At 53.9% G+C, this 118,259-nt stretch overlaps 5 protein-coding genes across 11 annotated transcripts; 3 read left to right on the forward strand and 2 right to left on the reverse strand.

Annotated features, from left to right (window-relative positions):
• The first annotated feature begins 3,515 nt into the window (after positions 1 to 3,515).
• On the forward strand, positions 3,516 to 19,453 carry ERCC2 (ERCC excision repair 2, TFIIH core complex helicase subunit). Of its 4 annotated transcripts, none has more exons than XM_044257117.1 (24): positions 3,516 to 3,559; positions 3,894 to 3,993; positions 5,069 to 5,146; positions 5,224 to 5,286; positions 5,453 to 5,566; positions 7,057 to 7,173; positions 7,258 to 7,374; positions 7,613 to 7,736; positions 7,849 to 7,945; positions 8,077 to 8,210; positions 8,299 to 8,467; positions 10,044 to 10,162; positions 12,820 to 12,889; positions 12,974 to 13,043; positions 13,142 to 13,243; positions 14,553 to 14,616; positions 15,156 to 15,277; positions 16,455 to 16,547; positions 16,646 to 16,718; positions 16,928 to 16,998; positions 17,096 to 17,239; positions 17,367 to 17,510; positions 17,866 to 17,964; positions 18,450 to 19,453. In XM_044257117.1, exons 1-23 carry the CDS (start codon positions 3,555 to 3,557, stop codon positions 17,956 to 17,958), a joined length of 2,283 nt encoding a protein of 760 aa, XP_044113052.1. In that variant the 5' UTR covers positions 3,516 to 3,554; the 3' UTR covers positions 17,959 to 17,964; positions 18,450 to 19,453. The 4 variants fall into 4 exon arrangements, with proteins under 4 accessions (XP_044113052.1, XP_044113053.1, XP_044113054.1 ...); XM_044257118.1 differs by having other exon boundaries at positions 18,666 to 19,453; XM_044257119.1 differs by lacking the exon at positions 3,516 to 3,559 and adding an exon at positions 3,568 to 3,603.
• On the reverse strand, positions 18,065 to 25,985 carry KLC3 (kinesin light chain 3). 3 transcript variants are annotated; one of them, XM_044257123.1, is made up of 13 exons: positions 25,879 to 25,985; positions 22,555 to 22,820; positions 21,858 to 22,088; positions 21,458 to 21,527; positions 20,852 to 21,071; positions 20,461 to 20,548; positions 20,240 to 20,341; positions 19,628 to 19,801; positions 19,102 to 19,192; positions 18,988 to 19,025; positions 18,801 to 18,907; positions 18,549 to 18,612; positions 18,065 to 18,299 (listed from the first exon to the last, which is right to left on the reverse strand). In XM_044257123.1, the coding sequence occupies exons 2-13, from the start codon at positions 22,810 to 22,812 to the stop codon at positions 18,228 to 18,230; spliced, it is 1,515 nt and encodes a 504-aa protein (XP_044113058.1). In that variant the 5' UTR covers positions 22,813 to 22,820; positions 25,879 to 25,985; the 3' UTR covers positions 18,065 to 18,227. The 3 variants fall into 3 exon arrangements, with proteins under 3 accessions (XP_044113058.1, XP_044113056.1, XP_044113057.1); XM_044257121.1 differs by having other exon boundaries at positions 20,852 to 21,074; XM_044257122.1 differs by lacking the exon at positions 25,879 to 25,985 and adding an exon at positions 25,547 to 25,561 and having other exon boundaries at positions 20,852 to 21,074.
• A 9,397-nt stretch (positions 25,986 to 35,382) lies between these two features.
• Positions 35,383 to 44,646, forward strand: CKM (creatine kinase, M-type). The gene is made up of 8 exons (XM_044260546.1): positions 35,383 to 35,422; positions 37,247 to 37,457; positions 38,359 to 38,513; positions 38,908 to 39,040; positions 42,007 to 42,178; positions 43,032 to 43,155; positions 43,507 to 43,696; positions 44,203 to 44,646. The coding sequence occupies exons 2-8, from the start codon at positions 37,265 to 37,267 to the stop codon at positions 44,379 to 44,381; spliced, it is 1,146 nt and encodes a 381-aa protein (XP_044116481.1). The 5' UTR covers positions 35,383 to 35,422; positions 37,247 to 37,264; the 3' UTR covers positions 44,382 to 44,646.
• A 2,978-nt stretch (positions 44,647 to 47,624) lies between these two features.
• On the reverse strand, positions 47,625 to 75,819 carry MARK4 (microtubule affinity regulating kinase 4). Of its 2 annotated transcripts, XM_044257125.1 has the most exons (18): positions 75,525 to 75,819; positions 70,947 to 71,147; positions 68,575 to 68,628; positions 68,422 to 68,470; positions 67,652 to 67,717; positions 67,505 to 67,575; positions 66,683 to 66,739; positions 64,494 to 64,730; positions 61,523 to 61,642; positions 60,970 to 61,069; positions 59,559 to 59,668; positions 59,293 to 59,452; positions 56,097 to 56,314; positions 54,004 to 54,107; positions 51,422 to 51,700; positions 51,186 to 51,265; positions 50,247 to 50,291; positions 48,814 to 48,955 (listed from the first exon to the last, which is right to left on the reverse strand). In XM_044257125.1, the coding sequence occupies exons 1-18, from the start codon at positions 75,573 to 75,575 to the stop codon at positions 48,891 to 48,893; spliced, it is 2,067 nt and encodes a 688-aa protein (XP_044113060.1). In that variant the 5' UTR covers positions 75,576 to 75,819; the 3' UTR covers positions 48,814 to 48,890. The 2 variants fall into 2 exon arrangements, with proteins under 2 accessions (XP_044113059.1, XP_044113060.1); XM_044257124.1 differs by lacking the exon at positions 51,186 to 51,265 and having other exon boundaries at positions 47,625 to 48,955.
• A 5,210-nt stretch (positions 75,820 to 81,029) lies between these two features.
• On the forward strand, positions 81,030 to 102,152 carry EXOC3L2 (exocyst complex component 3 like 2). The gene is made up of 12 exons (XM_044257126.1): positions 81,030 to 81,082; positions 84,702 to 85,240; positions 87,941 to 88,577; positions 90,814 to 90,925; positions 92,034 to 92,135; positions 92,240 to 92,340; positions 92,566 to 92,676; positions 94,364 to 94,499; positions 97,521 to 97,643; positions 98,148 to 98,303; positions 99,135 to 99,256; positions 101,472 to 102,152. Exons 2-12 carry the CDS (start codon positions 84,718 to 84,720, stop codon positions 101,758 to 101,760), a joined length of 2,412 nt encoding a protein of 803 aa, XP_044113061.1. The 5' UTR covers positions 81,030 to 81,082; positions 84,702 to 84,717; the 3' UTR covers positions 101,761 to 102,152.
• Positions 102,153 to 118,259: the final 16,107 nt, after the last annotated feature.

The following is a 118,259-nucleotide window of genomic DNA, read 5'->3' on the forward strand; positions in this document are numbered from 1 at the left end:
CTTCCTTGCGTCTCTCTTGGGCTTCTCTTTCTTCTCCATCGGATGAAGCCGGCTGCCTTGAGAGGTGCCCACATGGCAGGGATCTACAGGTGGTCCTGGCCAACAGCCAGCCAGGAAATGAATCTTGCCAGCAACCACCTGGTGAGGCTAGCATCACATCGTTTCCCAGATGAACAGGGATGTCTGCAGCTGCACACAGTCCTGACCTACAGAAACCGTGAGATAATAAATGGTGTTGTTCTCGACCATTACATTTGGGGGTAATTTGTTGTACCGGTGAGCTGGATCCTGCAGGTCTGGTGCTCGCGTGGAAGAGCCAGGAAGCCAAGTGTGGCTAGGAGGAGTGACTTGGGAGCAGGGGGACAGTGAGGAAGGACATCAGGGAGGTAGCAGCATGCTTGCTATGATGCCTGACTCACATCAGCCCAATACTCAATTTCATTTTATTATATTCTGGGTTTTAAGATGTCCTTCCTCCTTTCCCCCACTCACTTGAACAAGGTAAGCATGGATGGGATGGGGGAGCTTAGAGAAGATGCCTGACCCAGTCGAGGGGTGGTCAGGGAGGGCTTCCTGGAGGAGGGGATGTCTCTGAGACCTGCGAGGCAGGGTAAGGTAGGGGTGATGGCCCTGTGGGCATAGAACACCACTGGAGACAAGTAGAAAGCAGAGGACTAAGCAGCAAGATGGGGCTAGCTGCTGCATGGCGAGAGCGAACAGTGGGACGGCAACACCATGATTTACTCCCAACTATCTGAGATCACATTGTGCAGGTTCTCCCCATTTTATTCTCCTTGGATGTCACACTGCAAGGAGCATCAGGGATGAGGCTGTCTTGGTGACCCCTGGGTGCCTTTGGCTCCCCAGCTCAGGATGTGCACAGGGCTCAGGTAATACAGGATGAATTAATTAATTAATTAATTAATTAATGAGAGAGAATTATGAAGGAAGTCATAGCCTTGGGTAGCCCACTGCCTCCTGCTTTCTGGCTCTCTCGCCAAGCTCTGTGGTTGTATCAACTAAGCTCGTTCTCTAATCCCAGCTAAACAGAGGATTCGAGCCTCACTCTTCTCTGCTTAGATCAGCTCCACAAACTATCATGCACACAGACATAGACACATGGACCCTGGAATAAAATGGGCTTTGGGCAACTCACTGCGCCTCTCTGAGCCCACTTTTTCATCTGTAAAATGGGGAAAATAAAAGGATGTGATTTATAGGACTGTCATGAGGATTTAATGATGTAATTTCCTCCACTGCCCTAGCCTCAGCCACAGACTGGCTCTCTGCCTGCCAGTCTTGGTCCTTCTGGTTCATGTGCACAAGGCACCCAAAGTGACTTACAGGTTCAGAATGCAAATTTGACCACCCCCCATGGCTCATTCATCCCTTCAACAAATATTTATTGAAACCCCACTGTGTGCCAAGCACAGTGGCAATGACCACAGATGTAGGAGGGACTAAAATGGACAAAATCCCTGTCCTTATGGAGCTGACCTCCTAAAGTAAATAAATCAAATATTTAGTATGTCAGATGGTTAGATGGGCTCTTAAAAAAAAAGCAAGGGAGGGAGCTACAGGAGTATATGAGTTTGTGGGTGTGTGTATATGGGGTGGGGATTTAATTTGGTGTCACTGAGAAGATGACATTGAAGCAAGGACCTGAAGGACGTGACAAAGCCAAGCCATGCAGACGTCAGGGGAAAGAGCATTCCAGGCAGGCCAAAGCCCCTGAGATAGGATGTTCCTGGAGTGTTCTGGAAACAGCATGTGGCTGAAATAAAATGAGCTAAGCCAGAGAGGAGGGGATCAGAGAGGAAAGATGGTTGGTGTGGGGATGGTTGGAGGGCATATGCTGGTTAGACAGGGTTCTGCAGACCACTCTAAGGATTTTTGGCCTGGCCCTGCCTCTCCCTTCAGATGCTTTCTCTCTACTCTGTCCTTGCCTCTGTCCTTCTACCATGCAGGCTTCCCTTTAGCTCTTTGAGGCATCAGCATTCTTGTGGCAGCAGAACTTTTGTATACAGTGTTCCCTCTTGCTGGAACACCAACACCCTTTCCCCTTTTCTCATCCATCCCCTTTGGCTGGCTGGTTCCTTCTCATTACTTCCTGTGTCTACTCAAACCTCATTTCCTCAAAGAAGGCTTTTCTGACCACTCCACACCCCGGTAGTTGACAGCACGTTTCCTGTATGTAGACCTTATGGTTTCCAGAATTTTCCCATCACAGTACTTGTCATACTTGTAACCCTATATCCACATGTATGTTTAAAGTCCATTCTTTGAGGACACAAACAGGGGCTGTCTTGTTACCTTTGTGTTCCCAGGGCCTCGGACAGGGTCAGGCACACAGTAGAGACCTCATATTTATTTGCTGAGCAATTGCACAAAAGCTGTTACCTACTGAATCCTGAGTATCTGCTAGACCCAGTTTTAAATGCTTTATGCGGGTTAATTTAAGCATCATCTCATCGTAATCTTTTTTAAAAATATTTGTTTTTGCTTTTTTCTTTCTTTCTTTTTTTTTTTAATGTAAGCTCTATGCCCAGTGTGGGGCTGGAACTCATGACTCTGAGATCAAGAGTCCCGTGCTGTACCGACTGAGCCAGCCAGGTGCCCCTACATTGTGAATAATCTAATTGTTCCTACCTTGCAGATGAATAATCAATTGCATACCAACTGTATGCTGCTATGCTGGCAACAAATCACTGAGACTTCAGATTTAAAATTAATTTGACCACAGTCACAGGGCTGGTAGACAGTGGAGCCGGTATTTGGACCGGGGCACTCTGGTTCCAGAGTCCACACCTTAGCTACCAAGCCACGATGCCTGATGCGGACAGTATCTGGCAAACAGTAGGCGCTCACTAAATGGGAGGAGTTCTTCCTCCCAGAGAAGTCTAGCATACAGCAGGCATTTTATAGGTACACGTTAGTCTGGTGCGACGAAGCTATTCCTAACTCGTGGGCTCCGTAAGGGTCCTCAATTTCCTTGTCAGTTCCTTTATTTATTTTTTTTTTTTAAAGATTTTACTTATTTGACAGAGAGAGATTACAAGTAGGCAGAGAGGCAGGCAGAGAGAGAGGAGGAAGCAGGCTCCCTGCTGAGCAGAGAGCCCGATGCGGGACTCGATCCCAGGACCCTGAGATCATGACCTGAGCCGAAGGCAGCGGCTCAACCCACTGAGCCACCCAGGCGCCCCATTGTCAGTTCCTTTAGACTCCATTCACTGCTACACGATCTGGGCAGGTGCAGGAAGACCAAATCCTAATGAATGGGATCGATTATCTCGGTTCTCTTCCTTCATGTGTTGTTCTCGTTACTCTGCGATCCTCAGCAACGCCTCCGGCACCGCCTCTCCCGGGAGCCCGCCCCCCACAACATTGCCGTGCGCACGCGCATTGTCCTCCCCGCCCAGTAGAGTGACGGGAGGGATCAGCCAATGGAGTCCTGAGAAAGGTGGAGCGGCACCTGGAGAGTTCCCCACCGATCCTGCGTCCTGAATATTCATGAGGGAGGCGGGTCGACTCCGCTTTTCTCGGCGGCCGGCGCCATGAAGTGAGAAGGGGTCCTGAGTACGCTGCTCGCGAGCGGCCTCTGGGGTGGGGTGGGGTCTGAAAGATGGGGGGATTAGTGGGCGCGCCCGGGGCCCGGGCGGGGGGAGTGGCTGCCGGAGGAGTGGGGCGAGGAGAGCGGCGGGGACCTGCGGAGCAGTAACAGGGATGGTCAGCGAGGAGATGCCGAAGGGACCCGAGGCTCCCGGGGAACTGGGGGACCCTCGCGGGGAACCGGCGCGGGCCAGTAACCCCTCTCGGCCGGACGGCTGGGGACTGTGGGGGCTGGAGAGGGGCTGCGGGGGCGAGGAACTGAGCCGGTCGCCCCTTGCCACCAGGCTCAACGTGGACGGGCTGCTGGTCTACTTCCCTTACGACTACATCTACCCGGAGCAGTTCTCCTACATGCTGGAGCTCAAGCGCACGCTGGACGCCAAGGTGGGTGGGCCCGACCCAGCCTTTCCCACCCGGCAGGTGTACTACGGCCCGTGGGTCTAAGCATGGAGATTGCTGGACCTCGGGGTTTTAGGAATGTGAGGTCTTGGGGAAGCTGGAGCTCCTAGAGCTCCTGTTACCTAAAACAGCAGCACCTAACGTTTATCAGCCGCTGCGTTGCTTTGGAGCCGGCTCTCTGTGTTGGAACCCTAGACCCACAGTTGTGTCCCTTTGGGCGAATCCCTTCATCTCCCTGTTTCACAGCTTTCACCTCTGTAAAATAGGCTTAGTACCATTGCCTACCCTCAGAGGTTCACGTGAAGGTTATGGGAGTTAATTCAGTAAGTAAGGCAGCAGTTAAGAACTGCTGATGATTTTGACCCCCAGAGGCAGTCCAGAGACATTCCTGCTTGTCATACTAGTGGAGTGGGCGTACTAGTGGGCATCTGGTAGGTAGAGGCCATGGGTGCTGCTAAGCATTCTGCAGTGCAGGGGACAGCCCCCCCTCCCATATGTCAGTGGAGCCTAGATGGAGAAACCCGGATATAAGTAAGACACTTAGAAGGGGTGCCAGGCACAGAGTAGGTGCTGTGGAAGTGTTTGCTAAATTAAAAGAAAAAGTGGGTCGCTGCATATCAGCTACCATGCTAAATATGTAACCCTCAGTTTTTCATTAATCCTCACAGTCGTGATCTGAAGAAGTGCTTATTAGGCCCATTTTATTTATTTTTTTAAAGATTGTGCGTGTGTGTGTGTTTAAAGTAATCGGTGTACCCTGTACAGGGCTTGAACCTGCGATCCTGAGATCAAAAGTCACACGCTCTTCTGAGCTGAGCCAGCCAGGTGCCCCCAGGCCCATTTTAGAGATGAGGATACTGAGGCCACATCGGTGGAGGATACTGAGGACACTTGCCTAAGACCACTCAACAACGAGGTGGCAAAAGTGGGGTTCAAACCCACTACCCCCAGGACCTAGAGTTTTAATTGCTGTGGTCCTGATATTTCTAGATGGTGGCATGCCGGGAGTGGTCCCCAGAGTTTGTGTCCCTAAAGTTCTGCCTTTCCTTTCAACATGCAGGGTCATGGCGTCCTGGAGATGCCCTCAGGCACTGGGAAGACAGTGTCCCTGTTGGCCCTGATCATGGCATACCAGAGGGTAAGTGACCCCTGGGACCGGGGAGGGGGGGCAGAGGGAAGGGGTCCAATGGGGGCTGAGTCTACTGTCACCGGCAGGCATATCCACTGGAGGTGACTAAGCTCATCTACTGCTCGAGGACGGTGCCTGAAATTGAGAAGGTGAGCCAGGGCCAATCCTGGGGCTCCCCCAGTCCTGCAGGACTTGCTGGTCCCCCTGTTGGTTGCCCTCATAGCTTTGGGGGGTGCTGGGGAAGTTGCGGAAGGGGCTGGGCCAGGCTGGGCAGGGTCTTACGCCCGAGTCCCCCTCTGTCCTCCACGGGAACAGGTGATCGAAGAGCTGCGAAAGTTGCTCAACTTCTATGAGAAGCAGGAGGGTGAGAAGCTGCCGTTTTTGGGGCTGGCTCTGAGCTCCCGGAAGAACCTGTGTATTCATCCTGAGGTGTGTACCCATTTCTCCCCTTGCCCCCAGTCTCAGGGTTGAGGAAACCTCCATCTGATCGGAGTCCCTAGATCTGTAAACCAGACCCCTCAGGGCGGCAGGCAGGGACCACCTGCAGACTTGTCACATGTCAAACTCTGACTCCTGGTGGGGTGGCCCAGAAAAACACACCTCCCCAGCCTGGGAGAGGTTAAAAAAGGCTGTTCGTGGAGTCTAGCAGGCCAGGTTTCCTGGTTCGGAAACCTTAGTCACGTATTCTTGGAAAGGTGATTTTTTTATAGTGGGGCTTCAGTCTTTTCTGTAAAACGGGGCTTATTAATTACCAGCTTTATACAGTTGATAAGATTGGGCAAGGGGGGAGAACAGGAGTGAGATGGGCGAAGGGTCAAAATGTACAAACTGCCAGTTATAAAGCAAGCAGGTCACAGGGATGTAACCGACAGTGTGGTGACTGTAATTAATGATATTCTGCTGTCTATTTGAAAGTCACTAAGAGGGGTGCCTGGCTGGCTCAGTCAGTAGAGCACGCGGTGCTTTATCTCCAGGTCATGAGTTCAAGCCCCACATTGGCTGTAGAGTTTACTTTAAAAAAACGAGAAAGTAAAAAAGAAAAATTGTAACTGTGGGGTGATGGATATTAATTAGGCTTTTTTGTGATGGTCATTTTGCGGTATTTACAAGTATCAAATTATTATGTTGTACACGTGAAACTAATAGTATTATATGTCCATTATAGCTTAATAATTAAAAGAAAGCGGGGTGCCTGGGTGGCTCAGTGGGTTAAGCTGCTGCCTTTGGCTCAGGTCATGATCTCAGGGTCCTGGGATCGAGTCCTGCATCGGGCTCTCTGCTCAGCAAGGAGCCTGCTTCCCTCTCTCTCTCTGCCTGCCTCTCTGCCTACTTGTGATCTCTCTCTGTCAAATAATAAATAAAATCTTTAAAAAAAAATTAAAGATTAGGTGAGATGATTTTTTAAATCAAGGTAAAATTGACATATAACTTACATTACTTTAGTTTCAGGTTTACCATGTAATGTGTCGGTATTTGTGTATATTGCAAAATAATCACAGTGGTAAGTCTAGTTAATATCTATCACTTTACACAGTCACAGAATTTTTTTTCTTGTAATGAGAACTTTCAAGATCTCTCACAGGAGCTTGGAAATACGCAATATGGTGTTATGAACTAGAGTCTCCTTGCTGTACCAGACACAGGGCTGGAACTCACAACCTTGAGCTCAGTGTAAGAGTCTAACAGTGGCACTGCTGTTACACCCCCTGTGGTTAAGGTCTCCCTGGTGTCTTAACTCTTTAATGATAAAACCGTTGCGGTTTAAGTTTCCCCCAGAATTCCTCATTCTCACCGCAGATGGAACAGGCCAGCACCACCCCCCTACCCTGTCCCACCTTGTTGAAAGGTGTAGAGCCCCAAGTTCCAGGAGTGGTTGAACATCTTGGCGCTGAGCTGTGCCTCTCCCACCCCTCCTCCAGGTGATGCCCCTGCGCTTTGGGAAAGACGTTGACGGGAAATGCCACAGCCTCACAGCCTCATATGTGCGGGCGCAGTACCAGCAGGACCCCAGCCTGCCCCACTGCCGCTTCTACGAGGTGCCTGCCGGCCGGGCCGAGAAAAAAAGACCGGGTTGGCTATAGTAGCCGGCCTCCCTGACCCCGTGTACCCTCTTGCCCCAGGAGTTTGATGTCCATGGGCGCCAGGTGCCTCTCCCTGCTGGGATCTACAACCTGGATGACCTGAAGGCCTTGGGGCGGCGCCAGGGCTGGTGCCCCTACTTCCTTGCCCGGTATTCGGTGAGGAGGCTGCTGGGGGTCAGGCAGAGGAGGGCAGCAGTGTGGGGTAGCCCATCGGCCCACCTGCATGTCTGTCTGTCTCTGTCCATTAGCTGCTCTCTGTCCCTTGCTTGTGTCTGTCTCACCTGGCCTCTGGGGGCCTGTGAGAGCGGGACCGGTGGGGGTACAGGGCGAGGGGTGGCAGGGCAGTGTTGCACCTCACATGGGCTGGGCTCACCCTGCCCTTCTTGGCCCCCAGATCCTGCATGCCAACGTGGTGGTTTATAGCTACCATTACCTCTTGGACCCCAAGATTGCAGAGCTGGTGTCCAAGGAGCTGGCCCGCAAGGCCGTTGTGGTCTTCGACGAGGCCCACAACATCGGTGAGGCGGGAGTGGGGTGCACGGGGACGCACGTGGGCGCTGGCCCCTCTGCCGCGGGTCCAGCAGCTCCAGCGGCCTGACCGAGCCCGGGTCCCTCCCCTGTCTTCCCCAGACAACGTCTGCATCGACTCCATGAGTGTCAACCTCACCCGTCGGACCCTGGACCGCTGCCAGGGCAACCTGGAGACCTTGCAGAAGACGGTGCTCAGGTGGGGGCTCCACATCCTGCCCCTGCCTGAGCCTCTTCCAGGAACCCCTTTCTGCCCGGCGTGGCCCAAGGGCCAGCTGCCCTGTCCCTGCATCCCCCGCATATTCCCTGCCTGTTCCCCCTCGCTCGCAGGATCAAGGAGACGGATGAGCAGCGGCTGCGGGAGGAGTACCGCCGCCTGGTGGAGGGGCTGCGGGAGGCCAGTGCGGCGCGGGAGACCGACGCCCACCTGGCCAACCCCGTGCTTCCGGATGAGGTGCTACAGGGTGAGCCCCAGCTCTCAGCTGCCACCCACACCCCGCCTCACCCGGCCCGCTCCCCGCCACCGGGGTGGCTGATGCCTTCTTCCCGCAGAGGCCGTACCAGGCTCCATCCGCACGGCGGAGCACTTCCTGGGCTTCCTGCGGCGGCTGCTGGAGTATGTCAAGTGGCGGCTGCGGGTCCAGCACGTGGTGCAGGAGAGCCCCCCGGCCTTCCTCAGCGGCCTGGCCCAGCGCGTGTGCATCCAGCGCAAGCCCCTCAGGTGTGGCCCCACGCGGCTGGGGGTGGGGGTGGAGTGGGAGGCCAGACCCTGGGCCCTCCCTGAACCTCAGCCTCTAGGCCTGAGCTGCCATATTGTGCCAGTGTCGGGAGTCAGCGATCCAGGTAGAAGGAGCCTGTGTGAGGGCCGTCAGACCAAGGGGTAGCCGGGGTGGGAGCGGCCCTGGAGGGGGGCCCCGGACAAGAACCCAGCACGGTGGGACCTTCAGGGGGAGAGGTGCTATGGATCCCTTGCACCCCAGTATGCTGCCAGTGCTTCTCTTTGTGCCCCGGAAACCTGAGGGCAGGAATGCCCCCACCGGGCAGTCTGTGGGGTGGGTCAGCCTCCCTGGCGCGCAGTAAGCAGAGCGTGGACCCGGGAGTGGGGTGGGGCCTTCTGTCCTGTTCCTCTGCTATTTTGGATAAGTCATGGGTCTTCTCTGAACCTCACTTTCTTCTTCTGTTGAATGGGAATAGAGTGGTCACCTTTACTCTGGTTTCTGTGGGGGTTATATGAGAAAGCCATGATAGAAATAACTCCCCGTCTTGACCCCCAGCGATGAGCTAACCACTTGAGGTTCTGTATCTTGTGGGCTCTCAGTACAGTGTCCCTGGCTGCACACGAGGACAGTGTGGCCTAGAGACAGCAAGCTATCAGCCAGGGTCACACAGCTCCTCATGGGGAAGGTGCGTGAAGCCAGGTCTATAGGGCTCCAAAGGCCCTGGCTGCCCTGCATCTCGGGGAGTGGGATGGCCCTTGGGGTGGCATTGTCTGTCCCTCTTCATGAGAGATTCATGAAGGCAGAGATGGGCTCCTAGCCAGTTATGTTCCCCGAGTGCCTGCTCTGTGCCGGGGCCTCTGCCCTGTGACCATGGCAGTGCTGGCCCTGCCCTCCTGGGGCTCAGGGCCCCCCTGGGAGACCCGTCCCTGGACTGGGACAACTGTGAGCTGGCACGGCTGGGATGGGGGAGGCCCCAGGGGGCGCCTGATCCAGCCAGGGTGGGGAGCATCAAGAAGTCAGACTTGAAGCCATGATGTTTGGAGGCCGGTTCTAGAACTCTGACTATCGGCCTGGTTCTGAAGCCAGGCGCCCCCGCCCCATGACCTGCCCTTGAGGGGCGACAGTGTCAAGCCTGACTGTCGGTGTTTGTGACCGAGTGGCCATGTGTGTGTGCACACGCGTGAGGGTGTGAGACTCCTCTGTGAGTCTGTGGGACTCTGACGCTCTGTGTGTCATCAGGGTGGCCACGTGTGACCGACAGTGGAAGCGGTCGTGGGTGTGAGTGTGTGTGTGGCCGTGTAGGACTGGGGTGCTCGGTGTGGCTGTGGGTCTCCTCTTTGGACCAAGAACGTGCATGAGATCGTGTGACCACGTGCTTGGAGGGTCTCATCACTGGTGTGTGTGTGTAGGTGTAGAGTGTGGAGACACGGGTGACTGAAACAGCCCCAGCCTCTGTCCTCAGCAACCACTTAGTTGCATGGGGTGGCATGTGTGACTGCACGCTGATGGTGGCGGAGGGGGTCACTGTCCCGTTGGCTCTCCGTTGCCCCCCTGACGCCGTCTGGCCTCCCGCACCAGATTCTGTGCCGAACGTCTCCGCTCCCTCCTGCACACCCTGGAGATTGCTGACCTCGCCGACTTCTCTCCCCTCACCCTTCTGGCTAACTTTGCCACCCTCGTCAGCACTTATGCCAAAGGTAAGCTTATCTTCTGCCTGTGCCAGGCCCCCCAGCAGCCAGAATGAGGATCCCCGCAGAGACCAGAGGCTTGTCTGTGGGGCGGGGACGCTCAGAACCTTGTAGGATTGGGCTCAGGAGTTTGGGCTTTGTTCCGAGTGTAGGGCGATTCCACTGATAGGTCTTGAGTTCGCCAAGCCTCATGCTTAGATTTGTATTTTCAGAGGCTCCCTCTGGCTGCAGAGTGGAGTAGGGTGGGGGGTTGAGGCCAGAGAAGCTCTGGGGTGTTACTCACCCTGTATGGTCTGGTAAGGAGTTGGCCCTTCTACTCCCAGGAAGTGGGGAGCCATAGGAGGTTCTGAGCAAGGGAGGGGCAGGGACCTGGGGCGGGATGGGAGGACAGAGGAGCTGGAAAGCTCTCTCTGGAGACCCGGTGCTTGGGGTGGGGAACAGTGCTCAGGCGTCTAGCTTGCCAGGGAGAGGGGAAGTGTTCCCGAAGCTTTACTGGTCAGCCCTCCCTCCCCTCCCTCAGCGTTAAGCTGGCCAAGGGCTCAGTCTTATCCCCAGGGATTACTGCTGTATCCCGGAAACCAGGTCAGGCCTCTTGACATGCTGCACCAGCCCAGAGGATGGAGAGGCTGTCCCCCAAACCCAGGACCTGTCAGCAGCGAGTCCCACTAGAAGCTTCCTTCTGTGTCCAGTCCCCTCCCTGTCCCACCCCATCTTCCTTCTGGGACTGGCTTTTCCCTCTCCTCCCCACTTCCCCATCCACCAACGTCTCACACTGTTTTACCTGGGAAATCTGTCCCAGTATTCCTCAGCCCCCCGTTATTTCCTGCTCCTTCAGGCTTGGCTTGTTAGAGATGTTCCCTCTTCCAGGAAGCCCTCCCTGACCCCCAGGCTGGGTCAAGCCCCCCTCCTTCTGGCTTCCCTGTTCCAGCCCTGTCTACTCAGAGTGGTCACTCTGGGGACAGGACTGTGCCTCCATCATCAGACTGTGAGCCTGGAGAGGGCAGGTCCAGAGCTATCTTGGTTCCCACTGTCCCTAGTACAGGACAGGGCACAGAGGACTGTTTGTTTGTTTGTTGTAAATATTTTATTTATTTATTTATTTAGAGATTATTTACTTATTTATTTAGAGATCACAAGTAGGCAGAGAGGCAGGCAGAGAGAAAGGAGGAAGCAGGCTCTCCGCTGAGCAGAGAGCCCGATGCGGGGCTTGATCCCAGGACCCTGGGATCATGATCTGAGCCGAAGGCAGAGGCTTTAACCCACTGAGCCACCCAGGCCCCCTGTTTGGTTTTTTTTTTAAGATTTTATTTATTTATTTGACAGAGACAGTGAGAGAGGGAACACAAGCGGGGGGGAGTGGGAGAGGGAGAAGCAGGCTTCCCGCCTAGAAGGGAGCCCGATGTGGTGCTCGATCCCAGGACTCTGGGATCATGACCTGAGCCAAAGACAGACACTTAATGACTGAGCTACTCAGGCGCCATATTTTTTTTAATTAAGTGAAGTTGAATATATGAATTCATTCATTCATTCACCTTTTTTTTTTTTTTAAAGATTTTATTTATTTATTGGGCAGAGATCACAAGTAGGCAGAGAGAGGGGGAAGCAGGCTCCCTGCTGAGCAGAGAGCCTGATGCAGGGCTTGATCCCAGGACCCTGGGATCATGACCTGAGCTGAGGGCAGAGGCTTTAACCCACTGAGCCACCCAGGCTCCCCCATTCACCTTTTTTTTTTTTTTTTTCCAAAAAACGGGCCAGGCCTTACACTGAGGAAGTGTCAGAAACCAAGAGGGGTCTCATTCCTGAACTCTTGGAACTTACATTGCAGAGGGGAGGACAGGTAATAGAGACTCAAACAAATAAGAAAGATAATTCCAGAAAGGGACAGTTTTCACAAGAAACAAAAATGTTGCCATGTTGGAGCATGCCTGCAGTGGCCAAGGAAGCCTGAGGCGCTGACATTTGAGCTGAGTTCCAAATGACCAGATGGAACCAGCTGCCTTGGGAACCTTTTCAGGCTGTGGGGCAGCCAGTGCAAAGGCCCTGGGGTGGAGTGAGCCTGGTGGCTTTTGGAAAGTTAGGCAGGAGGCAGCCTGTGAGCCAGGAGGAAATGAGGTCAGCACGGCAGGGTCTCAAAGATAATCTTGGACTCCGGAAGGGGCCTGGGGAGCAGTGCAGGGCCTCTGAGCAGGGCAGGGATGTGATCTGACCCAGGATTTCACAGGATCCCTTTGGCTGCTGGGAAGGGAGTATGGGTGGGAGTTGGAAGCCCAGGGAGGTGACTACAATAGTCCAGGCTAGAGGTGATGGTGGGGGAGGGGCAGGGAGAGTGGTCAGATCACAGATAGGCTTTGGAGGCAGAGCTGACCTGCTTGATGGTTTAGAGACAAGGATCATGAGGGAAGGCTCCAGGCTTAGGCTTGAGTGGGGTTGTAGGTTCCTGTGGCCCCGGGAGACTCTGAGGAACCTTTGGTGCACTCTGTTCATGACGCTTCTGGGTGGGTGTCGGCCCTGGGAGAAGTGGGCAGGTTGGGGTGTACTGTGGGCTCCCGACGCCTGGATTTTAAGCTTGAGGAACCAGTGGCTGGTCCCAGTCACTAATGGGGCAGGAGAGAGTGGCCGGGTGGGCGTGGCAGTGACCGGTAACCAAGAGTCTCACCTGCTTGTAGGTTTCACCATCATCATTGAGCCTTTTGATGACAGGACCCCCACCATTGCCAACCCCATCCTGCACTTCAGGTGAGACCCGACCCCAGTGTGGGGGTGTGAACAGACCAAGGGGGCCCCAGAGTGGTCCTTACCACCCCCGTCCACTTCCTGCAGCTGCATGGATGCCTCACTGGCCATCAAACCCGTGTTCGAGCGCTTCCAGTCAGTGATCATCACATCAGGGGTGAGGCCCCTTCTCTGCCCCCGTCCCCAGCCCTCCAATGTGGGGCTCCCGGTTTCTGCCCAGTTCTGCTAAGATCCTTCCCACTGTCCCTGCAACAGACGCTGTCCCCCCTGGACATCTACCCCAAGATTCTGGACTTCCACCCTGTCACCATGGCAACCTTCACCATGACGCTGGCCCGGGTCTGCCTCTGCCCCATGGTGCGTGGGAGAGGGTTGGTGCTGGGCCAGGGGCGGTGGGCCGCCATTCCTCCCTCTCTTTCCCCTGCTGATGGGGCAGGAGAGTTTTAGACCTGAGGGCACAGACTCTGGGTTCAGACAGATTTGGGCTTGATGTGACTTCTCTTTGGGGTGTGATTCCCCAGGCCTCAGTTTCTTTTTTTTTTTTTTTTTTTTTAAGATTTTATTTTATTTATTTGACAGAGCGAGATCACAAGCAGGCAGAGAGGCAGGCAGAGAGAGAGGAGGAAGCAGGCTCCCCGCTGAGCAGAGAGCCCGATGTGGGCCTTGATCCCAGGACCCTGAGATCATGGCCTGAGCTGAAGGCAGCGGCTTAACCCACTGAGCTACCCAGGCGCCCCAGGCCTCAGTTTCTAATCTATAAAGTGGGAGTGCTTCCTCCCTGACCTCCTGGGGTGGTTGAGGGGATTGTGAGAGAGCGGCTTGCACAGCCCAGGGCCCAGTGCCGGTGGGCTCTCGGTCAACATTTTGGTTAATGTGGGCTCTGCCTAGTTTGTCCTCTGGCCATGACCTTGATGATGAACCTTCTGCTTTGTCTCAGTCTCCTTTGTAAAACAGTCTTCATAATGGGCCCTCAGTCCCTTCTAAATTCCTTGGGCCAGATGTATTCTAGAAGTGAGAATTTCCCAGACTTTAAAAACCAAGCAGGTGCTGTGTGGGGTGTGACATTCAGTGGGTTTGGGGCAGCTATGGCCAGGGAAAGTCCTGGTTTGGCAGGAACATGTTTTAAGCCGGCAGACAGAGCGAGGTCAGCCAGGACCCTGAGTGGACTCAGGTGAGGGCAGGGGTCAGGACCACATGAGTTGGCACCAGAGTTAAGTACCTGGAGTTCTGGAGTTGGCTCAGCTTTTGGAATCGCCCTTTGGGGGTTGAAGACTAGTGATGGCCACGTCCTGCCTTGTCTGTGGAGGCCGGCAGGGGGTGCTGGGGGTGCCCTGTGCCTGGTGGCTGGCGAACTCATGGGGATATATGTCCTGGGGGAACTGCGTGGCCCGGGGGCTGGGGCCAGCAGGATGGACTTGCTGGTCAGTGGTGCGGGCAGATGGGGTCGGTTCTGCCACTGCTGTTGACTTGCCACGTGACTCGTGGCGGGCAGCTCACCTTCTCCGGGCCTGAGGTCATCTGTCCATGCCATGCGGGTGACAGGGGAGCCGAGGTTTCACTCAAGGGCGCTGTGTCCCTGCAAAGCCGAGCCCCGCACCAGCAGGCCGCCAGCCCGTCGGCGTGGTTGCTGCCGGTTGCTTACCCGGACATCTCTTGCTCTCTGCAGATCATCGGTCGTGGCAATGACCAGGTGGCCATCAGCTCCAAATTTGAGACCCGGGAGGATATTGGTACGCTGCTCGTGGGGCAGCTTGACGGGTTCTTGGGGCGGGTGTATTGGGGGGTCTCAGGCCGTGGTAACAAATAGCCCCAAGTCTGAGCTGCGGTCACTTCTTGCTCACGGTATGCGCCACTGTGGGTTGGTAGGGGCCTGCCCCATGTCTCCTCACCCTGGGAACCTGCTCCACTGGACACGCCCCTGTGGGGGTAACATGTGACGGGAAGGGTCCTGGTAATGCCTCGTGAAGGCCTTCACCCGGAAGTGACCCACCGCCCCTTCTGTGCCCCTTTTATTGGCCAGCGCAAGTCACGTGGCCACACCTAACTCCGGGGGCAGGGGCGGGGTCGCAGTCCTCCCAGGGGCCTGGGAAGAGACGTGGAATGTGTGTGAAGAGCCCTCCGGAGGTGTGGAGCCCTCCACCTCCAGGTGGCCTCAGGGGCATTTTCTAGGCACCCTGAGTTCAAGACAGGTCATTAGCTAGGAAACCTTTGACAAGGGAGGGGGAGCAGGACCCGTGCACATCCTCTCACCACCACCCCCCCCACCCAGCCGTGATCCGGAACTATGGGAACCTCCTGCTGGAGATGTCCGCCGTGGTCCCCGACGGCATCGTGGCCTTCTTTACCAGCTACCAGTACATGGAGAGCACCGTGGCCTCCTGGTATGAACAGGTAGGCCCAGCTGCCCGTTCCCCGGGAAAGGCCCCCTCTCCTCAGTTCTTGGCGCTCTTTCTCATTGGTCTCATGTTGTAAGTGGTGACATGTATCATAGAGGACAGGACAGTGTATAAAATACAGTTCAAAGAACAAACGGCGTAGCATATCCTAGTCCCCTCCGCCCCCTGACATCCAGACCCTGCGGGACAGTGCAGGGGTGAGGTCATGGAGTGTTCTGGAAGTGGGGCTCACCACAGCCAGGTCCCGGATGGCCGGCAGGATGGGGGCATGATGGCCACTGTGACCTTTCTGCTTCGGCACCACAGCCCAGCTCTCGGGTAGTGGAAGCAGGTGCCTCTAGGGTAACCCACACTCCAGGGAATGGGGCAAGGAAGCCTTGTCCACTCGGTCGAGACTTCGGTCTCGTCCTCAGCGGGGTGCTTCCCACACCATGGGAAAGGTGGCTGCTGGCCATCCAGGTCTGCATCTTGAGTCTAGTGTGTCCTAATTAAGAAAGCTTTGCCTGCCTCAGGCTCCTGAAGATCATGTCCTGTGTTTCTTCTAGAAGCCGGGTAGTATTAGCTTTCACATCTGGCTCTGTGAGATACCTCACATCTTTGTGTGTGGTGTAAGGTCAGGGTCAAGGTTCTTTCTCTCCCTCTATGAAGCTCCAGTCATTGAAGCCCAATTCCCTAGAAAGCACTTGCCCCCCACCAAGGGGTACAGGTGAGCCATCTGTGTGGGGGTGTGTTTCTGGACCCTCCATTCTGTCCTGTGTCTGTCCTTGATCACTCACAGAGCTAGTGCAGGGTCATGGAAGTCTCTGGGCAGCCTCAGCCTGGCTCCCCCTGGCCTATGTTGGCTCCTCCACTAAGTACCAGCAGGGTGGGTGGAGGGTCCCACTTCGCCTCCACCCACCCCGCTGAAGGAGCCACCTTGGGCCATATGCCTGCCCCACTTGTCTGGAAGATGATGTTCCGTGCCTGGAATCACAGCTTCCCACCAGGAGTGAAGCCGGCCAGCAGCCACCCCCTGACCCCACCCCCGAGTCTCTGCCGGCCACCAGGGCCCGGGGAGAGAGGTAGTCGGCTGCACGGGGGTCGGGGCAGAGTTGAGCCGAGCCAGGATGCCTGTGCCCTTAGTCCACTTTCCACCAACCTGCAGCCTGACCTGCCTGTTGTCCTCGCCCTAGGGCATTCTTGAAAACATCCAGAGGAATAAGCTGCTCTTCATTGAGACGCAGGATGGGGCTGAGACCAGTGTCGCCCTGGAGAAGTACCAGGAGGTGGGCAGGGGGGCAGGAGGTGCTGGGAGACTGTGCGCAGGGGGCCCAGAGGAGGCAGTTCTGAGGGGACTTGTCTCCTGTCTCGCTCCCCTCCCCAGGCCTGTGAGAATGGCCGTGGAGCCATCCTGCTGTCAGTAGCCCGGGGAAAAGTGTCTGAGGGAATCGACTTCGGTGAGTAGACGGGGCTCTCCCCTCCCCAGGTTCCTGCCTGGAGCTCTGGCTATTTCTGTTCCCGCAGGGGACGACCCCCAACCCCCCAACACACCCGCAGCCTGGGCTCACGCAGGGACCTCCCCCTTCCTCAGTCCCCAGGCCCCACGGGGTCTGCTGCTCTGATCACCCCCCAGTAACCCATCCCCCGCCCCATGCTCGCTCCGCAGTGCACCACTACGGGCGCGCGGTCATCATGTTCGGTGTCCCCTATGTCTACACCCAGAGCCGCATTCTCAAGGTGAGCAGCACCGCAGCTCCCTGGGACAGTTGGGGTTCTGGGGCCCTCCCCCTGGGACTGAGGTGGCATGCAGGAGGGGCCCTCTTCTCGCGGGCAGGCGCGGCTGGAGTACCTGCGGGACCAGTTCCAGATCCGCGAGAACGACTTTCTCACCTTCGATGCCATGCGCCACGCGGCCCAGTGCGTGGGTCGGGCCATCCGCGGCAAGACAGATTACGGCCTCATGGTCTTTGCCGACAAGGTATGGGTGCAGGGGTGTCGGCCTACCGGGCTGTGCCCCCTACCCCCTTTCCAGATGGGGAAGGAGGCCCAGGCTCCCTGACAGGGGCCTCATGTCTTTCCTCCCTCCCTTGCGCGTCTGCTGACAGCGGTTTGCCCGGGCTGACAAGCGCGGGAAGCTGCCCCGCTGGATCCAGGAGCACCTCACAGACGCCAACCTCAACCTGACCGTGGATGAGGGCGTCCAGGTCGCCAAGTACTTCCTGAGGCAGATGGCTCAGCCGTTCCACCGGGTGAGCTGGAGGGGCCCACCCTCCCTCCCTCCACTCTTCCAAGGCGATGCTCCTTGACAAAGGTCCCAAGCCCCAGCCCTGCCCAGGGGAGCAGCCACGCCCATCCTCCCATGTGGGAGACTGGCTGGCTGTCCTCTCCCTCCCTCAGGCCTAGCTTCTGCTTCCAGGGATGGCATGTTCCCCCTTAGGTGGGTGTTTCTAGACTACAGCATCCCGTCCCATAGCCCCCATGCGGGCCACCCCCTGTCACTACTGGTTCTCAAGTCTTGGCCCCTGGGGTCCCAGGTGGCCTGTGGAGAAGTGCTCCCGCCGTCCGGCCCCACCTGGAGCTGACTCCTCTCCCCTCACCCCCCAGGAAGACCAGCTGGGCCTGTCCCTGCTGAGCCTGGAGCAGCTGGAATCAGAGGAGACGCTGCGGAGGATAGAGCAGATCGCGCAGCAGCTGTAGCTCAAGGTGTGCATGGGGCGTGGGGCGACTCTGGGGTTTCACCTGGCGCCGAGACCCAGCAGCCTACAGGTGGTCTCTGGGCCTTACAGGAAACCTCAGGTAGATATTTATGGCTTCCAAATCTACAGCCTTTAATTGCAGGAGGAGCGAGGGAGTCCCATATAGGGGGAGCCCCTAAGAGATGGGGAGAAACTCAGGGAGATGAAAGGCTGCCCCTCACCCCTTCCCCACTCTTCCTGAGAAGCTAGAGCCATGTCGTCCTGTCCCCTTCAGCGGGGACCCAGGTCCTGGGTGCTGGTGCTGAGGGTGCGCGTGGTCTTGCTCAGGTGCTGATGGGGGACCTGCAGACAGGCACAGGGAGGTGTGGGCGCGGGGCAGGACCCGGCTCTGCTCTGGGTGCCATGAGTGTCACCACTGAGCATCCCCAGGGCTTGCTTTTCTGTCCCTCGGGCTCTAGCCCAACTAGGACCTGTCCATTCTCCTTTTCACAGGTCCCTTCCAACACCAGCCCAGGCATACCCCTCCTCCCTTGCCTCTGGGCCTGCTAGCCCAGCCCCCTACTCCACTGTTGCCCGAGGTGCTCCCCTCACCTGGGTCCCAGCAGCCTTTGGACCGTCCACATTCAACATGTTGAGCGACAAGGCTCTCTTCATCCTATAAGGAGAGGGTGGAAGGGTGAGGCCCACAGCATCTGCCTCCCACTCTAGGCAAGGCTTGCCTGGCACCGGATGTGACTGACAGAGGTGATGGGAACCATGGAGAGTTCTGGAACAGGACAGACCAGTGTGGGTTGCAGAAGCGGCAGCTGTTGGGGCTTTTTGCTGCCCCGATCGGACACTCACCCGGCTGCCCCTGCCATCCCCTCGCCTCGAAGACGGGAGACCAGCTTCTCGCTTCCACGCCTAAGAGACTCACGGATCTTGGAGAAAGAGCTGCTCCGACGAAGGGTCTGGAGAGGGTGCCAGGACCCCAGTCAGCCCCACTTCTCCTCCAGTCCCCGCCAAGCCCAAGCCCATCTTCCCTCCTCACCTGTTCGGTGTCACCAGCTGTGCCTGCATTGGGAGCTCCTAGGAACAGAGGGGGGCCAGTGCAATGAGGACACGGAGCAGTCGCCGGGTGGGGGGGGCGGGGTAGGGGGCTCACCCAGAGGGGCAGGCAGGTCCTCGCGGCTCAGGATCTCTCGGTACAGCTCTTCTGCTTGCTGGTACTTGTTCTGTTTCAGGTAGGCCGAGGCCTGCAGGGAGGGCCGGTGATCAAGGCTCAGATCTGGAGCTCCCCTGGGCACATCCTCCCCTCCCCCACAACCTTGTGACCTGGGGCAGGTGACTTAATTCCTGCTCCACTATGGACTAGTGACATAACCTTTGTGCCTCAGTTTATTTGCAGAATGGGACAACAGGAGCACTTAGCTCCTGGGGTCCTTTAAGAAATGGATGGTGCTTTTCCTCAAGGACTGCGATGGGGGTCTAGCGCTCAATAAACCTCTGGAACTGTCCTCTGGCCCCACCAACCTGCGTGTTTCCTGAGGCTTCCACATCCTCTATGTGCCAGGTGACCTTGCTGGTCAGGGCCCGGCTAAGAGGCCAGGTCTTAGGAGACCCCCTCTCTCGGGGGGCTGTGGCAGGCAGCCCCTGGGCTGAGAGGTACCTGTGCCCCGCAGCGCCCTCACCAGGTTGTTTTTGGTCTTGGCCACGTTTGGGTCGTTGGGCCCGCCCAGGGCCTCGTAGATGCTCAGGGCACGGGCATAGTGCTGCTCCACCTCCTCGAACTTGCCCTGGTTCTGGCACAGCAAGGCCAGGTTGTTGAGCTGCTTGGCTACGTCCGGGTGGTCGCTCCCCAGGACCTGGGGGTCAGGGGGGCGTGGGTGAGCTGCGTGATGCCGGCAGAGGTAATGGGGGTCACGAGGAAAGGTTCATAGGATCTAGGGGGAGAGTTAGAGGAGGTTGTGGACCGGAGGGTAGAAGTTACACAAACGAGATTCATCAGGTTGAGGTCAGGGTAGTCCTATGGGACTGGAAGGACGGCTGTGGGCATGTGAGGTGATGCAGAAAAGAGTCAAGATCAGGGGAGTTCACTAAAAGTTAAGGGGGGGGGTGGTCACGAGATTGAGTCCTCCGGGCTCAAACCAGGGGCTCACAGTATCCCATGGGAAGGACGTCATGGGATCGGGGTTATAAGGCGAGAGCCACCGAACTGAGCACATCAGGTTCAAGTAGGAAGAACTGGTGGATATGGGACTCTGCAGGGACGGGCCAAGGTCAGGGCCCGGCGGGGGCAGTACCTTCTCCCGGATCTCCAGGGCGCGCTGGCACAGGGGCTCAGCCTCCCGGTAACGCCCCCGCTTCCCATAGAGCACCGCCAGGTTGTTGAGGGTGGCAGCCACCTGCAGGGGCGGTGTCAGGTCGGGGGAAGCAGGTCAGGGTATTGGAAAGAGGGTCGGGGGAGGCAGGTCAGGGTGCGGAGGCAGGGCCCCATCACTTTCCCTCCCAGGCCCCCACTCACTGCAGGGTGCTCAGGGCCCAGCGTCTGCTCCCGGATCTGCAGGGCATCGTGGAGAAGGTCTGTGGCCTCCTTGTACTTGTTCTGGTCCCTGTGAGGACGCCCAGGGATGGAGAGGGTTGGCCATGCTGGGGTGCCGCCCTTCCGCAGTCCCTTGTTGGGGTCTCCACGCCCTCCAAATCGAGCACAGGCTCTCTTTGCTGGCAAGCCTCCGGCCACCTCAGGGCTGTTTCCTGCTCTTTTGGGGTGTCTTGCCTATGTTCTCTGACTCCTCGCCTGGGTCACAATGGCTTCCCCAGGTCCCTGCCTAACCCCCCCCCGGTGCCCCGCGCTGGCAGAGCAGGACGCCAGCCTCCACCCCCCAACAACAGGTCCACACTGGCCCTGGGCTCACCGGTACACCAGCGCCAGGATGTTGAGCATGGTGGCCACGTCAGGGTGGCAATGACCCGAGCTCCGCTCCAGGTCCTCCAAGGCCTGGCGGCACAGCGGCACTGCAACCTCATAGCGGCCCTGGCCCGCATACTGGATCACGAGGTTATGCAGGGTCCGAAGGCGGGCAGGGATCTCGTAGCCGCCCTGCTGAGCCACTGCGGCCCCCACTGCCTCGGAGCCTGCTGGGGGGCAGCCAGACATCAGGGCACTGCTGACATCCCAGCCTCCCTGTCCTATGAAAGGGAGAACGTACCCCAGGACTGTAGCTGCCTCACTGCCCCACTGGCCCCTGGGAAGATGCCCCTGTCGTCCCCACTGGAGCTCTGAGATCGGGAAGCCAGGCGATGGATGTGAACACAGGGTCAGCCTGGCCGGCGGCACTGTGGCCACCTTGCCTGGTTTCCCGGCTGCCAGCCTCGGCTGTCACCCGCCCTGACCCAGGCACTTGACCTCATGCTCCTGCTCCCCTGCCCAGACATCTACCTCGGGGTCTCACGGTCTCAGCCTCAGCCTCTCTCCCCTGTGCCTGAGTGCTCCCCGCAACTGTGGGCTCCCCCACACCCACCTTTCCTCTCTTCCTCCTCACTGGGGAACAGGGAGGCCAGGCTGTCTCGCCGAGGAGGGGATTCAGGCTGCTGCAGAGGGCAGGAAAGGGGGGCGGTGTCAAGAAGCTGGGAGTTTGCTTTAGAGACCGGGGTCCTGGATCTCAGGGTTTGAGGGAGGTAGTGGTCAGGAGCCTGGGTGAGGGGGTGGTTCTGAGGACTTGGGAGAAGATCTGGGGACTTTGTGGAAACTGGGGGGCTTCTATGGAAATTCTAGTGGGTCTGGTGGTTGTGGAAGTCTGTCAAGGGGTCCAGATCTTTGGAAGGAGGATCTGGGGCACTGAGGGCCCATGGTGGGGGTACAGGTCTGCGGGGTGTCTAGGGACGAAGGGGGGCCCCAGTGCCTCCAGCCCCCCACGGCACCTGGCTCTCCGCCGGCGGGTCATACTGTCGCAGCTGCCCCAGGAACTCGAGGTGGTTCTTCTCCTCCTCAAGCTGCGCCACGGCCTCCTCGCTGGCCCGGAGCCGCCGCTGCGTCTCCTCCAGCTCCTCCCGCAGCCACGCATTCTCCTGGGCCAGCCTCCGGGCCTGGGCTCGCAGCCGCTGCTTCTCCGCCTCCAGTGAGCCCACATGCGCTGACAGGGCCAGCAGCACCTGTGGGGGCCCAGGGGTCAGAGGCCTGGCCCAGCCCAGAGCACCCCTGCTCTACCCAGGAGTCCCTGGATCCTACAGAGACCCTTCCATGGGATTCCAAGGGTGTGCAGAAGCTCCCGGGGAAAAGCCCCAAATCCTGTCCAGGGAGCCTTCTGATCTCACCCAGGCATGCAAATTACGTGTAGGGATGCTTCATGGTCTACCCATGTGACCCCAAAGTCTCCCCAGAACCCAGAGTTCTACAGATGGATGCCATTTGGCTCAGGGCTCCTGAACCACACTAGGATCCCTTCTGCTGCCCAGGAACCCCACTCAAGCCTAGAGCCTCTCCCCAGGCCTGGCTCCCCTAGGCCTCCCCCACTTCAGGCTCGTCCCACCACATAGCTGTCTCCTCCATCCCCCCGGCCTCCTGCCAGCTTCCCAGCCTCCCCACTACCCATAGCTGGAGAGCTGGCCCCCCGCATACCTGGGCCTCACCCAGTCCAAGCTCAATGGCTTCCAGTGCGTGGCTCACCACCTGCTGCTTTTCTTCCAGGAGCTCCAAGCCAGCCACCAGGCCCTGTCCGGCCAGGGCCTCAGCCAGGTGTCTGGCCAGGCCATGGTGCTCGGCCCGCAGGGCCTCCAACCCCTGCACCACTTGTCGTGTCTGCCGCACCAGCTCCTCGGGGCTCAGGCGCTCTGGGCCCAGCCCCACACTTCCAGGGGCTGCCACCTGTACGGACATTGCAGCTCCTGGGGAGGAGGGGGGCAGGTGGAGGGGATTGGGGAATCAGGGCTAGGGCCAGGCCGGCCGGCCGGCCGGCTGCCCATCAGGACCCTTCCCCAACTGTCTCCCTGTCCAGCCGGCTCAGCCAGCTCTCTGTCTCCATCCCCTCCTCACTCGGGTCAGCTCCCTGTCCCACACCCATACCAGCCAGGCAGCAACTGGGAACATACTAGTCTAACTTTGCTGGTCCTCAGCCCTGGGCCCTGCCCTGCAGGCAACTCTGAAACCCCATGCATAACTAACCCCATGAGGGCAAACAGTGGTCTCGTGGCCTCCCACCTGCCCTTGGCTCACCTGGCCAGCCTTGTCCACCCCAAGGGTCCCAGAACACCTCCCGGCTGTGTGACCTGGACTGGAGGCGCCCGCCTCTGCTGGGAGGGCGGGGCGGGGCGGGGTGTGTGGAGGCGGGTGGCCTCTCCGTGAGCTCATTCTTAGGGTGTTTTTGTTGGGAACCAGTCAGACCACTGGGGGTGGGGTGGGGAGGGAAGAGAGCGCCAAGGGGCTGGGATGATGGAAGCAGAGGAGTCCTCCAGGTTTGGGGGGATCAGGAGCTGGGGAGACCCGTGTGTCAGCCCCTAGGACCTGAGGAGCTGACAGATTCCAAGGGAACAGGGGCTCCACCCTCCACTGCAGACAGGCTCAGCCAGCCCAAGGCAAGTTGGGACACACGTGTGGCAGCCACAGCTCAGGGATGTCACACTAGTCATAGGACAGCTCTGAGTCTGAGGCCTCGATGCTAACGGGTGGGGGTCTCACAGGGGGCACTTCACGCGGTTGTCTGTGGATGACAAGGTCAATGACCTCTGGTGGTGCCTCTGGATCCCTCATACACACACAGACACGCACACATACACTCCCCTCCCAGAAATGGACCCCAACACACGCACACCCTCCCTTCTTAAATACACAAGGCGACACACGCAGTCTCCTCTCAGAAATCAAATAGATGCTTTTTCTTCTTTCAAATACAGTGCAATCTATACAAACTTTCTCAGAAACACACCTGCCCACACACACACACACATTCACACGCTCCCCTCTCAGAAATATAACTCGACATACACACACTCCCTTCTTAAAAATAGAACGTAATATGCATTCTCCTCTCAGAAACAGGACATACTCTGGACCTGCCCTGTCTCTTCCAAGAAATAAAACTGAACACAGTCCCATACATCCATATTTGCTTTTAAAAAAAACCCTAATGCCAGGGAACTGAGGTGGCTCAGTTGGTTAAGCATTTGCCTTCGGCTCATGTCATGATCCTGAGGTCCTCAGATGGAGTCCCACATCGGGCTCCCTGCTCAGCGGGGAGTCGCTTCTCCCTCTACTCTTCCCCTGGCTCGTTCTCTAATAAATAGATAAAATCTTTTTTAAAAAAGTCTAATGCAGCACACTAACCCGGGCGTGCGCATGCACACACACACACACACACACACACTCCTCTAGAAATGATACATGTACACTCTCCTCTTGGAAATACAACACACAGGTCTATTTTCACCTCAGGAACAAAGGCCAACACACACCGAAACCTGTGTCTCTCATCACTGAATAGATAACCAAATCCCAAATCACTCCCATTCAGCCTGTCCCCTTGCACATAACCCCATGACGTGTCCCTCTCCTGCACTCGCGCAGTCATACAAGTCCGTAACTCTCCATGACGTGTCTCTAGCGGGAACGCATGTACGCACGTGCACACACACACACTCACTCCTGGGAGTCACTGTGGACCTGTCACCTTCTTCCCCACTTCCTCCAACACCTTGCTGGGCCACCGAGGGATTCACACACCTGTGTGCAGCACACACACAGAGACACAGAGCTCCAAACATGGGCATACCAACGATTCCTCAACTCGGACTCAGCTGTCCTGTCCCAACTGGGTGTCCACGGCAGGCACCCGCAGCGGTGGGGACACACAGAGTAGAGCCACAGTTTCTGCACATAACCCTCTAGGCCACCACAAGCAGCCCAGTTTTGGGTACCTCCTCACGTGTCTCATATTGAGACACCCAGTAAGAAAGCCACAGAATCCGTGGATTTTCTAGACTTCAGGCTCTCACTTGCCACCAATCTCCACGTATATGTGGGTGCATAGGCCAGTCTCTGTCGCTGTACGTACCTCTGTGTGTGCACAGCACACGGGACTTAGTGACACTCGCAAGCCCCGCAAAGTCTCGATCACACAAGTTCACGGAGAGTCATTCTGACCGTTCCAACCGTTTTTCACATGATTTTGCCCACACTCAGTCCCGAGAACAACTCCCTTTCACACATGCACAACCGCACAGCTGATAGTGTTAATCACAGTCACACCCAACCAGTCCGAGCGGGTCCCACAGGGCCCACAGCCTGCCCCAGCCCCGCAAGACCTAGGTCAGGCACCTAATCCCATAAACAACAGTTCACCTCCCTCCCACACACCCGGCCCTGTATTAGACACACACTCAGAGGTCGCCCATGTGTTCATATCTCTGAAACAGTTCCACATCATCCCCACAGTCCCTCTGCACCCGCGCAGGGTTCCACGGATCGTCCATCTGCCCTTCTCACCCGTACCCACCGCCTGACCCCATCGCACACACACCTGAGCCTCTTACACCGGCTCTTACACGCACCATCTCCACTCCCACACTAGCAGGCAGGAGGCCCCCAGCACGGTCATCCCCTAAACCACACATCTTACCCCTGGCCGGCCATCCTGGCCCAGCCCAGCCCCGCCCCGCGCACCCCGCTTCCCCCGCCAGGCCGTCACAAGGGCCCCTTCCCTCTCCCCAGGCCCCGCCCCGTCCTCGCTTCTGTTTACCTCCGCCTGGGGGAGGGGGCGCGGCCCCAGCTGGGCCTCCAGACCCCAGGGGAGCCCCAGGGCGGGGCAGGGGGCCCCCAGGGGCCCCAAGTCTCGTCCCCGTCGCCAAGCCAGCGCGCCCAAGGGCGCGCGGGGCCCAACCCTCACCCTCCGCCCCCGCCCCCATCCTCGCGGTCCCCGGAACTCCCTCCCCGCACTCGGGGGGGGCCCACCTGAGCGCGGGCGACTCCGGGACCCGCTCTGCCGCAACACACACAGCCGCGTCCCGCACACCGCGCACGCCCCGCGGCTCCCAGCTGCGCCCCGGGTTTTGAGTCGCCGGCAGCTCCTCCGAGGGGCGGGGCGGCTGGAAGCCCCGCCCCCGCAGGTGAGACCGGCCCCGCCCACAGCCCGGCGCCCAGCGGCCCGGGCCCTGCGGCAATAGCAGAACCGCCGCGGTAGGCTGTCGGGCCCGTCGAATCCGAGGAAGATACCAGCGCGCTGGAGTCTGAAAAGCCGGGTGTCAGCACAGCTGGAATCTTGGAAACTTCGGATCCCGGACCGACGGCTTTCTTGCCGCGCCTGCCCCTGGGTCTTTCCTTTGGCTGGGCCCTCTCCTTGGACCTCTCTTTCCATAGATCGCATTCGTTACTCTGGGAGCTTCGCAAAGGCCGCTTCCTCCGAGAGGCCTTCCTTGACTGCCCCTCCTAAATTACACTGTCCCACCAAAACACTACCGCATTCCCCTGCTTGATCTTTTTTTTTTTTTTAAGTTTTTATTTATTTGACACAGAGAGAGAGATCACAAGTTGGCAGAGAGGCAGACAAAGAGAGGGGGAAACAGGCTCCTCGCTGAGCAGAGAGCCGGATGCGGGGCTCCATCCCAGGACCCTGAGACCGTGACCTAGGCCAAAGGCAGAGGCTTAACCCACTGATCCACCCAGGCGCCCCTCCCCTGCTTGATCTTGTTCACAAAACTTTTCAATACTTAACATTATTTTATGTAATGTTGTCATATGATATTTCATCACTTTACTGGCGAGATAATTGTAGTGGCTAAAAACTGGGCTCTGGGTTTGATTTCAGCCCTTACTGGCTGTGAAGGCCTTGGGCAAGGAAGTTAACTTCTCAGTGTGTCTATTTTCTGAAAACTGTAAATGGAGATAGGATGGATGGATAGGGCTCTGTATTGTCAGCGCTGTGTCTTAGCACTAGAACAGAGCCTGGTGCAAAGTACGTGCTCAATAAGTAATTGCTGAGTGGATGACCGAATGAATCAAGTCTTAGAAACCCAAGTTGGCCAAAGCTGGGCTCAGTAGAATCTGGTTCAACGCGGGGCTTTTCCTGCCGTACGTGGGTCTCTGCACTACAGGATGCTTCCAGCAGAGGGGGCTGCTGGGCCGCGGTCCAGGCCCCAGACTACTGCGCAGATCGCATTTTTCCTCAGGGCCAGCCCTGAGGACCATTGTGTCCTCAGGACTACGGAGCACAGGCAGAACACGGAGTGAATTATTGGGCCAACAGCTGAATAATGGCCAGTAAAACTAAACTCGCCCTCTAACTTCCCCAGGTATTTCTAGGGAACAGGTTAGAAGGGGGCAGACAAACCCTTCCCTCCTAACTGCACTGTGTTGGCCTCAGGGTGCTGGACATCATTTCTGGATCTGCCACATGCTTACAAAGAGCCAGTGCAGAGCCTGGAGCCTGGTACAGATCCCAGCTCCATCATTTGCTGGCTGTGTGACCCTTGAGCTAGCAACAAACTTCTCTGGGCCTTGGTCTCCAGGGAACCTACTTTGTGAGGCTGTTGTGGGGATTAGTGAGTAATCCCTGTAAAAGGCTTAGAGCAGAGTAGCACATGGTAAACTTGCGGGTGACAGGGGGCCAGTTGGAGACAGGCAGATCTGAGTTCAAATTCTGATCTTGCTATTTTCCTTCCCATATAACCTGCGGCAAGCAATGCTTCTGAGCACCTATTTCCAAGTCTATAAATCCTGAATGAGCACACTTCCCACATAGCATAGTGTTCGAGATTAAATGGGATCAAGGCTGAAAGGGAGAAAGTGTTGACTAAGGTGATCACTTCTTTCCGCTGGCCCTGTGTCAAGGACATTTGTACAACACCAGTGAGGGCTGGGGCTTCTGAGTTCTTACCTAGGGTGGACCCTATGCTAAGGCTTGTAAATTAACTCCCTGAATGTACAGCAACTGGATAGGGCACAGAGAGGCCAGGTGACTTGTCCAAGATCACAGCCAAGAATTAGCAAAACCCCTGAATCCATACAGCCACCCCCAGAGGTGGGCAATATTATTTTTTGTTTTTGTTTTTAATTTTTTTGAGGTAGGCATTATTACTGGCCCCATCTAAAGATGAGGACGCTGAGGCTCAAAGGGGAACTCCATTGCCCAAGACCACCACCAAGAAGGCACTCAACAACACCCCAATCCTATCACTGAAGGCCTCAGTTTGCCATGTCAGAAAAATGGGTAGAGTTGGGGGCTTTTCTCTTCACCTCCTGGCCATAGTTTTTATTTATTTTTGTGATTTTTTTAGATTTTATTTTTAAGTAATCCTTGCACCCAATGTAGAGCTCAGACTTAGAATCCTGAGACAATCCTGAGATCAAGAGTTGTATGTTCTACCCACTGAGCCAGCTGGGTGCCCCTCTTGGCCAGTTTTTTAAAAGCTCATCACTTCCTTTTCACTATAAAAAGTTAAGAACTATCAGAAATTATATTCACAGAGAACAAGAGACTGTAGACTGAAAAGTAGGTCTTTGTCTCTCCTTGATCCCTAGACACCCTTTCCAGAAGGAAACATGATTACCAGTTTCTAATGTCCTTCCAGAAACATTTCACGGATATGAATTGTATATGTATGCACAAGTGTGAGTACCCATTTCAGAAAAACACAAATAAAAAGAAGCTTACCAGGGGCGCCTGGGTGGCTCAGTGGGTTAAGCCTCTGCCTTCGGCTCAGGTCATGATCTCAGGGTCCTGGGATTGAGCCCCGAGTCGGGCTCTCTGCTCAGCAGGGAGCCTGCTTCTTCCTCTCTCTCTGCCTGCCTCTCTGCCTACTTGTGATCTCTGTCTGTCAGATAAATAAATAAAATCTTAAAAAAAAAAAAAAAAGAAGCTTACCAGGACAGGTAGGCTGAATGATGGCTTTGACTTCAGGTGTGGTCATGTGACTTGCTTTGGCCAATGGCAGAGCGAAGGTCCTGCCGGGTCCAACCCCAGATCTTCAGAGGCTGAGAACGTTTCCTTTCAGGACTGACTCAGGCATGAGAAAGGCTTCCCTTGTGTGGCTGCCTCTCTTCGGCCCACACCCCACAATGTTCAAAAAGAAACTTGAGGAGACGCCTGGGAGGCTCAGTCAATTAAGTATCTGCCTTCAGCTCAGGTCATGATCTCAGGGTCCTGGGATCGAGTCCCACATTCGGCTCCTTGCTCAGTGAGGAACCTGCTTTTCCCTCTCTCTCTGCCTGCCGCTCCCTCCGCTTGTGCTCTCTCTCTGTGAAACAAATTAAAAAAAAAAAAAAAAAGAAGGAACTGAGGCTTAAAACATATTGTAAGGGTTTATTTGAGCAAAATTCAGTTTGAATCAGACAGCACCCAACCTAGCCTGGGTGGCTCAGTATGTTAAGCGTCTAACTCTTTTTATTTTTTTTCCTGGATTTTTAAAATTTCAATTCAATTAATTAACATATAATGTATTATTGATTTCAGGGGTACAGGTCTGTGACTCATTAGTCTTATATAATTTCTTGGTTGGCTCTGTTGGTTAAGCATCCAACTCTTAGTTTCAGCTCAGGTCATGATCTTAGGGTTGTGAGACTGAGCCCTTTATCAGGCTCCCTGCTCAAGGGGGGAGTGGCCTATTTGGGATTCTCTTCCTTCCCTCTCTCTCAAATAAAAATAAATAAATCTTACAAAAAAAAAAAAAGAGACTCCACAGACTTCCCTCATCACTCCTCCCACGTGAGGATACAAGAAGTCAGTGTTCTGGAAGAGGTCTTTTGCTTGACCAGGCTGACACCCTGATCTGGGACTTTCAGCCTCTAGAACTATGAGCAAAAAATTTGTTTTCTATAAGCCATCCTGTCTGTATTATAGCAGCCTGAATGGACTAAGACACCTGGCAATTATTCCAAAGCAGTATCTATAGATTAGCCTAATTCTTTTTTTAAATTTTATTTTATTTATTTTTATTTTTAAAAAGACTTTATTTATTCATCCAACAGACAGAGATCACAGGTAGGCAGAGAGGCAGGCAGGGAGAGATGGGGGGAAGCAGGCTCCCTGCCGAGCAGAGAGCCCGATGTGGGGCTTGATCCCAGGACCCTGGGACCATGACCTGAGCTGAAGGCAGAGGCTTTAAACCACTGAGCCGCCCAGGTGCCCCTCTTTTTTTTTTTTTAAGATTTTTATTTATTTATTTGGCAGACAGAGATTATAAGTAGGTAGAGAGGCAGGTAGAGAGAGAGGAGGAAGCAGGCTCTCTGCTGAGCAGAGACCCCCCCCGATACAGGGCTTGATCTCAGGATCCTAGGATCATGACCTGAGCCGAAGGCAGAGGCTTTATCCCACTGAGCCACCCACGCGCCCCACTAGCCTAATTCTTTTAAAAAGGGGGGGGATTTTATTTATTTTTTAAGATTTTATTTATCTATTTGACAGAGAGAGCTCACAAGTAGGCAGAGAGGCAGGCAGAGAGAGAGAAGGGGGAAAGCTGGCTCCCCGCTGAGCAGAGAGCCTGACACGGGTCCTGATTCCAGGACCCTGAGATCATGACCCGAGACGAAGACAGAAGCTTAACCCACTGAGCCACCCTGGTGCCCCTATTTATTTATTTGACAGAGAGAGAGAGAGAACAAGCAGGGGGAGCTGCAGAGACAGAGGGAGAAGCTGACTCTCCGCTGAGCAGGGAACCCCATGTGGGGCTCAATCCCAGGACCCTGGGATCCTGACCTGCAAAGAAATCATACCAGAAATCAGAAACTATTTAGAAATGACCAATAACCAAACTACTATGTAACAAAATCCGCCAAAGAACAACCTATTGTTGCATTTGACAACATGAATGAGTCTGGACAGAACATGGAGCAAAAGAAATCCAACAAAAGAGAAGATACCTTGTACAATCGTATTTATATGAAGTTCAAAAACAGGCAACACTCAACTATGGTGTTAAAATCCAGGATAGTGGTTCCACTGGAAAAGAGAAAGGAATGAGAGAGCTTTTTGGAGTGTTCAGTCTTGGTACTGCTTACTCAGTTGTACATACACATAAAAGGTCATTGATCTTAAGATTAGGGCACTTTGTGGTATGTAAGTTATACCTCAATAAAGAGGTAAATAATTTAAAAGACTTTTTTTTTCTTTTTTTTTTTTTTTAAGAGAGAGACAGAGTGTATGGTTGGGCAGGGAGGGGCAGAGGGAGAGAGAGAGAATCTTAAGCAGGCTCCACACCCAGCAGAGCCTGATATGGGGCTCAATCTCACAACCCTGAGATCATGACCTGAGCTGAAACCAAGAATCGGATGCTTAACCGAGTGAGCCACCCAGGCACCCCCAAGAGACTAAAATATTAAGAAATGTGACTGTTCATACACTCCAAATAGAACATTTTCAAAACAAAGGATGAATTTGAAATAATTGAATGAAAAACAACCCAAAACCAACATTGAGAGGTTAAGATGCAGCTAAAGCAACACCTAGAAGAAAATGTATAGATATGTTGATAAAGATCAATTTGGAGGGACTGGAGTGAGGTTGGAGGGGAGTCATGAAAGACTATATCATTTGCCTATCTTCTCACAATCACCATCACCATTGGGGGGGGCGGTGACATCCAACTGATTACAGGTCTGCAGTGGGCTTGCTCCTGGGGAAAAAGGAGTGGACAGGTCCTTAACAGTCTGGCTTTCTGGTTCTCCAGTTCTGGGGCTGGCTTTGATTTATTATTTGTCTTCCTTGAATGAGTTGGCATCATGGACTGCCAGGATTGGGAGAGGAATTTTGAGGTTGAGTGAGGAGAGCATTCTGGAGTGATGGGCCTTGGGGGTGGAGTGCTGCCTCCCAGGGTCTCTCCTGCAGGGGGCAGCCTCATGCCTAGGGGAGCGGCAGGGACAGGGGGAGGCAGTGGATAAAAGGGAGGATTTGGGAGCAAGATTGCTCTGTAACACCAGGGCTTGGAGGTGAAAAGAGTACAGACTCTGAAATTCTAGAATACTGCCTGTCACCTTGGGCAACTCCTTGCCTCTTTGAGCCTCGGCATCCATCATCTGTAAAATGGGGCTTCAGCAGGAAGAAGTAGGTTTGGGGAGGGATGAGAAATACAAACTCAGGGACTAACTATGTAGTCCGGTCTGGTTCTGTTTCCCAGCTGTGTGACTTTGGGCAAGTGATTTGACCTCTCTGGGCTTCACTTTTCTGATCTGTAAAATTTGCAGTATCCGCCTCAGAGGACTGCTGGGGAAGTAAACTGTTTAATACACATAAGGTCTTGAGCCCTGAAGCCAGACAGCCAAGGTGATGAAGGGGTAATGGGGAAGGAGGTACAAATTATCAGGGCCTGGAGACCCATCTTGAAAGGGACTCTGGGATGACAATATGACTTTGCTGAGAGGCCTGTAAATTGTCTTCACCAAAGCCTGAACCCACTCTTGGCAGCCCTGTGCCACTTTGAGTCCTAGCTCATCCCTGACCTGCTGCGTGACCTTGGGCAGCTCATTTTATCTTTCTGAGCTTTATCATTGGCAGTGTTCAATGAGTTAATATATGTAAAGCACTTAGCATTGTACTTGACATATAGGAGTGCTCCATAATACTTAACGGTCAAGGTGGAGACTGGAGTGGCTTCTCACCGTCCATGCTAACCTCTTTCTGGCATGTCCAACTATACAAAGGGAGCGTGGTTCTAGGGACAAGAGACGTTCCTGGTGACCTAGCCCAGAGCATGCTCCTTCAACACTTTTAATGATTTTAAGCACCTAATATCTGGTAGTAAGGCCCTTTCTGCATAAGCTGGTTGGAGGGGTTTCCAATTGATAAGTCTACTGTTATTTCCTTAGTCAACAAATACTCATTTATCCTGAGGGCACTGGGGAGCCATAGCCGGTTCTAGCAGGAGCGGTCAGAAATGTAGGAAATAGGTGGGAGGAGACAGACTGGGTCAGACCAGAGAGGAGGCTAGGGCAGAAGGGGATTGTGGAGGAGGTCTTGAGCTAGGGTAGGAGGAAGGATGAACAGGCCTTGGAGATAGATGGCTTTGGAGGGTTGGGGGTTGGAATGAACATACACTATGAGGGTCTTGGCTCCCTGAGACCAACTGTTTCTATGAGACTCAAAGAAGATAAAGGAGTAGAGCTCATGATCCAAGGTTCTGCTGGAGTGTTTGGGCCCCTCAGCCCAGGTCAACATGACTGGAATATTGCTGTAAGGGATTCTGGGAAACTTTTGGCTTCTCTAAAGGAGACTGTCGTAGGGTAGGAAACTCCCCAAACACAGGAAGTTCTTCCTATGCTCTATGGCCAAAAGGAATGTGTGGTTATGCGGGCTCCAGAGCGGTGGGCCGAGCTGGATCCTGTCTCCCCTGTTCACAGCCCTTAGGGGCTCCCATCCATTTGCTGTGGGATGGAATCTCCTTCATGGTCTTACAGGTCACTTCCTATCCCTCATCTTCTTCCTCCCACTCTCTGCTCTCCCCCATCTGCTCCAGCTTTCCAGCTTCTTCCCTGTTGCTCAGGTTTGCCAAGCCACTCCCGCCTCAGGGCCTTTGCACCTGCTGTTTCCCTTCCAGATCCTCACATGGCTGGCTCTTACCTCTCCCTTGGGTCTCTGCTCAGATTTCACTCCCCTGAGAGGCCTGGTTAGGGGGACCCCTTACTCTCTTTGATTTTCTGCCAAAGCCCTAATGACCCCACCATGACAGCACATATTTATGTGTTTTTACTCACTCCAGTGTCATCTCCATGGAACCAACTGTCTTGTTTTCTGCTGTGTCCCCCATAAGTGCTTAATAAAGAGTTGTTGGGGTGCCTGGGTGGTTCAGTCAGTTAAGCCTCTGCCTTTGGCTCGGGTCACTAGGGTCACTATCCCAGGGTCTTCAAATGCAGCAGCCTTGAGTCAGGCTCCCTGCCCAGCAGGGAACCTGCTTCTCCCTCTCCTCCCCCACCCCTCCCCCTGCTTGTACTCTTGAGCATGATCTCTCTCACATAAATAAAATCTTTTTTTAAAAAATAAAGAATTGTTGAAATGATACATGCCTCTCTATTCTATTCTAGTTCCTTTTAGTTCTCTGAGCCTCCGTTTCCCTAGCCACGAAGGAGAACTTTGCCACTCTGATCTTGGTGGGAAGGAACAGTGGGTGGAGAGATCTCCCCTGATCTCCCTTTCTAAGCACTTCCTCCCCACCAGGAATCTGGGGAAAGGCAGGGAGGGCCCCCTTTCCCTAGATCAGACCCCAACTGCCTGGGAAGAAATGCGGAAATGGGGGACACCCGAGAGGAGGGAGGAACCCCAGAGGGAAAAGGCTGGTCTCTTCTCGATTGTAATCCTGGGCGCTCCCTGGACTCCTCCTGCCCCCTGGACTCTCCTGGCTTGCCCTGCAATCTCGGCGCCTCCCAGGCAGAGGATACGGCTTCCTCTAGCCGTCCTCGTCCCCGCGTGCACGGAATGCCCTCTTCAGCCCCTGAGGTCCAGGTCACCGTCGAGAGCTCCTGCTCCGCCGGGATCTGGAGGTGCGCGAGTCGGGAGTCCTGCCGGTGCTCTGCTCTGACCCGAGCCGCCGCCCAGCCCCCTTCCGCTGCGGGCGGGGGAGGCCTCCCTGGACCGCGGCTGCCCTTGTAAGGAGGCGAGGCAGGGGACACCCGACACGCCTGGTTATAATTAACCCGGACACGTGGCGACCCCACCCCCGCAACACCTGTCCCTGCCTGCCCCCCACCGGCCCCAGCACCTCGGGTCTAGGTCTTCGCAAAGGCGACAGCGAAGCGCCCTCTGAAAATAAGCGCCCTTCCAGAATGAGTCCCTCCCTGCCCCCCCCCCCCCCCCCCCACCCCCGGGAAGTCTCCCCGCGTCAGCCTGCCGCCCGACTGGAGTGGGGAGGGCGACCACCACCTCCAACCTTGGCCTTGAGTTTGAATCTCCCAGCTCTGGCAACCCTCCGTTTCCCTCCCACTAGCTCCGGAGGAGGAAAGTGCATCCAAACACGGGCTTCTAGGGTCAGGCTCTTCTGCGTTCAGTCTTGGGCTTTGGCCAAGTGCTCCCCAGTAGTGGGACTATTGCAAGGTTTCCCCAGGGGCGGGGCTCAGGACCTGCTGTTTATCCAGGTCAAGGCCACTGGGGGCTGAGGAGAGGCCTGGCCAGCCCAGGAGGGTCTGGTGGCCTAGTGGAGTGGTTTCTACGTGCCTGGGACGTCCCCTACCAGGGTCTTGTGTCCTGGGCGGGGGGCCAGCAGTCCCTGCCAGCCCGACTCAGCACTTGGTGGGGGAATTAAGTTGATGGGGGAAAGGGGGCTGGGCTCAGCCCCTGCAGCAGCCCATACAAGGCCATGGGGCTGGGCGCGAGGTATGCCTGGGTTCAGGGTGGGCACGGTTCCCGGGCAGGGAGATGAGAGGCTCAGCTGCCCTCTGGTTCCCTTCCTTGGGGGCAGCCCCTCCCAGCCAGTAGCACAGCCCGGCCCCCCTATATAAGGCCGGGGCTGCGGGCCCTTCCTTTGGGTCAGTGTCGCCTCCGGGATACAGACAGCCCCTTTCCGCACAGCCCAGCCAGGTACAGCCGGGGGTGGGAGTCAGGGCAGGGTACAGACTGGGGCCCCCATGGGGCTAGCAGCTGATCCGGTCGTGGGAGTCTGCCCCATATCCTCCTCCATGCAGGCGGGTCAGTGGGTGGGAAGGTCGACCGTGCATGAGGGGGTCCTCTCCACCTGTGAGACCCCTGGTCTGTGGCACGAGGTCATGAGGAGGGATCTTGGAGACAAAAGGAGTCTCAGCAGCTGCCAGCTGTCACCCCTGCGTGGGGCTTTAGGCTGGGCCTGTGTTTGTGATGGCTTGTCCCCAGCGCTGCGCTGGGCGCTGGAAGCCCAGTGGGAGGGGTCTGTCATCTGTCTGCGGGGTCACTGCATTTGCAATTCTGCGTGTGCCCAGTTGTTCCCCCACGGCGTTGTGACCTTGCATCTGACTTTCTATGGCACCTGCATGGCTGCCTGTATCCTGGGTGTGTCCGCGGGCTTGGAAGCGGGTGTGTGACTCTATTTATGGTGTGATCTGGGGGGTTGTGTGTGGCTCTGGGGCTCCCCCAGCTTGCCTCAGCACCCTCTGCGAACGCACCTCTTGCAGGCTGGGGGTGGGACACCCCGAAGTGGGGTTTCTGGGCTGGAAGCCCTTGAGCCTGGAGGCCTTGATGCGTGTCCTCCCGGCCACTCTGGCCCACCTGTCTCCAGGCTGCTGACTTGGTGCAAATGGAGCCCCAGGAATGTGAGGGGGGTGTGGGGGGGCAGCAGCTGGGAAGGGGAGAAGGAGTGGCCAGACTCTATAAATAATCCCCAGCCCTGGAGAGTAGCTCCAACGATGATGTTTCTTCTGGTGAATTCCATCTGCCCGGGCCTGATACCTCAGGCTTCAGCTCACCCTGCACCGCTCCCCCCCATTTCCTTTCTACCATTCTACCTGCTTCCCGTCCCTGGAGCTGCCAGCCACCTCCCACTCCCACCACCACCACTGAAGCATCCCTCCTCCTCCTTCCTGGGTCTTATGAATTAAACTAATAATAACCATCACGGCAACCATCCCTCGAGGAAGCAAGACCCAGCTCCGAGTGAGGACGTGTGCTCAGCCTGCCACGTCCCTGCACCAGAAGACTCTTCTTGGCAACCCCCGGGCCCAGGCTCAGTTTCTAGGCAAAAGAGGTTCAGAGAGGCTGAGCACCTGGCTTGAGGTCCCACAGCAGGTGATTTGGCACAGGCAAGATTCGAACCCAGCTCTGATGACCCCGGAGACTGGGCTTTCCTTCTCAACTAAGACCTGCCAGAGTTGTCAGTAAAGAGAGGGTCTGGCTACCCAGCCTTCCCTTCTGCCCTGCTCCTCATCCCCTAACTAAGCAGAAGCTTCGTGGAGAGAATGTCCCTTCTCTGCTCACACACTCATTCTCAGCCACACCGTCCACCTTCCCCCCAGCTCCTCACACAGACTTTTAAAATAATAGCGACGATAATAATAATAATAGCTAAGCAAAATAATGTTTATTGTGTGCCAGGACTATCCCAAGTGCTTAATGTACACGAACTCCTTTAAGCCCCTGAGATGAGGGCTCCTGTCACCCCCACTGTACACATGAGTAATCTGAGGCACAGAGAGGTTAAGCTGAGTCACCAAGGTCACACAGCTTATTGTATGTGGCCGAGCTGGGATCTGACCCAGAGTCCCCATGCATCCCGTCAAGTCACAGGGACTCAGAGACAAGACCCTTCTTGTTCCAAGTCACACAGCACCTGAGTCAGGACTGGGTCTGACCCCAAAGCTTTGCTCTGTTCCCTTGTTGGCCTCTGCTGGAGGCGAGTTAACCTCCCCCCCCCCGCAACCCGCCCTTGCCCACCAGGCCCCCCACGCCGCCACCATGCCGTTCAGTAACACCCACAACAAGTTCAAGCTGAACTACAAGCCTGAGGAGGAGTACCCCGACCTCAGCAAGCACAACAACCACATGGCCAAGGTGCTGACCCCGGAGCTCTACAAGAAGCTGCGGGACAAGGAGACTCCATCTGGCTTCACCCTGGACGATGTCATCCAGACCGGTGTGGACAACCCAGGTGGGCCTCCTTGCTGGAGTGTGGACAGGGACTCAGGTGGGGTGGGGGCTCCGGAGGCTGCCTGCCATGCCTTGGTCCCACCTCCCCGGGCCTCTGTTTTCCTGTCTGGAAGATGGGGGCTATACTCGAGGGGCTGTTGTGAGAAGCAAATAAGGCTACATGTATGAAGGGCTCGGGATGGGCCCCAGCACGTGGCCAACCCCTCACAAATGCATACAAGTAAGATGTGAAGAAATCATTCCGTCTCCTGAGGGCCTCAATTTCCACTGAAAAATGGGCACCCACATCATGAAAACAGAGTCTGTGCACCTACAGGGCTTGGAGAAGCGCTGGGGACAAAGCACGCACTCAGGGTCTGGCAGGGGGTGTCATTGGTGCCCTGGTTCTTTCTCCAAGGACATCAGAGCCCTGAGGGGGGTTCTAGCCTCCAACTCATTGTGTGATTGAGGAGCGGTGTCCCCTCTCTCTGGGCCTCTGTTTCCCCACCTGGGAATACGAGGGTCTTTCAAGTCTCTTATTATCTGTGGGAGCCAATAGTCTAATATGTTTCTGAAAGTTTTTCAGTGAAGGAAGAGTCCATGATTTGGGGACTCTGAAGTGGTAATATTTTTGGTACTTTATAACTGGGCCCCTAAGACTTTCTCCTTTGCCCTGTCTGCAGCACCTTTCCCTCACCCCAGATATCCCCTTGATCTCTCCCAGCCTTCCCTCTCTGTCCAACCAACCCTCATCCTCTGTAGTTCTGACCTAGAGGTCTTGAATGAGAACCTGCCAAGACACACACACACACACACACACACGTGCACACACGTGCACACGCACATACAGTCTACACTGGACCCAGGAGCCCGGGCCTTCCTTGCTGGGGACAAGCACCTCTGACCTCACCCTGAACCCCCAGGTCACCCCTTCATCATGACTGTGGGCTGTGTGGCCGGTGATGAGGAGTCCTACCAGGTGTTCAAGGATCTCTTTGACCCCATCATCCAAGACCGGCACGGGGGTTACAAACCCACTGACAAGCACAAGACTGACCTCAACCACGAGAACCTCAAGGTCAGCTGCCTCCAGGCCAGGGGAGGGACAGGGGAGAGAGAGGGAAGGACGCATGTGGGAAGGAGCATTCAGAGAGACAGAGGGGAGGGAAAGAGGGACAGCGAGGCACAGAAGACAGAGAGACCAAGGACAGAGCAAGGAGAGTCAGATGGGAGGAGAGACAGGGAAGATGAAGAGACATAGGAAGCGGGGACAAAGATGGGGAAAGAGATGTATGGAGGGAAAAAGAGGGACAGATGAGGAGCAGGGAGAAGGATGGAGGGAGAGAGAGAGAGGGGAGAGGCAGAACCAGGGTGGCGGTGGGAGAAGCCTGGGGACAAGAAGGAGCCAAAGGAAGTAGCAGAGAGTTGGAACTGGGAGCATGCCCAGCCCTGACCACCCTCCTGCCCTCCAGGGTGGAGACGACCTGGACCCCAACTATGTACTCAGCAGCCGCGTCCGCACGGGCCGCAGCATCAAGGGCTACACCCTGCCTCCCCATTGCTCCCGGGGCGAGCGCCGGGCCGTGGAGAAACTCTCCGTGGAAGGTGAGAACCCCCCTCCCCGCCCACCCTTGGGACCACCCAGCTCTGGCTCTGCTTCTCCATGATAAGAGTTTGGTAAGTCATGGGTGCCGGATGAGTGACGGCCGGTAGCATTACCCCTGGTGAAAGCCAGGGGGCGCTGACAAGGCACCCAGGGCACAACCACGCAGACCCTCAGTGGTATCGGGGTCCTGACCTCCATCCGTCCAGCCAGCCAGCCAGCAAACATTTGCGGTTGTTATGGTCCTGCGTAGGGAGCTAGGGCTCCCGTGATGAATAAGATGGACAAGGTCACGCTCTCACAGAGCTGTCAGCCTGGTGGGGAGATAAGAGGAAACACAGAAACCAACAAAAGAATGATGAATTCCAACATGCCATGTAGCCAAAATACAAAGGTGCATCTCGGCATGACTGGGAGGAGCTCTCCTAGAAATGAAAGGTTGAGCGATGCCTGGGCGGCTCAGTTGGTTAAGCGACTGCCTTTGGCTCAGGTTGTGATCCTGGAGTCCCAAGATTGAGTCCCGCATAGGGCTCCCTGCTCAGCAGGGAGTCTGCTTCTCCCTCGGACCTGCCTTTCTCTCATGCTCTCTCTCTCTCTCTCTCTCTCTCATTCTCTCAAGTAAATAAATTAAATTTAAAAAAAAGAAAGAAAGAAAGAAAGGGTTGAGACCTGATTGACAAGAAGGAACCTGGAGAATTCCAGGCAGGTGGAGTGGCAAGTGCAAAGGCCCTGAGGTGGAAAAGTGTGGCTGGAGCTGAGTGGACCAGGGGAGGAGATGTGTTCAGAGGGATATGGGTGGCTAGGCTGTGCAGAGCCTTGTGGGCTGTCTGGAGGGCTTTGGCTTTGACTCTGAGAGAGATGGGAACCTTGGGAGGATGGTGAGAAGAGTAAGTCCACAGAATTTCATGGAGTCCTCTGGCTGTTGAGTGGGGAACAGACTGTGGGCAGAGGTAGGAGCAGAGAGACTGTAAGGGGCAACCACAGTGGTCCGGGCTCTGGGGTGAAGGGTAGACAGTGGGATGTAGAGAAAGAATGGGTAGGGTTGAGTGGTAGAATCATTAGGCCTTTCAAGCGCCTTGTTTCTAGTAAATGTTTAACACCCAGCTCGCAAAACGAAGACAAAAACAAACAAAAAACCCCCAACCAACCAAACCAAAAAACCAGCCTCAATTTGCATCGACTGCCAGTTTCCAAGGTGTAAATTCTCCTACCATGACCAATTTTAAGCTATGAACATGATGTCATAGAGAGATGGGAAGCGATGCACCTAGGTACGTGGGATCCCCATCATCAGATAGGGACGAAAAATCTTCAAGAACATAGATAATAAAGATGCAATAAAATAATTAGGAAGTAACCATTTTGAATATTTACTACCTGTGGGTTTTTAAAAAACTTTATTTATTTATTTTTAGAGAGAGAGAGAGGAGGGGCAGAGAGAGAGAGAATTTTTTTTTTTTTTGACAGATCACAAGTAGGCAGAGAGAGAGAGAGAGCGAGGAGGAAGCAGGCTCCCTGCCGAGCAGAGAGCCCAACTTGGGGCTCAATCCCAGGACCCTGGGATCATTACCTGAGCCGAAGGCAGAAGCTTTAACCCACGGAGCCACCCAGGCACCCCAGAGAGAGAGAATTTTAAGCAGGCTCCACACCCAGCACAGAGCCCAGTGCAGGGCTTGATCTCACAACTCTGAGATCACGACCTGAGCTGAAATCAAGAGTCAGATGCTTAACTGACTGAGCCACTCAGATGCCCCCTATTACTTGTTTTAAAATATAGTTTATTTAACTGGAAGTTTACATAAATTATTATTATTTTTTAAGTAGGCTTCACGCCCAACATGGGGCTCAAACTCACGACCCTGACATCAAGGGTTGTGTGTTCTACCGACTGAGGCAGCCAGATAAATTTTTTTTTTTAAGATTTTAGTTTTTTATTAGAGAGAGAGAATGGGAGAGGGAGAGAGAGTGAGAGAGCATGAGAGTGAGGAGGGTCAGAGGGAGAAGCAGACTCTCCACAGAGCAGGGAGTCTGATGTGGGACTCGATCCCAGGACTCGAGGATCACCACCTGAGCTGAAGGCAGTCGCTTAACCAATTGAGCCACCCAGGCACTCCTAGATAAATTATTTTAACAATATAATATAGTATAAAGCATGTGATATATAGCATTATATAATATACTATATTGAAGTGTTTAATGTGTATATAAATATATACATTTATTCTTTTTTTTTTAAGATTTTATTTATTTATTTGACAGAGAGAGATCACAAGTAGGCAGAGAGGCAGGCAGAGAGAGAGAGAGAGGAGGAAGCAGAGAGAGGAGGAAGCAGGCTCCCTACTGAGCAGAGAGCCCGATGCGGGACTCGATCCCAGGACCCTGAGATCATGACCTGAGCCGAAGGCAGTGGCTTAACCCACTGAGCCACCCAGGCACCCTATACATTTATTCTATATATGAATATAAACAAATACTACATATGTTATTTTTTTAATAATAACTTTTTTTAAGATTTTTATTTATTTATTTGCCAGACAGAGATCACAAGTAGGCAGAGAGGCAGGCAGAGAGAGAGGAGGAAGCAGGTTCCCTGCAGAGCAGAGAGCCCAACTTGGGGCTCAATCCCAGGACCCTGGGATCATGACCTGAGCCGAAGGTAGAGGCTTAACCCACTGAGCCACCCAGCCACCCCTACATATGCTATTTTATAATAATTTTTACGGATGGCTTCCCAAATTCCTAACATGTTGACTGTCCATCTTGTTGGCCAACTGGAGGGGCTTCAGCACACGGTTGGTCACAGGTGAATGGGATGTGAAGGTCAAGGAAGGAGAGATTCTATGCAAAATCTGGGTTTTGCCCTAGTGTTCAGATGCCATTAGCATATCCACAGGACCAAGCCCCCGGCCTCTGCGCCCAGGCTGTGGTGGGCAGGCTGCTGACCACTCCCTTGTGTGGCCCCCCTTAGCCCTCAACAGCCTGACAGGCGAGTTCAAGGGGAAGTACTATCCTCTGAAGAGCATGACGGAGCAGGAGCAGCAGCAACTCATTGACGATCACTTCCTGTTCGACAAGCCCGTGTCCCCACTGCTGCTGGCCTCTGGCATGGCCCGGGACTGGCCCGACGCCCGTGGCATCTGGTGAGGTCCCCTCTGCCAGCCTCCCCATTCCTCTACCAAAGCCAACACCATAAAAATGACGATGTTTCCAGGCATCCCCAGAAAAGTGACCTTGCCTTTCACCCCTGTGTGACCTTGGGCACATTATTTTAACATTTCTCTGCCCTGGTTTCCCCATCTGTAAAATGGAGAGCAGTAATGAAAACGGTGTCTAGGATATAGTAAGTGCCCAACATTGGCTATTAGTTTTATCGTTTACGGTTGCTTATAGTTACTTTCTATGAACCTTTGAATCCCCAATTCTGATAGCGAAAGATTTTCAAAGGTTTTGAAAACTTAGGTCTCAGATGATTTGGAGAGTCTGAGTTCCAAGATATACAGATGGGACGATTCTAAGGTTCCAAGATTTTGAGTATTTTTAGGTTCTTGGATTCCACTAATTCTAGGTTCTGTGATTCCCTGGTTTCAGACATTTCCAGATCTAAATGTTTTATGGCTCTAAGCCTCTATTTCTGACATGTCACAAGGTGAAGGCAAGGTTGGTCCCTGAGACCAGATGTAGGATTTCCAAGATTTGTCAATTCGGACTCCCAGCTTCTGTTCTTCAAAGATTCTGAGATTCTAAGCATCTGTAATTTAATGCTGTTCAGACTTAAGACCCTAAAAACCTTTGATCCTAATTAGACTGGCGATTCCTCAGATTCGATGACGTTCGGGTCTACGGGGGTAAAGCTTCTGCGACTTTGAGGAACGGGTGCCACCACTCGAAACTCCTCCGGCCCGCTGCCCCCTAGCGGTGGGGGTGTTTTCGAGAGGCCGGGAGTGGGGTGGCCACGCGGAGCTGATGTCCTGGCCTCCTCTTGCCCCACACTAGGCACAATGACAACAAGAGCTTCCTGGTGTGGGTGAATGAGGAGGACCACCTCCGAGTCATTTCCATGGAGAAGGGGGGCAACATGAAGGAGGTTTTCCGCCGCTTCTGCGTGGGGCTGCAGAAGGTATGGAGGCTGGCCCTCGCGGCGGACCTGGGACTACCCGACCTGGAACGCCCTACCTGGAACGCCCCGCCCGCCTCTCAGGGCTCCGCCCCCCGGGGCAACCCGGCTCCACCCTCTGCGCAAGCCCCGCCCCTAAGAACGCTCCTCGGAAGCGTCCTCAAGCCCAGCCCCCTCTGCATCTTGCACCACCTGGGTGGTCCGGCCCTTCGTTTCAGAAGCTGAGCGCCGGCAATTTCCCAACCCCACCCCCCACCCACGTCCTCACCCCGTCTTCCTCCCAACCCCGTCCGGGTTGCCGGTGTATTTGGGGCGCCCGCTGGCGCTGACCCCAGTCCTCTCCCCTTACCTCAGATTGAGGAGATCTTCAAGAAAGCTGGCCACCCCTTCATGTGGAACGAGCACTTGGGTTACGTGCTCACCTGCCCGTCCAACCTGGGCACCGGACTGCGTGGAGGCGTGCATGTCAAGCTGGCGCACCTGAGCAAGCACCCCAAGTTCGAGGAGATCCTCACCCGTCTGCGCCTGCAGAAGCGCGGCACAGGTGCGGCTCTGCCTCCGCTTGCCGCGGCGTCGGGGGCTGGCCCTGTGCGGAAGGGGAGGCGGGGCATCCATGCGGGTTCTGGAGGGACCAGGGCTACCCCTCCGTGGGCCTCAGTTTCTTCCTCTGTAAATGGGCGTCAGCACGCTTTGTCTCATAGGAATCGATAGGACGTCATGAAATTGTGGATGTCCCCTGCCCCCTAGGGCCCTCGGTTTCCTATGTGTAAAGGAGAGGACGGTCAGGGTTCAGCCCCAGACGGCCGGGCTCCGGAACTCGCTCTTAGCCGCAGGGCTGTATTTTCATGTTGGGTGGTTGAGGGGAGAGGTATCTAAATTAGCCGGAGGCGTGAGCCCACGAATGGACATTTAGGAGACTCAATGCACGTAACCGGTTACACAGTAGGCGTCCAGTACGTGCAGCCGTCTCCGCTGGCACGGGGGCCGCATCCTGGGCCCCATTCCTGCACCTCTGCTCCCTGCTTATGCCCCTGCCTTCTGCTCCTGCAGGCGGTGTGGACACAGCTGCTGTGGGCTCAGTGTTCGACATATCCAACGCGGATCGGCTGGGCTCGTCCGAAGTCGAACAGGTGCAGCTGGTGGTGGACGGTGTGAAGCTCATGGTGGAGATGGAGAAGAAGCTGGAAAAGGGCCAGTCCATCGACGACATGATCCCCGCCCAGAAATAGGCGTCGGGCCCGCTCGCCGCCGACTGCTGGAGCCCCAGCCAAAGGGAGGACTCCGCCTGTCGGGGGTCCGCCCCCCACCAGCTCCACTTAGAGGGGTTCGGCCACCTGGGGGCTCTATCCAACCATCTCGGAATTCCATTCCCAACCGGAGTTCCAACGAACGGGCTTCAGCTTCTGAAGCTATCTGGCCAATGAGGAACCTCCTCACACCTTCCCCTCCTTTTCCCAGAGCTCCGCCCACCACCAGGAGCTCTGGCTAACGGAGGGCTCGCCGACACATCTGGAGTTCCTGCTTTTTCTACACCCAAAGCAACAAATAAAAGCAATGGTGGCCCTAACTTCTGTGCGAGAGTTACTGAGCAGCAGGAGGAGGGACGTTTGCCGTTGGCCGCTGCGCGACCTCGAAGGGGCTTGCCTTCCCCAGTCCCGTTATATCCCATCTCTAAAATAAGGCAAAGTTAGTGAACCGTCTAATTCATTCCGATACGGTCCAATGAAGAAATCTGAGACCCAGAGTCGTGCGGCCCCCTTCCCAACCTGAGCTCCCCATCACGCATACTTAGATCTCAAACACAGGGTGCCCACGGGGGAGAAACGTAAGCCAAACCAAACGTCTGAGACTTGAATTTGGCCCCTGGGACTCCAGTGTGAGACCTACCGTGCATCTCATCACATATACCTCATTCTATCCGTCGCGGGCCTCCTTCTGTGTGTTCTCACTTCATCCCTCGACAGCGGCGACCAGTCCTTTAAACTTCCTTTTCGTTGCTCCTGAACCCGACATCGCTCCCTACATCTCCTAGAACGTGCCCCTATGGTTTGCGCTTCTCCAAGAGCAAACTGAAACGCGCACCACTCGCTGAAGGCGCATCTTTCCAGTTCCTTCCCCATTATTCCTCTCTACGCTCTTGCTCCTTACACCCTCGATTCCCACCTTAACGTCTTTGCCCATGCTCCTCCCCCCGCCCCCCTGCCCCCCAGGTTTGGGGCTTGGCTCAGAGCGTTCCCTTGAAGTCTTGAGGGATCCGCCTTTGGAGAGCCTTGAAAAGCTGGGTCCTAGGCAGCAGGTGGGGAGGGGCCGTGGGAGGGGCAGGTAATGGCAGTCGGGAAGCATCTGAACACGTATTGGGTGTTGGCCACATCAATCACCTCTACTCGACCCAATACCTTGAGGCCTCCATCTGCCTGAGCAGCCTCGTGGCCTCAGAAAGAGACCAAGGTTTCAGAAAGAAATGTGAGTTGGAGTAAGTGGAAGGCGGAGCCCCAGGGACCTGGAGGAGGCACTTTTTCAAACCTGAAACCGAGGTAAAGGGCCCTTAGAGATCAAGAGATGTGCTCTGTTTTACAGAGGGTAAACTGAGGCCAGGGGATGTCCCCAAGAGAGTACCGAAATGGCAAGGCTAGGAGAGAAAGACTAGACCTCTCAGATGTCAGGATGTCCTTTACAACACTGCCCCAAGTGAAGATTGCGTCACTAACCCCAGCTCCACACCCCCCACCCCACCCTCGAGGCCCCACAGACCACAGGGGGACTGTCAGAGCCAAATCTGACCATCAGCGACCATGCCTGTCCTGCCCATCTTGCCTCATAAGCTCTAATCCCACCTCTGTCCCTCTCCAACCTCCTCCCTACTCTCCTTTCCTCCCTTCGCAGCATAAACCTGTCCCTGCCTCTCCCTTGTTTACAAGCTCGCCATGGCTCCCAGTGTCCTTGGAAGAAAGCCTGGGCCCCTCTCCACGACCTTCAGGGCCCTGCCAGCATCTCAGCCTCATCTCTCCCAGAGACTCTTCTCACTGCGAATTTTATGCCATTTGCTGTACTCTTGCTCTCCTGCTTCCCAGGCATCGTACAAGCTGTTCCATCTGCCTAGAACATAAACCCCCTAACCGCCATGTCTAGCTAGCTGTTCATATTCTCCCAGGGGCAGTTGGGCTGTTCCTCCTCCCTGACTGGGACATGCACTCTCTTGGACTTCCCTAGCCTCTGCCCCGCCCCCCTCAGCCCTTCCCAATTTGGATCATCACTGATGCAGCTAAATCCAGCTGAGCCCCCTGGAGGGCAGGACTGGGGCTGTTCTGGCCACCACTATGTCCCCGGCACAGGGCTGGGCACACAAGAAGCCCTTAGGGATTGAGATTTCCAGAGTTGGTTGGTGCCCACCACCTGACTCAGTAGAGACACCTTTCAGCAGATCCCTATTCTGGTCTCACTCATAAGACAGTAACGCAGTTCTGCCTGAAACCCTGAATTTTTCAACACTGACCACTCAGTTTCTACCACTCGTCATTTCTCATTTGACTCTGCTATCAGCCCCAGGAAGAACACAAGACACGGGTTGACTGTACCATGTCCCAAGTGGGCACTTGAAACACAGCATGCTAAGCCTCTTCTCTACATACAACCCCCCATGGCTCCCTAGTGCCCTTGGATGAAAGCCCAGCTCACTCACTTTGGCCCTTTGGCCTACGAGGCCCTGTGTGAGCAACCCCCACCCTCTACTGCTTTGCTCTGTTGAGCTTCTATTTCCTTCCTCTGGCTAAGGACACCTTGACTTTCCTCTGAGGAACCCCTCTACTACCAGCTCTAGGCAGGGGTCTGGCTGCTTCTGAGCACCAGTGACTGGGTCAGGGATGGTCACATGACTTCTCTGTGCCACTAAGGGTCTGTCTTGGGACTTTTGCCAAAAGTTGGCAATGAGGAAATTTCTGGTGCAGAAACTAGGCAAAGGGAGGAGCAGTTGGAACTGCTGGGGTCATCACTGCCATCAGGGAGTGTCTGCTGAAAACTACTGGCTGAAACTATTCAAATCACACGGAAAAAAGCCAAGAGATGGCTGGCTGCCTGGATTCAGCCATACCTGAAGTCAGGCACCCCACACTATTAAGGAACATAAATGAATGTTTTCTTTCAAGTGTAGGATTATGAGTCCTAATACAGCATTTCCCTTGCTAATTCTCCACCACCAGCAAGATAGCAGCCACATGGAAATTACCCACAGTTCTCTGAAGGTCCGTCATGCACTCCTATCCCCGGACTTTTGCCCAGACATACCCCAAACCCAGTCAACTCCTACTCATCTTTCAAAGCCCAACTCCAGCATCATTTTCCTGGCTCCCCTCCCACTATCTTCTGGGCTCCGCAAAGCAACGGTTTCTCTCATGTTTTGTGTCCGAACCCGTACCCGCCACAGACAGGGGCTCCATGTGTCTCCGTGTCCAGCACTGGGCCTGGCACGGAGTAGGCACAGGTCAATGACTGTTTATTGAATAAATGTACTACTGGAGTAAGAAGTGGCTTAGAGTCTGGTATAACATGTGGGTGGGCACGTGAGTGGATGAATGGGGGACCGATATAGGAACTGGGGGCCTCGTGGATGAGGCCGAGTTCTGTCCTGCCCTCCTCCACCGTCATCCTTGACCCTCACACCCCCACTACACCCATTCTGCAGCTGAGAAAACCGAGGCTCAGAAAGGAGGAACCACTGGCCCAAAAGTCACACACCATCTCCTCCTCCTCTGACTCGCAGGTGAGGGCAGGGAAGGAAAAGCCCAGGGTCAGCGTGGGGGAGGGGGACTCTCCTAAATTTATTGGGCGACAGGCTGCAGGTGAGGGGGCTGACAAGAGGAGGGGGGGTGTAATAACTTAAAAACCGGAGGTGACAGCGGCAGCTCCTCGAGAGATCTCTGCAGAGGGGAGGGTGTGGGGGTATTTACAAGGATTTGTACAAAGTGCCCCGCGCCAGCCTGGGGCGGGAAGGAGGGGGTGGGGTTCGAGCATGAGGTGAGGGGAGGGGAAGGGATCTGCCTCTCTGACTCCCACTCCCAGCCCCCCATTCTCCAGTCTTTAGGCTCAGCAACTCTTCCTGCCCCCACCCAAGGCCTAATTCTTGAGCTCTCGGGGTGGGGGTGGGGCAGGGATGGAAGAGTTTCCTCAGTGTCCCTTTCTCCCCCTGCCCTGCTCCCAAAGTCTCCTGGGGTGCCCCCCTGGCACGGTGAGGGGGGACAGGGCCGGCTGCAGGCTCCAGGAAGGGGCCAGCTACCCTCGCTCAGGCCCCTCACTCTTCTCTCATGCCCAGTGGCCCCGGAGAACAGCATGAGGGACAGTCTCTGTCCCCACGTCGAATTCGCGGGAACCGAGGTGATGACAGAGGGAGACGCCCCTCCCTGACCCCTCTCCGTGCTGTGGAGGTGAAGGGGATGAGGGAGAAGATGAGGAGGGGACCCGGGCCGTGGCAGCTCAGAGCTCGAGGTCGTTGGAGATGCGGGTGACGAGGGTGCGGAAGGCCAGGGCGGTGCCCGCCACACGGCGGAAGAGAACTCCCCGCAGGCCGGGCCGGGGCAGCTGGCAGACCTCCACTTCGAAGTGGGACAGGGGCTCGGGCCCGCCCGCACCCCCGTGCAGGCAGGCCAGCAGGAACGGCTGTGGCTGGCGGCAGCGGCAGCGGGCGGCCGCGGTGGCCTGGCGCAGAGCTGCCATCAGGGCCTCAGGCGGGCGTGAGCTGGTCAGCTTCACACTCCAGGGGAATCGGAGTAGCCGGGGGGCGGTTTCCGTTTGATCCCAAGGTAGATGGCAACTGGGGCGGGAAGACATCAGTGGTCAGACACGGCACAGGAGCTGGAGGCCACCCACTGTTCCCACTGGGGACAGACTCCTGGCCGTCCCTCACAGCCCGCCACCCTCTCTCAGCCCAGGGACGGTGACAGAGGTTCGGCTGTGTGGATGGCTGCCCAGCAGGAGACTACACTGCCCAGCCTCCGTGGCAGCCAGGCGCCGCCTTGTCTCTAAATTCCGGGATGCGAGTGGAAGCGATGCGGGCAACCTCCGTCCATCACCTCCTCCCAAAGGCTATCTGGACATTGCTGGGGGCTCTTTGAGTATCTCAGTGTCTTGGGATGGGGGCGCCGCTGACATTTATTAGGTTCAGGGAGGATACATGTTCTGCCACGTGCAAAAGGCCCCGTACAACAAAGAAATGTCCTGCCTAAAGCACCACAGGCGCGCCTCTTGAGAACCATCGCACACTTAGTCTTCCTGGTTTACCCGCGGGCGCCCGGGCCTCTCACCGCCAAGCTGGGCACATGGCTCAGTTCTGGCCAATGAGAGCGTTCCACCCCCTGCCTCCTGTGATTGGTTCAAAGAGGAGCATATGACCAGGTCCCACCAATCAGAGTATTCCACCCATCTGGCCACAGGCATTGGTTCAGGGATAGCCATGTGACTCAGTTCCAGCCAATGAGAGTCAGTCCTGGGACCTTTGGGACTGGTGGGGAGGTCCTTTATTTGCATGGGGGGGTGGTCTTTACACATGGATTGTATCAAACTGAAGCAGGGCAGGCAAGGTACAGGGCTGCCTGCTTTTGTCAATAAGTGTTACTGGAACCCCGCCACGCCCATTAGTTTTTGTATTGACTGTGGCTGTTTTTGTGCAACAAGGGCAGAGCCGAACAGGCATGACAGAGATTACCTGGCCCTCAAAGCCTAAACTATTTACCATGTGGGGCTGTACAGGTAATGCCCAAGCTGCTGCAGCCGTTGTACCTCGTTGGATGAGGGGGGAAGGAGGTATGACAGCAGGAGCTGGTCATACATGGAAGAGGCTGGACGTAAGGATGGTCAAGGGACAGTGTGCACGGGTGGGGGTGGAAATGAGAGGAAACTGTCGGGAGTCGGGGCATAAAAGGCACAGGCAGGGGAAGGAGGCTCCGAGGGAGAGTTCAGGAAGCTGGCCTGGAGAACAAGGCTCAGGTCCCATCTAAAGATATGGGAGTGGTGGATAGGGGAGGTGTGGACACAAGTAGGGTCTGAGGCTCAGAAGTGGGGAGGGGGCCAATGTAGCGGCCCAGGATGTAGGCACAGGCACTCACCTTGTGACCTCAGGTCCCCCGATTCTCTCAGGTTCGTCTGTGACCCTAAAAGGGGAGAGGGGGGCAGAGTGTCTAATCTGCACATACGGTGCCCCCTCCCCCAACCCACCGCTTCCAGGACTCTGGGCAGCCCCTGCCTCAGCCCAGGTCCGGGTCCCTCCCTGCTGGCTGGAGCTGAGCTGGGGAGGGTTGGGAGTCAGAATCTGAACTCCCTCTCCATGCCCAGAAGGGGCGTCCCTTTCGAAATGGTTAGTGCAGGTCGGAGGAAAGATACTGAAGAATTTGGAAGTCGGAAGAGAAAGGGGTTGGGCAGAGACACACACCTACAGAGAGAAGGACATGGACACACACACACGCACCCCTCCTTCAGCCTTTGCTCAAACGGCACCTCCTTAGTGAGGCCTGCTCCATTTAAAACTGCACTTCTCTTCCCTGCTCTAGTTTTCTTCTCAGTACTCATTTACTGTCTGGATCTCCGAGGAGAATGTCGGCTCTGCCTGGGCTGGGATTTTATACATTCTGTTCACTCTACTCCAGGGTCTAAGATAGGGCCAGGTACACAACAGGCGCTCAGTGAATAAACATAAATCATTTTCCAAGGATTTCCAGGCATTCTATGCTCAGTCCATATATCACCTTGTTCAGTCCACACGACAACCCTAGGAGGAAGGCACTGTTATGTCTATCCCCACCTTACAGGAGAGGAAAGCAAGGTTGAGTGACTTGCTCAAGGTCACTCAGCAGAGCTGGGGTCTGAACCTTAAGAGTCTGGCTCCAGAGGCCATGTTCATTAAATGAGTAAAATGAACAGCCAGACCCCACAACCAGTCCTCCTCCCGCACACACACAGCCCCCCTCCCCCACCCCTGTACGCACAGGTCAGACATGCAGACAGGGAGGCAGAGCCAGCAGGGACAGCGGAGGGTGGACGGGACTTACTGATCTTGGATCCCTGGGGCAGAGAGGCGCCCGAAACGCAGCGGTTAGAGTTCTGCCGTTTAGAGGGATCGAGGGTAACCCTGTAGTGTGAGGAGGGAGGTGAAGGGTGACAGAGAAGGAGGAGGAGAAAGAAGAGGAGGAGGAGTAGGGGTACAGGAGGCAGAGCAGAGTAGAAGACAGGTTAGGCCCCATTGCCCCTCACCGCACCCCCCACCCCCATGTCCCATGGGGCTCACCTTCGGGTCAGTTTGGAGGTCAGCTTGGTGAAGAGGTTGGTGGTAGGGCGGGGCCGCCCAGTAGGCAGGGGTGTGGCCTCGTGGGCCAGGGTAGGGGAGGCAGGGGGTCCATTCTGCACACCCCCGCCTCCCCCTCCCCCTGCCCTCCGGTCCCGGACCTGACCACCGTGGAAGGTGCTGCGGATGGTGGAACCGCGTGCCAGGCGGCTCCGCTCCCCTGATGGGGGAGCCAGGCTGTGACTAGAGGGAGAGGCGGGGGGCACCCGTGGGGTACCCGAGCTGTGGGCAGAAAGGGACAAGTCAGAGCGGGGCCTCAAGGCAGGTCAAGGCCCCAGTCTTTCTGATTCTTCACTAACCTGTCCTGAGATGAGAAACATTAAAAAACTTAGAGCTCAGAGACAGGGTTGCCATGCACAGTTGGGCAGGCTGTGTACTATACAACCCTAGCTATTTTACTGACTCTTCTTTCTTCCTAAGTCATTCCTCCTTCAAACTGTCCTTTCTTTAAACTTTATCCACTCCAGATGAATCCTCTCCTCTCCAAACTCAGCAGTTGAATAGGTTCAGATACATTTTTTGATGAATCCCTTGCCATTTGGCATCCAGACCTCACGAACCAAATCAACTTTGCAAATGCTCTATCTGAACTTTCATTACTCGAACTCGGGATAGGAATAGGCGTGAACATCAAAGGCACTTAAACTCATTATGATAATTTTTTGATAGGTGAGAAAGGATACTCTTCCTAATTGTCTCAAGATGTTGTGTTGACTGTGGTGGTTTCCGCATCCCAGGACCCTCCTCTAGACCCTCCCAGTCCTGACAGGAGGGGCCAGACCTACAATTTCTATCCTTCCAAGGACCCCAGGACCAGCCTGGATCTCAAAGAGGGAACCCTGACTGTGGCAGATGCCACTACCTCTCCCTTGGAATCCGTCCTCCTTGTTTTACTTTCAGTAACCAAACTTCCTAAGAATATGAGCCTTGCATATGGCCACCCAGCCAGAGACTACATTTCCCAGCTCCCTTGCAGTTAGGGATGGTCATGTGACTACTCTCCAGCCAATGGGATACAAACAGAAGTATTTTGTCCCATTTCTGGGTCAGGGCTCTAAAAAGCATGCAGCTTGTGCTCCACTCTTTCCATCCTTCTTGCTAGTTAGAAACGGTAGCAGCTGGTGCAGTGGCCTCAGTCCCAGAGCTGGAGCCTCGGGCTGAGTTTGGCAGGAACAATCTGGGTCCTTGGAGGACCCTGCCTGCCTACCTCTGGATGGCTCTATCAGAGAGGACTAAACCTCCTTCTCATTTAAGCCACCATCCCTTGAAATCTCTTCATTACACCAGCTGAGTCTACAATCTAACTGCTGCCCCATCTCTCGACCAAAGCTGGAAGGCTATGCACTATAGTGTTTACAAATACATAAACTGGAGTCAGTCAGGAATCTTTGCTCTTTGACTTACCAGCTGTGTGGCCTTGGGCGAGTTACTTAACCTATCTGAACCTCATTTCCTCAGCTGTAAATGGAGATACTGGGCTCTACCTCAGAGAGTCGTTAGGGGCATTCAACCAGCAAATACACACCAAGGCCTGGCACACAGTTCCTGCTTGATGAATATTCACTATTCTTTTTATTTAATGACCACAAGATAAGTGCTCACTTATCAAATGACTTTGATGTCACAGACCCTGTGCCAGGCACAGGACGCACTTGATCTCCACTGAATCCCTCTAACGGATCCTAGAGGCAGAGAACATCAGCCCTATCTTACAGAGGAGGAAACAGAGGCTCCAAGACTCACTCAAGGTCATCCTGCTAGCAGAGTGCAAAGGCAAGGTTTACACTTAGAACTCAGGAGCCACAGAATCACTGCTCTCAACCACTCCATACCCTGTCCCGACCAAACAGGAACATGTGTTTGTTGGGTGTTCCCCAGAAGGCACCTTGGTGTCGGGCCCTGGAGTCCTAGTGGGAAGGAATGTCATTATCCTGAAGCTGGCCCCACTCCTCACTCCTGGACTTGAACGGTCATGTGAACTAATTCCCACCCCCCACCCTGTTTTTTTAAGTAGGCTCCACGCCCAACATGGGGCTTGAACTCACGACCCTGAGACTAAGACCCACATGCTCTACCCCCTGAACCAGCCAGGCGCCCCTAATTCATTCCCTTTTTATGCTCTAGCCAGTCTGCACTGGTTTCCCTCACATGCCAGCTGAGAGAGACCGAGCAGACTCAGGAAAACTAGTTTGAAAACCAGCCAACAAGAGGATGTTGAAGCTGTGACATTCTGGGGCTTCTCTCAAGTTCTAAAAATTGATCATTCCAAAAAAAAAAAAAAAAAAAAGCAACTCAGTTTCCCAAGTCTCGTAGGCGGAGAACAGGGCAGACTGCTTTCCTGGTACTGATGACTAATTAATTAAGAGGGGAAGATTTTCAGGGGGGTCGGGCGGGGTAGGGAAGAGGACACTGGTAGATTCTGCCAAGGGAAGGGCAGACACACTCCCCAGTCCCCATTCCCCACGGCACCCCTTCCCCACAATGGTTAGCCCCCCCCACTCCCCGCTGCTGGCCCCTCACCATACCTGTTCTCTTTGCCATTTGGCAACAGGGATGGGCGCTCAGCCCCAGGGCGTTCTGTGCAAACGTAGGTGTTTCTGCGGGTCATCATGCTGGGAGGGAGGTTGTTCTGTGGGAGACATGGCCAGGAGGGAGTGAGGAGGCGGAGGGACACCCCTTAACCCCCCACTTATCCTCTCTGGCCTCCCTCATTACAACTGAGAGGCCAAGACTGAGCAAGCGATGGTCTACTCCAGGAGAAAGGAAACGTTACCAAGCCATCCTGGCAACTCAGGCTAAGGGTCACGGAGCTGAGATGGGGCGCTAAGGGTGAGAGGGTCAGGGTGGAGCCCAGGGGGCAGCCTTGCCCACTCCTCTCCTAGCTCTGCCCTTTCTGGGTACAAGTCAGCTATGTGAGGCTTTCCGTAGCGTACTTATTCATGGCACAGTTGGTGTCTCCTCCCGGCCTTTGCACGGCTGCCCCACCTGCTTGGATAGTCCTCCCACGTTTCCCCTCGACTCATACCTACGTATCTTTCAACTGTCGGCTTCTAATACAGCTGCCTGCATCAGGTGCCTCCTTGGGGCCCCCACTGCTGCCTCGATCACTTTGTATCGTCAATATCTGTCCCCTTAACCCATCCCCACCCTGCCCTGGACTGCGACCCCCCTCCAGGGTCAGGGAGTGCCCGTAGGGACTGTGCCGCCTCTCCAAATGTGCTGGGAAGTGAACCCTCGTTTTCTATTCTCTGGAAGTTTCTGTAAGGTTGGTGTTATTTCTCCTTTCAGTGTCTGGCAGAATTTCACCCCTTGGAGCCTAGAATTTTCTTTCTGCGAAAGTTTTCAGTTATGGATTCCAGGTCTTGGACAAGAACATAAGACTGTTCAGATTTTCTGTTTCTTCTCCAGCAAGGTTAGTTATTTGTGTTTTGAAAGACAACTGTCCATTTCATCTAAGATGTCACCTTTATCTCCTAATTTGGGCCAAAGTAACTTTGGCTCCTAATGCCTTCTTACTGTCTTTTTATGTTCGGACAGAGTATTCCTTTTCATCTCTGATTACTAGTAATACCTGGGGTTCAATGACTGTATTAATCTTTTCAAGAACTGGACTGTAGCTTTGTTGGTTTTCTCTAGTGTACTTCTGCTTGTTCCTTTCTCGACTTCTATTATTTCCTTCCTTCTACTTTGTTGGGGGGCGGCTAATTTGCTGTTCTTTTTCTATCTTTTCAGGTGTGTTTTTGCCTAACAAACACCACAGCCTTTATATATTGACTGTTAACTGAGCTGGACGCTGTGGGAGGTTAGTATATGTCCAAGATATTACAAGAGCCTCACAACAATCCAAGACCTCCGATGAGCCCATTTCATAGGATGGAATACTGCGGCTCAGAGAGGTGAAGCTGCTTACTCAAGGCCACACAGCTCACCAATGCAATTGAAAGCTCTGGTCTTAAAACCTCCTCTTAAGGAGCTATGGGAGGAGAGCCAAGTACTACATTCCCCAAAATCCTCTGCAGCTCAGGATCTGCGGTCGAATGGGTTCTGCCAATCTTTGCATTTGGGAAGATCTGGAAGGTGGCAATGGGGCAGCAGTGGCCTTCCTGTTCCCTGTGACTTCTGCTTACATGGGCAAGGTCATGAGATGAGGGTCATTGCCTCAGCAGAGCCCCAGTGCCTGTTTTTAGAATTCCTGGCATCAAGGGGCCCTTCTGGTAGAGAACAAAGTTTCTGAGTCCTGAATTAAGGTCATGACCATGTGTTCTAGAATTTAACCGTGCCCCAGCGGTGGCAGCCTCCTCAGTGGGTCAGTTCTGCAGTGTGATGTGTCTTTCCAGTGGGTCTAATACCCTGCCTGCCCCTCCAGCCCTTCCTACAACTTTGTAAGACCCTCCTTCCCTGTACAAAATCCTGCCTACCTGAAGTGCTTCTTTCTGATGCTGAAGGCTAATTTATATGCTAGCATCCAGCATAAGCTCGAGCAGAGAGAGAGCACTCAAAGGTCTATGGGATGAAGGAACGAACAGACAGAACAAGGAGTCCTGTGTGGTGGTCTGGGGAACAGCAGGGTCCAAAAAGTGTGAACCCGGCAGTCACACCCCAAGCCCTGGCCACTCACAGGGGTGCTCGTGCTGTCCTTCCGCCGCTCTGGGATCTCTGCCTTGTTGGGGTTGTGGGCGCTGCTGACCATGGGGCTGGAGGGGGGCAGCCCCCGGCTCCCGCTTCCGGCAGCACTGCAGCTCGCCTTCCGGCCTGGCAGGCGCTCCTCCTTCAGCTCCGTCTCCCCGGTGCTGGTTGGGCTGCGCTTGGGGTGCAGGGGTGCGGGGGATGGGCCACCTGGTGGAGGGAGGGGACAGTTAGAGCTTGCTTCACCTGGAAAGGCCAGAACCCACTCTGGGAGATCCTTAGAATCTCAGAATTCCTCACACAGGCTACAAGCTCTGCGTGGGCCATGCTGACACCATCTGTCCCAATGATAGATGCACATCTGACACCCCCAGCCCCATGGAAATGACCTGATGCCCCTGTAGGTTATTCACTGCAGCGCTATTTTTTCCCTAAGATTTGATTTATGAGAGAGAGAGAAAGCATATGTTGGTGGGGAGGGCCAGAGAGAGGGAGAAGCAGACTGCCTGCTGAGCAGGGAGCCCAACATGGGGCTTGATCCCAGGACCCTGAGACCATGACCCGAGCCAAAGGCAGACACTTAATTGACTGAGCCACCCAGGCGCCCTGCGTCACTATTACTTAAAAAGATTTTACTTACTTGAGAGAGAAAACGAGCAGGGGGAGGGACAGAGCGAGAGGGACAAACAGACTTCACATTGAGCATGGAGCCCAACACGGGGCTTGATCCCAGGACCCCACGATTGTAACCTGAGCCAAAGTCAGACACTTAACCGTCTAAGCCAGGCAGGTGCCCCACATCAAAATTTTTGGTTTTTTAAGTACAAAAGATTGGGAGCAGCCTAAGTGACCCTTAAAAGGGAATGGCCAGATGAAGTCAAGCTATTTTTGTACAATGGAATCATCTGCAGCTACGAGGAGGAAACTGCTTATGTATCAAGACACAGAGATTTTCAAGATGGACTACAGAGCAGAAAAGGCAGGGCCTGAGGTCTAAGGTGAGCTGTCCTTTGTATATGAGAAAATGTAGATTTTATTTATCTCTATTTACTTGCTTATATATGGACAACTTAAAAGGCTATCATTTTTTCCCTTAAATTTCTTAAAAGAGAATGTTACCTTTATGGTATGTGATTATGTTAGTATTGCATTTATATATGTTTATGTCTCTCTTTCTCTCTTTTTTTTTTTTTTTTAAACTCTTTTTAGGGAGGAGAGGGGCAGAGGGAGACAGACTCTTCAAGCAGACTCCCCGCTGGGCATGGAGTCGGAAGCAGGGCTCGATCTGACGATCTGAGCTGACCAGAACAGAAATCAAGAATCTGACGCTCAAGCAACTGAGTCACGCAGGCACCCCTGTTTCTTTTCTTCTTATCTCTTTTTTGTATATATCATTAAATACACCCCACCCTTGAAAACATGGCTTTGAACTTCATGAACTCCATGGGGCCACTTCTATGTGGATGTTTTTTGATAAATACTGTACAAAACCGCCGAGGTCACTTCCCTCCGATTCTCTGAAGGACATTTTCTGTTCTGTGGCTTGCTTTATGGTAAGAATACGGCATGTAACACATCGACCCAGTGTGTGTTGATGGACTACGTTATCAGAGAGGCTCTCGGTCAGCAGCAAGCTATTAGCAGTTACATTTGGGGGGAGTCCGAAGTTACACGTGGATTTTTGACTGCACAGGGGGTTGGTGCCCTAACCCCTGCCTTGTTCAGGGATTAACTCTGTATATGAACAAAATTTCTCCCAAACTGGTCTCAGTGGCCACCTCCGAGGACAGCTGGGGATTGGACATGGGTGATCCACGCGGAGCTCGGTACGCAAACGTTCACAGCAGTGTTCTTCACAAGCACCAAACAGCGAAAACAGTGCAACAGCCATCAGCTGACGAATGGAAAAACAGAGTGTGGTAGATCCACGATGTCAAATATGACCAGGCCATTGAAAGGGAGGAGGTGCTTGTCTGCGCTAAAATGTAGCTGAAAACATTATCCCAAGTGAAAGAATCCGGACACAAAAGGCCACATATTGCCTAATTCCTCTTCCACAAAATGTCCAGGATAGGGGCATCTGTAGAGACAGAGAATGGACTGGTGGTTGCCCAGGTGCTGGGAGATGGTGGATGGGGGTCCGGAGGTCAATGGCAAGTTGGGGCTTATGGAGTTTCTTCCTGGGGTGATGAAAATGTGCTAGAGTGGACTGTAGTGATGGCGACACTTGTGACCAGACCAATACCACTGAATCATCCACTTTGAACAGGTGAATTGTATGCTATGTGAATTATATCTCCATGGAGCTGCTTACAGAATAGTTGGGAGGGGGCGCCTGGGTGGCTCAGTTGCTAAGAATCTGCCTTCAGTTCAGGTCCTGATTCCATGGTTCTGGGATCAAGTCCCGAATCGGGCTCCCTGCTCAGCGGGAAGCCTGCTTCTCCCTCTGCCTGATGCTTCTCCCCTGCTAGTGTGTGCACACACTCTTGCTCACAAAAATAAGTAAAATCTTAAAAAAAAAAAGGAATAGTTGGGAAGACTCGTATTTGAGGAGCGTGTGGGTAAGAGACCTCTTGGAAGTTTCTACACCAATCTGTGGTGGTGACGGTCAGCTCTATCTTTTGTGGGTGGTATCTTTCAGTTACAGAATGTGGGGTTCAGGAAGGTATCTGCCCAGCCCCTTTCCACTAGGAAGGGTCTTTCAAATTTTCAGTACAGAGGAGAGCCAGAGGGCAGGCTCTCAGCAGCTGTTTTGTGCAATGTGTCCTCCTCTGTCCTGATAATGATGGCTTAAAGCCGAGTGAACCCTGACATGAGAGCTCTATCCCTGACAGGTGTCCAAAGGGATTCCAGTTATCACTTGGGCTGCTCTCTAAAATGGAGACAGAAGGGGAAAGATTGGGAAAAAGGTAAGGTGAGATATGTAAGAGAGAAAGGAAAAGCCAGAGGAACAGAGAGGAAGCGAGAAACACAGCGTATCTACTCTGGATTCTTTTTCGGTTTTTAATCCCTTTCTGATCCTGGCTATGTGTTCCCACCTCCAAGTTCCCTATAAAGTCCCTGCATCTTTATACAAAAGTCCTCCCTTCTCTGCAGTTGGCTTGAGCAAAGGTTTTTGTAGACCCTGATCTGAAGTTCGGAAGCCTTGGGGCCTGGGATGGCGTATAAGGGTGCGGGACCACACTCACAGAAGTCGCTATGCCTGCGCTGGCGGTGGTAGGTGGAGGAGGCACTCCGTTGTCCTTTGCTGTGGCTGGTGCCTTTGCTGGAGCTCGTTCCATTGGTGGTGTCGCTGGGCGCCCGCACCCGTGCCAGGGCCAGCCCCGGGGTGCCCCGGTCCCCACCCTCCTGCAGGAGGATGACAAATGAGGAGCCTCAGCCTCTGTTCCCTCTGCCCCAGAAGTCCCTCCACCCCGGGCATCGCGCATCCCAAATGCCCCTGGCGCCTTCTGACCTCAGTCTTCCTGCCCAGCAGGAGGTAGGTGGCGGTCACTTCGTTGTACTTCTGGCTGGTCAAGGCCTCTTTGATTTCTTCCCGCGTGTATCCCATACCCACCATCACCTCTGGGAGAGGGGGATGGAGAGGAGGTTCAATCTCCCCAGACCCTTCCCTTCCACTCGTTTCTGCATCACACAGCAATGCCGGTTCTTTGGCCTGTTCAGTATCCGTTCCCCTTTCTGCCAGCAGCAGAACATTTCCTTGGAAGAACACTCCTTTCGTGCTCAGATCACCTGGCTGATTCCTGCTTGCGCCAAGCCCCAAGGGCAGCTACACAATCCAGGTCTGACCAGAGTCTTCCATTCCCAAGGCCACACTGATTGGCTCAGGATAGGCAGATGACCCAGGTCTGGCCATTCAGAACGCTCCAGACCCAAAACCACGTTGATTGGTGGGCATATGACCTGGCTCTGGCCAATCAGAGCATTCTATCCCCAAGGCCAAACCTATTGGCTCAGGGGTAGCCAATGGGCTCCGGCCTAGAGCTTCTATTGGAACATTTAGGAAAGTGGCTCCTCTTCTTGATGGGGTATCCAGGACGCTACTATATACTGTTGCCAGCTTGCTCGCATGGCCAGAGCTGCCTGGGAAAGAAGCCACCACTAAGATTCCCAACGACTAACTCGGAGCACCTGAATCCAGCCGTGCCTGAAGGCCCACACACCCTAGCCTTTTTAGTTATGACGATTAGGTGATCACCATATAAAACTGCTGACATTAACAATTTTTGACCTATAAAAATGGCAGTTTCAAATGGTTCAGCCTATTATTATTCTTATTGGCTTAAGCTAGAAGGGCCTGGGTCTTCTCTTCGTACAACCACAAAAGTACTAATTAATGCAGCCAACTCTGATGGTGGCCTTGAGGGTTACTGGATAACTCCTAAGGGACTCCTTCAGGGCTAATGCTTAGGGATCAAGAGTTCAAGGGCTCCAGGATGGAGGGTATGGGACCAAAGGGTTGGGGGGGGAGGCACATGCCCACACGGGGGGTTTCCCAGGAAACATGCGGGTTAACTCTGATTTGTGCCCAAACACTTCTAGATGTGATCTGTAATTTCTTTTTGTGTCTTAACAGTCAAAACTAAGTACTGTACATAGAGTAACTCATTTCATATATTCACAACCCTATGATAGGTTCTGTGATCGTCCCGTTTTACAGATGAGGAAATAGGAGTACCGAGAGGAAAAGCCACTTGCCCAGTGGCAGCAAAGGGAGGGGAACCTAGACTTCTCCGCTCTCCCTAATCGCCTTGCAAACTTCTCTCATCTGTGGACCAGAGGGACAGGGGCTAGGAAGCTCTGAACCCTGGCTCCCGGGCCCATCGCTCGGAGGAGCTAGGGCACCTGCTCTCCCTGACCCTCACCGATTCGCTTGGTGTCCCCGAAGTCCTCCTCGGGCTCTGTGTATGGCTTCAACTCCTCACCCTCATAGCCAATGTTGATCCATTTGTCTTTCATGATTTGCTGCAGGAATTGGGGGCAGGACAGGAAGGGGGGTAGACAGTTGTCAGAAGAAACTGGGGGAAAATACAGTTTCCCACCTTCACGTAGGGCCACGTACCTTGCCCCCCACCTCCAAGACCTAATGCCCCAGAATCAACGGCTTGATGACAACTAGCGCCTCCTCACCCGCACCCCCAGCACGCCTGCCGGAGCCTCCCGATGTCACCTCCCTCCTCCGCATCATCTGGGTCCCCGGCACCCTATAATCAGCCTAGGAGCTCATTAGCTAATTACTGGCATGGCGGGGAGTGGGCGAAGCTGTTTGGGGGTGGCATTGAGACAGGCCCCAGAGCCTTTTCCCGGGCTGCCTGGCTCCCCTCCCCCTCCCAACCGTAATCTTAAGACGCCAGACACAGGAGAGGGAAAGGGAGGGCACGAAGGCTGAAATGGGAGGGGCGGGGGGCTGAGGCTTACCTCGAGAGTACAGCGTTTAGCTGGGTTCAGCACCAAAAATCTCCGCAGGATGCTCTCACAGTCTGTTGACATGTAGAAAGGGACCCGGTACTTCCCTCTGAGGACTCGCTCCCGCAGCTCCTGGGGAGGGCAGGGACGGGTTTACTGGGGGAGGGGTCCACCCCACCTGCGCAGCCGTCACACGCATGCGCGCGGGCACACACATCTTCCTCCCCATCCCTCACCGAAGCAACAGGTAGCAAAACCCCACCCCTCTCTCCTGACCGCAATTGCCCCTTCTGTAGAATGGGAGCCCTGGATACAACTTGATTCCAAGGAAATCTCACAGAGAGAGCGAATTCTACAAGCGAGGACCGACACCATTCAGCATCCGGGGGTTCAGTCTCCTTCTCTGGACCCAGGGCTCCCAGCGCCCACTTGGCAGGCCAGGGTGTGGGTGAGTTTAAGTAAAATGCCCAGCGTATGTGTGGCCCAGAGTAAATGCTACTTCAATATGAGGTTTATGAAGGAGGAAGACGGGGGGGCGAGGGGAATCCTGCCTATCGGCTTCCCCCCTCGGATCCCCCTTCTCCTAGGCACGCCTGTCTTTCCAAAGAACTCTGAGACCCTGGCGGTCTCAAAGAATGAGAACTGATCTACATGCAGACCTTTTTTAGGTAAAGGGTCTTTTAGGAGGGGCCCTGCCAAGACTGAGGAAATAAATTCCATGCCCCACGCCATCACAGACCAGGGAGAGCCCCTCCATCCCCAGGAAACGGAGGCGGGCAGGTGGTATGGGGGAGGGGGTCTCTGGGTGGAGCTCTGTCCTGGGGCCTGGGGAGTGGCCTGGGAGCTCCCTTCCCGGGGATTCTCCCTGAAGGGCTGGAAGAGGCCAGAGCCTGGGAGCCTCCTGGGTCTGCACATCAGCACAACTCCGAAGGGTCGTGAATATTTAATAATAACGAGTATCACTTTCAGACCAGAGCACTTACCCCAGGGGCGGGGCAGGGTTCTAAGTGCTTTTTGCAAGGTACCTCTGTGCTCACAACAAAGCTGTGAAGCAGAGCTATGATGCCCCTTTTTCAGACAAGGGAAACTGAGGCCTAGAGAGGGTAAGTCACTTGCGCGAGGAGCGTGTGGCCAGAACACGGCAAGGCGGCCCGGCTCCGGAGCCTGTACCGTGTCACCACCCAGCACCACACCACCCCCGTCACGAGCTGGCAAGAAGCAGCCACCGGGCTGTCAACACCACCACCCACCGCTGGTGCGGTTCCCGAGTCTATCGTCCCAGCCGGATGCCGGGTCCCAGGGCCGGGCCTCAGGCATTCAGTTGGGCCCTAAGTCCCTTAACATCCCCATCTTACAGGTGGGGAAAGAGGGGAAACAGGTTCAGAAAAGGGGCTATGTCCCAGGTCACTTCACAATGAAGTGACAGAGTGGGGATCTGCCCCCAGCTGCCTCCTTCACCCTGAAAAGGTTTCAGGGGAAACCAGGACAGCAGGAGGTGACAAGGGCCTGGGGCAGCTGAGACGCTGGCCTAGCCTTCGGAAACAGTCTCTTGGCTTCCTGCTTGGGGTTGTTATCCTGTACTTGTGTGTGCTTTGCACACCTGACCTCAGCAAGCCCTTGAATCGCTGCTCTAGGGCCGGTTTCCTTAAAAATGCAGAACAGAGCGGGAGCCCGAGGCTCAGAGGGGTCAGCAGCTCGGCTGAGGCCTTTGTGGGGAAGGGGCTCCCTCCTCCTCACCACTCAGGTCCCCCTGCTCTTGTGGACTGTCCTCGGCAGCGACTTTCTTGACCTCCTGAGTGCTCCTGCTCACACCCCTGGAACCCCATTGCGAGGAAACACCGCTCACCCCAAACCAAGGAGGGGACCCTGTGGCACAAGTGGCCTGAACGCCACAAAGCTCCACAAAGCCAGGCCACGAAAGACAGAGGAAGTGCTCGAGATGAAAAGGGACTTTTAAGACGCCGGTCAACCTCGGACAACGCGGGAGCCTGAACAAAGACACTGGCGCGGGAGAGAAAGAGCTACAAGGACACTCTCCGGGCGGCTGGGGACATCTGAGCGCAGCCAGGACTGCACCACCACAGTTCGCCCCGAGCGTGGCTGCGGACAGAAAGGAAACCCCGTCTTGGGAGATGACCTGCTGTGTGTCCCCTTCAGGGACAGAGGGACGTGGCGACTAAGCCCCAAACATTCCATCAGTAACGACGCACCCAGAAAGACCAACAGGGCCGGTGTGTCCCCATGCTCGCCGGGCCGTCTCCCCAGAGGCAGCTCCTTCCCCACAACGAGCACTGGCCAGTATCCAACATGATATTCGCTTTGATGATTTATTTTGCTTCTGACCCAGCTCTGCCCCTTCCCGAGAGGGCAGGGATTCTTCCGTTCAGAGAGCCCAAGTCAAAGGTTGTTGGTCTGTTCACTGAGTTATGCACGTGTCACCAGGCAGTTCTATAACGTTTTCATCCCCCCGCCCAACAGAAAGCCTGTCCTCCAACTCCCACCTCATCTGCTTCCTGCCTCTGTATTTGCTTGTTCTAGACTTTTCACAAAAATGGCATCACATAACAGGTGGCTGTTGTGATGGGCTTTTCCCACTCAGCGGGCTCTCGAGTGTCGCACGCTGGAAACAGAGACTGTTGTGTCTTTGGCTCACACTGTATCTGTAAAGCCCGAAACAGAACCTGACCCCTGCCCCGACCCCATGACAGGCAATAAATGTCTCCTCAGTGAATGAGCAGGGGAGTTGAGATTTGAACCCAAGCCTGCTGGCTGCGAAGCCTGGGCCCTGGACCCTAACACAGCACGGTCCATGTGGGCTGGTCACACGACTGACCATGGGGACCCGGGTCCTGCTGTGTGACCTCAGGCCAGCCTCGCACCTCTGGCCCTCTACAGAGCAGACGTCGGGAGAGGTGCTGGGGGTCCCTGGGCAGACCCTCCCCACCCAGGAGATTAAGACCTCCACGACGGCCCTGCCCAGCACCTTGAGGTTGTGCCCATCGAAGGGCAGGGAGCCGCTGACGAGGGTGTACAAGATAACGCCGAGGCTCCAGATGTCCACCTCTGGCCCATCGTACTTCTTGCCCTGGAACAGCTCTGGGGCGGCGTACGGGGGGCTCCCACAGAATGTGTCCAGCTTTGAGCCCAGTGTAAACTCGTTGCTGAAGCCAAAGTCGGCGATCTTGATATTGGCCTCGGCATCCAGCAAGAGGTTCTCAGCCTAGGAGGGATGAGAAGGTGGACAAGGGTGGCAGATGGGAGCTCGGGCTCCGGAGCTGCCCCGCTGCCCCCCGACCCCGACCCCATACAGACTGTGGCCTGGGGCCCTACTCCCTTGGGCAGTAAGTTTATCTGTCTGGCCTAGGTTTTGTCATCCAAAGAAAGAAGGTAATCAGAGCTTCTACCTCACAGGGCTGTCTGAGGATTAAGCGAATCCTAAAAGGTCTAGAACAATCTTCTGTACCCCGTAAGTGCTATATAACATTAGCCATTATTAGACCATGGGTCTGCAGAGCTGGGGCTGGGGGGTGGTCCTCAGGCAATTTACTGACCCACTGAGCCCCAGTTTACCCAGCACGAAAAAAAAAGAAAAAGAAATAGAAAAGAAAGAAACATGAGCATTGGGTGCTCAAGAGTCATAAAAGTGGAAAAAAAAAAAAGTTCTGTCTACTTTTGGTGGCACATGTTCTTACAAACACCATTTTAAAGCGAGGAAACTGAGCCTTAGGGAGACCACCCTGTGCCCGCAGCAAGAAAGTGGGAGAGCTAGACTCCAAAAGAGGACTGGCCTCGCCATGGCCTGGAGCACGGAGGGAGCCCCCAGCTGCCTGCCTTTTGCAGATCTGGACACACATATCCGCTCTTCAAAGTGTCGCCCGCGTCTGGCCAGTCCCAGCCACAGCCCTTCTGCAGCCAGGCCACTAGCACCTCCAGCTTCCTCATGAGGTCTCCCTACCTCCCGTCCCCACCTCTAACCCAACAGAGGCAGAGAACCCCCACCCGCTCCCACTCCCACCCCTTGCTCAGGGCTGACACTTCTCTTCCTGCTGTTTGAGGCTCTGCCACCCAGCCACGAACCCCTGCCTGGGTGGGTCCCTCAGGCTGGCCCCCCATTGCAGCGCACTAACCAGATCCCCGAAGTCCCTTTCAACCGCTTCCAGAACTGTCCACCAGGGGGCGTGCCTCCTCCAGGTGATGGCAAACCCCCAAGCCTGGAGGGGCGTTCTCAGAGGGTCCCAGCAGACAGAGGAAGTGTGTCTAGAAACTTCTACGACCTGATAATGGATTTGTGTGGGCTTTTTTTTTTTTTTTTTTTTAAGCGTAGTAATAATTTAAAAAATTGGTCTTGTATTTTGGACTCCCCCCCCCACTTCATTTTTATTGTACTTCCCAAAAGAATTTTTCACAGCAGACTGGGAATTGAAAATAGTAAAACAAACCCGGTCCTTCACTAGAGATACCTTGAGACCTTCCTTAAGGTACAGCGCCTAGCACGCAGGAGGTGCTCCAGAAATGGGGAGTCAAGGCAACTCGGCTGAACAGGACAAATGTTTCTCTCTCTTGTCTGGGTCAAGAAGCCCTGAGACGTGTGGTTCTCTCAGAGTGGGAGGTGTGTGCTGGGGGGGGTCTAGGTGGGCTGAATCCCTCCTCCCACCCCCCGCGCCCCAAGCTAGCCCCAGGGGCTCAATCTCTCTCTCTCAAAGGTCCTTCTCCGGTTTAGGATATGCCTAAGATGTTAAGACCCAGAGGCCATGTGACTCTGGGGCTCTAAAACCACAGTTCTAGAAGGTTCCTGAATGTCCTGAAGTCTGAGAGATGCCAAGGCTCCAGAGACTCTGAGAGGGGTGAACACTTTATTGCGTCCTGTGTCCTTGTTCAGCACCCACGTAATCATATGAGGCGTCCTAGGACATTTTGTTTCTTTTTCTTTGTTCTCTCCTCCTGCCTCCACCTCCCTACCTGCTCCCCCATCTACTGGTCTTCCTCTGCCACAAAAGCTGGGGAAAGAGTCAAGGGGCCCTGGATGCTGAGGGAGGAGCATGGGGAGAGAAGGGAGGGAATGTGGAGGCTATAGGGGATCCCAGGGCACTGGAAGCAGGACTAGGGACAAGTGGGGAGGGGGTCTGTGGGCTGAGGTAGGGAACTTGCGGTGCTGTGGGGGGCGGGGCTCACCTTCAGGTCCCTGTGTACAATGTTTTTCTGGTGACAGTAGTGCACAGCCGATACTATCTGGAGGGGAGGGAAGAAAAGAACAGTTACTGGTGGCCCCAAAGCCCTCTGTCTCTCTCCAACCCCATGAACTTCCTCACAACTGAGACCCAGGGCCCCAGGCCTCCCCTAGGCACAAGGCCGAGATGCTGGGGCCTCACACTCCGATTTAATCACAGTGGGCAATGCCACAGGACACACAGAGACCCGCAGGACACGCAGAGACCCGCATCCCCACTCAGACACCCAGATATCCTCAGACTTCTGGACACCCTCCCGGCAGGGGCCCCGGACCCAGGACATCACAACGGGTCCCCTCCGGACTTCCCCATCTGGAAACATACACATACCCGCAGAGAGACACTCGGCCCCAATGCACCCATACACCTATACAGCCCCATCAGGATGTCTGGACGGCCGTGGACCAACACCCTGGCTCAAATCCCTGCCCCCATCAGACCCTCACACCCCTTAGCCAGACACCTGGGCCCCCTCACACCTACCCTCTTTCCACAGAGCTATACCCCACGTGTTTGGGCTCCCACACACCTACTGCCCCCACGCCTCAACCACACTGCTCCCCTCACACGCTTCGGGACCCTGGCACCTGTCAGCCACACTCCTCCTGCACGCCACGCCCACCCTCGCACCCACATGTCGGACACCTGCACACCTGCACCACGGTATCCTCACACCTAGGTGACTGCCCTCTCTCAGACACTCGGACTTATGCCCCCAGACCCGACCCCCCCACCCCGCCCTGCCGGCAGCCGTGACCGCCCCCACCTGTCGGAACTTGGCTCGAGCTTCCTTCTCCTTCATGCGGCCGTGGGACACGAGGTAGTCAAACACTTCTCCTGCAGGGCAGAGGCCAAGCGGGGTCAGCGAGGGGTGTGGGGGGCGCAGGGGGCAGGGCGGGGAGGGACGCCTCACCAGCACTTGCGTATTCCATCACCAGGTATAGCGTCTTCTCCGTTTCGATCACCTCGAAGAGCTTCACTGTGAGGACCCGGGGAGGGGAGGGGGGAACAGGGTTATGTGGGAAGAGACCCCTCCCCACCCCCACACTCTGTAAGTACGCATGTGCTGACCAGAACACCCCTTACTCCAGAACACTCCATGGCTCCCTACTGATGGCAAGATTTTCCAAACTGCTCAGCCTTGCTTTACTACCTTTCCGACTCTCTCTCATAAGAAAGTCGACTCTATGAGGTCGAGATCTGTGTCTGTTTTCTTTCCTGCTTAGGGCAGATGCTAGGGGCATAAAGCAGCCACTCAATTAACACTTCCGGAGTGAACAAACGCGTGGATGAATAAATGCTGTGACCACATCCAGGCCCGGCCAAATCCTGTCTTCCCTCTGCCTCATGAGGACAAGGGCAGTGCTCACCGCCGCTGACAGTAATCAGAGCAGCGCCCCCAGCTGAGCTCTGAGTGGAGTGTTTTGAATGCTCACTCTTAACCAATCCCCATAGTGACCTTGAACTAGGCCCTCTTATAAACCCCACTCCAGAGGAGGAAACTGAAGCTCAGAGAGGTTAAGTGACTTGCCCAAGGTCACACAGCCAGTGAGCAGCAATACTGCTCAGATAAAACAGGTCTTTCTAACTGTGAAAACAGCCAGCTCTTCTGTCTCCCAACTCTCTCCTCTGCCCAAGTGCCCCAGTTGGTAGCCTCTGAGGCCACGTTCTTCCCCTCCTCACCGATGTTGGGATGGTTTAGGCCCTTCATGATGCGGACTTCGCGGAACAGCTGGGCGTGGCCAGAAAAGAAGAAAGAGAAAAATGAGGGTGGGCGCTTTCGATGAACCTCTTCCCAACCTTGTCCCAAACCCCCTCCCTCTCCCTAGGCCTCACTTTCTGCAGGCTGCTGGGGTTCAGCTGGGTTTTGTCAATGATCTTGATGGCGACCTGGAGGTGGAAGGAAGGGGTAAAAGATCAAAGAGCCAAGGGCTCGAGCTGGGAAAGGCCCTCTCAACCCAGATCACCCAGGGGTATCCTTCCTCTGCCTCCTCTCACAGGAAGCCCTCAATCAGGGCCATGCCTGGTGGATCGGAGATCTAGGCCTCAGGACCTTTGCACAAGCTGTTGACACTGTGTCCAGCGCTCCCTGACTTCTACAGGGAAATCTCCTTATTCCACAGAAGAGCCTGTGTGAACGTGTGTGAGACTGAGACCTTTTTGGGGCCCCCTTTGTGAGAGCACCTCAGACAATTCGCCCAGCACGTCTTCCTTGTCTTGAATGCGTGAACTGTGAAATAATAAATAACCAGCTGACATTTTCCAAGGTGTCATCGGGCCTCAGTTCATGTGCTTTACAAACAAGAGCTCTTTCGATCCTCAAAGTAGAGGTGCTAGCATTGTCCCCATCTTACAAACTGGGAATCCAAGAAACAAAACTGTCCAGGTAGTTGGCAAAGGTTACGTGGCTAGGAAGTTTGTAGGCTGGGATTGGAATCATGCAGCCTGATCACGATACCTTGTAAACATTTAAAACTGAAGAAAAAAATAGTTTATTTAAAAAAAAAAAATTAAAGTAATCTCTACACCCAACGTGGGGTTCGAACTCATGACCCTGAGGTCAAGAGAGGCATGCTCTTCCAACTGAGCTAGCTAGGCACCCCTAGTTTTAAAAGAGCTTTGAGCAGTCACCATGGGGAAAGAATCAGAAAGTTAATGAACTCTCCTTATATGTACCCTATAGTGGGGTTAAGTTTTCATTTTGAATTACATTTTGGCAGAGCCCCACAAGGTTTTCGGTAGTAAGGGGCCTCACTTCTAGCTGTATAGCTTTCTCAAAGGGTTTTGGGGCCACCCCCAGATCCCCTGGATTATAGAATCCTGCCCTGTTTCCTTAGAAGCTGGTCCTCTAGGCAGGCCCTGGAATCAAGTTCAAGATCCACACAAGGGGAACTGCGTGCTCTCCATGTGGGAAAGGGCCCATTAGCTTTCCTCATATCCTCACGAACGGGTTTTTAATTTTGTCAAGCAGTTTTCATGCCAGTATTGAGACAATTGTATGGTTTCCCTCCTTGAATCTAGGAATGTGGCGAAGTAGATGAATTAATTGTCCATTTCAAAAGAACCGTGCGTTCCTGGGATGAACCCAGCTCCGTCATCGCACCGCTTTCTTTACCTGATGTACCGAGGCTCTCTGCTAGTATTTTGTTTCAGATTTTTGGATCTATGTTCACCAGCCAGGCCAGCCCATAATGGCATATGATGTCTTGGTCATCGTCCAGCCAGCATTTACAGTGAGCTGGGCTGCAGGACCTCTTTCGTTAGTCTCTGGAAGGATGGGTGTAAACTCAGAATGTTTGGTAGAATGTGCCTATAAAACCATAGGGGCCTGGTGTCTTTTGTGTGTCTGGATGGTGTACAGGCAGGAGACAGGTCACCTAAGGTGGGGGAAATCGTTCCAGCCGTGTCCTCTAAAATTAAAGGGGAACAGAGGAGTCATACCCCATCACCCTGTGTAAGTGAGAGACTTCATATCTAGGTTACAAGGTCTGTGTGGGTGTGGAAATGCTGCCCTACTCCGGAGGCAGGAGAAAGGGATCGCAGGGGGTTGCGAACTCCAGTGAGTGGTCTCGTGAAGATTTCGATAAGACCTGATGGAAGCAAAGCCTACCACTGCCAACAGGGAGGTGGCCTGGGTTTAGACACAAAAGCCATGTGAATTCTTAGAAACAGAACACCTGTGATCTGAGAGTCCCCGACAATTCCAGGGACTATGACTGATATTAAATGAACACGGCACCATCATCCCTCTTTTGAGGTAGGGAAACTGAGGCCCAGAGGTGGACATGGTTTGCTCTAGAGCTGATGTCCTACACCATCCCCTCACACTGCCACATCATTCTTTAGATTTTTTTTTTAAGCTTCAGGCCCAATGTGGGGCTTGAACTCATGACCCGGAGATCAAGAGTCACATGTTCTACTGATGGGCCCGTCAGGCACCCACATCTTTTTTTTTTTTTTTTTTTTTAATTGAACAGCCTTTACTATGGGCCAAGTCCTGGGCTAATAAGGACCTCATCTACATGCAATTCCCACAGTAACCCAATTCTACTTGGACTCTTCTGGACAAACCTGAAATGTCTTGACCTGTTCTGTGGAGAGTCAGGGACTCACCTGAGGTCAGGAAGCAAAGCAATGACGGCCAAGTCTGACCTTGCCCCACCTCCCACACGCCCATGCCCTGCTCCCCACCCATCACCCCAACTCACCTCCCGGCCAGTGAGGATGTGCCGGGCCAGCTTGACTTTGGCAAAGTTGCCCTTCCCGATGGTTCTCAGCAGGCGGTAGTTGCCCACGTGGGGCTGCTCCTCAGGACAGGAGGCGATGGAGTTCCGGCAGCGGGCACCCAGGGAGCGGCTGGACCAGGACGGTCCCTTGTCTGAGGAGCGGCCACTGCCCAAGGTGCCATGCTGGACAGGGAAGATGAAGAGTGAGTGGTGGGCAGCACCCGTCCGATCCTGCCTTCGGGGGCTTCGGGGAGTGGGGGGCTCCCGGGGGCTGGGCCACTTGACTCCAGCTGTGGCCACTGGCCCCTTTGCGGTCCTTCCCAAACCTAGGCCAGAGGGAAGCACGCTGCCTTTGGAGGTCCCCCAAATCTCTCTAAAAGAGGACGTCTCCAAGAACACAAAGGCTGGGCCACCCCCCAACTCTGCAGCATCCAGGGTCCCAGACATCAGGCTCCTCCTCGCTCTCGTCCAACAGTCAGTCTCCCTGCAACTTCCTCTCCAGGCGCTGGGGCCACAGTATTTTCTTCCAAATGCTGTGTCCCTCTCTCCCAACCCATGTCCTCAATCTGGGTTCAACTCTGCCCCAGGTCTCTCGCAGCTCTTTACATATCCTGGGTCACACTTCACCTCCCTGTCTGCCCCCCCATTCTACTCTGAACCCCAAGAGCAGCATTTTATTACCAGCTTACTGCCCCTAGCATTTTCTCCCAATTCTTCTTGCCCCAAATTCCACTCCAAACACTGTAACCAACACTCTTTCATTGTGCCCTGACCTTCCAGCCCCGCACTGTTACATTCCTCCTGTGGAAACACAGGGGCCTCCCCCATGCCCCGCACCACCACCCTGGGAAATCGTTGCGGCTCCTGACCCACTGTCTCCCACGCCCATGCTCCCATCTGTCCCCGATGTTCCGTTCCTGCCGTCCTGTCCCTCCTGGGCCTCTCCCCCGCAGGTCACAGCCTGCTCCAGGCTGCCCTGTCCTGATTGTGAGCCCCAGGGACTATGCCTCCTGTTCAGCGCTGGGCTGGGGCCCAGGGTGGGGGCGGTGGAGGGACTCAGAGGCCCCAGCTCAGGAGGCTCTGCTCAGACCCAGGCGGCACCCCCCAGCACCCCCTCCTGCCCTCCCCAGGGCAGGGGTGGGAAGCAGGAAGACAAAGGGAGCCAAGGAGAGGAAAGGCCAGGTAGGCAACAGGGAATCCACATGACTACTTAACAGGGGTGATGTCTGATTCGGTCACCATCCCCTTCTTAAGGGAGGGAAACTGAAGCCTGGAGCGGGACAGAGTTTACCCCAGAGTTACTGTCCCTCGCCATCACCGTATCGCACTGACTCACACTCCTACATGTTTTTATTACACTGCTTTTACTACGGGCCAAGGCTCGGGGTAGTAAGCACCTCATCTCCATTTAATTCCCCTGGGAGCCCACTGAGGGCGGACCCTACCTCCTCACCCTCCAGAGGAGAAACTGAGGCTTGGAGAGAGAAGGTATCCTGTCAAGGTCACACAGTTCCCCCCATAAGGCGCAGAAGGATTGCCACCCATGGTGCCCTCCCCGGGGGACCTCCCACCTGGATCCAGTAACCATCCACGCTCTCCAGACAGGGACCCCTCCCTCAAGGCTGAGGCAGTGAGCACCTCGGCCAAGGTCACAGGGCAGATCGGCAGAAGGCTAGGGATTCAATCCCAGGCCTGCTGGCTCCTGAATGCTGAGCTCTTCCCCACATCCCACTGGGCTCCTCACAACCTCAGCTCTCCTTCCAGGAGAGGAGGGCAGGCAGGGAGGTGGAGATCCTGGCCGCTAAGGCCCCTGATCCCCACGGAGATAAGGGCTTGGAGAACCCCCATCAGGTGGCCCCAGGGGAGCCAAACTGGGGATGGGCTGGCACCCCACTGAAAGCAGTGCTTGAGGGACCCCTGCAAGGGGCGGCTGGGGCAGTGGGTGACAGAGCCCCCCAGGGGCCGGGGGCGGGAGCTAAAATTGGCTGGCACCACCAGCTGGCCCGGCTCCCTCCCTCCTGCCCATGGCGGGCTGGCGCCCCAACACCGGGGCCTGTTGCTAGGGAACCTCCAGAGAGTTCCAAGGTGGTGGGGGGAGCCCTGGAACTTGGGGTGGGGGGCATGACCCCCACATGGCTGTCGTCATGGTGACAGGGCGGCGGGGAGCAGGAGAAGAGCCTTCAACTTCCAGTTCCAGAGGGAGAGGTGAGCCCAAGGCAGGACAAGCGGGACTTACACACGAGTTGGGAGGACAGGAGGCAAGAGGAGAGAAGGGGACTGGCCCCCTCAAATGCCCACCAGGCACAAGTCTGGACCAGGAAAGAGGAGGAAGTTCTCTGAGGAGCCCCATTTTACGAATAAGGATGCCGAGGCTCACAGTGGTGAGATCACTTGCCTGAGGTCACACAGCTAGGGAGGGCCAGAAACTAGATTTGAACCCATGCTTATCGAAGAATCACAGCAACAATCCGAGTGCAGCGACAAGCACTTCTTACATGATCTCCTTGGCTCCCAAAAACAGTCCTAACAGGGAGATGCTTCCATCAACCCTATTTCGAGATAAACTGAGGCTTGGAGCAGGGAGGGGATCCTTGGAACTCTAGCCGCAACCGATGACAGCCCCAGGTGGAGAAGGCACGGCCCCTCTGACTCACAGCCTTCCTCACAACAGCCATGGACAGGTGTGGAGCACATCCCATGGACCAGGCGTCCCCCTCCGAGGGACTCAAGGGATCATCCCCATTTTTCGGAGCAGGAAACTGAGGCTCAGAAAGGAAGCAGCAGTAGTCTGAGGACCCAGCGCAAACCGGCTGGCAGAGAGAGCCAGCATTTGAACCCGGGCCCATGGGCTCCCTGGCACTTTCTGAGGGACTTGGGGGGAAGGGTGGGGATCTCACCAGAGACTCCAAATCAGAGTCTGGCCTGGAGGGTGTGGGCTGTGGTGGTGGCGGTGGTGGGGCTCCCTATGAGGGAGGGTCTTGCAGGACGAAGGGATGGAGATCAGCCTCTCTGGTAGGGGATCTGGAGTGAGGGTGGCTGGATGTGGGGGAAGGAACCTGGCAGAGGCCTAGGGGAAAAGGAACAAAGACTCCAGCTGGGGGTGGGGGAAGCCCTTTAGAAGGGCTGAGAGTAATCAGAAACTGGGGAGATAGGGGGGGTCCTCCCCGCCCACGATTGTTCTGGGCGGTGGTACAGGGACGGGGGCCTGGGAATAATGGGAAGGGTTAGAGCCATGGGGCAGTGGAACTCAGAGGAGCTGAGGAAACTCCTAGAAGTTAAAGGAGGGGGTTTCTGGGAGTTTCTAGTCTTTGGAAGCAGAGAAAGGTCCAGGAGCATGCGAGTCCTGGAGAAGGGTCTTCTGGGCGGAGGGAAGCCCAGAAGAAGAAAGCCTGAGCCTTGTGGAGGTCAAAAGGGCCTAGAAACTTGGGGAGGAGGTCTCCAGCAGACAGACCCCAAGAGAAGAGGGCTTACAACCAGGGAAAGACCCCAGGCTTTAAGTCCCGGAGTCTCCTGGAAGAAGGATGTGGGGCCCAGCCTTGTGAGACGGGAGAGGCCTCTGAAGTTGGGGAGGGGGTTTCCCTGGGAGGCCAGACCACCCTGGTCAGGAAGAGGAAGGCCCTGGGGCAGAAGGGATGGGGACCTGGGAATCAGAGGAAGAGGTGATGTCCTGGGAGGCCGCTCCTGGCCCAGGAGGGGATCAAGGGGTCAGGGGCTTAGGGAGGGGGCTTGCTAGATGCTGAAGAGTTGATACAAGGAGGATGAGGCCTGGAGTCAGACTAGTCCAGGGCCTAGAAATCCCAGACTAGGCTAGGGGCCTGGAAGTTGGAGGCCAAGACTGCCTGGGAGAAGAGCTCAGAGAGGGTACAGGGGATCAGTGGGGAGGGGGGGGCGCTGTACTGGGAATCCAGCGACAGGGCTCCTTGGAAGACAGGGGCCAGGCCTGGGAGTGGAGAGACCTTGAACAAGCTAGAAAGGGCCCTGGGCCCAGGAAAAGGTGGAAACCGGCTTCCTGTGAGGGGGTGCCCACAGGATCCGGGAGGATCCAGAGGGGCGGAGGGCTGAGAATGAGAAGAGGGGGGCTCCTGGGGAGCAGGCACCCAGATCCAGATGGGGAAGGCCGAGCCGGAGGCCGGACTGGGCCAGGCCTTCCTGGGAGAGGGCCAGGGCCGGGCCTTGGGGTCAAGGGCCCCGCAAATCCAGGAGGGGGCGAGTTGTCGGATGCGGGCGGCCAGGAGGGGAAGGGGCTTAAGAACACTCCGGAGAAGGGAGGGGCTCCTGGAAGGCAGAGGAGGGGGCTTCCTGGAGGGAGGAGACCCGAGCGGAAGCGGTCTGCAGAGGGACAAGAGAGGGGTCCCGAGAGAGGGGCGCCCCTGGGGTCGGGCTGAGCTGGAGTGGGGGAGGGTCGAGAGGCCTGGAAGTCCAAGCGGGGGTCGGGAGGCGGCAAGCCGGGCCGGGCCCGGGGAATGAAGGTAGGAGCTCGCGCAGCTAGGGGCACACCAGGACGAGGGGTTCCGCGGCTGAACCCGACCGGCGCTCCCCGAGGGGCCGGGCCCCACTCACCGTGTCCGAGTTCCGATCGTTGCCCGGGGCCAGCGCGGTCCGCGAAGACATTTTCTCCGGGTCCCGGGGGACTGGGCGGCCGGGTGGGGGGGGCGGGGGTCCCGGGGTCCCCTCTCTTCCCCTCCCCCCCCGCTGGCCTGGGGACGCGAGCTCAAAAGCTGGGCGCCGTGGACACCGGGGTTTGCGCCGCGGGAGAGGGGGGCAGGGCGGGGAAGGGAAGGGGACGCCGAGGGTCCTAGTGGCCCCGTGCAGTGGGGGCCCGAGGCGCCATGGGGGCGGCGGGCAGGCGGGCGGGCGGGGGCCGGGAAGGGGGCGCGGAGCCGGCCCGGGCGGCGGCAGAGGGAGGCGGTGGAGGGGCCGGGGAGGAAGGGACGTCAGGGGGAGGGGCGGGTAGGGCGGGGCCGCCGAGACCCCGCCCTCTGCCGCCGGCCCTTAAAGGCGCAGGCCCGGGCTAGCCGGGGGCTCTGGGGGTGGAGGCAGGTCTGGGCGCGTCGGTAGGGAGCGTGTTCTCACAGGGGAGCAGAGATTCACCGGAAGGGAAGGGGAGAGAAACTCCGGGGCAGAGCGCCAGAGACGCGGAGGAAGATACCGAGAGACGCAGAGATAGGGAGAGACAAAGAGACACAGGAGAGAGGGACAGACGCGAGGAGAAGCCCAGACACACAAAGAGATGTCAACGGAGCCAAAAGATCGGAGCGACAAAAAGAGAAAGAAAGAGGGAGAAAAACAGGGAAAGAGACGCACGCAAGGAGAGATTCAGAGAGAACAGAGACACAGAGAGCGACAAAGCCTGAGAGACGCACACACGGAGACAGAGGGACAGGCAAAAAGAGACAAAGAGAGACAGAGACTCAAAGACCCGTGAAGAGAATGGAGACAGAGACAGAGGCAGAGAAGTCCTCAGGGACTAGAGCCAGGCAGACGGTGTGGTCCCCATTCTCCCTCCCAGCCCATCCCGTCTCCAGTCTCGGGGCCCAGGAAGTTATTGCTTGGGAGCGTAGTACTAAGGGTGCTGGGGGCACAGCTGGTCAGAGCCACCGCCAAAGCCTGACCACCATCTCTAGCGATGCTGCCTCGCACCTCCCAGAACACTCCAGAGCCCAAGGTTGTGGCAGCCGGTTCCTCTCCTGTGCACCCCAGCTGAGGTCTGAGGACTCTCTCTATAGCTCTGTGACACAGAGCGGAACCTCAGTTTCCCAATCTATAAGGTGAGGGGAAGGATCGACATGCTGCCTTCCTGGCCGGGCTGAAGCAGGTGCCAAAGAGCCCTGTGTAAGTATTCACCTACAGGGCTCAGCAGCTGTTGGGATGGGCAAACTGAAACCACAGAAGCAAGGTCTTTGCTGAGGTCATCCGGAACTGTGGGGACCACCCATGCCCTCTAGACCGGGGTGGGATGAAAGAAAGAGGGGCATTGCATAGCCCATCCTGGCCCCAGAATCCCACAACCCTTGGATGGATGGGGTCCGGCTCTGCCCCTGTCTGACTGATCATCTTCTCGAGCCTCGGTTTCCCTTTCTAAAAGAGGGGTGTGATGCAGCGTGTTGGGAATCAGCCCGAATGAGCTGACTGTTAAAGTCGCAGGAATCTTGGAACTGGTTGTTAAAAAGCCATTATAAAAGATTAAATTATGCAAACACATAATTAAATAAATTATATTGAAAACAAAGGGAATAAATACTCATCATAACCTAATGATTTTACTACGTTTTACTATTATCCGCAATCCTAGGTTATTTACATCTCTTGTACATTCAGAGAGATACAACCGTATAACGTGCTACTGCACGTCTCTTCCCCCCACCAAAAACACTTTCAGTGACATCACTGTAGCTTGACATCACCGAATTCAAGCTGGAATTAGTCATGGTGGGGATATTTACACCGTGGAAATTGGCAAACCCCACAGATCAAGGCTCCCCCGCCCCCAGCCCCCCAGAGAGCTGGTTGTGAAACACTGACCAGCTCATCTACCACTGGTTGATACTCTCAGGTACATAGACAGAGGCTTCCTTTGTGCCAGGCTCTGAGTCCTTTATCCTTTCTGCCACCCTGTGAGGTTGGACCATGATTATCAGCCCCACTTACACATGAGGAAACAGCCTAAGAATTTAAAAAAAAAAAAAAAATCACATGGTGAAGGTCACATGGTTGGTGAGCGGCAGGACTGAGATTTGAAAAGGAGGGCTTCCAAGCTCTGGAACTTGGGCTCTTAACCTCTATGGCTTCCTGTCCCTGCAAAATCATAGCAGCAACCTCAGTGTGCGGTACATTAACAAGACTATGCACTTGAACAGATTAGAACTTTCTAAGCTGATGACATTACTGTTATTACTCAGCAGATGGTACCCAAGGAGTTTCAGAGATGGTGGGACACCGAGAGGGAGGAGTTCAGGCTGGTGTTCTGGAAGTTTTGAGATCCTGAGGGCTCTGCTGGGTGAGAGGTGGGGTCTTGGGGATGGATTGGGGGAGCTGAGTCACTCCTTCCCAGGCTTAGCAGGGAAAGCTGCAGTTCCCCCAGGCACCACGAGGGGGCAGCAGACCACCTCCCTACACACACCTGCCCTCCACCACACCTCAGGCCCCACCCTGGTTCCGCAGACCCGAGGACGGGCCCCACCCCAGATGCAGGGACTGAGGCTAAATGAAGTTGGTTGGGGGGTGGGGGGGAGTGAAGGCTACAAAATGGTGAACCTTAAAAACAGGACGCTTAGCGAAAGTAGCCCGACGCAAAAGACTCTATGGTTCCTTTTCTGTGGAATGTCCGGAATAGGGAAATCCACTGGGCTGGAAGCGAAGGAGAATGGGGAGGGGCTGCTAATGGGGTTACAGGTCTCTTTTTGAGGTGATGAAAATGTTCTGGAATTAGATAGTGCTGACAGATGCTGCTGACAGATCCTTGTGAATATACTCAAAACCACTGAACTTTAAAAGGATGAATTTTAGGGGCGTCTGGGAGGCTCCATTAAGGGACCCACTCTTGATTTCGGCTCAGGTCATGATCTCAGGGTGGTAAGATTGAGCCCTGTGTGGGGCTCCGCTGGGTGTGGAGTCATCTGCTTAAGATCTCTCTTTCTCTCTGGGGGCGCCTGGGTGGCTCAGTGGGTTAAGCCTTTGCCTTCGTCTCAGGTCATGGTCTCAGTGTCCTGGGATCAAACCCAGGCATCAATGGGCTCTCTGTTCAGCAGGGGGCCTGCTTCCCTTCCTCTCTGACTGCTGCTCTGCCTACTTGTGATCTCTCTCTCTCTCTGTTAAATAAATAAATAGAATCTTAAAAAAAAAAAAAAAATCTCTCTCTGCCCGGGGCATGCTGGGGGTGGGGGCTCAGTGGGTTAAGTGTCTGCCTTTGGCTCAGGGCATGATTCTAGGGTCTTGGGATGGAGTCCTGCATCAGGCTCCTTGCTCAGTGGGAAACCTGTTTCTCCTTCTGTCTGCGGCTCCCCCTTGCTTGTGCTTTCTCTCTCTGACAAGTAAGTAAACTCTTTTTTTTTTTAAGGATTTTAATTCATTTATTTGACAGAGAAAGAGAGATCACAAGTAGGCAGAGAGGCAGGCAGAGAGAGCTGGGAACCAGGCTCCCCTGCTGAGCAGAGAGCCCGGTGATGCCAGGGCTCGGTCCCAGGACCCTGAGATCATAACTGGATCATAACCCAAGTTAAGCAGAGGCTTAACTCACTGAACTACCCAGGCCGCCCAGTAAGTAAAATCTTTAAAAAAAAAAAAAAAAAAAAAAAAGAGCTCTCTCTGTTTTTTCCCCGACAAAGGGCAAATTTTATGGCATGTGAATTATATCTCAATAAAAAATTAAATTAAAAAAAAGAGAAGGAGCTCTGAGAGCTATCACTGCCCACAACAGACCAGCTGGTTCCAGCCAGAGCTACTCACCCTCTTCTGATTACCATGATCCACACTGACCTGCAGGAGGAGAGGGTGTCCTCCGAAGCTCCTTTCTCAGGGCTCATTGTCTAGCAAATACAGTCCTTGATCTGAGGCCTTCAGAGCTTGCAGTCTTATCCCCTGACCCACTTCCCCCAGCCTCAGTGTCTGCAGAACCCTTCCTGGGGCCGGGAGAGAAGCAGGGATTCCTGAGCCCAGCCCCGACCCTAATCCCACACCAACCCCAACTTTGCCTAGGCAAGAGATCCCTTGTCCCAGGCCTAACACCTGGGATGCTGTGCCTGAGTTCTAAACCTAAAACTTTAAAAAGAATCCTAATCCTGCATCTAACACCACCCAATCCCCAATCCATTTGCAGCCACCCCACCCCCGCACCTGCCATATGCATCCCCAGTTTCCAGATTAGAGCTTCTTAGCTCTAATCCATCCATGTGTGTGCCTGGTTAATAAATCTTTAGTGAGCACCTACTATGTGCTAGGCATGTATCTCGGGATATAAAGATGAACAGGGTAAGCAAACTTTGCTTTGAATTCCCATTCCAGTGGGAGAGTCAGAAACTACAAGGAAGGAACGCCTGGGTGGCTCAGTCAGCGAAGCATCTGCCTTCAGATCTGGTCATGATCTCGGGGTCCCAGGATAGAGCCCTGCTTTGGGCTCCTAGCTCAGCGGGAAGCCTGCCTCTCCCTCTGCCTGCTGCTCCCCCTGCTTGTACCCTTTTTTTCTCTCTCTGACAAATAAATAAATAAAATATATATTTCTAAGACTTTATTTGACAGAGAGAGACAGCAAGAGAGGGAATGCAAGCAGGGAAAGTGGGAGAGGGAGAAGCAGAGCCCTATGTGGGGCTCGATCCCTGGACCCCTGGATTATGACCTGAACCAAACAGACGCTAATGACTGAGCCACCCAGGCACTCCTAAATAAATAAAACCTTTTTAAAAAAAAAAGAAAAAAGGAAAAAAAAGAACTCTACAAGGGAGTCAGAGAAATCTTATCATTCAAATTGAGGAAGGTGACATAAAGAAATGGACAAATGAGAGCCAGTCCCTGGGGGAGAGAGGGAATGGGGGAGGTTATGGAGAAGGGCTTCTGCTGCTCAGGGAAAATCTCCTTTGAGGAACGGATGCTGAAGCTGAGGTCAGGATAATGTCGAAGGAGGGAGTCCTGCTGGACCCAGGGACCTGGGACCAGGCCTTTCAAGCAGAGAGGACAATTCCAAAGCTGTGTCCAGTGCCACCCACTTTCTGCCTCTAATCCCAGCTTCTGGGCCAGCAGAACCTTTGTTCATGTCTCTACTCCAGATCGAGGACCCCAGAGGAGAGTTCTGGGCCCGTGTCCAGCATTGGGTGTCTCCCCAGGGTGCCCAGGATGGTGTTGTCACCTTGGAAGGCGTGAAGAGCAGGCAGGAGGGGGGGGTGATTCCGGGGGAGGGGGGGCCGGACTGTGGCCTTGTCCTTCCCAGCCCAACCCCAGCTTGGCCTAAAAGGGCAGACAGATAAAGAGTCCTTCCCGCCCCTGGCCCCAGAGAGGGAGGGGTTTCCTGACAGGAAATTGACCTCCTCTAACCCCCCCCCCAGTTCCAAGCTCTCAGCATTTCTGGCTCATGTGTCCTCAGGGCAGGACAGCAGCAGCAAGGACAGAGGGACTGCACTGAGTAGGAGGTAAGTGTGCCAGAGGAGGGGGGCAGGACCCGCATGCCCACCCCCCCATCCGGCCCCCCTGGGTTTGGGCTGGACGGCAGCTGTCTGGGGAGAGGAGTGAAAAGAGAATGTGGGGTCTGCCCTTAGGAGGGTGAGTGAGTGAGAGGGCAAGAGGAGCGGGGAGCAGGGAAGAATTTGGGGACCCTGGGGATCCACAGAAACTTTGAAGAAGCAGGGAGAGCTTGGATCATTAACGGAAACTGGAGCCATGGCTGGGTCTGATGCCCTCTGAGGTCAGGTGGGAAGATGGGCCAGAGAGGGATGGGTGCTTTGCTCCATCCCCGGGAGATGGGGGCTTGGAGGTGGGAGAGAAGACAAGGCTGGGATGGACAGGGAGCAAGAGATGGGGTTCCGAAGGAAGATGTGCATGAACTTGAAAAGGTTGATGACAGGATTTTGGGGGGGCAAGGTCTGGAGGAGGGTGGTGTGGTTGGGGTCCAGTGCAGACACAACGTGTGAGGACTGTTCTCTGATACAGACTTGGGGACTGGAGGTGCTGAGTTCTGCAAATGGGTCAGGCTGCCTGTGGAGGGTTTAGGGCTTTGGGGAAAGGCTGGCAGCAGAGGAGGAGAGGGAAGGGGGAGGGGGAGGGGGAGGAGCCGGAGCCCAGAGAGGGAAGCTGGTGGCCAAGACATCCTGTGGGAGGTCGGGAGGCTGGGGGCTTGAGGGATGCCTCGGAAGTGAGTCAGGGGCCGGGCACCAGGAGGCAGATGAGGGGGCTGGAGGGGGCAGGATGTCGGAGCTCGTCTGTAGAGGCGGGTGTTGGAGCCAGGAAGGGGAAAGACAAGGGGGCCGCTTTTGAGAAGGTGCTGCGGTGGGGTCTGATGGGGTCTGAGGATGTTGGGGATGGTTTGGGGGTATGGGATCCAGTCCAGAGATGGATGTAGCAGCCAGTGGGGGAGTGGAAAAACCCAGTTTGGGTAATGTTGAATTCTGTTAGAGAGAAGTTGGAGCCCCCTATTTTGAGGGGAAGGTGGGGTTTTGGGGAGGATGACAGAGGCAGTGCTGGAGGACAGTGAAGCCATTTGTGGGATGAAGCACAGAGAAGAATGTTTGGAGAATGAAAGAGAAATCGGTGTGAGGCGTGTGTGTGTGTGTGTGCGCGCGCGCACACACGCGTGTGTGTATGGGGTACTAGCATCGATTGTCCACAGCCTTGGGGGCTCCAGGCAAGGGTTGCCATGGTGACTGCCTCCCTGGGGGACAGGGGACCATAGAGACTGGAGAGAGGCTTGAGGAACAACAGCTGAGGTCTAGAGGCTGAAGTCAGGGAGGAAAGAAGGGGGTCTTCACCCGGAAAGGAGATACTCTTGCTCACAGCCCTGCCCACTCAGGGCCCTCTCCACGCACCACGCACATGCCCGCCCAATCCCAACCCTGTCCCTCACCTGCTCAGAACCTGTCCCAGTTCGAAACAACCTGCATGTCCGGTGCCGGTGATAGGAGAACGTGTGAACAGCCAAGAGCCAATGCGGCTTTGTTGTCGCCCAGCAGTGGAACAGTACGCAACACTTCAGGGACATCAACTAGAGCCACAGAGCGAGGCATGGCTCCATGTCACACGGCATGTGGCATGTGAGCCAAAAACCAGCTCTCAGACAGCAAGTTGCTGGATATGCATGGTGTGATTGCATTTAGAGAGAGTCGGAGACCACTGGAAACAATACTTTGTTTCTGGCTACAAACACTATGCCGAGGCATAGAGTGAAAGTAGGCTTGGATGGGGATTCACATTCCGGATGGTGCTTTCCCTGGGAGAGGGCTAGAGAATTCAGGGGCTGGGGAGGGAGTGGGGGGGGGCGCTTTGGTGCATCTGTAATGCTTGATTCTTTAAAAAAAAAGTCAACCTGAACCAAATAGGGCAAATGTTTGCATTAGATGCTGCTAGGATTGGAGGCACAGGGGTGTTTGTTTTCTAAATTTTTCTGGATTTCTGAACGTTTGAACTATTTCATCACTTTAAAAAGTGCCCTTCCGTGGCTCCCCAGTGTCCTTGGGAAATAGCCCAAGTTCCTCCTCATGGCCCTTCGAGGCCTTGTATGGCCTGGTCTTAACTGATCTCTCCAGCTTGACTCCTCCTCACCCATAAGGAATGAGTTCCTTCCCTCCTTCATTTCCTGTTTAGCACCCATTCATTTCCTGAGCGCCAGCCCTGGGAGCTAGGGACACAGCGGTGACCGAGACAGCCTGACCCTGTCCTCTCACGGCTTCACAGTCCGGTCTCGGGGACACAGACTCATCCCCAGACAGTGACGACTCAGGTTGGAAAGGGCTGGGATGGAAGAAATCCTGAGGGGGCTGACTTGACCCAGCCTGGGCATCAGGGAGGGCTTCCTGGAGGAGGGGGCTTTGGAGCTGGGTCCTAAAGTGGGGAGAACAGGTTTCCCTGTAGAAGGATCTACACAAATGCTGACACCTGGAGGAGCCTGGAGCAAGGAGGAGGAGAATGTGGGATAGCACTGGTGAGGGCACAGCTGGCAGGTGAGGGCAGCTGAATTTTGTCCCACAGGCACTGGGGAGCCATGCAAAGTGAAGAGAAGGATAGGGAGCAGGTTTATGCTTTAACAAGGACCTCAAAGGTGGGCTGAGGCAGGGCAGAACAGGAGCCCGGAGACCAGGGAGGAAGTGGGGAAGCCAGAGGGCAGAGGGTGCTTGGACTGGGGCAAGGGGCCATGGAGAGGGTTGGCGATGAGGGACTTAGGAGGTGGGATGAGCAGATCTTGGGAGATTTCAAGCCCCAAGAGGGAAGAACTGGGTCTGCCTTGGCCACCACTGTGTCCCCACTGCCTTCACCCGGCAAATACCTAGTAATTTTCTTTTTTTGGCAGGGGGAAGGGTAGTAAAATATGCATAATATAAAATTCACCATATGAACCACTTTAAAGCATACAATTCAGGGGCACCTGGTGCATTCACAGTATTGTCAACCACTAGGTACCTCCGGAACTTTTTTGCTTGTGAAAAACCTGTACCCATTAAGCAGTCACTCCCCAGCCCCCCTCTCCCAGCTCTTGGCCCCCACTCATGCTCATCTCCTTTCTAGCCCTACAGATTTGCCTGTTCTGGACATTTCCCAGGAAGGTTTTCCTCAAGGAGTGAATAGGGTGGGGTAGAGCGGACAGGGGTGCTCGTGGGACAGGGGAGACGAGGCGGGTGCCCATGTGTGTGACTGGCCGTCTGGGGAGACGGTGGAGCCTGAGTCCCTAGGCAGCCTGTGCCCTTCGTGGGCTGTGCCAGTTTGGGAAAGACGCTTCCCCTCTCCGAGACTATTTCCTCATGGGGTGGGACGGTCCACAAAGATGATGAAGCCTCCGGACAGGGAAAGGGTCTGAATGTCAGTGCTTGGGGTAGGGGGGAAAGAACCCCAGCCCCAGAATCAATAGGTCTGGGTCCAAATGCTGAGTCACTGAGCCACTGTGGGACCTTGGGTGTCATCTGCAGAACGGGCATCATAATAGCACCAACCTCATGGGATCAGCAAGTGCTCAGACCAGGCTCCGCACGCAGAGGCAGGATTACCAATCACCAACACTCCACCACTGCCGTCAATCCCACTGAGGGTCTGTTATGTTTTCCCCAGGTTCCCGACTGTCAAAATGCCCATCCTGAAGAATCTAGGGGTGGCCGACACTAAGGTGCCCCGGGCGGGGACCCTGCCCCTGAGGTCCTCTCGGAACCCCTTTGAGGAAGTTCCAGGATTGGAAGAAGAGGAGGTTGGGGAGCTGGGGACCCTGCCCAATGGAACATCTTGTCGCCGCCGCGCCACCCTGGAGAAGCTGGCTGGCCTGGCCCCCTTCCGGCTGGGCTGGACCCCTGGCCGGCGGGCAGGCAGCCCCGGAGATGGGCAGCCCCGCTCCTTCCTGGGCCGCATGCTGACACCAGGGATACGCAGGAGCTCGGCAGACTTTGGCCTCCTGGCCAGGCTTCAGGGGACCCGAGCCCAGGGTGACGAGGAGGCGGCTGGGGAGGCTGCCCATAAACTGGCCTTCCTGAGACTAGGACGCGGACCCAAGCCCCGTCGTGCGTCCCTGGCTGAGAGGGTGGTGCCTGCCGGTGAGGCGGCCCCTGAGCCCCCGCCCAAGGTCCCCGAGCCCCCAAAGATGAAGGAGCCTCTGTCAGGTGAGTCAGGAGCCCCTGCTCAGACCTGGCCTCCACCTGTGACCCTATCTCCATTCACTTCTCCAACTTCTGCCCACCCCCAAGTAGGATACCAGTTTGCCGCCTGCAGTCCCCAGCCCCATCACCAAGCCAGGCTCCAGCTCTGTCTCCACATCAACCCCAATCCATCCCACTCACTACCCACCACCCGCTTCGACCTCACCCCCATGTCCTGTGATAAGCGAATCACCAACTTTGGTCCCATCCCCTCCCAATCCCTTCCAAATTTAACCTCCAGTCCATCTCCAACCTTGACCTTCTGCCCCTCCCTAACCTCCATACCATACCCCACCCATTTCCCATCCCCGGCCCCAACCCTAGCCTCAGACCCCCACGCCCACCTCAATCTCCTCCTTCACCCCCAATCTCTTCTCCTTCTCCATCCCACTCTGAATCCTAACCCTAACTCCATCCCAGTCCCAAACCTCAGCCTCCACCTTCAACTTCATCTGTACCTCAACTCATCTCCAAGCTTCATCTCAAACTCACCACCATGCCTAGTGCCTACCTTCCATCACATCTGCTGACTGCGTCCCCCAAGGCCCGTGTTCGGGTTCCCGGGGCCGCCGCAGTCAGCAAGTCCCCCAAACCAGGTGGCTGAAACTGTCGAGATCTAGTCTCTCAGTTCCGGGGGCTAGAAGTCGGAAATCAAGGTGTTGCGGTGGGTCCGCACACCTCAGAAACTCACAGGAGAGCCCTTCCTCCTCTTCCTGCACCTAACGCTCTGCCAGCTAACCTGGGGGTTCCCTGGCTTGTGATCACCCCACTCCCGTTCCTTTGTCGCCAGGGGGCCTTCTCGCTGTGACCTCACAGCATCTCTCCTCTGTGTGTATCTGTCTTTGTGTCCAAATCTCCCCTTTGTATAAGAACACCCGTCATACTGGCTTGGAGGCCACCCCATGACCTCATTTTAACTTGATCACCTCTATAAAGAACTTGTCTCCAGATAAGGTCCCCATTCGGAGGTACGGGGTGGGGGGTTAGGACTTCACACATCTTTTTTCTTCGTTGGGGGGGCACGCGGTTCAACTCAAGACATCACCCCTGTTTGTAACCCCAGTGTCTTCTTCAATGCCCTTTTGGTTTCTACCCCACACTTATTCCAACCCCATCAGCCATCTCCACCTTGGGACACATCCTCGTGCTTACCCCAACCCATCCCTTTGTCCAAACACCATCTTTAACCATCGCTGTGCCCAATGCCAGGACAACTGCCTGCCCGCCGGGCTGTTGCTGTCCCACCTACAGCTGCAACAGGGTCCCCGATTTAGTCTTCCACCCAACCCCCAGCCTCGGCCCATCTCAGCACCCACCTTCAGCCCAACCCCAAGCTGGCCTCCCCCTTCATTCTTAATCCCATCTCCACCCCAACCTGGAGTCCCCATCCAAACCTCCCATTCCCAACTTCCACCCACATTCTTGGTCCCAATTCAAGCCCAAATTTCATCTTCAAACTCACATCCATCTCCACCTTCTTTTCCTGCTCAATGATCATATAAATCCACCCTCGTCTCCACACCCCCCCAAACCCCAGATGTCATTTGCAACTCCTTTCCTGTCCCCTCTGTAGATGTCACCCCAACCTCACCCTCATCCCTTCCCTCAGTCCCATCTTGGTCCCATCTCAGAGGCCCCCAACCCTAGCTCCGCCCCCACCTTCATTCGCCCCCATCCTCACTCCCAGGCCTCCCCCCAGGCAAGCAGCCTCAGCACTGGGAACTCAGGAGAGCCCTTTCCGTGCACCCTCTAGGTCCTGGCAAGAGGCTATTTCAGCCTGGGCTCCCTGGGGACTGGGAGGGCACTTCAGGGAGGTGACGAGGGGGTGACTGGAGCCCCCGCCTTCTGGAAACGGATGGGCAGAAATAGCGCTGGCCAGGAAACAGTTTTTCTGCCAGGGAGGAAGTGGAGGGGGGTGGAGGTGTCGGGGGTAACCCTGGGCCACCGGGACCCTCCCTTTGCCTTCACTCAAAGGCCTCCCAACCCCATGGGGCTGGCTTTTGGGGGAGTCTCAGGTCACCCCCACAGCTATCCCATCCCCCAGAAGACCCCAACACTGGTCTTGCTAACCTCTCCCCACCTCCAAGCCTCCACTCTGCCCTTCTCATCCACTGCTTCTCTCCACACTCTCCCCCTACCTGGCTCGGACTCTTCCCCCCCAGCCCTCCCATTGCCCAGATCCCTTCCTCTAGGTCTGATGCCCTTTTCCTGTCCTTGCCCCTCAAATATCCTGACCCCTTCCTATATCATAAGCTACTCACCAACACCCTCTGCCCTCCCTCCGCCCACCTTCTGCCTCAATCCCTTACCCCCAACTGGCCAGACTTCTCCCTATCCTCCTCCCCCTCCCACCCTCTTCTTAGTCTCCTGATGCTACTCTGGTCCTTTGACCTACTTCCCTTATCCAGACACCTATCCCATCGCCCACCCTCCTCTGTCCATCCCTAACCATCTCCTGTCCTCTCCCGAAGGTCCTGGCCCTCTCCCTCCTTCCTCCCCCAACCTGCCCCCGTCTCCCTCTCCCGACCCCCTTCCCTCAACTCGTTCTCCTGGAACGTCGCAGGACTCCCTTCTAGGCCCGTCATCTCCCCCTCCCCACAACCCCTCCTCCCCCAGCCTGCCGGCCCGCTTCCCTCCCCCTGACCTCAGGCTCTGCCCCCACAGTGCTGGAGATCCTGAGCCTGATTCAGCAGCGCGAGCTCGCGCGGGCCGACGAGCACATCTTGGAGCTGGAGGCCGAGGAGCTGGCGTCGTCGGGGGGCGGCGGCGCGCCCGGGCCGCCCGGGCCCGAGGGCGCGGGCGGGGGCCGCCGGGCGCGGGACGTGGCGCTGCTGTACGAGGCCCTGCAGCGTGAGCTCTGGGCGCTGGTGCGCGAGACGCTGGCGGGCCCCGGGCCGGGCGCGGGCGCCGGGGCGGGCGCCGTGGCGCAGCTGGGCCAGGTGCTGCTGCAGGAGGAGGCGGCCGACGGGCGCCGGGGGCCCGGGGCCGCCCGCAAGCTGCGCGCCCGCTGGGCGGAGGCGGTGGGGCGCGCGGCGCGGGAGCGCCTGGAGGCGGCGGCGCCCGGGGCGCCAGGGGGCCTGGCCGGGCAGCTGGAGGCGCTGCGGGCGCGGCTGCTGGAGGACATGGGCGTGGTGCGGGGCCGCCTGGCGCCCGCCTACCCCGCCGGCCTGGGCGCCTTCGGCGTCTACCTGCGCGGCTACCATGGCGCGCTGGCCGAGTGGCTCGGGGCCGCCGCCCGCCGGAGGCTGCCGCTGACCGACCGCTACGCGCTGCTGCACTGGCACAACCAGGTGTACCCCAGGTGAGGCGGGGCCGGCCTCCCCAGGGTCGCCCAGAATCCCCCCCCCTGCCCCCCTAACACACACTCCTTCAGCCCTGGCCTCTTCACTTGCCAAAGACCTTGGAACCGCTGACTCTTCCGTCCTATAGAATCCTAAAACCGTTGACCCTCCTGGTCCTCGGCAGGGGTGACATGGACAATCCGCGCCTCCGAGCGCTGTCCACCCTCCCAGTGCTAGAACCTTAGCGACATAGGGCCTTCCGGTTCTAAAATCTCCGCACCCTGTAGTCTGAGAGCCTTAGTCCCGCGGACCTCAGCCTCAACCCCACTTCCGCCCTTGGACTTGTAGCTCCGCGCCCCCCTCTTCCAGTCCTAGAATTGGGGCACTGGTGATCCTTCCAGATCTAGAACCTTTGCATGGTGGACAATACACCCCTAGAACCTTAGCACTGTGGACCTTTCCTGTCTTAGAACTCAGTACCATTGCACTCCTGCATCCTTTAACACAAGGATCCTTCCAGTCCTCTGCACCGAAACATTGACAATCCGCGCATCTGGGCACTGTCCACCCTCCCCCCCTAGAACCTTAGCGATATCAGTCCTTCTACTTCTAAAACCTCCACACATCCAGCCCAAGGAACTCAGCATCCCAACACTCCCTCCCTTGGAATCATAGCGCTGGTCACCTTTCCAGTCCTAGAATCTAAGCATCGTGGATCCTTTTTCTAGAAGGCTTGCATTGTAATCTTTCCATTCTTAAAATCTTAGCACCATGGACACTTCCAACCCTACAACCTTCACATCACTGACAGTTAGACTCCCAGAATCTTATCAACATTGACCATTGACCCCTTCAGTCTTAGAACCTTAACACCTCCCAGTCTTCCAGACTTGGACTCTATTAACACCAGTGGCCCATTCAGTTCTAGAAGCTCAGTGCTTGGACCCCTCCAGGCCTAGAAACTTCCCATCATTGACATATATACTATTAGAACCCCAGTACCGTTCACCCTTCTGGTCTTAGAATTTAGCACTGTTGATGGTTCTCAACCTAGAATGTTCGTACCATTAAACCTTCCAGTCCTAGTACTTTAACACCACTGATTCTTAAATACTAAAACCTTAGCACCAGCATTCCTAAAATCTTGGCATAGTTGACCCTCAGAATTCTAGAACTCTTACATGGCTCTCTCTCTCTTTAGATCCTAGGGCATTAGCCCTGTTGATTCTTCCAGTCTTAGAACTCGAGCGTTGACACTTTAAATCCTAGAACCTTAGCACCAATGAGACTTCAAATCCTAAACCTTGGCCCCATCCCCTCTTTAGAGCCTAGAACTTTGATACTGTGGATCCTTCCAGCGTTAGGACTGGAACGCTCCTGGTCCCTTGAATTCTATAACCTTAGCACTTAGAACCTCAGCACCTTTGATATTCCCAGTCCTAGAATCTTCAAACTGTGGAGGCTTTTTGGATCCTAAAACCTACCCATTTTTGTGGGTAGGGCATGGAATATGATTAGCCATGACTGGGTCACCTACGCAGTCCGGGGAAAGGGGAGCTGGTCACACCCAAGCCACATGTCAGCAAGCGTGTGGGGTGGGTGGTTCCTCAAAGTCATCCTGTTGTCACTGGAAGAATGGAAAAGCAACAGCTAGTGACATTGACTTCCTAGATCCCTGCTGGGAATATGTGTTAAGGACACTCTCACACCATCTATGAGGGAGGGAGGCAGGACAGGGAGTCTGGAGAGCTTCCTGGAATGGGAGGGTGGGAGTAGGAAGATAATGTTTCTGTCTGAGAAGATGCCACGGGCCAAAGCTTGGGGTGTGTATGGGTGGTGGTGGTGGGGCTAGGGAGAGGGATGGTACCACACAGGTTGGGTGTGCCAAGGAGTGAGGAGTGAGGCCTGGACTGGGGAGGCCTCCAAGGCCGGGTGAGGTGCTGGGGACAAGGAGTGCAGGTGGGAGGGAACTTCTGCCTGGTGAAGCTGATCATGGCTGAGATCTCGCGTGCCAGACCATCGAGCTTGGACTTGACCCCTGCAAGTCTTGCCCGGACACCATTCATCAGGGAGCTGACTCAGAGAACTGGAGCCAGGGGAGCAACCATTCCAGAGACTTCCTTTGAGGGATGAGCAAAGCCGGTCCCTAGAGAGGAAGGGAGTGGCCCAGGGTCACAAGCACACTGGGTGTGGAGGGGTTCGGTTGCCCAGATCCCCCTCTCACAGACCTCCCTGTCTCTTGTCCCCCACTCCCAGAGAGGTCCTAGGGCTGGTGGACTTGGTAGCCCTAGAGAATGGGGAGCTGGGGCCCCTTCTGTCTCCCGGCACCCTGCGGGGCTTGGAGGACGAATGCGTCACAGACGTTAAGGTACTGGGGGACTTCGGAGCAGGAGGCACTCTGCAGGGAGGGAAGGGTTGTACTGGGGTTGGGGGCCCTCCTCTCCTCCTTTCCCTACTCCCATTTCCCTTTTCCCTTTGTGGATTTTGAGTTCTGCCCCAAAGACACTGAAAGGTAAGCCCACATGGTTCACTTCCGTCTCAGCTTCAGCTCTGTTCACCCAAACACCCAGCCAGGCATAATAGAGCAGCAATAAAGTATCGACACATTGAGATACTTCAAATCTCAGCGGAAGCGTCAGTCACAGAAGCTTGGTTCATAGTCCCAAAGACCCCCAGAAGGAGAGCATCAGCGCGATCTCTGCACCCAGCCAGGGCAGAGAGTCAGCCTGGTTAATAACCTGTCGGCAGAATGGTCAGGCCACAAACACCCAGCCTGGCCACCTATTTGCCAGTCCTGCCTCAGCCAAAGGAGTCCGAACCTTTGTAACCTGTGAGCCTAGAATCTTAGACTCTGACATAACCTACATTCTCTGAAGGGAACAGGGAACTTGGAACCAGAGAATAAGAGACGCATAAACCTTAGAATCCCAGACCCTTGGACCTGGGCATCACAGAATCTGACTCTTAAACAAATTGTTTTGCAGAAGCCGGGGACCATCAAATAATAAGAGAATAGACCTTCAGACTCTCTGGCTATCAGATGAAGGAAGCTTAAAACCCCAGACTTTTTTTTTTTATTTAAGATTTTATTTATTTATTTGAGAGAGAGAGAGAGAGGGTGAACAAGAGAGAGAGGGCAGAGGGAGAAGCAGGCTCTCCGCTGAGCAGGGAGCCCTATGCAGGGATCCCAGGATCACAACCTGAGCTGAAGGCAGCCGTTTAACTGACGGAGCCACCCAGGCGCCCCAAAACTATGGACTCTTAATATCAAGCTCCAAATCAGGGGGTAGGGATGCAAAGGGCTGGGGAGGTTTTCTGGTCCAACCTCCCTCCTCAGCCTAATCTTTGCAAGCTCACAAATAGAACTAAGATATGCTTGGGGCTAAGGTGTGGGGACCTTGGGGCAGAGGAGGAAAAGAGGGAGAGGCTCCCAGGCGCCCCTGACTCCTGCCTGTCCCCCCACCTTCCCACTGCAGGCTCAGACGCGCGCAGCCCTGCTTCGGGTGCTGCAGGAGAATGAGGAGCACTGGGGGAGCAGGGAGGACTGGCCCAGCAGCTTGGCGCAGGATGTGTGCGAGGTAGGGGGTGGGGAAGAGGAAGGAGAATCAGCGGGAACAGTGCCCTGGTGGGAAAGCAGGACCTACCCCCTCCTCACCCCTTCTCCTCACCATGGACCACACAGCTGCTAGAGGAGCACACAGAGCGAGCGCCCCGAATCAGCCAGGAGTTTGGGGAGCGGATGGCCCACTGCTGCCTGGGGGGGCTGGCGGAATTCCTGCAGAGGTACCGAGGGCCCCGGTGGAGGGGGGCAGTGCCGGGGTGCAAGGCTGGTGGGGGCGGCATCAGTACCCAGGATCCAACAGAGAGAGGAGATATGAAAGGGAACAAAGTCAGGACTGGCAGGGGCGCATCAGGAAGGATCCCAGGCTTTGCCGGGCTGAGCGCCCAGCAAGAGACCCTCCTCCAGCAGTGCTCCATCTGTCATGCCCTCCCCTTCTCCATCACCAGCTTCCAGCAGCGGGTGGAACGATTCCACGAAAATCCAGGAGTTCGTGAGCTGCTACCTGACACTTACATCAGCAGGACCATCTCCCTGGTCAATTGCGGGCCCCCACTGAGGTGAGAGTGCCCAGCGTGTGTGTGCAATAGGGGAGAGGGCCAGTGGTCACGACCAGCTGAACCGGGGTGCCCAGTTCCTAGGCAGGGATCCCAGAGCTGGTCCAGAGCGACAGACACATGGGACCTTGGAAGCAGAAAACCCTAGGGAGTCCTGGAAAGAACCTCAGCATCACAGAGCCCTAGAATTATGGAGTGATCAGAACATTGGAGTGTTCTAATTATAGGAACCCAGAAGCCAGACTCAAACACTCTAGGAATTACAGATTTTTTTTTTTGCCTTTTTATCTTACTCTCCTTTTTTATTAACTTATTTTTCGTGCATTTGACAAATCAGGAATGCATTTCCATGGTTCAAAATTGGAGCTACAATAGGGCATACAGTGCAAAGCCTCCCTCCTACACGCTCCCCACCATCCTTATTGCTAGGGTCTGCCATATCTTTGCTGGGGTTTTTGATATATTTACCTGGATGTGTAAGTAAGTGTATGCATACATTTGCATACTTCATGCATATGCATATCTGTGCACATTCATATACATATTTTATATTTCATATGCACATTCCATATATATACACAGGTAAATATATTTCACTGTGTGCATACATAGTATTCCTTTTCCTTTAAAAAAGAACTCCACAAATGGCAGACTACTGAACACATTTTTGTGCCTTTCCCCTTAACAGGCTGGAGACTTTCCCGTTAGCATGTGGAGTTCCCACATTTATTTCCTTGTAAAACCTGAACTGTGCTCCACTGTTTACATACAGCACATATCTGCTGTCCCCAGTGAATGGACAGTCGGTTTCACCCTTTGGCAGAGGAAAAACCTGTCTCACTTGTCAATTCCCCAAAACGTGGGGACTCTGAGGGACCCATACCCAGAAGGGGACCCGCTGGGATTTTGGAAAGAAAATGCCAAATTGCCCTCAGACCAGCTTACTGTCCTTTCAGGGATGGAGGATTATCATTAAGAGAAATGAGAAGGTGGGTGCTTGGGTGGCTCAGTGGGTTAAGCCTCTGCCTTCAGCTCAGGTCATGATCTCAGGGTCCTGAGATCCAGCCCCACATCGGGCTCTCTGCTCAGCCGGGAGCCTGCTTCCTCCTCTCTCTTTGCGTGCCTCTCTGCCTACTTGTGATCTCTTTCTCTGTGTCAAATAAATAAATAAATAAATTCTTTTTAAAAAAAAAAAAGAGAGAGAAATGGGAAGGGTAGGGTTTTAGAATTAGAAACGTTTTGATGGGGCACCTTGGTGGCTCAGCGGATTAAGCCTCTGCCTTCAGCTCAGGTCATGATCCCAGGGTCCTGGGATCGAGCCCCACATCGGGCTCTCTGCTCAGCAGGGAACCTGCTTCTCCCTCTCTATCTGCCTGCCTCTCTGCCTACTTCTGCCTACTTGTGATTCTCTCTCTGTCAAATAAATTAATTTTTAAAAAATTTAAAAAAAGAGAAATGTTTCGAATCCCATTCCGTGGGGCTTCCACACACCTCCCCCAGCCTCCCAGACATGCCTCGCTGTTGCTTAGCCTCCAGACTCTCCCCAGAGCCCCTGACTTCCCCCAGCTCCCCCATCTGACCTGTCACCCCTATGCCAATGAAATAGAGTCCATTGAAGCCAGAAGAGGGGTCCAGGCAGTTGAGCTGAATATTGGCAGTCCCTGACTTTTGGCTCCTCTGATCCCCACAGGGCTCTGGCAGAGCGCCTGGCCCGGGTGGGGCCCCCCGAAAGTGAGCCGGCCCGTGAAGCAGCAGCCAGCGCGCTGGACCGTGTGACCCGACTCTGCCACCGAGTCCTGGCTGACCTGCTGTTCCAGGAGTTGCAGGTGAGTGAGGCAGGGCGCTGGTGGGATGGAGTGGGGGTGCTAGGACAGGGGGCACCCCGCCAACCTGCAGTTCATTTTAGGCTATGACTCAGTGTTCAGGAAGCAGGCAGGGGGGCAGGGGGGCAGAGGGTGATGGCCTATTTGGGTTATTTGGGGGGGCAAAGGGGGGTGCAGGAAGGAAGAGAGGGGAGGATATGGTCAAGGGGAGGATGGAGAGCCACCAGCAGAAGGGGCCTTGGGGACTGGGTGGAGCCCCTCCCCACTGAGGCCCCCCAGATCCCTGCCCAGCCTCTCCTAGACCGGGAGCCCTATTTACCTCCGGCTCCTGCATGTGTCCAGAGGAGGCTAGGGTCCGGTGGGAGGTGGGTGAGCCTGTTCGGGGAAGGAGGGGGGAGTACCTGGGAATGAGACAAGGTTGTGTGTGTGCTTGTTGTAATGCACGCTCAACCCACATGTCGTACATCTCATCTGACTCGGAACAAGAGCCAAAGTCCTTGCGGGTGGTGGTGGGGGGAGCCCAAGTCCCTGGATGGTCTGACCCTTCCCTCCCTGACCTCACCTCCTCCCACCTGCCTCCTCACTTACTCTGCTCCCACCCTATCAGTCCCCTCCCTGTTCCTTCATGAGACAGACCCAGTCCAGCACCTCTGCACTCGCTCATCTCTCGGTTTGGGCCCCTCTTCCCCCACCCCCTGTAGCCACATAGCTCCCCCTTTCCCCTCTTTCAAGCCTTGACTCAGATCAGACCTCCTCAGACCATCCTGAGAGGAGACTCCCTTCCGCCCTCCCTGCTGTGTTTTTCTCCAAGCACTTAGGGCCACCTGCACTCTGCAATGGCCTTTGCTTTTTTTTTTTTTTTTTTTCTTTTTTCCCCCCTCCCCCAACCAGCTCCTCCCACCGGAATGTTAGCTTCTCAAGGGCAGGGTTTGTTGGAATGTTTCTAAAATAACTTTTTATTATGGAAAATTTCAAACATACACCAAAGTAGGCAGAATGACAGAATGGCCTCTTGGCAGACGAACTCCAGCCAGTTATCCACGCCTGGCCAATCTGGTTTTACCTTTCCTCCATCCCCCACAGCACCCCCCCCCAGATCCTCTACATCCTGCCTTCATCCATCAACACTTCAGCCTGCATCTCCAAAAGATAAGAAGTTCTTTTTAAAATGAACATAACCACAGTGCCGCGTTCATACCTAACACAGGGAACATACTTCCTTAGGGTCAGCAAATAAATATATCATATAAAAAGTATGTTACATATATATATGTTATAATACATATATTTGATATATGTATATGATATATACTATACATTAATAGCAAATACCAGGTGAGTATTTATAATCTCCTGATGTGCTCATGATGATCAAATGCTTGGAGTTTTGTTTGTCTTATTCTGTGCTGTGTTCCCCAAGCGTTCTTCTCCATGTGTCCCCAGCCACCCACCCATGGCTGACCTATATGTAGGGCTCAGAGTGTTTGTTGAATGACTATATGGGTAGGTGTGTGTGTGAACATGAGCAAGCGGGTGGGGGGGATTATAGGGATGCTGGGCAGTGGGTACAGTCTTTGTTCCCAGTCTGGCTGGGCTGCTTCCAAATAGGGGGACCTGGGGCAAGTTACTCCTTGGGGAGTCCTGTCCTCTTGGGGTTTCTGTTTGCTCATTTGGAGAATGGGCACAGGAATTCCAGGCTTCTCGGGGGTGGCTGTGAGGAAGCAATGGGGTCGTGGCTATAGAGTGCTTAGCTTGGTCCTGGACCATGGGTACTGGCTGTTTTCTTCCTAAAAATACAGGGTTTGTAGCAAGAGCGACACTCCCTGAGCCAGGCTCTGCAGCCAGAGCATTGGCTCACTTAATTCACCTGCTTTTCTACAGAAGGCCCCATCCTGGGAGGTTCTGACAGCCGGGTTACAGGGTTACTATGGGAATGGGAGAGCAGGAAGTGGGTGCGAGGTGGGATAGGACCTGCTTCAGACCCCATGGACTCCGAGCCGAGCCGGATATCCCCAGCACCTCACCTTCCCCAGGGTCCACCTAGACCGCAGCGTCTTCCCCTACTGCCCCCAGATCCACCTCAGGGACAGACCCACTGCCTGTCCCAGCTCTTGGATCATGTCCAAGTGCTTCCCTTCTCTCCCCCCACAGAAATCCTAAACAATCTATTATCTGGGTTGTTCTCTCCCTCCTCACCCCTGTTACTCACTTCTTTCTCCCTTTTGTCTCCTTCCAGTCCCCCCCCCCAATTTCTGCCTCAGCCCCACCCCTTTGGAGCATCAAGATCTCCCTAATGTATAAGCCTGGCCCTCTCTGTCTGTTCCCAAACTGCAGTGGCTCCCCAGTGCCCTCAGGAGGAAGCCAGGGCTCCTTACAGCCCTGAGTGCTCCAACCCCACCCACCCGCTTAGCCCCATCCCCCTGTCCCCTGTTCCAGCTTCAGGCATCTGTGAAACCGAGCAGTTATACAGGACCCCTTCTTGGAAGAGCCCGAGCTTGGTGTGCCACCATGCCCTTGCTGTCTTGAAGTTATTAGTAATTTTGAATAAGGGCCTTCTGTTTTCATTTTGCACTGGGACCCTCAAATTATATAAATGGTCTTGCCAGCCACACTAACCCTCTTTCTGATCCTCTAACCTGAAAACCCATCTGACATCCCAGCAGCCTTCACACTGGCTCTTCCCGATGATGGAGCGAGCCACTCCCACGCACAGCCGACACCTGGCTAACTACCACCATCCTCTGGGATCAGCTCTGGTGTGCCCTCCTCCAGGAAGCCCTCCTTGACTCTGCGTTGACTCAGGCACCCGCTCTGGGCTTCCTAAACTCCTGGATTCCCTCCTCCAGGCCCTGACCGCTCTGGGTCCATCTTTAGGGGTTGGTCTGTTTCCCTTCCCGGACCGCGCGCCCCGGTAGGGCACAGCACAGCCCTGCAAGTCCAACTCTCCTCTGTGGAGCTGCTAAGTGGAGAAAGAGGGTGGAAGGGAGGAGAGCTAAAACCATCCCCCCCATACTGTCCTCCCAGCCCTACTTCAACAAGCTGATGCGCAGGAAGTGGCTGAACAGCCCGGAGGCCCTGGATGGCATAGTGGGCACGCTGGGCGCTCAGGCCCTGGCACTGCGCAGGATGCAGGACGAGCCCTACCAGGTGTGCGGGTTTGTGGTGGGGCGGGGGGAGGGCTGGGCGTGAAAGTGGGGAGCCCGGGCGCTCCGCAGGGGGAGACCCCTTCGAGGCGCCAAGCAGCTAGCTCTCTCCGGGTGCGATAGGCGGCGCTCTGCGCGGGGTCTGCGGGGAGGCAGGTGCGCGGGTGCTGGGGCCTACGGTACGGCTCGCACAGAGCCGGGCCCCCTGGGAGGTAGAACTCCTGAGACTGGGGAGAGGGCTGGGACGGGGCATTCTTTGGGAGTCGGCAGGGTGTGTCGCGAGCCGGTTAGGGGGCAGAGGACGGTATCATCCAACAGGACAGTGGTCACCCGTTGGGAGTCGGGAGGGCTGGTGTGTGGGGGAAGGCCTGGGGACGACGAGGGGGCGCGGCTCCCTGGGGGCAGGGGAAGTTTCCCGCGCGGTGCCCGGGGTGGGCGCACGGCGGGAGGCGAGCCGGGAGGGCCTCACCCGCGGCTAACCAGCCCTCGCGTCTCCCTCGGTCCGCAGGCGCTGGTGGCCGAGCTGCACCGGCGCGCGCTGGTGGAGTACGTGCGGCCCCTGCTCCGCGGGCGCTTGCGCTGCCGCTCGGCGCGGACCCGCAGCCGCGTGGCCGGGAGGCTCCGGGAGGACGCGGCGCAGCTGCAGCGGCTGTTCCGGCGGTTGGTCAGTGCGGCCCGGGGGCGGGGGGCTCCGAAACCACGCTAAACCTGGGCTCCCGAGAACCCCCGGGCCCGAGAGTTGGGGCGGGGGCTTAGAAAAAGGCCTTACACCCAACTTTCAGTCCCCAGTGACCCTTTGATCCTGGCCCTGCACGCCTAAAACTTGGCTTGTTCCGGAGGGAGAGCTGGCCCCCGCGCCCAAACCGGCATTGTGTCCCCTGTGCCTGGGGCTGGGGATTCCGTCAGTTCGGTCCTGCTAAGTGCTTAGGACCCTACCTGGTACAGAGCTCGCACTCCCTAAAACGGGCTGTTCTGAGCACACAGAGATGCTAAACACCAACAGAAACTCAAGATTCTGGCGTTTCCGATTCAAGAATTTAAAACGACCCACTCTTATTTGCACCCAGTTGTAATCAGCAGGACCGGAAGCGCTTCCTTCATCCGCATTTCCAGGACTTTCTAGTCTGCAGTACTTGGAATCGCGGGGGGGGGGGTTGGAATCGCGGGGGCGGGGGGAAGGGTGCGTCATTTTATGGAGAAGGCAGGGAGGGAGACCTCTCACACAAGGAACCCAGTTACCCCTAAGGGTCACCTTTTGAATACGACCACTAGGTTTGGAGAGATGTCCCGAGCCCCCCGTGATCCGCAAAACTGGGAATAGATACGTTTAGACTGAATTTGCCTCCACATTTCCAAAGCTTCCAGGTCCTTCCAAACCTCTGATCACGGCCTGTCCTCTGCCTGGCTTTACAGAGAGAACAGAGGCCAGGAGGGGTGCGGTTTATGTGAAGGGGGACCTGGGGCCAGAGTGTGAGTCTGGGGCCTTCCCCTGTAGGAGTCCCAGGCCTCGTGGCTGGACGCCGTGGTGCCCCATTTGGCCGAAGTCCTGCAGCTGGAAGACACGCCCAGCATCCAGGTGGAGGTGGGGGTGCTGGTCCGGGACTACCCAGACATCAGGTGAGAGCCCCCCACCCCCCACCGCGCCGGCCTGGCCCCTTGTTGCCCGAGCCGCCGCCAGGCCGAGGACTCCCGGCTTTGGCATCCGTCCTGGCGTTTCCTGCTCTTGGGCGAGGGAGGGAGGCGGCGAGCGTGTCTGACGGCCGTTTCCTGCTGCAACCGGGCCCTTATTAATACTATTTCCCTCCTTCTCCTGCCGCCGCCGCCACCAAGGCTCGCAAACAAACAGGCAGTCACAGGAAGCCCAGGGCAGGGGGGCGCAGGGCCGCCGGCGGCAGGAAGGGCCGGCCCAGCCAGGGAGCCACGGGGGACACGGGGACACGCACGGGCAAGCGGGGCGCACACGCACTGGGACAGCGGCAAGCGCCGCTCAGATCCTGGTGGACCATATCCTCTCCCTGGGACCCTCCCCTCTCCGAGCCTCTCCCAGGGGGGATAATAGCACTCTTCTCCCAGGATTACTGGGGGACTTCTCCATCCTCAGTCAACACCAGCATTGCCCGCATTATCCACCCAGACAGCAGGACCAAGACCAATGCTGGTTTCTTGAGTCCTTCTGTTGGACCTAAGGAAGTTATTTTAGAAAATATTATGCAAGTAAAAGGCAGCACTGTTCCAAGTGCTTAGCATCCTCTGAGGCAGGCGGAAATTAAGCAGATTACCCCAAATGCCACAGCTGGCCAGTGGCCAAGCTGGGACTTGAGCCCCCAGGCGGCTGGCTCCAGCTGATTGCACCCACCTGATCACTGCCTCCACCCCCACCTCCCCCACCCCCCCGCCAAGGCAGATGATGGTGACAGTCCTGTAGGACTCCTCAGGCTGGAGGACACTGTGCTTTTGCAGAGACAAAACCCCACTCCACCAGGGAGTGAGGCCCTAGCGGGGTTTAGGCTTCTGGGTTGAGGAGACAAGGATTCTGGAAGCGAAGCCAGATGGACAGTTCTGGCTCTGGGCTGTGGGGCTCTTTGTCCTTGGGGAGACACAAAGCCCTGAAGTCTTTGGGGGTGGTGGGAGTCCCAGCCTTTCTCCTGGATTGGGGTTTCTGACTTGGAATCTGCACTTGAACGCAAAGCTCAGTCTGAAAGCTCTCAAGCTTCTGGAATGGCTCCAAAGCCGGCTTTGGAGCCTGTCTGAGCCGGAAGGCTCTTGAGCCCCATTTTTGGATGAGTACATTTTGGAGCCGAGGTGATTCCAAACCAGGGATGTGGGGACATGAAGAGCCTGAGCTGCGTTTGAAGGAGGGTAGTGAGGGCCCCGGGGCTCTGTCTGAAATGGAAGTTCTGGAAATGACTGTTGGGTTCAGGCTCTTGAGTCAAAATGTGGTTGAGGGTCCTAGGGTGCTGGACCCGCGATCTGTTGCGGAGATGGGCGTGAAGGGAAGGCTCGGTTGTGTCAGATTTAAGGGCAAGGGTTGGAAAACAGAGTTTTGAGACAGTTTCTGTTTGAGGTGAAGCCCCCGTCTCCCCAAGGTTAATTGGAGTTCTAGAGCGAACTTTGGTTGAGCACGATTCTGGGGATGGGGTGGGAGAGTGACGTGCGTGTCCCATGGGAACGAAGGTGCTGTCATGGATGGGCTCTGGGTTGAGAGAGTTGGGGTTGGGTTTGGATACCGGCTCTGGAACTGCTATGGTGGAGAAGCTTCCAGACCTGGCCTGGGGAGGGGGGGAGAGAGGAGAGGAGGGTTCGATGGAAATGTGGGCGAGCCTTCCTGCGCAGCATCTGAGTGGCGATGGGGGGGCTGTTGGAGGTGCGAGTGAAGATGAAGTGGGGGGATTTGCTGACTCCGGAGCTTAAGCAGGTGTGAAGGGGCCAGAAGGAAGCCCAGAAGCTGTGTGCGTGGAGTCTGGGCTGCAGACCGAAGGCTAACCGGGAGCTAAGACCAGGTGCTTAGGAAGCCGCCTGTGCTGGATGTAGAGGAGAGGGTTCTGGAGCCAGTGATGAGTGGAAGGATTTGGAAATGTCTGGTTAGCGACATTCTGGGCGCTGTGCTGCTAGGAGGAGGGTCTGGGAGGACTAGAAATGGGGAGGGACTAGGGGTTGGGATGGGGGGGGAGGGGCTGCTGGTATGGGGAAAGGAGCCGGAAGGGGGCTTTAAAGGGGCTCCAGAGCGAAGGCAGGCTCTGGGACAGATGGGGGCCTGATGAGGTTCACAGGGGGGCTGTGTGCGTCTGGCACGGAGAACCCTATGCACCTGTCCCTTCCTCTCTCCCCCCAGGCGGAAGCACGTGGCAGCCCTCCTCGACATCCGGGGCTTGCACAACACAGCAGCCCGCCAGGAGATCCTGGCCGTGGCCCGGGACCTGGAACTGTCTGAGGGGGGAGCCCTGTCACCCCCTCGGGACCGCGCCTTCTTCTCAGACATCTCCGTGCCCCGCCCACCTTTCTGCCTCGGCCTCCCTCTCTTCCTGGGCCGCCTTCCCCTCTCCCGGGTGGCCAGGCCTGCTTTGGCCTGTCTGCCCCGACTTCGGCCTCTGTCTCCATCACGGCCCCCTACCCAACGCTGAGACTCTCCCAGCCCTCCACCTCAGTGCCCCCCATCTTTGCTGCTGACAAACTGTCCTCCTGTAGGGGCTCCCTCTTGACTCCCTGCCTGGGACCACAGACTGCCCCACTCCCGTCCCGGTGTGGGGGGAATGGAAAGGTCCTCAGAGGTCTTGGCCACCCCTAAACCCCCCAAATAGAAGAGAAACAGGCCGGAGGGAGCAAGGACTTTCCCAAGGCCACGAAGCTCGTTCCCAGCACCAGCTCCCAGCCCAGTGTGCGGTGGCAGGCGTTTTGGAAGGCTCTACAGAAGTATCCCAGGCCCCCCCCTTCCCCTCACCTCAAGGTCTGGCCCCGGCCCAACATATTAAGGAATGTACGATACTTAGAATAAAGAGGTTTCTATTTAACACAAGGAAGGGCTGAGTCCCCAGCGTGTGGGGGAGGAAGGACCGGGGGCAGGGCCCAGGGCCAAGGGCTTCTCACACGCCCGAGGCTGGGCTGGGGTCCAACTCCTGGGCAGGGCAGTGGAGGCTGAGGGAGGCCCCGCGGGCCAGAAGCGGGCAAGTTCATCCCCTTTACCCTCCGAAGCCCCCAGGCGTGGGACTCCCAGGCAGGCCCTCAGCCACGCTCGGCCAGGGTCCCACACTTTGTCAATCCCGAAGTGCCTCTCCCTGGTTTCTGGGCTTGGTGGTTCCTCCTTGGCACACCCCACCCCCCTCCATCCATCCTTAGCCGGGAAGCTGTGTCAAGAGAGGAAGGAGGTTGGGGGCAGGGCCGGCGGCATCCAGGGCGCCCTCCTGGGTTGATGCAGGAAAATCTCAGGGTGGGAAAAATTCCAGCCTCTCACCCACAGCCCCACCGGATTCTGGTCCCCACGGAGACCTTGAGGTCACCTCCCCAATGACCCCTACCCCTCCGGCCTGGTTGGACAGCCTATGATGGATGCTTCCTGGGGGGGTATGTGCGTGCGCGTGTGTGTGTGTGTGTGTGTGTGTGTGTATTTCCCTGAGAAGTGGGAAGGAGGAGGCAGCCAGCGGTCAGCTCTGGGACTGGGGTTGCAACCTCACCCACATGTGAACTTAGGAAGGTGGGGACTCAGGACTCTTGGAGCCTCTGGGCTGTGTGACCTTGGGCAGGAAGCTGCCCCTCTCTGGGGAAGTGCTTAACCTCTCTTTCTCCAGGGCCAAGGTGAGCCATTCACAGGGTCCCCCTTCCTCACTTCCACTGCTAAGAGGACACCTTCAATGTCACTGATGCACAACAGAGGAGAGGCAGAATGAACGACGGGTTGCGGTCTTGTAGGCATTTCACGAAGGACCTGTGGACCTCCGTGCGGCAGTATTCTTCCCAGATGTGGGTCCCCCATTTACAAACAGCTTTATGGAGACAGGGTCTGCATGCCAGACCATTCATTCCTTTGAAGGTTCGATTCAGTCGCTCTCGGTATATTCGCCGAGTTGTACAACCATCATCACGGTCAATGTTAAGACAATGTGAAGAACAGTGTCAGCATCCCCGGCAAAGAAACCCTGTACCTTAGCCACCCAACCCCCTCACGCCCTGGTGACTACTGGTCCACTTTTTGTCTTTGTAGATTTGTCTATTTTGGACATTTCATGTAAGTGGGATCATAGAATACGTGTGTGTGTGTGTGTGTGTGTGTGTGTGTGTGTTAAGGACACTTAGTATGGGACGAATGCCTGGACGGCACAGTGGGTTAAGCGTCCAATTCCTGGTTTCAGCTCAGCTTGTGATCTCAGAGTCTGGGATCAAGCCCCACACTGGGCTCTGCGATTCCCATCAGGTCGGCCGAGATTTTTCTCTCTCTCTTCCCCTCCCACTTGTGCTCGTGCTCCCCCCTCTCTCAAATAAATAAAATATTTTTTTAAAAAAGAACACAACGTGAGATCTGCCCTCTTAACACTTTTTAAAAAAAGATTTATCTGGGGGCGTCTGGGTGGCTCAGTGGGTTAAAGCCTCTGCCTTCGGCTCGGGTCGTGATCCCAGAGTCCTGGGATCGAGCCCCACATCAGGCTTTCTGCCCAGCGGGGAGCCTGCTTCCTCTTCTCTCTCTGCCTGCCTCTCTGCCTACTTGTGATCTCTCTCTCTGTGTCAACTAAATAAATAAAATCTTTGAAAAAAAAAAAAAAGATTTATCTGTTTAAGTAATCTCAACACCCAGCGCGGGGCTTGAACTCATGACGCCGAGATCAAGAGTCACACGCTCCGGGACTGAGCCGGCCCCTTGTGCGTAAGGCGGCCCATATTGTTACCCTCAGGCACAGTGTTGCAGGGTGACCTCTGGAGCTCACTCATCTTGTATGACTAACCTTCTCTCCACTGAACGACTCCCCGTACAACTCAGCCCCCACCCAGGAATCACCCTCCTCTCCACATCTGTGTTTCGGAGAGGTTGAGAGAGCGCACAGGAGTGGAACCAGGCAGAATCTGTCCTTCTGGGACTGGTGGATGTTGCTTAGCAGAAGGTCCTCCAGCTCCGTCCCAATTGTCACAAAGGGTGGGTTAGGATTTCCTTCTCTTCAGCCTGGGAATTCGCCCATTGTGTGGAGAGAACCACATTCTCTTCATCCATTTGGCTGGTGATGGACGTGGGGGCGCTTTTCACAGTTTGGCTATTTGTGAATAAACATGCGTTCTTTCGCGTCTCTCTTCTTTCAGTTACCATAATGTTTGTGAGGTTCGCCCAGCTTCTAACTTGTGTCAGTACGTCCTTCCCTTTCACTGTCAAGTAATATTGGAGGAGGAGGAGGAGGCTGGGGGTGGCGTGGGGGAGAAGGACGAGGAGAAGGATGAGCTCCTTGAGTGTGTCCCAAATGGACAACATGGCACTGTCCTCCCGGCCCTGGGAGAAGGAACTGTTTATTTCAGGCAGGAAGCAGACTCGGCAGGTTCGACACCAGCTGCGGGACAGTATGTTAGAGGTGGTGGCCGAGACTTGAACTCCAGTCAGGCAGACTTCAAGAGCTGCCCGCCACTATCCACGAGGCCCCTTGTGTGCCAGGCTCAGTGTGCGCCTGACTGTGCCCGCACCTCGCTTCCTGGTCCCAGGCGACCCTCTCCCACCAGTCCCAGGAGATGGATGGTGTCCTCATCCCCAGTGCACCGCTGAGGTCCCCAGGCCCTGACAGTCACTGTGTCTAGTCACACAGCCAGGAAGAGGCCGAGCAGCCCTGTCACTGTGGATAAAAAGAGACGAGCCAGCTGAGGAGAAGACTCGTCATAGGGGCCCCTGCCCTACGAAGGTGAGAGTTTTTATGAGGAATGGCGGATAAAATGTGCTCCATGCTTTTTCTGTATCTTGCATGTTAATCCAATTATTTTCTTCCTTATTCTGTTGATGGGATAACTTAGTTGGATGAACTTTTTGACAGTTAATAGATCAGGTGGCCTTCACCTGAACTAAAAACGTTCGTGCATCAAAGGACACTATCAAGAGAGTAAAAAGACAACCCACAGAATGAAAAAGAATATTCAAAAATGGCTTCATGTGATAGGGGATTCACATCCAAGATAGAAAAAGAACTCTGTGCGGCGCTTGGGTGGCTCAGTCAGTTAAGCATCTGATTCTTTTTTTTTTTTTTTTTAAAGATTTTATTTATTTATTTGTCAGAGGGAGAGGGAGAGAGAGCGAGCACAGGCAGACAGAGAGGCAGGCAGAGGAAGAGGGAGAAGCAGGCTCCCTGCCGAGCAAAGAGCCCGATGTGTGACTCGATCCCAGGACGCTGAGATCATGACCTGAGCCAAAGGCAGCTGCTTAACCAACTGAGCCACCCAGGCGTCCCTAAGCATCTGATTCTTGATCTCAGCTGAGGTCATGATCTCAGGACTGTGAGTTCAAGCCCTTCGCTGGGCTCCACACTGGGCGTGGAGTCTACTTTAAAAAAAAAAAAACAAAAAACTCCTATAACTCAACAACAAAATAACTGATAACCTGATTCAGAAATGGGCAAGGGACTGGAAAAGATATTTCTCCCAAAAATCGTATTTGTTCTATTAAGGCAATCCCTTCAAACAAACCAACAAAAAGACATTTCTTCAAGGAAGACATACAAATGGCCAGTAAGTCCATAAAAAGATGCTTATCGGGGAAATGCAAATCAAAAGTCAATGAGATAGGGGCGCCTGGGTGGCTCAATGGGTTAAAGCCTCTGCCTTCGGCTCAGGTCATGATCCCAGAGTCCTGGGATAGAGCCCCAAATCGGGCTCTCTGCTCAGCGGGGAGCCTGCTTCCTCCTCTCTCTGCCTGCCTCTCTGCCTACTTGTAATCTCTGTCTGTCAAATAGATAAATAAAATCTTTAAAAAAAAAAAAAGTCAATGAGATAACCACTTCACGCTCACTGGGATGGCTATTAATTTTGAACAAAAAAAATAAAGGATAAAGGGGTGCCTGGGTGGCTCAGTGGGTTAAGCCTCTGCCTTCAGCTCAGGTCATGATCCCAGGGTCCTGGGATTGAGCCCCACATGGGGCTCTCTGCTCAGCAGGGAGCCTGTTTCCTCCTCTCTCTCTGCCTGCCTTTCTGCCTACTTGTGACTTCTGTCAAATAAATAAATAAAATCTTGGGGAAAAAAAAACAAACAAAAAACCAAGTGTTGGCAAGGATGTGGAGAAATTGGAACCCATGTGCATTTTGGTGGGAATTCAAAATGGTGCAGCCACTATGGAAACTGGTATGGGTGTTCCTTGAGAAGTTTAACAGAGAGTCACTGTAAGATCCTGCATTTCCATTTCTAGTTATGTGCTCCCAAAGAACTGAGGGGCTCAAACAGTACTTGGCACACCAACATTCACAGCACCATTACTCACAATGGACAAAAGGTAGAAGCAGTCCGGGTATCCATCGACAGACGAACGGATAAACAGAATGTGGTATATCCATACAATGGTATATTATTCAGCCTTAAAACTTAAAATCACGATACACACCACAGCATGGAGGAACTTTAAAAACACCACGCCGAGTGAAATAAGCCAGACACAAAAGGACAAATACTGTTTGCAAAAGGACACAAAAGGACAAACACCACCTAGATGTGGGATGTGGAGTAGTCAATTTCATAGAGAAAGAAAGGAGAATAGTGCTTTTCAGGGGCTGGGGGGCAGGAGGGAACAGGGACTTGTGTTTAATGAGTACAGAGTTTCCATTTGGCATAACAAGAAAGTTCTGGGGGAGGATGGTGGGAAAGGCAGCCCAGCACCATGAATGTACTTATCGCCACTGAAATGTGCACTTAAAGATGATGGGGCTATGGGGCGCCTGGGTGGCATTAAGCATCTGCCTTCTGCTCAGGTTATGGTCCCAGGGTCCTGGGATTGAGCCCCATGGCCGGCTCCCTGCTTGGTGGGAAGCCTGCTTCTCCCTCTCCCACTCCTCCTATTTGTGTTCCCTCTTTGCCTGGCTCTCTCTCTCAAATAAATAAAATCTTTTAAAAAAAAAGAAAGATGGCGGGGCCGGTCAATTTTATGTGCTGTGTATTTTACCACAATTTTCAAAAAGTTAAAAAACTTTAAGAAACTGCAGGCAAAAAAACACTTTTCTTGACATTCCAAAGCTTAGAGAATTTATCACCAGCAGACCTGCAAAACAGGAAATGTGACAGAAAGCCCTTCAAGCAGAAGGAAAAAGATACCAGATGGAAATCTGGATCTACACGAAGGAATGAGAAACGCCAGAAATGGTAACTATTTAGTAACCACCAGGAATGGTGGGTAAGTAAGTACACAAGCTGTTTTTTTTGTTTTTGTTTTTTAAGATTTTATTTATTATTTGACAGAGAGAGACACAGCGAGAGAGGGAACACAAGCAGGGGGAGTGGGAGAGGGAGAAGCAGGCCTCCCGCTGAGCAGGGAGCTGGATGCGGGGCTCGAACCCACAACCCCAGGATCACGACCTGAGCCAAAGGCAGATGCTTAACCAACTGAGCCACCCAGGTGCCTCACATCTCTTCAACAGACAACTGATTAAGCAAAATTAATTACAGTGTTGTGGTGGTGTGTATAACATATGTAACAGTAAAATGCATGAAAAGAGCGCAAATGTAGGGAGGGGAGACGTGCAAAGGTCCTGTTGCAAGGCTCTTATGCCCTATGTGAGTTTTAGTAGATAACCTGAATATAGTCTGTGGTAAGTTAATGTTATAACATAAACTCTAAGCAAACACTAAAAGAACAAAACAAAGAGCTATAGCTATTAAACTTAAAAGCATGTGAAATGGTATCATACAAAAATACTCAATCCAAATAAAGGTGGAAAAGGGGAACAAGGACCCCATAAGACAGATTTTTTTCTTTAAATCAAGATGACAGATTTACGCCTACCCATACCAATAACCTAATAACCAATAACATTGAACCTAAATTATAGAAACACCCAATTATACGACAGACTTTGTCAAGCCAGACTATTATGAACTGTGTGCTGCCTAAGGAGTACACTTTACTTTTTTAGAACATTTTATTTATTTGAGAAAGAAAAAGACCTCACACACAAGATGGGAGTGGGGGGCAGAGGGAGAGGGAGAAGCAGAAGTTGGTTCTTTGAGAAAGTTAATAAAACTGATAGTTTCTCATTAGATCAAATCAAGAAAATAAATGATAAAATTTTCTAAATTCAGAAAGGGAAGAAAGGACATCTCTGCATTTCCCAAAGAAATTAAAAGCATAGAAAAAAGAATATTACGAACAATATTATGCCAATAATATTGTTAGTTGAAAAGGACAAATTCCTTGAAAAATGCAATTACCACGTTAGTTGAAAAGGACAAATTCCTTGAAAAATGCAATTACCAAAACTGACACAGAAGAACTAGGATATCTCAATAGCCTTTTAACTATTAAAGAAATCAATTAATAGTTAAAAACCTTTCCACAAAGAAAGTATAAGAAGCAGACGGCTTCACAGTTGAATCCTATTAAACATTTCAGCAAGATGTTATATTAATCTTACATAAACTAAGAACACAGAGGAGGAGAGAGTGCTTATCAATTCACTCTATGGGACCAACATTACCTTGAAATCTAAATCAGACAAAAGCATTACAATAAAAGAAAAAAAATAGAACAAATGTCCCCCAGGAATATAGATATGAAAACCCTTAACAAAATATTAACAGAGCTACTGAATCAACACATAAAAAGGAAAACACTTGGGCGCCTGGGTGGCTCAGTGGGTTAAAGCCTCTGCCTTTGGCTCAGGTCATGATCCCAGGGTTCTGGGATGGAGCCCCGCATTGGGCTCTCTGCTCAGCGGGGAGCCTGCTTCCCTTCCTCTCTCTCTCTGCCTGTCTCTCTGCCTACTTGTGATCTCTCTCTGTGTCAAATAAATAAATAAAATCTTTTAAAAAAAGAAAAAATATTCAAGGACTTAAAATATCAGAGATGGAATGCCTAGTGGTTCATTCAGAGCATGTGACTACTGATCTCAGGGCTGTAGATTTGGGTCCCACATAGAGGTAGAGGTCACTTTAAAAAATAAATAAATAAAAATGACAAGAGCTCCAAATAAAAATTTAAAAATAAATAAATAAAGTCTTAAAAAAATAAATATATAAAATAAAAATAAATAAAATAAAATCAGAGATGGAGGGCTTTACTACTTGATTTCAAAACTTTCTATAAAGAGCCCAAAATAGACCCAAAGTTGATTCTCTTTTTTTTTTTTTTAAGAAATTATTTATTGGACAGAGAGACAGCGAGAGAGGGAACACAAGCAGGGGGAGGTGTAGAGGGAGAAGCAGGCCTCCCACTGAGCAGGGAGTCTGATGTGGAACTCGATCCCAGGACCCAGGATCCCAGGGCTCAATCATGATCTGAGCCAAAGGCAGATGCTTAACCCACTGAGCCACCCGGGTACCCCCAAAGTTGATTTTCTATAAATATGTCAGTAAAATTCATGGGAGGCAAAGATAGTCTTTTCAATAAAAAGTGGTTATGTACATGAACAAAACTGGACCTGGCTCACACAGCACATGGTAATTTTTTTTAAAGATCTCATTTATTTACCTGAGAGAGAGAAAGTAAGTGTCAGAGCATGAGTGGAAGGGGGAGGGGCCGTGGGAGAGGGAGAAGCAGGCTCCCCGCTGAGCAGGGAGCATGAAGTGGGGCTCCATCCCAGGACCCGGGGATCAGGACCTGAGTTAAAATCAAGAGTCGGACACTCAACCCACCCAGCCATCCAGGTGCCCAGCACACAGGAATTAACTCAAGTGAACCACAGACCTAAGGATAAAGGCTAAAACCATAAAACTTGCAGAAGAAAACACATGAGAAAACTTTTGTGAACCTGGGTTAGGTGAAGATATTTTATTTTAGTTATTTACTTTTTAAGATTTTATTTTTAAAATAAACAGGCGAAGATGTTGTAGACAAGACACGAAAAGCACCAGCCATGAAAGAAAAAAAAAAAAAAAGGTTGGGGGGACCTTAGCTGCTCAGTTGGAACAGTAAGCAACTCTTGATTTTGAGGTCATGGGCTCAAGCCCCATGTTGGGTGTAGTGATGACTAAAAAAAATAAATAAGTAAGCTTAAAAAAAAAATAAAAACAAAGATAAATGGGATTTCATCAAAATTAAAAATTTTTGTTCTTTAAAAGACATAATTGAGGAAATGATCATTTAAGCCGGAAACTGGTAAGAAATATTTGCAATACTTATTTCTGCCACAGAAGGTGAATCCAGAATACATAAATTACCTGCAAAACTCCATAATAAAAAGATTTTTAAAAATTATTTATCTAAGTAATCTCTACACCCAAGGTGGGGCTTGAACTTGTGACCCCAGATCAAGAGTGGCATGTTCTAGCACCTAAAATGGCCACGTGCTCCAGTAATTAAAAGATTTCAAAAATCCAACTTTCAAGTGAGCAAAAGCCTTAACCCTTCTGAAAAGAAAATATGCGAATGGCCAACAGACACACGGAGATACTCAACATCTACAATCACCACAGAAATTAAAATTGATACCACAAAGAGGTATCACTAAATGTCTTCTAGGAAGGCTGAAATTGTACAAGACTGACAGCACCAGACCTTGGCAAAAACATGGAGGAGCTGGAACGCTCACATATTTGCTGAAGGGAATGTAAACATGGACCCTAGTTTGGAAAACAGGTTGGCAGTTTGTTGTCAGGTTGAACATAGTTTTATCTGATGACTGAGAAATCCCTCTTGGGTATGTAACCAAGAGAAAGGAAAGCACATGTTGACAAGAAGATTCATGGAAGATTTACTCATTATATCAAAAGAAATGGAAATAAGCCAAATTTGTATTCGTAGGTCATTAGAAACCAGTCACAGGATAGTCATAACGGATATCGCTGGTCAATAAAAAGGAACAGGCTACATCCAGATAAGGACACTGGTGAATCCAGAACCATCACGCTGAAAGAGAAAAGCCAGACCCAGAAGTGTACAGACAATACCATTTCATGTAGATGAAATTCTAGTCTGTGCAAAGCTAACCAATCATAACACGAACCAGATCTGTGATCGCCGGGAGGAGTTAAGGAAAATTGGCTGGAAAGAACAAAAGGTCTTCTGGAATAATAAAAATGTTCTACACCTCGATCGGTATGGTGATCATACAAGCATATATATTTTTCAGAACTCAATGAACCGGGGCGCCAGGGTGGCTCAGTGGGTTAAGCCGCTGCCTTCGGCTCAGGTCATGATCTCAGGGTCCTGGGATCGAGTCCCGCATCAGGCTCTCTGCTCAGCAGGGATCCTGCTTCCTCCTCTCTCTCTCTGCCTGCCTCTCTGCCTACTTGTAATCTCTCTCTGTCAAAATAAATAAATAAAATCTTTAAAAAAAAAAAAAAAAGAACTCAATGAACCGTATACATGTAGCATGAGCATTTTATTACATGTAAATTATACTTCTATAATATTGATTTTATTTTGAAGATTTTACATATTTATTTATTTATTTTAGAGAGAAAGAGACCACAAACAGGGGGAGGAGCAAAGGAGGAGGTAGAGGGAGAGAGGGCCCCGAGCAGACTGTGCCCTGAGCATGGGGCCTGGTGCCGGGCTTGATCTTATGACCTTGAGATCACAACCTCAGCCAAAGCCAGGAGTCACACGCTTAACTGACTGAGCTACCCATGTGCTCCTGTAATGTTGATTTATTATTTTAAGATTTTATTTATTTATTTGACAGAGAGAGAGATCACAAGTAGGCAGAGGGGCAGGCGCCCCCAGGACATGTTGATTTTAAAATAATTCATTTGTTAGATTTAACAGGAGACTACTGATAACAGAAAGGAAGGGCAGTGAACTTGAAGACAGGTCAATAGGAATTATCCACAATGAAGCTCTAAGACAAAAGAATGGGAGGGAAAAAAAACATAAAAGAGATGCCTGAGTGATGTGGACACTGTTAAATTATCTATCCTGTGTATAGTTGGAGTAGCTTCAAATGAGAAAAGAGAGCATGGATCCCAGAGCAATTAAAAAAAAAACTTTTTTTGAGAAATTTCCAAAATGAATGAAAAACATCAACTCATAGATTAAAAAATTTTGGTGAGCCCCAAACACTATAAAAACCAAAGGTGTGGGGGGGGGTGCCTGGATGGCTCAGTGGGTTAAGCCTCTGCCTTTGGCTCAGGTCACGATCTCAGGGTCCTGGGATTGAGCCCCGCATCAGGCTATCTGCTCAGCAAGGAGCCTGCTTCCCCCTCTCTCTCTCTGCCTGCCTCTCTCCCTACTTGTGATCTCTCTCTCTCAAAAAAAAAAAAAAAAAATAGGGCGCCTGGGTGGCTCAGTGGGTTGAGCCGCTGCCTTCGGCTCAGGTCATGATCTCAGGGTCCTGGGATCGAGTTCCGCATCAGGCTCTCTGCTCAGCAGGAGGCCTGCTTCCCTCTCTCTCTCTCTGCCTGCCTCTCCACCTACTTGTGATTTCTCTCTGTCAAATAAATAAATAAAATCTTTAAAAAAAAAATCTTAAAAAAAAATTTAAAAAGTTTAAAAAAATTTAAAAAAAATAAATAAAATCTTAAAAAAAAAAAAACCAAAGAGGGGGTGGGACACACCTAGGCATTTTGATAGAAGTACTGAAACCGAAGATAATAAACATAATAGAAAGCATAATAGAAACCAAAGATAATAAACATAATAGAAAACACAATAGAAAGATAATAAACATAATAGAAAGAAGGATGAGACAGTCACAACACTCTCAAGGGGAAAATGCAAAGAGTGTCTAAATGTTCACTGGAAACTACGGAGCAGGCAAGTTTCCCAGCGCTGCCATAAAAAGCACCACAAAGTGGGAGGTCTGAAATGAGAATTTACTGTCTCTGTTCTAAAGGCTACAAAATGTGAAATCAAGGTGTTAGCAGGGCCCCTGCTCTCTCTGAAAACAGAGAGAATCCTTTCTTGCCTCTTTCCGGCTTCTGACAGCTAGCACTCCTTGGCTCCCAGCTGTGTGATTCCACTCTCTGCCTTCATGTTCACATGTTCCTTTGTCTCTAACTTCACGTGCCTGTCTTCTTATAAGGCCACCAGTCATACTGAATTAGAGATGCACCTTATTCCAGTATGACCTCGTCTTAACTAATTACATTGCAACACTATTTCCCAATAAGGTCATATTCTGAGGTCCTCGGAATTAGAGTTCAACATGTCTTTTTGGGGGGGGGACACAACTTAATCCATAACAGATGCCAAAAGACAATGGAATAACATGTTTAAAGCACCAAAAGGGGGCACCTGGGTGGCTCAGTGGGTTAAAGCCTCTGCCTTCGGCTCAGGTCATGATCCCAGGGTCCCGGGATCGAGCCCCACATCGGGCCCTCTGCTTGGCGGGGAGCCTGTTTCCCCTTCTCTCTCTGCCTGCCTCTCTGTCTACTTGTGATCTCTGTCTGTCAAATAAATAAATAAAATATTTAAAAAGAAAAGGAAGTACCAAAGGAAAAAAGAAATTTTTACCCTAGAATTCTATACCAGTGGTAACAGCCTTAGAAATGATAGTTAGGGGGTGCCTGGATGGCTCAGTGGACTAAGCTTCTGCCTCTGACTCAGGTCATGATCTCGGGGTCCTGGGATGGAGCCCCGCATCGGGCTCTCTGCTCAGCAGGGAGCCTGCTTCCCTCTCTCTCTCTCTCTGTGCCTGCCTCTCTGCCTACTTGTGATTTCTCTCTGTCAAATAAATAAATAAAATCTTTAAAAAAAATAAAATAAAATAAAAGGACAGATAGTAGCAAGTGTTGGCAAGGAGGTAGAGAATTCCAAGTCATAGAGATGAGCTACTCAGGATTTCTTAATCCACAGCAACTAGAGATAATAAATGATTCCTCTTGGGGCGCCTGGGTGGCTCAGTGGGTTAAAGCCTCTGCCTTCGGCTCAGGTCATGATCCCAGGGTCCTGGGATCGAGCCCCGCATCGGGCTGTCTGCTCCGCGGAGAGCCTGCTTCCTCCTCTCTCTCTCTCTGCCTGCCTCTCTGCCTACTTGTGATCTCTGTCTGTCAAATAAATAAATAAAATCTTTAAAATAAATAAATAAATAAATGATTACTCTTGGGTTAAGCCTGTAAATTTGGGGGTGATCTGTTCCACAGCAAAAGGTAACTAACACAGTAATCTCAAACACCATACTCCTAAATATATAAAACATAAATGAAAATAAACTAATTAAAGGAAAACATTGTCAAACTGGATTAAAAACAAGATCAACAAGATCTTATACACTTCTTGTGTTTTGGTTTTATTTTTTTAAGGTTTTATTTTTAAGTAACCTCTACATACAACATGAGGTTCAAACTCACAACCCCGAGATCACATGTTCTTCTGACTGAGCAAGACGGGTGCCCCTATACTTTTTATGTTAAAAAATTTTTGTTTTTTTAATTAAGTGGTCTTTTTAAAAAGATTTTATTTATTTATTTGATAGAGCAAGAGAGCACAAACAGGGGGAGCAATAGAGGGAGAAAGAGAGGGAGGACCCTGGGATCAGGACCAGAGCCGAAGGCAGACTTTTAACCATGTGAGCCACCCCAGTGTCCCTATTAAGTAGTCCCTAAGCCCAACATGGGGCTCCAACTCACAACCTTGAGATCAAAAGTTGCACGCTCCACTGACTGAGCCAGCCAGGCGCCCCTATTCTTTTTACCTTAAATATAAAATCACAGATGGATTTAGTGTAAAAGAAAGGGAAAATACATACAATGCAAATACTAAGTAAAAGAAAACAAGCTGGCATGGTCATATTAACATCAGACAAAGTAGACTTTAGATAGAAGTCTTATAAGAGTTAAGAGGAATATTTCATAATTTAAAATGATGAGGAACATATGATAATCTTAAACTTGCATGCACCTAATAACACATCTTAAAAACATAAAGCAAAAGCTGACAGAACTAAAAGGAGGAGGAGACAAATTCATAGTCATATTTGGATATTTTAACATGCTTCATGCAGTAACTGACAGGACAAGCAAAAAGGTCAGAAAAAATGCAGGTTTGAATAATGCAATTAATGAACTTGAATGAACTGATACCTATAGACCACTACATCCAACACCTGCAAAACCCACATTTTTTTTTCAAGTCTATCTACTCTTTAAGGTAGCTTCTGCCTTCCAGTTTCACAAGTAAGGAACTGGGAATTCACCGCTTCATCTTAACACCAAATAAAAAGCTGAACAGACTGAAAAGCTGGCAACTCTACTACGATCCTTAAAAGAGGTGAGGACACAGTGCCAACCACTGCCCCCGTGATTGGAGAGACTGAAAGGCCAATACACAGAAAAACTTACCGGGGCGACTCATGGGCAGAAACTGCTGTGGCGACCAGTACTGGGGCAGGAACACCAGAACTCTCCTTGATGAATTGCTGGAAGCTTCGTGTAGGCAATTCTGAGAGTTAAAAACCCCAGGGGGACCCCATCCTTGAAGAACCCCACAATTTTATGAGATTTGCCTCCAGGAGCTCAAGCTGGTTCCCAGAGTAAATATTAGAGAAAAATCCACTTGTGCTGCTAGCAGGAAGAGGAGAAAAAGGCCTGTTTTGAAATTCATCACAGCACTCTGTTCTTAAGGAGGCTCTCACCCCTAGGAGGAACTCCTTAACGAGAGCCCAATGCACCTGGGTGGGGTGGGGAGGGAACTGCCCACCCCCAGCCCATTCCAGCTGTCCTCTCCAACTTAAGAGGGAGGGAAAAAAAACTTAAAAACACTTGCGAAGCTCACAGTCTAGTGATACAGGCTCGCTAATCACAGGACTAGAACACTTCCTCTCCCCCCAACACCTCAGACATTTCTTTTTGGATCTTTTTCTTAGGATTTCCGTCTCTCTGCTGACATCGCCCATCTGTTCTTGCATGATGTCTATTTTATCCATTACAGCCCTTAGCATATGAATCAGAGTTGTTTTAAATTCCCAGTCTGATGATTCCAACATCCCCGCCATGCCTGCTTCCAATGCTCACTCTGTCTCTTCCAACGGTAATTTTTTTTTTCCTTTCGGTAAATGCCTTGTAAGTTTTTCCTGACAACCAGACGTGATGTGCTGGGTAAAAGGAACTGAATGGATCTTTAGTAATATGTAGGTTCCCAGTAGACCTACCTGTATTCATTCCAGACAGAGCGGACTTCAAAGCAAGGCAGTTTATCAGGAATAAAGAAGGGCATCACCTATGGTCCATTTACCAAAGTACACCATATTCCAGGCCATCAACCAAACCTTTAGAAAATTTTATTTATTTATTTATTTATTTACTTATAAGATGTTATTTATTTTGAGAGAGAAAGAGAAAGCAAGAGAGAGAGAGAGAGACACCACAAGCCAGAAGGAGGGGCAGAGGGAGAAGCAGGCTTCCCACTGAGCAGAGAGCCCAATGTGGGACTCGATCGCAGGACCCCGGGATCATGACCTGAGCTGAAGGCAGACGCTTGACTACTGAGCCACCCAGGTGACCCAAGGCTTTAGAAATTTTAAAGGATGGGGGCACCTGGCTGACTCAGTCAGTAGAGTATGAAACTCTTGATCTCAGGGTTATGAGTTCAAGCCCCATGTTGGGTGTAGAGATTACTTAAAAATAATCTTTAAAAATAATCTTTTTTAAAAAGACTTATTTATTTATCTGACAGAGATGACAAGTAGGCAGAGAGGCAGGCAGAGAGAAAGAAGGGAAGCAGGCTCCCCGCTAAGCAGAGAGCCAGATGCGGGGCTTGATCCCAGGACCCTGCGATCATGACCTGAGCTGAAGGCAGAGACCTAACCCACTGAGCCACCCAAGTGCCCCTAAAAATAATCTTTAAAAATAAAATAGAGGGGTGCTTGAGTGGCTCAGTAGGTTAAGCGTCTGACTTCGGTTCAGGTCTCGATCTTAGGGCCTTGGGATGGAGACCTTCGCATTGGGCTCCACACTCAGCGGGGAGTCTGCTTGAGACTCTCCCTCTCCCTCTCCCTCTGTCCTTCCCCCCCAAGGTGAGTAAATAAACCTTTAGAAAAATAAAATAAAAATTTCAAGGGATGGGGCGCCTGGGTGGCTCAGTGGGTTAAGCCTTTGCCTTCAGCTCAAGTCATGATCTCAGGGTTCCCCACCCGCCCCCCCGCTTGCCTCTCTGCCTACTTGTGATCTCTGTCTGTCAAAAATAAATAAATAAATAAAATCTTAAAAAAGAAACACAAAAAAAACAAAAAACAAAGTAGAATATAAAGTAATATAGATAGAACCAAAAGTCAGCAAAATAGAAAACATACAATATAATAATCAACAAGGCAAAGGTGTTTATTTAAAAGGTTAGTGGCACCTGGCTGGCTCAGTCAGCGGAGCACACTTCTTGATCTCAGGGTCATGAGTTCAAGCCCTGCACAGGGTGTAGAAATAACTTAAAAATTAAAAAAAAATTTTAAATATGTAAATAAAAGGTTAATATACTCAACAAATCCATATAAAGGCCAATGAAGGGGGAAAAGTAAAACAGAGAAACACATGACCAATATCAAGAATTAAAATGAGACATCACTAAAGGTCCTACAAGCATGAAAAGGGTAGTAAGAGGACATTAGGAACCACCTTATGTCAATGCATTTGAAAACTCACATGAAGTGGATAAATCCTTTGAAAAAGAAACCTTAACCACAACCGACCCAAGGAGAAATAGGAAATCTGAATTTCCTGTCAAAGAAACTGAACCTCAAATTAACTTTCCCGCAAAATTCCAGGCCTGGATGATCTCATGTGAAATCTTCCAGACTCGTAATCAATAACCAATCTCACAGAAGGTCTTCTAGGGAGCCGAGGAAACAGGGCACGCTTCTCTGGTTATTCTGTACTGGGTCAACCGAGCTGTGCCTACACTTCTCAGAATCCCTTTCCCCTTGTTTTTTTTTTTTTTTTTTTTTTTAAAGATTTTATTTATTTATTTGAGAGAGAGAGACAGTGAGAGAGAGCATGAGCGAGGAGAAGGTCAGAGAGCGAAGCAGACTCCCCATGGAGCTGGGAGCCTGATGTGGGACTCGATCCCGGGACTCCAGGATCACGCCCTGAGCCGAAGGC

This window comes from Neovison vison, chromosome 7 (genome assembly GCF_020171115.1).
Source record: "Neovison vison isolate M4711 chromosome 7, ASM_NN_V1, whole genome shotgun sequence".
Lineage (NCBI taxonomy): Eukaryota > Metazoa > Chordata > Mammalia > Carnivora > Mustelidae > Neogale > Neogale vison.

Coding starts and splice junctions, on each gene's coding strand:
- ERCC2 (XM_044257117.1), top strand. Junction 7,375..7,612: donor ACTTCCTTGCCCGGTATTCG/GTGAGGAGGCTG, acceptor CTTGGCCCCCAG/ATCCTGCATGCCAACGTGGT. Junction 7,737..7,848: donor CGACGAGGCCCACAACATCG/GTGAGGCGGGAG, acceptor TGTCTTCCCCAG/ACAACGTCTGCATCGACTCC.
- KLC3 (XM_044257121.1), bottom strand. CDS start 22,812: ATGTCCGTACAGGTGGCAGCCCCTGGAAGTGTGGGGCTGGGCCCAGAG. Junction 19,802..20,239: donor CCCTGGAGATCCGGGAGAAG/GTACTGCCCCCG, acceptor CCTGACCCCCAG/GTCCTGGGGAGCGACCACCC. Junction 18,613..18,800: donor GGGATGGCAGGGGCAGCCGG/GTGAGTGTCCGA, acceptor CTCTCCTTATAG/GATGAAGAGAGCCTTGTCGC.
- CKM (XM_044260546.1), top strand. CDS start 37,265: ATGCCGTTCAGTAACACCCACAACAAGTTCAAGCTGAACTACAAGCCT. Junction 37,458..38,358: donor GACCGGTGTGGACAACCCAG/GTGGGCCTCCTT, acceptor CTGAACCCCCAG/GTCACCCCTTCATCATGACT. Junction 39,041..42,006: donor GGAGAAACTCTCCGTGGAAG/GTGAGAACCCCC, acceptor GGCCCCCCTTAG/CCCTCAACAGCCTGACAGGC.
- MARK4 (XM_044257124.1), bottom strand. CDS start 75,575: ATGTCTTCGCGGACCGCGCTGGCCCCGGGCAACGATCGGAACTCGGAC. Junction 64,731..66,682: donor TTGTACACAGGGACCTGAAG/GTGAGCCCCGCC, acceptor CATCCCTCCTAG/GCTGAGAACCTCTTGCTGGA. Junction 59,453..59,558: donor TGCTGGGCAGGAAGACTGAG/GTCAGAAGGCGC, acceptor ATCCTCCTGCAG/GAGGGTGGGGACCGGGGCAC.
- EXOC3L2 (XM_044257126.1), top strand. CDS start 84,718: ATGCCCATCCTGAAGAATCTAGGGGTGGCCGACACTAAGGTGCCCCGG. Junction 92,341..92,565: donor CTGGCGGAATTCCTGCAGAG/GTACCGAGGGCC, acceptor CTCCATCACCAG/CTTCCAGCAGCGGGTGGAAC. Junction 92,677..94,363: donor AATTGCGGGCCCCCACTGAG/GTGAGAGTGCCC, acceptor TGATCCCCACAG/GGCTCTGGCAGAGCGCCTGG.